Genomic DNA, 121896 nt, shown 5'->3' with positions numbered 1-121896 from the left:
AGCCACTGACAGTGAAGGAAAATGTGTATTCTGCTTTTGCATTTGTTTCACTTTAGTATTCTTTAAATTTGATATATTAAAACAGAATAATATTCAACAATCTATGTATCTGGAAAACAAATGTACCAAAACCAGGATGATGGCTTTTAAAAACTGTGCAAATCCCCAATCTGCTATACAGGAGAGTGATAGAACTGAAGGTCAAGGAAACGGCTCCCATGCAACTTTGGAGGACCACAGGAGAGGGAGTGGTGACACCCCAAAAGTTTCTTCAGGAACTTGGGGTACGCCCAGACTAGGTATTGCTTTCCGCATGCACTGCCTGCCCTACCCCGGTTTCTGCGCTGCCAAGTGACGAGTAACCAAGCAGCACACCTAGCGAGGCTCCGCCCGAGTCGCACGGTTAGGTCAGCTCGGAACTACGGTTCCCAGAAGGCCGTGCGAAACCAAGAGGGACGAGCCGGGGCGGCCGGAAGAGCGCGAGAGGCGGTGGTGGTGGGTGTACCCTCGGTGATCGGTCTGGCTATCTCCGAAACCCAGGCAGAGAACGCTGCACGGAGAAGTCCTCGCAGTCCCGGGCGCTGGCCGGGGCGAGCCGACGCCTCCAACCGCAGGACGAGTCCGGGCGTAATGTAGAGCACCGGGCTCGGAGGCCGCGGGCGCGGCTGGAGAGGCGCTCTGGGCGCTCCGAGGATGGAGAGAGCGATGGAGCAACTCAACCGCCTGACTCGTTCACTGCGGCGCGCTCGCACAGTGGAGCTGCCCGACGGTGAGCGGGGCCGCGCGGCTCGGGGTTGGGATCTGGAGGTCGCCGGCCCGGGGGTGGAACTCGGGCCCTGAGAGGTCGGTGGAAAAACTATGTAAAAGCTGACAAAATGCCTACATTTACTTTCCTGAGCTGGGAATGGTCGGGCATGTACCCTCCGACCACTCATCGCCCTCCGCTCCCGCCTAGGCAGGTGAGAGTTTGCGGGCGGGGGCCAGGGGAGTGCGGGTCCTGCCGGTGGAAGAAGCAGAAGAGACGAGTCTCTCCCGAGGGATAGCGGAGAATCAGATTCCGGAAACATCACAGTAGTGGGCCATTTTACAGTTGCTGCTTGCTGGAGATAGGGAGATACTCCAAAAATAGTATTATTTACTTTAGGCTGCAGGTCGTGGGGGGTGGGGTGGGGATTAAGTAGTCTTGTCTTTTTGTAAGCGTAGAGCACTATTGTATTTTCATAGTAGATAAATAAGAGCGTGTCAGATGTCAAACTTGTACTCTTTAAATACTGTTTGTATACATACTCGTATTTACACTTTTCTTTCATGTGCCTGCCTGCCTTTATTCTTTATTGGTCAGACATAGGTGTGGGCTGGGGAGCTTCTACAAAGGAACGAGGCGTGATCCCTGCTGTTAAGGAAGTTTAGTTCAGTGTGCCAGGCAGGGTTCCTTCAGGACAGGTAAAATACTAGTAATAACGGAGGTGAGAAAGAAAGCCATTTTGTTTGCAGCCTCATGAATTCAGACGTTTTAGTGGCAGTGGGAGATGGAAGTCAGTCTCTCAGGCTTTCGTTTGTAGTGTGAGGAAAAGGTTAGGCTATTATTGTTGTTGATTTTTCTTTTTTAATGCATTGCATTAGTTTATCTTATTTCATTTTTTCAAAGTTTTATTTGAATTGCTGCTGGAGAGGTGATTTGTAAATTAGGGACAGAGACCCTTGGGGGGAGTCATCAAAGAAATGTGGGTCTGGATACTTTAGTTGACTGAAAGTAACCCTCATTTTTAGTAAGTAAAATTTCAGCTTCAACTTTTTCTGTTTTATTTCAAACTTTATTTCTTAAGTGCTACTCTCACTCATTTTCCAGTCATGTTATTGATACAGGTTGATGAAGAAGACTGTGTGTGTAGATTTATGGACATAGCAATTTGAATTGTCTGGTTTAAATCCCGAAGTTTTTAATGTAAATATGAGTTAGAATTTTATTGTTTCCTGGTTTTAAAAGTAGTAATATATTTTCATTGTAGGAAATTTTGAAAAGAAAGAAAAATAAAAAATTCTGTTACCCAGTAATAAACAATGTTAGTGTTTTGTTTACCTCCTTCTGTTTTTCTTTCTCTAGCAAATTAAGATCATACTGCATACAGTCTTTTATTTTGCTTTTAGAAAACATACCACTTTTTTTTTTGTATCTATAAATATGCTTAATGACTTTGCAGGATTTCATAGGATATATTGTAACAAATATAGTCTGATTTTGTTTTTATGATAGATTTTATGAGGTGCAACTGGTACTTTTAAAATTCTTTGTCTCTATAAATATTTTGTTAGGATTAATATGTAAAAGAAGAATTACAGATCTAATTTTATCAACATTTTAAAAACTGTGAGTATCCACCTCTTAACTCTTTGGAAGGCCCTGGAAACTAGAATAACTAAAAATAAAACTTTTTTCCATGCTATTAGGCAAAAGTGGCATTTTGCTTACATTTTTTTTTCTTTAATTACAATGAGGTTGTGCTCATCTTGTTCCTTTAATTTATCTTTGTCCCTAAATTCTGATGACTCTTTGAATTCTCTGAGATTGGCTCCTTCAGAGGTGTGTGTGTGTGTGTGTGTGTGTGTGTGTGTGTGTGTGTGTGTATTTATGTATTACATTCTAATTATAAAGTTCAGATTTTGTGTTTGCATTTTGAAGGCTGAACAGAACTTCTAAGATCTGTCTAAATTTAGGAACTAATCAGATACTTATTTTACTAGAATTCTTTGATTAATCATCTAACTGGATAATTGGAACACATTATTAAGGTTGGAAAGTTTTTAATCAGTTTTTACTCTAAATTGTCACATAGGATTAAACTGCAGATACTTGATTTGGATACTGAGAGGACAGGTATTTCCTTGGGATGATGAAAACCTGAGTATTGCCACTAAGTAATGGACGGAGTGGAAGTTGTTGGGTCATCCTATGCAGGGCTGACATAGGAATATGCTTATGAGAGAGGAAGTAAAGGGAAAACTTGCTATAGCGATGTGGATTCTCAGTGGATTTTAAAAAGTTGATTTATATTGTTTGCTTATGTGGAAAAAGTCTTAAACTACTGCATTATAGTGAATGTAGCTTGTATAATAAAATAATAGAACTTGAGCCCATTTTAGCATATATTTGAATGATTTGGATAATTATCTGTTTTAAAAAAATGACTCCCATTTGATGGTTTGAGGAGTAATTGCATATGTTACATATAAATGTTTTTTAAGGTTTTCCTTTTAGTTGTTGAATTGTGAAGCTTTATTAATGAAAATAGCCAACATATCTGGTTAAGTGAGAGATTAAACTTTTCTTATCACTGAAAACTTAAATTATATATCTAGTAGTAAAAGTGTCTTTATGAAAGAGAAGGAAGCACTTGACAAGTTAATTCTGTTTTTAGTATAGTATTTCTTGGATAGTCTCCTAGCACCATAGTTATGATTCTATTTGTTTTTTTATATCTTTTAATATATGTGAGCTATATTTTTATAAGGTTAGATTTGACTTAAAAAAATAAGATCTACATCTAAATATTATCTAAATAGTATTTGTGAATAAAACCTCTGTGAACCTTATGATGCTTACTTATGCTTATTTAAAATTATTTGCTATCTTGATTTATAAATTTTAATTCACGAATAAAGGTATTTCCTGTTATGACTTTGTTGACTGTGGAGTTACTTAATTGAAATTGTCATGGTTTAGAAGTTCAGGTTTTTATTGTGGTGTGTATATATGAGATATAACAAATGTTAGTAAAAGCAAAAATGAATGAGTGGGACTAAAAAGCTTCTGCACAGCAAAAGAAACTGCCAGAAAAACCAAATGGGAGAAGATATTTGCAAACAGCAGCGCCACAAGGGGTTAACATCCAAAATATATAAAGAACTCATACAATTCAACACTAAAAAACAAGCAAACAAACAAACAAACAAAAAACTTCAATCCAAATAAAAATTAGACAGAGGACCTGAACACTTTTTCTGAGAAGACAAACAAATGTCCGATAGATATATGAAAAGATACTCAACTTTACTATCTGTTAGGGAAATGCAAATCAAAACTACAATGAAATATCACCTCACACCTGTTAAAATGGCTATTATCAATAAGACAAGAAATAAGTGTTGGGAAAGGTGTGGCGAAATAGGAACCCTCATTGCTGGTGGGAATGTAAATTGGTACAGTCAATATGAAAAACAATATGGAGATTCCTCAAAAAATTAAGAATAGATTACCATATAACCCAACAGCCCTTCTGGTATCTTCCTGAAAAATTTGAAAACTTTTATTTACATAGATATATGCACCCCTGTGTTCATTGCATCATTATTCATAGTGACCAAGACATGGAAACAACAAAGGTGTCCTTGGATAGATGAGTGAATAATGAAGATGTACACAGATACAATGTAACACTACTCAGACATAAGATGGAATACTGCCACTTGTGACAGCATGGATGGACCTTGAAAGTATTTTAAGTAAAATAAGTCACAGAAAAAGTCAAGAACCATATGATATCACTCATATGTGGGATGTGAAACTGAAAGCAACAAATGAACAAGAAAGAAAAATAAACAAAAACTCATAGACCCAGGCAACAGTATGATATTTACCAGAGGGAAGTCAGGTGAGGGGTGGATAGTAGTGAATGGTAAAGGGAGTTAAATATATGGTGATGGAAGAAGATTTGACCTTGGATGGTATCATAGAATTGTACACTTGCAGATTTGACTTTGAATGATGTGTTGTAGACTTGTACACTTGAAACCTATATAATTTTATTAACCAATGTCATCTCAGTAAATTTAATTTTTAAAAAAAATCAAGAAAAAATATGTTACCATGCCCAGGGAGTTCCTCAACTCTTGATGGTGACTCACTTATAGTTGATGAGAACAATTTAGCAATTGCAGTCATTTAAAAAACAGAAAACAAAAACCCTAGGTAGAAGGTAATAAAACATTAAAATGTATTGCACATGTGAAGAATAAATTTTGTATTTTCGGCCTTTGATTACTATCTATAGTGCAGACTGGGTACACTGTAAGATTTTTATTACGGAGCTTTGGAATCGGCCAGGTTTGAATTCTAGCCACTTAATGTCACCATCATCCAGCTTGTTACTTTAGTGCTTCAAGTTTCTCATTTCTAAAATGGGGATAATTTGGTACCTGTATCATGAGGTGGTTGTGAAGATAAAAGAAATGATGCATGTAAGGTGTTTAGAACAGTGCCTTTAAAATAATAGCTTAAAACATGTTGACTATTAATAAGATTCTTTGGTATTTTATTTTTATGGCGAAAGAGTTGTGTCTGCATACTGAACTTGTGAATGTTGATTAGGAGTGAAATGCTTTTCATGTATATACTCCCATATAGTAAAATAATGAACAAAAAATGTGAAGAAATAGTAATACAGTGTTCCCTCACTTATTGCAGGTATTACATTCTAGACCCCGCCCCCCGCCCCCCCTCGCTCCCCCCCCCCGCGATAGGTGAAAATCCGCGAAGTAGGAACCTTACATTTATTTTAGTATTTATATATATTTTAAGGCTTTATAAACCCTTCCCACACACTTATAAACCATTCCCAGTCCCTTATTAACCTTTTCCACACTTTTATAGACACTACTGATGTTCTTAAACATATTCTACACTCTTAAACCTATGTAACTTTAACAACATACATATACAGTACTGCAAAATCCCGCAATATAGCGAAAAATCTGCGATAAATAATTAAATACAATATTTAAAAAAATCCTGCGATACAGTGAGGCTGCGATAAGTGAACCGCGATATAGAGAGGGACTACTGTAACTTATTTCCTTCTTGTCTCTAAATACTTCAGTATATATTCCTAAATATATAAATTATGTTTTTTCAAACAATTGCAATAGTACAATTAACAATAATTATTTTTATCCTCAAATACCTAGTCCATAATTAGTTTTCCCTTCTCAAAAATATTCTCACAGTTGGTTTGTTTGACTCAGTATCCAAAGTCCATAAATTTGATTGATTTATCTCTTAAGTTTCTCTTAGTAAGAGTTATCGCTCCTTTGTTTTTTGTTTGTTTGTTTTTCTGAGGGACTGGTTCTGTATTTTAACGGGCATCTTACAATTTTCAGTATCAAAATAGTTGTACTATTGGCTTCTCTTTCTCCCAGTCAGCCCCTAAAGAGACCACACCAAAGGAGAGTACATTTTAAACCAATAAGCTGCAGGATGCTCGGCTAAAAGCACTCACAGAACCTCGTCTGAAAGAGGATATTAGATAAGGAAAGACACACTGCCAGCCCAGACTGTAGAGATCTTCCATAGCCAGATGGGGTGGCCAGTGTGCTCCAACCCCAAAGAAACAATTTCAGAATAATATAAAGTTTACAAACAGTTTTGTACATAGACTACTGAAGATTTCTCCAGCACTGATACAAAGCACAATGAGATGGCACTTTTAGAAACGGCAGTTTCAGACCCAAGAAAGGGTGATTAGATGAGTTTCATGTGGCTAAATCAGTGTAAAAATGTAATTTTCTTTTAAGGAGGCATGAGAGCAAGTAACTAGTCACTTCAACATAAGGGACACATGATCCATTTTGTGAACCATTAAGAAGTGGGTGGAGGTGGGTCAGGATTTGGTCTCAGAGAGGTCCCACCAGAACATCACTTTTTTTCCTCCCCTAAATCCTGGAATAACCTTTCCAGGTTGATTGGTACCCTGTACAATGCAATGATTCCCCATACTAGAGTCTTTTCTCTGGGCACTGTTTGGCTCTCAATAAGGCAGGTCCATACTTTTTTCGCTTTGGAGAGGGCAATATGGATTAAGCTGAAAAGTGAGAAAGAGATTAGACTGCTGCTTGAGAACTGGAATTATTTGAAATATTTTACAAATGGTTGCTACAACAACAAAAATAATTGCAAAATGTGTACATCACAACATACTTTTAAAAACACTTTGCATTGTGTTCACATGTTTTTCCCAGAGGTACTCAGCTTCTAGTCCAACTAGAATCTCTGGGGAAAGGCAGATACAGTGTTGAAAATGACAGTGGGCAGTGTGATGGAGGGGATGAAGCCAAAGGAGAAAGCAGTCTTTCAGTTAAAGATCCGCCCTCAGTTTAAAGGTCAGTTTCTGGCAGACTGGCCTCAGGAAGAGTCAGGGTCAGAGGGAGGAGCAGAGGCAGGGCGGAACTGGGGTGCTCTACGTCTCATTCAGATCAAGCAGAGTTTGGTCCGGCATTCTTTGTATACAGAGATGTTCCTCTTTGGTGCATGACAGTTTATCTTCCAAATCATCAATTGCCTTTTCCACCTTGGCTACCAATCTCTCAGCAAACTCAGCATGGGTCTCTGCCTTCCTGAGTTTATCAGGAAGAATCTTTATCTCTTTCTCCTATTTGTCTTCTTTTTGAGCGTACTTTTCTTCAGCAGCCCCCGGACACTTCAGGGTCTGGTCTGTTAGTCTGATCTGCTAATCTCATTCTCGGCAAGGGGACTGCCAGCTCAGCTCATTCCTCTGCATTCCAAGTCTCCCTCAATAATCACCAACTCACGAGCCACCTCTTCATGCTTCCTATCTGTCTCTTCTGCAATGTACTTAGATTTTTTGAGTTGAATTTCTTGGAGTTCATCTTCATTTTTTAAAGCTCGGTTTTAATAATCTTCATACCTCTCGCTCTCATCGGCAGCTTCCTCAGCTTCCTTCAGGTTTTGCAAGGCAGTGGCCAGATGCTCCTGAGCATGGTCCAGCTCCTCTTCAACCAGCTGGATCCTACAGTTCAAAGGGGCCACCTTAGTCTCAACCTTTTCCTGAGCCCACCTTTATCCCTCCACTTCCTGCTGGAAGCGCTCGGCCTTGTCCTCTGCATCATTGGCCTGCTGCTACAGAACTTGGATCTTGTGTTTCACCACGTTAATGCTGGTGATCCGGCCATGGTGTTACAGAAACAGGGGAGTCCAAAAACAAACCCCAGAGTTTGCCGCTGGGAGATAGAGAAAAGGAAGCAGCTTTCAGGATGCATTCATGCCTTTACTTCCAAGGCTCAGGAAGATGGGAGGGGTCTTGGACTGTGGGATGGTAGGAAGGAGCCTACAGAGCCTGCGTAGGGTTCTGTGAATGGTCAGAACTGTTTGCAATGCCCACTGCGTCAAAGCATGCAGTCAGGGATATATAAGCAGCTGCGGACATTTTAGCGGGTGTGCTCCCTCCATGTGGCTTGGAGGAGGGGGTCTCCAGGCTGCTTTAAGAGGTTCTCGCCATACGGTTTGAGAATGAGAGGAGATGCATGCGGTTTGCAGGAAGAAGGAAGTTTACAAGGAGGCTGAGAATCCAGGCGTTCTGCATTGAGAGCTGGAGGGCACCACAGCACAGAAACGACCTCCCCAATCAGAATTGAGTGATTGGCAGCTACTGGTAAAGCTGAACTGTGCCTAGGAAGTAGGGAAACGGTGTTTCTGACTTTCCTAAGACTGGCCAGGTCTGGGAGGGGGAGGCAGAACTATGTACAAATAAACAATTCTTTTTCTTTTCACCAAACTCTGGTATTCAGAGTTATGATTCTGGCAGCGGGCAATCGGACCCCTAACTAAACAGCCTGTGGGTTCTGTTTCAGTCGGAGCAGCCCAGGGGTTCTGTTACAATGGCGCCCACCTAGCTCCTGCTCCTGTTCTGTTTTCTGCCTCCTCCACTCTGCGCTGTTCCTCCTCCTTTGTTGTTGTTTTTTTTTAAACATTTGATTTTTAACTAATTTTAGACTTACAGAAAAATTGCATAAATACTGCAGAGTTCCCATAGACCCTTTATCTAACTTCCCCTAATATTCGCATCTTCTACAACCATAGTATAGTTATCAAAATTAAAGAATTAAGCCTGGCTGCTGTGGCTCAGTGGATCGAGCATCGGCCTGTGAGCCAAGTGTCGCTGGTTCGATTCCCAGTCAGGGCACATGAATAGGTTGCACGTCAGGTCCCCAGTTGGGGGCGGGAGTGAAAGGCAGCCACACAGTGATGCTTCTCTCCCTCTCTTTCTCCTTTCCCCTCTCTCTAAAAATAAAATAAATAAATAAATAAATTATTTTAAAAAATAAAGGAATTAACACTGATACAGTACCATGAACTACGTTATAGATTTTATTAGAATTTCACTTTAAGTTTTTCCACTAATGTCCTTTCTCTACTTTAGGATTCAATTTAGGATACCATATTGCATTTAGTTGTCATGTTTCCTTAGCATCCCCCAAACTGATAACTTTTTAAAAAAAATCCTCGCCTGAGGATATATTTTTATTGATTTCGGAGAGAGAGGAAGGGAGAGAGAAACGTCAGTGTGAGAGAGAAACATCGATCAGTTCCCTCCTGATCAGTTACCTCTGGTGTGTGCCCTGACTGGGGATCGAACCCACAGCCTAGGTATGTGCCCTGAGCGGGAATTGAACCCACAACTTTCTATTGTACAGGACAACCCTCCAGCCAACAGAGCAACCTGACCAGGACTTAATGGCCTTGAGACTTTTTAAGAGTGCTCTTTAGATGTTTTATAGGATTCCACTTAATTTGCGTTTATCTTGGGTTTTCTCATGATTAAAGTTATGCATTTTTGGCAATGATATTACAAAAGTGATGTTGCCCGTCTCAGTGGATCATATCAGGGACTATATCTTATCAGTATGTATTATTTTTGGTGATGTTATTACTCTTTATCACTTGATTAGGTGATAGCTTCTGGGTTCTCCACTATAAATTTATTATTTTTCCTCTGTAATTAATATTTTGAGGAGTTACTTCAATACTGCACAACTGTTCTCCTCAAAATTTAACTCATTAATGTTAGCTTTGGTATTAACTTTTAAATGTCTGGTCCTGGCGAGGTGGTTCACTTGGTGGGAGAGTCACCCCTGTGCACCAGAAGGTTGCAGATTCAATCCCCCATTGGGGCATGTACGGGAGGCAATTGGTTGATGTTTCTCTCTCACATCCCTCTCTCTGCGCCCCCACTTCCTTGCCCCCCTCCTTGTGCCCCCTTCCTTTCTTTCTCCAAAATCAATGAGCATATCCTCAATTGAGGATTAAAACATAAAAAAGTGAAAAAATAAACTTTTTAAGGGCTAAATGGGAGTTGTTAGGATTATGTCTTTGTAAGTAACTTATTTTAAAAACATAAACCTCTAAAATTGAACTGAGAAATGACCATTAGTAATAAATAAAAATAAACTCAAACAATAACTGAAACATACATAAGTATATATAGCATTATAGATGTTTGCTTATATAACCTTTTCTTTTGGATCATATTTGTATGAATTTATGCTATAAAAGTATAAATGATAATGCGAGTAGTTAAAAGTAGCAAGTAAAAGTAAGATTTTAATGCTGTTTTATAAAAGCTTCTAAAATATTTTTTATTATAATATTGGCAAAAAACAAGTACTATGTATATTTCATTAAAATTTTTTTAGCTTATATAGCTTTAATATTTGTATATACTTAAAAAAAAAGATTTTATTTATTGTAGAGAGAGGGGAATGGAGGGAGAAAGAGAGGGAGAGAAACATCAGTGTATGAAAGATACATGCATCAGTCAGTGTTACCTTTCACACGCCCCCAACTAGGGACCTGGCCCGCAACCTATGCATGTGCCCTGACTGGGAATCGAAATGGTGACCTTTTGGTTTGCAGGCTTGGCTCTCAATCCACTGAGCCATACCAGCCAGGGCCATGTATACTTATAATTCCCCAAAGTACATGTATGATAAAACATGACATTGATAACCATCTCTTTGGAACTAGAAGAAATTTTAGTTGTTAAAGCTACAGAAAAATGTTAGGGCTCTAATTTTTCCCTCAGACCTAGAAGTTAAGCAGTTTTATGGTGATGTAGAGGGAATGAACAATACAGGGAAGAAGAAATTCTGCATTATTTCAAATTTCACAGTCCTCTGTTATTCTGCACTATTTTTAACCTCCTTTCACCTCTTCTTACTTCTTATGTAGAGTTAAGAGAACTAAAGGATTCTTAGATATCACCCTTTGGATAAAGTAGGACTTAAATGAATTCTTTTTCTGTTTTTTCTTTTTTTCCTTTTTCAGATAATGAAACTGCTGTTTATACATTAATGCCAATGGTTATGGCTGATCAACACAGGTGAGTCCCTATTTCACAAATACATACTTTTTGAGAAATATAAATTTATCTAAAGGTTGTGTGTACACACACACAGTTTAGACATAGATGTTGTCCTGGGGCAAGTTATTTAACCTGTTATAATTTTCTGTCTGTGAATTAAGAATCAAGATTTTCTAAGATCCTATGGCAAGAGATTTTTAAAAATAAATAGATATTAAGTCTAGTATTTGGTTGGTCGGGGCTGGGTGGAGGAGGGCAGAGGGGAAAAGGGGGGACATCTGTAATTGTGTCAATAAATAAAAAAAAGTAAAGAAAAAAAAAGATGCAGTTATATGACTGTGAGATGAGGTGTTTACACTTCTAGCAGACAGCTCTGCTGTAGTTAGCCATTGGGCAGTTTGGTGTAAATAAGAAAATGAAGAGAAGCTATATTTTGAAACAAGTTTTTTGCTTAAAAATTCCTCTCTGATAATAATTAAAACATGTTTTTTCATCTCTGATTTTTCTTATTGGTCAAGATTAATATAGTTGGGCTCAGCTTTCTGCAAGGGGAGCAGCCAGCCCTACTCTCTTTGTTGCTCAAGAATCTAGGGGGAGCTGAAGGCTGCTTAGATGTCCTCAGAGCAGGTGACAGAGCAGACGAGATCTTCAGCACTATTTATCAGTCAGGGCAGTTGGTTTTGGAATGATACTATGCTGGCTGCCATGCTACGCTTAAAGAGCAATGCTTATTTTTTAGTTTATGCAAGACAGAATCTTTTGAATAATTAATTGGTAAGAGTAACTGAAGAGCTACTAATTTTAGCTATTTCTTTTTTAAAACTTTTAAAAACATACCAACACTTTAATTTTCTTTTGTGTAGGTCTGTTTCTGAACTACTATCAAATTCAAAGTTTGATGTTAACTATGCATTTGGACGTGTGAAAAGAAGCTTGCTTCACATTGCAGCAAAGTAAGATAAAAGATATTTTGGATTAAACTCTGGTTTAGAGTAATGATCATTAGTAGTAGGCTTTGAATCAGTGTTGGCCCACAATAGTTGAGGAGAGAGATAAGGACAGCTGAGTGGTTCTTTATATGGTTAGGGCATAGTGTGCTATGCTTGTGTTCTTTCTCTAAATAAGTTGTTAACCTTGTGATTGGACTCAAGTCTCATATCTACTGTCTTAGCTTGCTCTAGGTCAGGTCAGAGAGTAGGTTAGGCACAGGGATTGTCTTTCCTAGATGTACTTAAGAGGGATCATTCATTGAAATTTTTCTTTTACCCAACCAACATGAGATTTTATGTGCTTACTGCACATGTTCATTGGCTTATAGTATTTTAAAGTAGAGGCTGTTGTTTATTTTGTGACAGAAGTTAAGTCAAATTTTAGGTTAATATGGACTTCAAAAATAATGTGTTTAATAGGTCTTTTTATTCTTTAATTTAGCTATGTTAACTTTGCTGTTTGTTGAACGTATCTGACCTGTTTTTAATATTGTTTTAGTTGTGGATCTGTGGAATGCTTGGTTCTGCTATTAAAGAAAGGAGCAAATCCTAACTATCAAGATATTTCAGGTTGTACTCCACTTCATTTGGCAGCTAGAAATGGGTAAATATTTGTTTTCTTAAGTAGATTAAGTTGTGTTATCTGTATTTAAGGCACTTTACCTTGATTTGATTTTTTTTCCCTATCCACTATTGGTCTTGGGAAGAGGGTCTTGGGTCATTATATTCAATTTTTAAGTAATTATCATATTTAATAATTTATGAAATTGTTTAATGATATTTTTCTTCTTGAAAATATATTTGAAGTTCATTTTTACTTGTATTATGATGACATTTTATTTCCTGAAAAGCATAATTTTCACCTTTTTGTTTTGGTATTTCTTTTCCTGCTAATCTTTAGCCACATCTTACTCCATGGCGTATTTTCCAAATACGGTGTCTTGTACAACTTAGGGGTGCTCAATGAATATTTGCTAAGTCACTTGAACACTTGTTATTTCCTGTAGTTTCTTATGTTTTCAGAAATAACTTTTTACTTTAATTTTTGTATGACTTTAATTTGTGTAGACTGAAGCATAAGTCATAGGGGAGTTTTGCCTCTTTTGCTAGATAATTGTTCCCTGGGGTTAATTTTTTTGTTTTGTTCCTTCAGATATCATTGTCAGGTGGCTTGCTTTAGTATTTCTCTCGTTACCTATTAACGCTGGTGCATTAGTACTGAATTGCCCTCCTTTCTAGTAGAAGACTCATTAAGCTGCCACAGAACACTTAGATGACAGGTCCCTGTCATTTGGGTAACTGTACACTTCCTGTAATTGTTGCAGTATTGGGGCAGGAAAATAGTTGCTTCCTGTACAGGAGGGTTCAGTGTTGCTCACAATTGTATGAGAATAAAAGTGAAACCTTCAAAATTATTGTGTATCATTAGGTTTCAAGTTGCTCAGATTTGAAACATGATCTTTACTTTTTTGGCTAGATTGTGAGCTCATAAAGCACAGAGCCTGTGTACTAGTTAATATTTTAGCTCCAATTTTTAGGATAATAGGTGCTCACTTAGTGGGTTGTTTTGATTTACCTTAGGTTCTGCAAAGTAGCAATAATGATAAGTAAGAAAAAGAGGATATATTTCTCTCATATTGCCATGTACCTTTTGCAGTTTGTTTTTGAGAGGAAAGTCATTATGGACTGCTATTTTTCTGCAGTGACCCCTACCCTACACTTCTTTGGAACTGTTTCACTGGTCCATTTCCACTAAGTGCTTATTTTGGCAGTAGGCCAACAGGCTTCTGAATAGGTTTTATAAATTCATCTATGTGGCATAGACACACACACACACAAATATATTAAACTGTATTCATTTTAATATGACTCTGTGGTCTGTCTTAGCATTATTGATGTATTTTAGAAGGTTTTCATAGCAATGTGTTAGATGAAGGAATTTTGTAAATATTTAAACTTACAAGTTTACTCAGAGCTCTATTTACTTCTGTTTCTTTGATTATAAAGCTGATTTTAAATTACATTGAACTTCATTTTAGATACAAAAATCAAAGCAAGAAAAGTAACTTGTTCTTATAAAAGATTTATTCAGCCCATGAAAATTCTACTTATGGACTTATAAAGATTAATAATTAATAGTTTTATTGAGAATGCCTAGGTATGATTAGTGTACTGATTGAGTAAAGAAATATGATATAATTCATGGCATGAAGAAATTTGTGATCTAATTGAGTAAATAGTTATATGTACATATATACTATATGTACTAAATATTCTATATACCATGTGCTATATATGTAGATACTGTACTCACATGTATGAATACTATATAATACCTACATAACATACTGTACATAACTTATGTATTTTTATATATGTAATTATTTACTCAACTAGATAATAAATTTTTATGCCATAGATTATATTTTCTTAATTCATATATATAAAATGGATACCATATACAACACACGTATCACTTTGTTTCCAAAGCATGAATTTTCATTTTATTATTTAATCAAGGGGACATTGAAATGAATATTGTATAGTGACTAGTAATTGATCAGGCTAAGAAGAAACATTGTGAGCAAATTAAATGAGTATGTAGTTCAAAAGGGGGCAAAGGACTTGAATAGCCATTTCTCCAAAGAAGATACACAAATGGCCACTAAGCACATGAAAAGGTTCTCAATATCACTAATCATTAGAGAAATGCAAATCAAAACAATAATTAGACATTAACTCACAGTCATCAGTATGGCTGTCAAAAGAAAAAGTGCTGGTGAGGATGTGGAGAAATTGGAACTCTTGTGCACTGCTGGTGGGAATTAAAGTGGAGGAGATGCTCTGAAAAACAGTTTGGTAGTTCCTCAAAAAATTAAAAATAGAATTACCATATGATCCAACAATCCCACTTCTGGGTATATAACCAATAAAACTGAAAGCAGGGTCTTGAAGAAATATTCTATATCCATTTTTATAGCTGTTCACAATAGCTAAAATGAAAGTAACCTAAGTATCCATTGACAGATGACTGGATAAGCAAAATGCGGTATATACATACAGTGGAATATTACTCAGCCTTAAGGAAGGAAATTCTGACATGTGCTAAAAAACGGATAAATCTTGAGGATGTTACGCAAACTGAAATTAGGCCAGGCACAAAAAGAGAAACAACTGTGTAATTTCACTTCTGTGAGGTACTTAGATTAAGCCCAAATTGTGGAGACAGAGGTAGCATGGTGGTTTTAAGTGGCTTGGGGAAGAGGGAATGGGAATTACTGTTTAATGGGTTTCAGTTTTCAAGATGAAAAGAGTTCTTGAGATAGATGGTGATCATGGTTGCACAATCTGAACATAATACCACTGAACCGTGTACTTAAAAATGGTTCAGATGCTAAATTCTGGTTCTGGCTGGATAGCTTAGTTGGTTAGAGCATTGTCCCCATTTGCCAAAGTTGTGGGTTTGATCTCTGGTCAGGGCATATACAAGAATCGACCAACGAATGCATATGTAAGTAGAACAGCAAATCAATATTTCTCTTCCTCTCCCTTCCCCTCTATAAAAATCAATAAAAATTAAAAAAAGATGCTGAATTTTATGTTATATGTATTTTACCACAGTAACCATAATAGAAAAAAATGAAGTGGGTAGGTGGATGCATATACATACATTTTATTATTTTTGTGCATGTTTTTATAATTCATCTTAGTTTTAACTTTTAAATATTTTCAAATCAAGAATATAGACTATAACATTGAGACATCCTTTTGCTATATCCATTCCCCTTCCATTAGACTTATGTTATATTGCTAATGAAGATTACCATTTCAGACATTCAGTCAACACTAGAACTGTCTTGACATTTTGAATGATGAATCTATCCCAATGACTTGAAAATCTTATTGTGCTTTTTCTTTATTCTATTATCTTTGAGTCATAAAAACCATTTTGTATATTATTTCAAATGTTATAGTGTTTATTTAAATATTGCAAGTATAGATTGATACTTGCCATTAACTGATGTTCAGTGTCGTAAATATTTCAGCAAAATAATTGTCATTTATTTATTTTTTCTTTTATCAGTTATTTATGACTGTCTTTTTTTCTTTTCAGGCAGAAGAAATGCATGAGTAAATTATTAGAATACAGTGCTGATGTCAACATTTGTAATAATGAAGGCCTTACAGCAGTAAGTGCTAAGAATTTCACGAGATTCTTAAAATACTTTTTAGAAAATAATATTAAAGGTGATAGCAATGTAATGTGTAGTACACGTTTTTGCAAGTTACTTATTTGTGATCATTAAGATGCAGAATGACAAGATAGAGTTTTCTGCAGTATTTATTAACAGAAGCTATGATTTACCATATTTCTCCTTCTTTCTCCTGTTTCAGCTTATGACATTTCATTTGTTTAGGGCTCTTATTTTCTTAGCTTTTGTCATCAACTTTCAAGGAACTTTTTAGGAGTATCTCTCCTAAGGTGTGTTATGAGTTCTTTATAGGAGAGCTGTTTTTCATTATGTCCTTTTAAATTCTTTTCATATGTACATTATAGGAAAATTTTATTGCTAAGGCAGAAAGGGGAAAAAAAAAAGAGCAAAGGGAATGACCACTCACCTGTTTTCTCTGCACTCAGAGATAATCACTGTTAATATTTTGACCTGTATTATTTCAGAAGAATATGTTTTATTTAAACTAATATTTTTATTCATTTTGCTATGTCATTTTCTTTTCCAAAAAAGTTATTTTTAATTTTTTACCTACATAGATATTATAGGGAAATGTATGGGATATTTCTGAAGAGATTGTTGAAATAAATATTTAAGTTAATTTGTCACTATTTAATGAAGCATTATTCATTTTAGAAGTAGAGATAAAATAGAATTTTGTGATTATTGAGAAATTATTTTGAAGTCATGACAGAAGATGTTAAGTTTTTTTATTTTTTAAGAACACTTTTAAAAATTGTTTTTCAATTACAGTTGTCCCATTTTTTCCCCCATTGCTCCCCACCACCCAGCCCACCCCTTCTCCCACAGTCATTCCCCACCCTGTTGTCCATGTTCATGGGTCATTTATACATGTTCCTTGACTAAACCCTTCCCCTACTTATCCCCCTTCATTCCTTCTCCCCTCCCCCCTGATAACTGTTATTCTGTTCCTTGTTCAGTTCATTTGTTTGTGTTGTTCATTAGTCTCCTGTGTCAGATAATATCATATGGTATTTTTCTTTCATTGCCTGGCTTATTTCACTAAGCATAATTCTCTCTAGTTTCATACATGTTGTTGCAAATGGCAGGAGTTCCTTCTTTCTTTCTGCTACATAGTATTCCATTGTGTAAATGTACCACAGTTTTTTGATCCACTAATCCACATATGGGCACTTAGGCTGTTTCCAGCATTTAGCTATTGTAAACAGTACTGCTATGAACATAGGGGTGCATAAGTTCTTTTGAATTGGGGTTTCAGGATTCTTCGGGTATAATCCTAGCAGTGGAATCGCTGGTTCAAAAGGCAGTTCCACTTTTAGTTTTTTGAGGTAATTCCATACTGTTTTCCATAGTGGCTGCACCAGTCTGCATTCCCACCAACAGTGCAGCAGGGTTCCCATTTCTCCACATCCTCGCCAGCACTTGTTGTTTGTTGATTTCTTGATGATGGCCATTCTGACAGGTGTAAAGTGGTATCTCATTGTGGTTTTTATTTGCATCTCTCTGATGGCTAGTGATGTTGAGCATTCTTTCATGCATCTATGGACCCTCTGTGTATCCTCCTTGGAGAAGTGTTCGTTCAGGTTCTTCGCCCATTTTTTAATTGGGCTGTCTGTCTTCTTGGTGTTGAGATGTGTAAGTTCTTTATATATTTTGGAGCTCAATCCCTTGTCTGAGGTATTCAATATGGTTGGTTCCCTTTTCATCTTGCTGATGTTTTCTTTTGCTGAGCAGAAACTTTAGTTTGATGTAGTCCCATTTGTTTATTCTTTCCTTTGTTTCGCTTGCCTTAGGAGATGTATCAGTGAAAATATTGCTACATGGGATATCTGAAATTTCCTGCTTATGTTTTCCTTTAGGACTTTTATGATGTCATGGCTTACATTTAAGTCTTTGATCCATTTTGAGTTTATTCTGGGGTGTGGTGTAAGTTGGTGGTCTAGTTTCATTTTTTTGCACATCCCTGTCCAGTTTCCCCAGCACCATTTGTTGAAGAGGCTCTTTTCACTACATTTTATGTTCCTTCCCCCTTTGTCAAATATTAGTTGACCATATAGACATGGGTTTATTTCTGGGCTCTCTGTTCTGTTCCTTTGATCTATATGTCTGTTCTTATGCCAGGAACAGACTGTCTTGATCACAGTGACTTTGTAGTATACGGTATTCCCTCACTTATCGAGGGTATTATGTTCCAGACCACCCCACCCCCCCCGCGATAGGTGAAAAACTGCTAAGTAGGAACCTTACATTTATTTTACTATTTATATATATTTTAAGGCATTATAAACCCTTCCCACACACTTATAAACCATTCCCAGTCCCTTATTAACCTTTTCCAGACTTTTATAAACACTACTTATGTTCTTAAACATATTCTACACTCTTAAACCTGAGTAATTTTAACAACATACATATACAGTACTGCAAAATCCCACGATATAGCGAAAACTCTGTGATTGAATAATTAAATATAATATTTTAAAAAATCTTGCGATACAGTGAGGCTGCAATAAGTGAACCGCAATATAGAGAGGGACCACTATAGTTTGATATCTGGTATTGTGATTCCTCCTGCTGTGTTCTTACATCTCAAGATTGCTTTGGCTATTCGGGGTCTTTTTTGGTTCCATATAAATTTTTGAAGTATTTGTTCTAGGTCTGTGAAATATGTCATTGGTATTTTAATAGGGATTGCATTGAATCTGTAAATTGCTTTGGGTAGCATGGACATTTTAATGATATTGATTCTTCCCATCCATGAACATGGTATTTGCTTCCATTTATTTGTATCTTCCTTAATTTCTTTCTTCAGTGTTATGTAGTTTTCCGACTACAGGTTTTTTATCTCTTTGGTTAAGTTTATTTCTAGGTAGTTTATTTTTCTGGCTATAGTAAATGGTTTTTTTTTAGTTTCTATCTCTGATATTTTATTGCTGGTATACAAAATGCCTTAGATTTCTGTATATTTACTTTGTACCCCGCTGTTTTGCCAAATTCGCTTATTATATTGAGTGGTTTTTTTAGTGGAGTCCATAGGGTTTTCTATGTACACAATCATGTCATCTGAAAATAATGACAGTTTTACTTCCTCTTTTCCAATTTGGATCCTTTTATTTCTTTTTCTTGTCTGGTAGCTGTGGCTAGAACTTCCAACACTATGTTGAATAAGAGTGGAGAGAGTGGACATCCTTGTCTTGTTCCTGACCTCAGGGGGAATGCTTTCAGTTTTTGTCTATTGAGTATGATGTTGGCTTCAGGTTTCTTGTATATAGCCTTAATTATGTTGAGGTATGCTCCCTCTATTCCCATTTTGCTGAGTGTTTTCATCATAAATGGGAGTTGTATTTTATCAAATTCTTTTTCTGCATCTATTGATACGATCATGTGATTTTTGTCTTTCATTTTGTTTAGGAGGTGTATTATATTTATTAATTTGTGAATATTAAACCATCCTTGCATCTGAGATGAATCCCACTTGATCATGGTGTATGATCTTTTTAATGTGTTGCTGGATCCTGTTTGCCAGTATTTTGTTGAGAATTTTAGCATCTATTTTCATCAGTGATATTGGCCTGTAGTTTTCTTTCTTTGTTTTGTCTTGACTTGGTTTTGGAATTAGGGTAATACTGGCTTCATAGAAAGAGTTTGGGAGTTTTCCCTCTTCTTGGATGTTTTGGAGTAGTTTGAGAAGGGTAGGCATTAGTTCTTCCCTAAGTGTTTTGTAAAATTTATCTGTGAAGCCATCCGGTCCAGGGCTTTTGTGTGCTGGGAGTTTTTGGATTACTGTTTCAATTTCCTTCTTTGTTATTGTTCTGTTCAGACTTTCTACTTCTTCTTGATTCAGTTTTGGAAGATTATACGTTTCTAGAAATTTGTTCATTTCCTCTAGGTTGTTAAATTTCTCGCCATACAGTTGTTTGTAGTAATTTCTTACAACCCTTTGCATTTCTGTGATATCGGTCATGATTTCTCCTCTTTCATTTCTGATTTCAGTTATTTGGGTCCTCTCTCTTTTTTTCTTGGTTAAAGGCTTGTTGATTTTGTTTATCTTTTCAAATAACCAGCTCCTACTTTTGTTGATCTTTTGAATTGTTTGTTTAGTCTCTATGTCATTTAATTCCGCTCTGATCTTGATGATTTCCTTCTTTCTACTTGCCCTGGGCTTTTGTTTGTTGTTGTTATTCTAGTTCTTGTAGCTGTAGGATTAGGTTTTTTGTTTGAGATTCTTCTGTTCTTTTCAGGTAGGCCTGTATTGCTATGAACTTTCCTCTCAGGACTGCTTTTGCTGTGTCCCACAGGTTTTGGGCTGTTGTGTGTTCATTATCATTAGTTTCCAGAAACTTCTTGATTCCTTCCATGATGTCATTGTTAACCCATTCATTATTTAATATCATGTTATTCATTCTCCATGAGTTTGAATGTCTTTGATTTTTTTCCTTGAGGTTGATTTCTAGTTTCAAGGCATGTGGTCTGAGAAGATGCTTGATTTAATTTCAATTTTCTTGAATTTGTTGAATAATTTTTTGTGTCCTACCATGTGGTCTATCTTTGAAAATGTCCTATATGCATTTGAAAAGAATGTATATTTTGCTTCTTTGTGGTTAAAAGTTCTATATATATCAGTTAAGTCCATTTGATCTAGTGTGTTGTTCAATCCTTCAATGTCCTTGGTGTTTTTTTGCCTCAAAGATCTGTCTGTTGTTGATAATGGGGTGTTGAAGTCCCCTACTATGAGTGTGTTGCTGTTGATATACTTCTTGTAGTCTTCTAGTATTTTCCTTATATATTTGGGTGCTCTTATGTTGGGTGCATATATGTTTACCAGGGTTATATCTTCTTTTTTTTTTTTAAGTATATTTTATCGATTATATTGTTAACAATAGTTCCAATTTTTTTTCTCTTTACTCTCCTCTGCCTAGCACCACCCCTCCCCCAGAAATACCACACCCCCCCCTTCCGCCCAGTCTATGCCCATGGGTCGTACATACAAGTTCTCTGGCTTCACCCTTTCCTATATTATTCTTTTTTTTTTTTAAATAAATAAATAAATAAATAAATAAATAATTATTTATTTTCACAAAAAAAACTAACAGTCCCCTCCTCTCAGACTTAAGACCCTTTATAATCTTATAAAGGGCAATGGGTGAAGGTCTTGTGCTCCTCTAGCTGTTTCAAACTGGACATGGTTGTCCTACCAACTCTTGTGTCCAGAAATCCCTAATAGGGTTATATCTTCTTGATGGATTGTTCCCTTCAATGTTATGAAATGCCCTTCTTTGTCTCTTTTTATGGCCTTTGCTGTGAAATCTGTTTTGTCTGATATAAGTATTGCTACCCCAGCTTTTTTTTTATGTTCATTTGCTTGGAATACTTTTTTCCATCCCTTCACTTTCAGTCTGTGTAAATATTTTGTTTTGAGGTGTGTTTCTTGTAGAGAGCATATACATGGGTCATGTTTTCATACCCATTCTGCTACCCTATGTCTTCTGATTGGAGCATTTAATCCATTTATGTTTGAAGTTATTATTGACAGGTATTTATTCATTTCCCTTTGTACCTGTGTTTCTCTTCCTCTCTTTTTTTCTTCTTTTTCTTAAAGCATTCCCTTTAGCATCTCTTGCAATACTGGTTTGGTTGAGATGTATTCTTTTAGGCTCCCTTTGTCTGGGAAACTCCTTATGTCACCTTCCATTTTGCAAGAGAGCCTTGCTGGGTAGAGTATTCTTGGTTGTAGTCCTTTGTTTTTCATTACTTGAAATATTTTTTTGACATTCCCTCTGGCTTACAGTGTTTCTGTTGAGAAGTCAGTTGATAGCCTTATCAGAGGTCATTTGTATGGTATTTGCTGTTTTTCTCTTGCTGTCTTTAGGATTCTCTCTTTGTCTTTGAATGTTGCCATTTTAATTATGATGTGCTTTGGAGTGGGTGTTTTTGGGTTCATCTTCATTGGGACCCTCTGTGCTTCCTGGACTTGCATGACTTTTTCTCTCATCAAGTTAGGAAAATTTTCTGTCATTACTTTTTCAATCAGGTTTCTTATCCAATGCTCCTCTTCTCCTTCCTTTATCCCTGTGATTCTAATGTTGTTTGGTCTCATGTTGTCCTGCAGTTCTCTTAAACCCTCTTCATTCTTTTCAGTCTTTTTTCATTTTGTTGTATTTTCTGGAAATTTTTTTCTACATTGTCCTCTTAACTCACTGATCCGATCCTCTGTTTCATTTAGCCTGCTTTTGATTGATTCTGCGGTGTTCTTCAGTTCAGAAATTGTATACTTCATTTCTTCCTGGTTCTTATTGATAGTTTCTGTGTTTTTTTTTTATGCTGGTGTAGTTCTCAATAAGTTCCTTGTAGCTTCCCTGGAGTTCTTTGTAGTGTCCCTGGAGTTCTTTGTAATTCCCCTGGAGTTTGTTGTAGTTTTCTTTGAGTTTGTCAAGTTCATTGAGCTTCCTTATAACCATTCTTTTGAATTTCATGTCTGATAGTTGGTTTACGTCTGTTCCATCTATCTCTCTTTCTTGGGATTCCTCTTTTCCTTTTATTGGGAGGTTGTTTCTGTGTCTCCCCGTGTTGGATGCTTCTTGTTTGTTTTTGTTTCTTATATTTGTCTGCTTTGATTTTCTGCCTTCGTGGTATGAGATACTGTATAGGAGACCTGGGGGGCCCAGTGGTGCAGTCTCTCTGGTCTCCTGAGCCTGATGCTCTTGGGATGTCCTTTATGCCGTTTGTTTAAGCTGTCTGGTTGTATTTCGGTTCCTCTTTGGTGGATCCTTCCCTCTGGCTAGTTGATTGAGAATCACTCTTCCCTCCTTGTCTTGAGTTCTTTTGTGGAGATGCTGTTAAAACATAAACACACAACCCAGGCAAGAAACCCACACCCTCCAAAATATCCCCCACCCACAATCACATTATCTGCAATAAATGAGCCAGTAATAATATAAATGTAAAGAGGTTACAACTATTATACTATAGGAGAAACAAATAAGAGTTGTTTTAAATGAAAGAAAGGTGAACTTTGAGAGGGAAGATGATAGAATAATAATAGTAGCAAGTAGGGTCACGGCTATGCGAGACAGTAAGTAATATTTACATTGTATGTTGAAAAAGGGAGGGAAGAATGCAGAATGAAGTGAGAAAGTGGAAGTGTATAGTATTAGGTTTACATAGCAGTTATATGTTATATGTTTAGTGTGAGAGGAAGGATAAACAAAATAGACAAAAAAAAAAATAAATTAAAGAAGAATAGGAGGGAGAGAAGGTAGGAAACAGATTAAAGAAAGAGTTTTTACCCAGTACAACCTTTGGGTGCTGTCTTCTTTTTCTGGATCCTCCCCTGGTCAAAATTCCATGGGTTTCAAATCTTTTCTGGCTGGCTGGCTGTGAGGAGATCCAGCTTGATTCTGGGATTGCTAGTCTCTCACTTGTGGGCCTGCCGCCGCTCTTCTGTGAGATGCACTTAGTTGTGTCCCCTCCCCCCTGTTCCTGTGGCACCCTCAGGCCTCCTCAGGCTTGTCTAGCAACACTTTCTGCTGGTGGGCCAGTGTGTGCATGCCAGTAGTCTCTGCCTAGCCTCAAGTCCTGTCTCCGCTCCTCCAAAAAAGTCTCTGTGTTGCCTCCAAGCTGCAGTACTGGGCTGCATCCCTGCCTGTACGCCTGCATGTGCTATTTGCCTGCCTGGGTTCCCTACTGAGTCTGCAGTTCTGCTGCAGCTTTCCCATATGGGCCCCTCTCCCTGGCTCAGTTCTCCTTTTTTGTTTGGTGGAGCCTTGCGAGTGCCCAGGGTAAGAGTTGTCAGCCCAGGGTTGCCAGACAAGTGAGTCCCCACCGAGACTCAGTTCATACAGTTTCTCACAGTCTGGGGTGTTCGCTGTCCTCCCACAACTCTGGCTGTTTCAACCAAATACTCTTACTGACTCCCTCCGGGACTTTGGTGGCTGGTGCGCCTATGGCATGGGGAAGTTTCCAGGCAGCTCCTGGCTAATGAGATGCCCCTTTCCAGTGCGGTGCGGTAGAGGTGCCGGGCTGGGAGGCCCAGTGACTCCGCTTGGAGAACACAGGCTGAGCTTTCTGCCCCCTTCCATGCCGCTCCCACACTCCCTTCCCTGTTTGTGCTATCTGAAATCCGCACTCACTCACTCCTCTCCGTGTTTGCACTCGAAGTCCTTCTGTGATGGGAGCAAGCAGACAACACCGCTACCTACTCTGCTGGCATCTTTTCTCCTCCCTCAGATGTTAAGTTTTATTTATTAAATGTAGCCTTCCTATATGTGAGGTGTTTATGATGATCTATTAGTTAACTGGATGGTGGGAATACTTTCACAATATTCTAGTTATCACTTGTATACTTTAAATATTTTACAATTTTATTTGCCAATCATATCAATAAAACTAAAAAAAAAATTTTACGTTACTTTGGTAATATTTATAGATTTTGAATCTTTTAATTTGTGATAAAGAATATTGAACATTTACTTACCATGCCAATTTTCAAGATCTTTCTGATTTAAAAAAATTTTTTGCCAGGAAGGGGGACTTGTGGAGTACAGTAGAGCACTTAAAAAAAAGCTTCCTTAAGGTTTGTATTTGTCTTTAATGACTTATTAAAGAATAAGCTCAATCATGATTATATAGGATTCACAATTCCTGTGATAATTCAGATATTGTCATACATATAACACAATCTACTTCATAAAGAAAAATTTTTTAATATCTGCTGGTTGCTTAGTGATATGTTAGATATCACAGAGGGTTATAAAGCTATGAAGTTGATATAGATCTATCCTTAGGGCACTATCTGGTATAGGTAAGTTAAAGTGTCCCATATTAATATAATTGTTTTATCACATGAGTTTTTTTTTTCTGCTAATTTCTCCTCCTGAACTTTTAGAGAAGTGAAGTAGAAAACTTTAAAAAATCAAATACTTACTTAAAAATTATTTATGCATATATTTAAAGAGTCATTTGATTCTACAAGGCTTGTTATAGAAAAACAGCCTCTACTCTCTTCCTGCTTGAGATCAGCCTCTGTGTTCTCACCTGTGGCCCTGATTGGTGTGGTGTGCTTCCTTTTCTTGGATACGGTTCTGGCCGCCAAGTATGTTCTTGCCTTGTCCCAGACATCTATAGTGAAATTAATTCAACAGTCGGGCTCATTGACCCTATTGGGTGAAGGAAGCTGGGGTGGGGAAAATGTGCTGCTACAGAAGTGCTCCAGAGATGGAAGTAACCTTCAATAGGGAGCCAAGAACCCCAGGATTATTTTACAAAAGAAGATAATTGTTGACTACATGCTTTCTAGGCTGGTCACCCTTAGAAAGGACTTCTCATGTTTCTTCATTTGTTCTTTCACCAGGGATTTCTTGAATACCTACTATGTGCTAGGCAGGCAGTTTGCTGGTTTGGTATTGTCTCCAAACAAGAAAGTCAGTCGGCATTGGTGATATATTGTGATGAATGTTAACGTAGAAACTATGAATGTCCTAGCAGAGGAGGCATCCTAGGAAGTATCGTTTGATGGGAGGCTAAAGGGAAAAATAGAAGTTAGAGTGTTAAAAGTGGTAGTTGTAGGAGTGGGAGTAGGGAAGAGAGTTCTAGCTTTGTAGAATAGATTAGCAAAGGTTTGGAAACGAAAGAGAGCATGCTACATTAGAGCACTAAGCTTAACTGGTACTCAGATACCTCTGGGGTTTCATGAATACTTCCAAAAACCTATGGCATGTATGGTTAAGGGGATCACTTTCTTAAGAACGTCCTGTAGTAGAGAGCCAGACCTTTCCACCTTCACCTTCAAAAGCACCCTTCCACCACTTTGAATACAGTACATTTTATACTCACCCATGCTGAATATTGCCATGACACATACATTGTCAACAATGGGGTAGGGGTAGGGTCAAACCAAAAATCAATTCAAAATACTGGTGTCTGCAAAGTCTCCATCATTCAGCACCCTTAGGTTTCATAGACTTTTCTCTGCCTTATATGTATTATATTAGGGGTGAAGTATTTAGGCTTAAGTTGCTTTGTTTTGAATTCAGCACAGTTACAAAAATTGTGCAGTTGGAATGATGGAATATTTTATTGGTTTGTCACTAATACCATCTCCCAGCTTCTGTCAAATAATTCATTGACTCGAAGAGAAAGTTCGGTGAGAACAAAACAAAAAGGTCAGTAAGAATTCTGAAGTCAGTGGTGACTTAATTTCAGCCAATTGGCAAAGCCAGTGTGTACTTTTATCTATCATCTATCTACGTATTTTTATCTGTCTATATTTATCTTTGTTTTATCTGTCTCAGAAAATGGAGGAAATGGGCAGTGACTGCTAATGGGTGCAGGTTTTCTTTTTGGGGAAATTAAAATGTCTTTAAATTGAAGGTGGTGATGATTGTACAATCCCAAATATACTACAAGCCAATAGGTTGTGTACTTCAAATAGGTGAATTGTATGACATGTTGTATGGCATCCTCAAATAAATATACAAATATCTTATGATACCCTTGTTTCCCCCTAAATAAAACATACTCTTGATCTTCCTCCTAACCTCCAAAATTCTCATTCCATAGTCAGCTCCTTTCAAGTGTTTTTAATGAATTTAAAAACTTTGTTTCACTATACCTGAATAACATCCAAATATTGCTTGTTTTTTATTTTTTCAGTTTTAGATATCACCTATTGACTTTCTGGAAGATAAGATTATTGCTCTCTTTTTCAGTTCTCTTCCTCATATTCCATCATGTACAAGCACATTTCCCTCATACCTTTACAAATGTAGCCATAATTTTAGTTACATCATTTTTCAGTGTTTTCATTTTTGACTATATAAAAACTATTCATCATAGTTACTTTTCTTACAATGCATTTTGTTTTTCATGTAGTTAATAATCACATTTAAAAAATGATGTAATTGTCAATTCATATGCAGTTGTAAGAAATGATACAGAAAAATCCCCTGTATATTTTTGCCCAGTTTCTCAATGATCACATTTTACAGAACCAGAGTATAATATAATATCATGACCAGGATATTGACCTTGATACCATCTTATTCATTTCCCCAGTTTTACTTCTTTACTTGTACCCAGTTTTACCTGTATGTATGCATGTATATTAAGTTCTACACAGTTTTATTACTTGTGTAGGTCCATGTGTTTATTACTGTAGTCAATTTTCCAAATATTTCTAATTCCACAAAGATGTCTTGTGTTGCTCTTCTTTTATATCCATACGTTTCTTCCCCTTAACCCCCATGCCTAAGCCCAGGCAACCACTAATCTGTTTCCTTTCTAAAATTTTCTCATTTTGAGAATATTATGTAAATGTAATCATACTTTTAGGATTGACTTTTGTATGCTCATCATACTCCCTGGAGATTGATTCAGATTTTTTTGTGTATCAATATTTGTTTTTCTTTTACATTACTGACTAGTATTCCTTGGTGTAGATGTTCGATTCGCCATTCACCTGTTGAAGGACATCTGGATTGTTTCCTATTTGGAGCTATTGTGAATAAAACTGCTATAAACATAAACATTAATGTATAGGTTTTTGTGTGAACATAAAAAATTTTCATTTCTCTGGAATAAATACCCAGGAATGCAGTTCCTGAGTTGTACGGCAGTTTTATGTTTAATTTTCCAATGTGCTGCCTGATTTTACCAGAGTGGTTGTATCATTTTATAGTCCCACCAGGAATGTTGTTTTTCAGCATCCTCACCAGCATTTTGTGTTGTTACTGTTTTTTTATTTTAGCCATTATGCTAAGTATATAGTGATATCCCTTTTAGGGACTCTTTTTTCGATGGCTATAAATATAAATAACAATGAAATAATTTGTATTTTATGTTTTGTTCTCTTTTTTTGTACTTCAGGTTATATATTGATAAAACTTTTTCTCATGTTGATCCAAATTTCGAATTACACATGGCACTCAAAGGTTTAACTTGCATTTGTCATTGCTAATTTTTTTTTTTTTTACCATTTTTTTCATCCTTTTATGTGAAATGATAGTTCATGGCATTTGTCCAATTTATAATAGGATTTTTTAACTCTTAAGTCTTTTGTCAAGGACTAGTCCTTTACAAATATTTTTTCCATATCTTCAGTTTGCCTTTTTAAACTTTTAACAGGGCTTTGTGTAGTGCAAAAATTTTAAATTTCGATGAAGTCCAATATATCAGTTTTTCCTTTATGGAAAAGAACTCCGCCTAGCTTTTATCTTTTTTCAAAAAATTTAATAATTGTACATTTTACATCTAAGTCGTATGATCTGTTTTGAACTCATATTAGTATAAGATGTGACACTTAAGTCATGGTTTATTTTTTTGCCTATAAAGTCCAATTTCTCTAGCATTGTTAGTTGAAAAGGCTATCCGTCTTGCAGGAAAATAGTTTTTCATCTTTCTCAACAATTGTTTGGTATATTTGTATAAGCTTATTTTTGCGTCCTCAATTCTGTTCCACTGATCTATACATCTTTCCTTTTGCCAATACCAGTCCTGATTATTGTAGCTACACAGTAAGCTTAATATCAGGTAGAGTAATTTCTTTTACTTTTTCTTTTTTTGTAAGATTGTGTTAGCTATTCTGATTCCTTTGTTTTTTCTTATACATTTTAGAATAAACTTGTCTATGATAAAAAATCCTTACTTGGATTTTTATTGGAGGAGCATTAAATCTATAAATCAATTTGTGGTGAACTGACGTTTTTACTATGTTGAATTTTCCAATCTCTAAACACAATATACCTCACTATTTGTTTAGTTCTTAGATTTATGTTATCAGCATTTTGTACTCTTCAGCATATAGATCTTGTACATGTTTTAAGTGTATAGCTAAGTATTTCATTTTCTTTGGAGCAATTGTAAATGTTACTATGATTTTAATTTTGGTTTTTGCATGTGTACTGACAGTATGTAGAAATGTGATTGCTTTTTGTGTTTTGATCATGTATCTTGAGACCTTGCTAACACTTATGAGTTCTAGGAGATTTTTGTAGATTCCTTGGGATTTTTTCTCATCTGCAAATAGAGGTAGTTTTTAGTTCCAATCTGTGTCTTTTATTTCTGTTTCTTGCCTTATTGCACCTTAAGTTTTTTTCAAGTTTTCTATGTATTTAATTATAATTCATTACCAAAATTTTCCTAAGCTTTGTAACTACCCTCATAATATGTATTCAGTACATTTCTACTTCCTTTTAAAAAATATTTTATTTATTTAATTTTAGAGGGAAGGGAAGGGAGGGGGGAAAAAAGGAATAGAAACATTGATGTGGGAGAGAAACATCGATTGGTTGCCTCTCACATGCCCTCAGGGGACCTGGCCACAACCCAAGAATCCCCCATCAGGTGACATTTCAGTTTGCAAGACCCTCATCCCTCTGAGGCACACTAGTCAGGGCCAGTAATCTTTCTTCTTGATTAGTTTTGAAGGAGTCTCTCTTGGAGACTTCTGTTCTTTCCTGGCCAGATTGGTTGATTTCTAGGCCTGTTTCATACTTTTTGGAATGTCACCATCATCCTGGAGATTCCTTTTCCCTTTCTCTTGGGTTTTTGGGTTCTTTGTTATATAGGTTCTATATCGTTTTTTTCTAGTAATGAAACAGAACCCCTAGGCTGTTCAGTTATAAGGGGCTTGATTGCCTGCCACCATAAAGCATAACTCCCAACGCCAGAGTTTGGTGAAAAGGAAAGGAATTGTTTATTTAAAGGTTATACAGATTTAGATTAATGGCTGAATTCTGCCATTAAGTCCCACTCCCTTTAAAACACCCATAAGCACACAGTCCTGCCTCCTCTCTTGCCAAATCAGGCCAGTTTCAGAACAGAAAAGTCAGAAGTACTGTCTCCCTCTAGGAAAGTAGAAGTCCATGACTCCGTATTTCCCAGACACAGTTCAGCTCTCTGGGCAGCTCCCATTCATCTGTGCTTGACTGGGGAGGTTCCGCCCATGTTGCAGTGTCCTTCAGCTCTTAATCCAGAACCCCGTGGCACTTCCTTACACACCAGACTTCTGTGGGCTGGTGGGGTCCCTCTACATCCTTTCAAACTGCGTGGCTCAGCTCTGCAAGTGGCTGCCCCCTTGTTTTTAAAACCCTGACCTCGTTCTGTGGTGACCGATCCTGGCCACTCAGAATCTTGCACAGGCCCCGCTTTTTATCACCATTCTATGGTCAAAGCCCCCTCCCATCTCCTTAGTGCAGTGGAGTGGCCATATCTATTTGCATAACTAAGAAACTAGGTATTTCTCAGGAAAATGGCGGTGCTCCACGGAGTCCCATCCCCCCAATTCTGAGGCTTCTGTCCACTTTCTTATAGTAACTATCCTCTCACTTTTCTAGGGCGCAGTTTCTAGTAATTAACTGAGAAAGAATGTATGGGAAGCAGATTTATTGATTGTTTGCATGACTAAGTATTACCTGAGTTTTTGAATTTGTCTGATTATGTAATTGATAATTTAACTGACAGTGAAATTCTAGGCTGGACATTGTTTTCTCTCAGGATTTTAAAAGCATTGCTTTGTTTTCTGGCTTTCAGTTTTGAAGCTTGTTGCCATTTTAATTCTGATTCTTTTTCTGAAACTCGTTCTTTTTCTCTCTAGAAAATAGAATTTACTTTGTCCTTAGAGTTCTAAAATTTCATGATAATACGTCTTAGTTTGGATTAATTTTATCCATTTGGCTGGATAATACTGATGTTTTGTCAGCCTGGAAACTCGTGTAATGGGAGCTCGTGAGAAATTTTCATAAATGATTTCTTTGATGATTTCCACTCCTCAGTTTTTCCTGTTCTCTCCTTTTTGAATTCCTGTTATTTGAATATTGGACTACTTGGGCTAGCCTTTTAATCTTTTTACATTTTCTCTCGTTTCTCCATTTCTTTATCTTCTCATGCCTTCTGGGAGACTTTAAATATTATTTGCTACATCTTCTTTTGAGTTACCATGTCTCTAATCACATTATTAAGTTTTCAGAGGTATTTTTTTTTTGAACTTTCCATTAAAAATTTTTTATCCTTTTCTTGTTTTAAGGATGTAGTCAGCATGTTCTCTCTCCGAGAGTATTAAATATAGTTTTTTCTTTCGAAGTTTTTTTCCTGAATAGTCATGGTTCCTCTACTTTTTGCTTTTAGTTTATTTATTTTGTTTTTTGTCTTTTAAATTAGCTCCATTTGTCAGATGTTTGGGACCAGAAAAAGCTATTCAAAAGCTTTGAATGAGTGAGGTTTGTTCTCTGTGGGCATCAGTGTAGGGTCATATGCCTTTAGGATCCTTCCTTGTGTCATTTTTCTTTAGGCGTTTACTCTTGAACTGGTTAGCTTTCTGGATGCTGGGTAGAGGGGAATGCTTTGGGATTTCAGTGTGCAGTGTGTAAACTTGCACTTTATCTTCCCTTTTCAGTGTGTTATTCTTGCTTCAGTGTGTCCAGTGTGTTTTACCTAGACATTTTTGTTTTTAAGCCTCTCGTGTTCTGTCATATTGAAACCATGCAGATGGGGAAGGGTTGGGGATCTAAGGGTCTAAATCTTATCAAATACTCTTTCAACTGATCTGATTTTAGTCCCACAGTCACCTCAGCTTCAAGAGGTAATCACTAATGATTCTTGTCTTTTGGGAGTTCTGTGATATGAATTACCATCCTTGGCTTTCCCTACTGCTGGTTTAGGATTCAGCTTTTGGTTCTGACAAGTCAATCAAAAGCTTCCAGTTTCCAAAATATGTTGCTGTTGTAGTATTTTCTTTATCTTATTGAGTTTGTCCTTTAAGATGAAGTACTTTTTACTGTCATTTCAGTGGTGTTGGGGAAGATACAGATCTGAGGCATCTGATGCTGCTGTTCTAAAACAAGTTTAGTCACACATATATATATATTTCAAAAGTTTATTTAGTATCAGCAAGGGAAAACTTTGATCAGCACAAAAGAACATTTTAAGACTTGAGCTACAAATAATGCCACATTATTTGCACTTGTAATTGGCTTCCTTTTTCACACATGTTGGCAAGAGAAGAAAAAACTAGCATATGGCTGAAAGATAAAATAACTAAATGCTATGGAAACCATTAAAATGAAAGGTGAAGCTTATGTTAAAAGATCGATTAACATATTTAATAAACCTGTCTTTTTGTTTGACACTAGGTAATCAAAATTATTTTTTTCCTTTTGATGGCCAACTTTTTCATATACAGACTGGAAACAGCAATTTTACATGTCTTTTCCTTTCTTGCTGTGTAGATTGATGTTTCCACAAAGTCGTTTTAAGTTCTATCCATTCAGATCTTAAGCATTTTGATTTACTTAAAAAGGAATTGTTCATAGAAAAAATGACTTTGGACAGTATACAGCACTGGCGGAGATAAGCTGTTTCAAAACATTAGGCAATACAACCTGTATCAGCCACGTGGCTGTTTTCCGTAGACACCCTGCACTGTCATCACTGAAGATGCCTTCTGTCTTGGGTTAGTCCACTCCTCTTGCCCATAAGAGTTATATGTCTTGTCACTGAGTCCATGTGCTTAATCATCATGATATATTTTTTAATGGAAAATAGACAAGTGAAAATGCATGATGAGCGTAGTCCAAAATTTTAACATTGATTATCTTTGAGTGGTAGACTTATTGGTGTTTTGTATTGTTTTTTATCCTCACTATATATTTTATTATTTATATATGATACTTGTGTTACTTGCAAAATACAGGAAGTAAAGAATATGACACCTACTGTGTTAATTAATTTTTAGCTTATTTTGCTTCTGGGGAAGGGAAAAATATTCAGTAACATTTCTCAAGAGGTAAGATATCCATAGAGTCCCCGATCATCTAAGAAGCAGAGTATTTAATGATCTGAAGTCTACACTTAAGTACTTTGAATCATGAAGTGTTTGATTTTGAAATACATGATGACATAGCTAACCTACATCTTGATGTATATTTTCCCCATATAAAAATACAGAAAATAAATAAAGGCTTAAATTTTAATTTTAGTCTTTAGTGTATATATTACACTAACAATTTGGAAAATAATAGCATTATTTATCTGCTGTTTTTACATGAGCAACTCTTGCATAAATGTTAAGTAACTAAATGGCTACACAGATCCACTGGCTGGCTGTGAATGGGCGGACAGAACTACTCCATGACCTTGTACAACACGTCAGTGACGTCGATGTCGAGGACGCAATGGGGCAGACAGCACTGCATGTGGCTTGCCAGAATGGTCACAAGACGGTAAATTCAGCCATGAGAATTTTAAGTTGCATGTGTTTATTTTTGAAAACTTTGAATCCATCAAAAGTTTTTCACTGTGCATAATTGGGAACATGAAGCTTTATAGTAAAATCTCGTTACAACATTTTCTGTATCATACAGACTCCTGATTAATATATTTTATGTGGAAAAAAAGGAATGGAAAATAGTGCTTTTAAATATGGTTAAAGTATTTGTAATTGAATTTCAGTTTTATTTCTGATTTGTAGATTTTTAATAGTTGAATATATTAAAATTTTAATGTGGTATGTTCATATATAACTTCAACAATTATGTTTTGTTCTCAGTTTTAACAACTGACTTCTTCAGATTTTATTTCTTACTACTAAGCCTCAATTACTGAGATTAAATGGTTAAAAAAAAGTGAATACTGGCATTGCTTAAATAGTTCAACTTGGGTTATCCATTTTGTCTACTGTCTTGGAATATGATAGGAAGCCTAGCATGACAGTTGTTTTCTTTCTGACTTTAGATTTCTAAAATCATGCATTTGTTCTATAACCATACTTTTGTTATTCCTATGTACAAACATTTGGCTTTTAAAATTGCTAATAATTTTCTCTCCCATTAAGAGACTTTGCTGCCTCATACAAAGGTTGTTAGCATAAGATTTTAGACGAATTTCTTCTTTACTATAATTTCTTATGATTTCCTGGTTACTTCCAGTTTTTTTTCACATTTACTATTATTCATAATATAATTTATTTAATTACTTGCTAATCATAACAATAGCAACGAAGACTAACCCAAAACAAAAAGTCACCTCGAACAACTACAAAGATATAAAATGTGTTTGTTTATATATATATTTTTTGTCTGAGTCTTTTTGTTGGAAGAATTCTTAGTGGAATCCTGGATTTCCATCTCTGCAAACAATTTTCCTAACCTGGGTTCAAGATGTAGGATCCTACATGATTAGATGCTTTATGTATGACCTCAATTCACAGAATATTTCACTTCTTTAAGATAGTGAGGCCAAGGTTGATATTGTCTTATGTTTAATAAGAGTTCAATAAAAGGAAGGATATAGGATTGTCTTTTTTTTCTTCCAGGAATTTCTTCTGAACATCAATGTTCATTTTAAGTTTTTTGTCTTTTATCATCTGAAAACTAACCCGGTATTTTCAAGGTATATGCCTTCTCATTATTTTTTAGTTTCTCAGAGTCCACACTACTAAGTTTTAAAAGTATTCCATGTGAAAAAAGTTTACCTGAAATATTCTACTTTTGAATGGCCCAGGTTTTTAAGCAGCTCATGCTTATTAGAGAATGAGGCATGCTGGTAGCTCTCACAGGACATAAGAGCACTTACTTTAAACAGTTTGCTGTAACAGGTAAGGAGTGTCATTTACTAAGATTGCAAAACCTACCTGTGTGCCCAGAAACTTGTGTAAGAAGACCTGGGATTTAGATTAGAAGTGATCTATAAAAACTAATTTTAGTTGCCTTGAATCAGTGAAGAAGCAAGAATTACATAGGAAATCTTGTTTCAAAACATGTGCATTACAAACTGTATTAGAAATTTAGAATTGCCTTCTGAAGTTATTGAAAGGTAGTTAGTATAAGTATAATATATTCCATATGGTTTGCAACCTAAAGCAGGTGTGGTAAAGTAAGGGAGATTTCCTCCTAGCCAAATGCCTTTGAAGAATTGTATTCTCAGAAGATTTATAGGCAGCCTGACTTCACTGTGGTGATGAGTTTTACAGGGTGAGATTTTGCAGCTATAGTAGAGCAGGAAGTGTACAAAAAACCATGTTGACTCGGGGTTGATTGTATTAGTCAGTGACATTCCATGCTGTCATAGTTGATCAATTATAGTTATCTGCAAGGATCGTATACAGATGATGTTTAAAACTGACCGTTTTCTGAATCATTGCATTCATCTTTAATAATCCTTCAATTGGGCAAGAAGGAATCTTGAAAAATTAGTAGGTCTTCTAGCCTCCAGGCTGAATTGTATCTTTAAAAATCTATGTTGATAGTTGTGCTGATATTACCTGTGTTTCATAATTACTCATGTATTTCTGGGCCATGTTTAGATTTCAGTAGATAAGCATACCCTTTTATCTTGAGTTAGATATGATTTATTGGGTTATGAGATATGATAATTTTTTATAGGACAGGGATTATTAATTTTTTTAACCCTTTGTATATCTTTCATAAGTTGAATACTGAGTCTAAAATGCTTTTGTCAGGTATCATAGTGACCTATTTTAGTGGCAAGTGAAAATGGCTTTTTCATTGTCTCAAAGTAGCCAGTTCTTGCATAAAATCATTAAAAGGTAGTCAAAACTGGTGTCCATGTAGACATAGTTTTCAAGATTTCAGTTTATGTTTAAGCTTAAAAGCTTGCTTATTGCTTATATAATTTTTATAAACTGTAATATAAAACCTTAAAGGGGAAAACAAACTATTTAAAAAACATTTATAAGATCATTTCTTTTTAAATTAAAGAGACAGATATGATAAAGAAATCCTCTGAAATTTACTGTCTAATCTCATATTATGGTAAATCTCAAGGGTACATGATAATCCCTCCCCCCCTATTTTATTAACTTATTTAAAATTGTGTTTCTGTCACTTGCAACTGAAATTATAATGTTTTAACCAATACATTAATTGTTTTTTCCTTTGAATTGATACTCCTAATAGTTAAGTGTAGATTTTTAGAGGTGGATTATTCAGCCTTGCAGAATTGGAGATTGGATGACTCATCCATGATTACACTGTTAGGAGTGAAATTAGAATTTGAGCCTAGGTCTTGTAATTGAACAAAAGAACAAATTAACACTTATATACTCTTGATAATATTTTGAACAAATATCAAATTAATAAGTTTCATGTTTACTATAACATTGTTTTTCAGAGTGAAGAGAATAAGAAATATTTAATTCTAAGTGTGTTGAATAAGTGGAATAGCAATGATATTTGATACCAAGCATGCAGTATGTTTATAAAGTATTTGATCTGGTTTCTTAGGGGACTAATAAAGCTCAGGACCTTCAAAAAAAGGGGGTGCATGGTAAGATTTTGAGCAACTGGCTAAAGCTTTGTAGAATTTGTAATTGAATATTAATTCTTGATTTAATGACAAGAAATGTTTTCCAGATTGACATTACTTTTTTTAAAGTTAAAATTTGGTATACTCATTTTTGTTATAACTAGAAAATTGTGGAATCTTTGCTATGATTTCATATAGATGCATTTGTTTCATTAGCAGTGAACCAGGGTAAAGGAAGTGGTTTGGTCAGTTGAAGAGTACATTCTGACCTTTTTTTGTCCTTGCAACGTAATAGCACTATGATTTTTAAACTACTTCTATTCCTATTAATGATCAGGTGAAAGAAATGATCATAACAACTCCTTAATAATATAATTCTTTAAAACTTTCCTTAGGTCAGTTGTTATTAGCTGTACAATACTAAAATTATGATTTGTCTTTGAATTTTGATTTTAACAAGTCATTTCAGAGTTTGATTACTCAGCTGGCTTATTATATAGTCTTTGACAACTTTTTCTTCCTTTGCCTTATGTACCTTCTAAGGTATATATTTTCTTACTGATTACATAATTAAGAAAAGTGTTGTGCACATACTGGAATACAGTTAAAAGTAATAATTGTATTGATACTGTTACTGCCATTATTAATATGGATAATGTGATTCTGCAAGGAAATATAGAAAGCACTTTCTGGATCCTTAATTCATTTACTCTTATGCAGTAGGCTAGGCCTAGTGTGTTATTTAAGCTTTAATCTCATTTTTAGAAAGAGTAGTGAAGCTTAATAATTTATACATAGGCATAATTGACTCCAATTTTTTGGCCATGAATTGAACTGACTTTTTGGTAACTTTTTCTTTGTCATCAGTTAAAATTTATTAACGTGTTGAATTGCCACAAATAGTTGCTTAATGTTTCCCTGGAATAGCTTGGATTTAGAAACCCTAGAGACTGTCAGATGGTCCAGGCTTAATTTATGTAAATTAGAGAACACAGCAGGATTAGTTTATGGATAAATTTTAATTTGTTTATAAAAGGAATTTTGTTTTTATCAATAAATTTTATATTGCTAAATTTTTATGCTGAAATGAAGCTTCATAACCATATAAAATGATAACTGAGCCCTGTTTAGACTAGATTTAAGATCCTGAGCATAAAAGCAGTCCTCTGACACTGGTATTATAGACTCTCTTTGATAGAACTGACCGCATGCTTTTGCTGAAATTGCAGGCTTGTTAAGGAATAACGCTCACTCGCCTATGTTCAGTCAGCTCTCTTGCTAGCTAGCCAACTTCCAAGCTTTTCATTCGGAGATTATAGGACAGACATGCTTAATTAAAAGCTTTGCAAAAACATTGATTGGATCGGCCTCAAGGCACAAAGGTAGATAGACTAACATTTCATATTTTTTGTATTTTTAGGTTTTGAGTAATTTTATTTATTCTAATGTTAGAATTCTCCTTTATCACTTCTGAGAAATGTGAGCAAAAATAGAAAGTTCTCTTATTATTCTGATTCTTCACATAAATGGATAATATTGATTTTTTTGCTAGATATTACATAAGAGTTCAAAGTCTCCATAGTTTTATGTGGACAGATTTCTAGAGAAGACATATAAACCAGTCACTGATGAGTGAGTTGGCCATTTTTCTTAGTGCTTAAGTTATTTGTGCATTGCCATTAAATCATGTCATCAGAATTTTTTCAAATGTTAAGAATTTTTTATATTTAATTAAATTTATTGGGGTAACATTGGTTAATAACCAGAATTATTTGTAATACAAGATAAAAAAAGATGCTTTTTTGTTTGCTCTTACAGCATGATAATAATCATAATCGATTTTTACTTGTAGTTTTAATATTGAATATCTATTCCTTTTTACTTTGATTAGTGTTGTTTAGAGACTTGGCATTGATAAAGTAGAGCTGCCTTGGATTTCTTACTTTGTAATTTATTAGTGTATTGGGCACAGATGGTCTTTGTTAGTTACTGCCTTCAATTAAATGACTTTTGTGATTGACCCAAACATTAGCTTTGCACATTAGTTTTCTACTCAGGATATTGTTTTATCAATTGAAAGGTCATGAAGTCTGTTGAAAATGTGTTGTTTCTTTTCAAGGATTTCTTGCATACCCTAAAAAATCCCCTTTCAATGCTCTTTCTTGAAGTTTCCTTCCTAGTACTTCCTTATTCCGTAAGAGAAGAAGCCCCCCCCTCCCATTGTAGATTATCTAGAAATATGAGAATAATTTTTTTTAAGGGGAGAAGGGAATTTCAAATTTTAAATTATTTTAAAACCATATTTTGATTATCTAAATAAGCCACATAAAATGATTTCAGTTCAGTGTCATTCTTAAAATTGTGTTATAATAACTTGAAATATAGAGGTAATCAGCTGTCAGCCACAAATATTTGTGTTGGTATACTTTTACATTTACATTTGCTGAATTGTAAGCTGCTGAACTTAATTTTTGCAAGTAAACGAGAAGCCATAAAATAAGCTGATACAATGCAGTTATCACAGAATTATTTTGTATAGGGGTCTAAGGGTGAGAAATCTGCTAAAACAAATTGAATTCAAATCTGTCATTCAAATTCTGTCAGTTTTTCTGGATAGGCTTTATCCCATCTAGCACACTACATATTTAGTTTATTTCTTTTGTCTCTTGGTCTTCCTTTTCTATTAGAATGTAAGCTTCGTAAAGACACAGTTTTGTCCCTCTTATTCATTGTTTATAAGTATCTATAGTTGTCCCTAGCACATAATAGACATTGACATTTTTGTTGAAAGATGGAAGGAATGGACTATTCAAATGCAGTATCATTTCAATCTATTTATTTCTGGCATTCTCTTTCCATTTCTGAGTGTTACTTTTTAAAATCGATTTTAGATGGCGGGAGGGAGAAGGGAAGAGAGAGACTGATAGACACAGGCTTGTTGTTTCAGTTATTTATGTATTCATTGTTTGATTCTTGTATGTGCCCTGACTGGGATCCAGCTGGCAAACTTGGCTTTTCAGGTGATGCTCTAAACACCTGAGCTACCTGGCCAGGGCTCACTTTTTTTCTTTTGTACTTTTAAGTGTAATGAATTGATAGTGCTTGTTCTTATAAAAGGACATATCTGATTTGTTGGTATCTATTGATGAAAATCTTCACTTGAGGATCCTTAGGGATTTTAGTAGGTGGACCCAGAATTCTTTTCAATTATGTTTTTGCCTTATGCTTCTATATAGTTTAATATTAATCATCAAGTAGTATTGTTTCTCCAAATGCTTTTATATATTTATTTTAATAAATGCTCAATTTCATCCACCTGAGTTTTACTAGTTGCAAAGTTATTTTGACCTTTGTGTACATATAAATCATTTACATAGACTGGAAAAAATTTTAAAATGGTGATGTAGGTTCTTTGTGGCTTTCTTGCTCCTTGTCTCATTGTGCCATTTAATTTATAATTGAATTCTGCTTTGGACTTTCTCTTCCTGTTTCACAGCTTTAACAAAAAAAAGAAAATTACAAAAATCCCACATTTTTAAATCACAAAGATTGATGACTTTACACTCATTTCAGGGCTATAGAGTGATTTTTTATTCTTCTCATTCAGATCTCTTTATATATTTTTTATCTTCATATGAAATGGGTTTTTCTTCCTGTTTGTCTTCAGGTAACATTTTATCTACAATCTACAAGTGAAGCTATTGAAAACTTATTACAACTTAATTTTTTTAGTAGTTGAATATTTTGAGAATTTTAATTGGGATAATTTTGTTACAGAAAAACAGATTTATAATGGAAAAGAAAATGCTGGAATAAGCTATTTCTACTTAAGTGTTTTTCTCTTATAAGGTCAGAAAGAATTTCTACTATCTTTGTAGAATATTTTGTATGTACAAGCGTGTGATAGGAATGTTTGGTAGTTCATATTGTAAACCATGCTTTCTTGCTATGATTTGCCCCAAATTTGTCTTACCACTTTGTGGAAGAGAAGAGTAAAGGAATACGTTAGTCTAATGGTTGAATTGTTTATATACTGTAAGCTCTACAGTGCAAATAAAAATAAAGAAGTATTATAAAAAGTACATGGTTTTAGCATTACTTAAAAACTAAACACAAATACCTGTCTAGAGATTTATTTAATAGGGAATTATTAGATCATTTCTGAGTAACGTAGCTTATGAAGACACACCAAATTAATCATAATATATTATATTTGGTAATCTGAATAGTGTAGTGGTTATGAATATGGACTTAGGTTTCGATTCCTGCTTTTCTATTTGTGTATTGGGGTGCACATAAATTTTGACCTCTTTGAGACTCAATTTCCTGCTTGTAATAGTGGAGAGAATATTAAATTTCTCACAAGATGTATTAAATGAAATGATAAGTGCTTATTGCACAGTGTCCAGGCACATGTTAAGGTTATTCATATTATTATATCATTATATAGTTTTGACAACTATATAAGTTTTATGAATGCATAGTATATTTTGTTAATCATTACTTTATTTCAGCTTTTCTTTGGATTGCTAGGGTTTGATTGCAGATTAATATATATATATTTGATATATTTGCTTTAATCTCTCCTGAGCCATTTTTTAAAAATATTTTATTTATTTATTTTAAGAGAGAGGGGAAAGGTGGGAGAAAGAAAGGGAGAGAAACATCAATGTGTGAGGGAAACATCAATCGGGAAACATTGATCAGTTGCGTCTTGCATGCTCTGAACCAGGGACCTGGCCCACAACCCAGGCACGTGCCCTGACCAGGAATTGAACTGGCGACCTTTCGCTTCACGGCATGACACCTAACCCAGTGAGCCACATTGGTCAGGGCTTTCCTGAGCCTTTTGAGAGATAGTTTGTTGTCTGTAATTTCTGAAACAGTTAGTAAACATTATTGCTGCTATCCCTCTCCTGTTTTGGGACAATACAGAGAACTTATAGGCCAGAAGTCAAAAAGGGGAAAGTCATGATCAAAAGGCTGAAGTTGGCCTCATGAAATGACCCAAATGCTTACTTTTTGTTCTGTTTGGAAGGAAGTTGTACTAGACCACTTGTGCTCAGTTTAAAGGAATTATTTCGCTGATAATAAAGTTTTATGTAATATTTGTATCATATTACCCAGATTATATAGATTTTAGAATTCCTTTTGGGATATAGAAGTAAATTTAAGTAGCAATACTTGAATAGTATATCTTAAAATATTTTTATCAAAACCTTTGTAATTAAAAATAATAGTCTTTTAAACCATTATTCTTCTTTGTCAAGTCATGATCACCAGGCCACAACATTCAATGCTTTTTGCTTTTCTTGTAATATCTATTTCCAGATAACATACTTCTGCTGCTCCTTCTCAGTTCACAACTTTTAGATAGCACCAAATAAGTTTTTTTATGGTGTGTGAGGATTTAACTCATTTAAATTCTTTTTCCATGCCCTCTTTCCCAATTTCTAAAATTAATTATACCACAAATTTTGCTTAGATAGTATTAGTTGTTTATATAGTTAGGTAAATATCATTTACTACTGAGTCAAGTATATTTCTTGTCTGCCAGTCCAGATCCTCCCTGTTCACTTTGTCCAAAGAATAAACCTCTCTACTTCTGAGACAGTATAATAAGGTGGATTAGTGGCTAACTATGGGTTGGGGAAGAAGGGTCCTGGAGAAGATTCAACTGTTTCTTTTAAAGGCTTTCAACTACTCCTGTTTTTAGCTTTGTAACTCTTACTACTTTCCATGGAATTCGGTACAGTCAGCTACTGTATTTTTTGTGTCTTCTGCAGCAAGAATTGATGATTTGTTGTTGGAATCTGTGTTTACAGGCACTTAGACTTTAGTTTTCTTTGATCTGCCAAATCAGTTTCTATTTCTCCACTTGCTTGCCATTTTCCCAAACTGATTTGATTTATCTAGTATGCTATTGTATTCTTTCCTGTTCTTCCTTGTGGGTTTCTATAGTTTGATTATTTTACTGCTATTGTACTAGGTTTCAGAACAGCAAAAAGATGAACATGTGTGTTCAATCCAGAAGTAATATTAAACAGTCTAATTCCAAAATCTTAAGTGTTTACACATTTTATTTTTCAGGAGAAATTAAAATGAGGGTCATAGGACTAAAACCGGAAAAGATTCTCTTTCTTGAGGTTTTCATTCAAGCCTTGCCCAACCCCTAATCATCAGATTTATATTCTTAAGATTTTATATTAGCTTCCTTTTTGTTAATATTAGTCAGATGATTGCAGAAGTAAAACTTTGGGGACAGAGTATATGTGAATGATAATCAGAAAAACTGAGTCAGTATTGGCTGCTTTTAATAGCAAAAGGATTCTTAACTTTTTAACATTTTGTACTTTAATAATTATGCTCTTTGACTTTGAAAGAGTTATGTCTCTGGTATGTATTTTCTTTTTAGAGGCAAAATAAATCTGGTTTTTAAAATCAAATACTTAGAGCAGCCCTTTCAATTTACTAGCCACGTATGGCTGTTTAAATTAATATTAATTATAAAGTAAAAATTAAATTTAGTTTCTCATTTGTACTAGCCAATTTTTTAAAAAAATTAAGTCTACTTTAAAAAAAAATTCTCACCTGAGGATATGTTTATTGACTTGAGAGAGAGAGAGAGAGAGAGTGAGAGACATCAGTTAGTTGCTTCTTGTTTTTGCCCTGACTGGGAATGAAACCTGCTACCTTTGGTGTACAGGACAGCATTCCAACCAACTGAACCACCTGTCCATGGCTGCACTAGCCAAATTTGAAGTCCTTGGTGGCACTGTGTGCTAGCTTTTTAGAGCTTTCCCAGCTTACACAATTTATATTACATTGATAATCCCACATACATTGTATAGTGCCTGAGAGACTCAGAGAGCTTACGGAAAGTTGAGTTTGATCAGCCATCATAATTGTCCTGTTCGTACTAATTTTTTTTTTTAATTTACTTTTCAACAAGGTTACTTTATTTTATTTTATTTTAATTATCTGTTTTTAGAGAGAGGGGAAAGGAGAAAGAGAGGGAGAGAAACATCACTGTGCGGTTGCCTCTCACATGCCCCTAACTGGGGACCTGACGTGCAACCTAGTCATGTGCCCTGACTGGGAATCGAGCCAGCGACACTTGATTTGCAGGCCGACGCTCAATCCACTGAGCCACAGCAGCCAGGGTCCCGTACTCATTCTTTAAAGCTTCAAGTTGTGGCAAGAATTTTTCTTATATGGATTAAAATTGTGATAATTATGTCTTTGACATTTCTGTCTTTACTTTTAATTGTTTCTTTTCTCCCCAGACAGTGCAGTGCTTGCTAGACAGTGGTGCTGATATCAACAGGCCAAATGTATCAGGAGCCACTCCATTGTACTTTGCTTGCAGGTATGATATTTTATATTTCCAGATGCTGTCATTAAAGAATGTTGTGTATGTGCTATATTTCCAAACACAAACATTTCTGTATGTTTTCTAATGCTCTCTTGTTTTCCCATTATACTAGGCTGTCTTTTAAGATGAAGTATATAGCATATGGTTGTTACTTAACTGCATGAGGAAAAGTATTTTCTATTATATTGTCTTTATATGGTAGAAGTGGAGCTTCTGATTTGATTATTTAATTTTAGATTAATTACTTAAGAAATAAGAGAACACATGATACAGTAATTTCCATAGTTTATTAAGTACGAGGTCATTTCCCGTGAGATAAGCTTTTAAAGTATATCTTCATGCAGAGCCATGTCTTCGCTTTCTCTGGATTTGTAACTTAAAAAAAAAACTCTTGAATCATTCTTGTTAGTTGTTAAATTATGCATTAAGTTATTTTTGCACTCTGTCCTGGTTCATTTTCTTAAAGCATACATTTTGTTCGTTGATTCATTTATACAATATGCAAACATTTAGTTAGCATTCCATTATTATAGGCATTAGTGATACAATAATAAATATACCCCAGTCCTTGCAGAGGTAGCAGTATCATAATTATAAACAAACACGCTGCCATACATATCTCACACACACACACACACACACACACACACACACACACACACTGTTATGTAAATGTGATTTATAGTTAGGAACAGTTCACAATACACTAGTGATTCTTCTCTTTGGTTTAGATTATATGAATTATAATACTTATTTAGGCTCTTAAACTCAAACAGAGCTCTTCAGAAAGCTGTTTTCTTCATCCTTTTTCCTGTTTTATAGCATTTTATTGGAAATTTGTTTTAGGCTGAAATACCTACTTTTCTTCTTGTTATTGTCTCTTTAGGGTTTCTGATGTTACTTTGGTCAGACTGATGCAAATCATCATTGAACAGTCTTGAATTAGCATACAAGGACTTTGGATCTCTAGACTTTAGATCTTATTTGAATTCAGTCATTTTCTAAAATTATTATTTAGTTTCTTAGCTAGAAAACCAGTTTTTTTCCATAGTATCTTGAATTTATGAATAATGTCATTGCTTAATTCTCTGAAATCCTATCCTATCCTGAGGGGTTATCTCTAGCTAAGACCTTTCTTTGAAGCTGCAGGTTTGAATGTCCACCTGTGTGGTTTACACCATCACTTGCAAGTCTCATAGAATCTCTAATGTTAACATGTCCAAAATACAGCTTTCTGATGTTCCTTTTCAAACCTTCTTCAGTTTCTCTTCTCAGTCACTGGAACCTATAGCCTTCCAGTTTAAACCAGAAACTAGATCATTGTTTTTTATTTCTCTTTCTCTTTTTCTGACCCTTAACTTGGAAATTATTAGTCAGTTCTATAAATATATTCTGAATCTCTTTATTCTCTCCAACCCACTGAAACCTCTTTGGTTAACATTGTTACTTCTTATCTGAAGTACTGCAATAGTCTCTTAACTGATTTTCCTGATTCCTCTGTTGCCTGTTCATCTGTTCTTTCCTCAGCTGTCAAAGTGATCTTGAAAAAAATGAATTGGTCTTGTTCCTTTGTGTTTAAAGTCTGTATTTTAAACTTTTCAGTGTTTCTTTGTTACATTTAAAATAAAATCCAAACTCTGCATTCACCTGAGACCTGTGTGGTCTAACCCCTGCTTGGCGCACTGTGTCGCAGCCACATTGGTTCTCTTCGAGTTTATTTTGCTTGAAGAGTTCTTCCCCAGGTGTTTTTATGTGGCTGACTCCTCCTTCATGTCACTGCCTGATTGTTATATTTTAGAAAGATGATTCCTGACTAATCCAAGCAAGCCTCTCCCTAAATTTTCTATCGCAGCCTTATGATCAATTCCTTCATAGTACTTTGTATTTTCTAATTGTTTATTGTTTACAGTGTGTCTCCCCTACTAGATCAAAAGCTCATTGAAAGGAAGAATTTTATTTTATTCACCACTTTATGTCAATGTTCAGTACAGTGCTTTCTGCTGAAATTTTTAGTAAATGTTTTTGAGTGAATCAATCACTATAATTACATGTTTGAAAAATATCTTCTATAAAATAATGCCATATGTAACAGTAAATGTAAGTATATTAGTATTGTACAGAACTGGCATATTCATATAGTTAGTCTAAGCTTAGGGATATGGTAAAAGAATTTTTAAAAGTACTTTCTGCTAGTATTATATTCCCATCATTAAGTTTTTGTTTTTTTTTTAAAATTGACTTTAGAGAGAGAGAGAGAAAGAAAAGAAAGGAGTGGGAGAGAGGGAAACATTGATTTATTGTTCCACTTATTTATGCATTAATTGGTTGATTCTTGTATTTGCCCTGACCAGGGATTGAACCTGCAACCTTGGCGTGTTGGGACAATGCTCTAACCAACTAAGCTGCCTGGCTAGGGCCCCCATCATTAAGTTTTAATCTAGCAAACATTGAATCTCTTTGTGCAAAGATGGTTAAGCAAAACTGATTAAAATTGAAACTGAAAAATAAGTTCATTGTATTATAACAGGATAATAGATATGGAATATGGTTCATTTATAAGCACTATTAATAGTACTTGAGTTATCTAGATATAGTTACACATTAAAGATATAATTATTTTATGTATGTAGTCTCTGATAAGAGGGAAAGGAATGTGAGAATTAAAGCAACTTGACCCTGCAGGCAAATTATAGGGCTTGAAGATTAAAAAGTTAAACTTAATGTAAGTTTTTATTGGTTGAGAGGTATTACTAGATATATTATCCTGTGTCTTATTTAAAGACCAACTATTAAAGCAATTTTTTAAATTTCTCCTATTTATTTCGATACCTTTGAAAAATATAGGAGAAACAGCCTAAGTTTTGGAAGCAGCCCAAAGCTTTGCAATGTTAGTCATGTTTCTTGACCTCTGAAGCTTTGTTTCCTTGTGAAATGGAGATGCTGATATCTGCCTTGTGAGACTACAGGGAGAACTAAATAGAACTGGGTTTAATAAAAAGCATTCTGCAGAGTGTTTTGTGCCCAGTAGTTGGTAAGTGCTCGCTAAACTCTAGCACACTTTTCCAGTTCTCAGTAAGCATAAAATTGTATTGCCCTATTTAGTTTTATTGCTCTTCAGGGTTTTCTTTCTGGGAAATATGAATCTTCCTTTTCTTTTTTCCTTTGTATTACTTCTGTTTTAATTATGAGCACTACTTAATAATGGAGTGTTTTTGTGAGTGGGTCATTTTTTAGGCTGATTTTGACCTAGAATTATGACAAGAACTATTTCCCAGCCACTTTTTTATTTAGTTATTCTGCATAATTTATTAAAATTCTTTCATGTGTACAGTATTCCCTCACCGCGGGTATTATGTTCCAGACCCCCCCCTTCCCCCGCGAAGTAGGAGCCTTACATTTATTCTACACTCTTATGTACAGTAGACCCTCTCTAGATCGCGGTTCACTTATCGCGGCCTCACTGTATCGCGAGATTTTTAAAAATATTATATTTAATTATCGCGGATTTTTTGCTATATCGCGGGATTTTGCGGTATTGTACAGTAAATACTAAAATAAATGTAAGGTTCCTACTTCGCGGATTTTCACCTATCGCAGGGGTTCTAGAACGTAATACCTGCGGTAAGTGAGGGATCACTGTATTACCAAGCAACTTCTTTCAGGTAGGAACTCAAATTCAAAATAGCCATGTAAGACAGCTTATACAGAGACTTAAAGTTGTAAACTTTTAGAATAGGAAAGGACTGTTGGAAAATACGGTGTCTTTGCTTCATAAATATTCCCTAAAAATACTGCAATGTATATAATTATGCACTTTAGCCTAGTTTTCAAATCACATCGCCGAAAGAGCCTGAAGTTAGGAGACTGAAGTGCTTGAGAAATCAGTTCTAAGTGTTTCAGGTGCACTGCCATTTCTTATTAGTTGAATCTTTGCCAGCTTCTTAGTTTCCTGAAAATACATTGGTGTATCCTTGAAGAGGGTATTATCTCAATCACTATAAAAAAAAAGTTGAATTGTAAAGAATAATTATTCATGGAGCAAATTTTTGCAGTTATTTGAACTGAGCAGTCTGTTATAGGGTAGTCCTAATCTCTTGGAATATTCAGATGAGGCACTCAAAGCCCTACTTGTATTATGCAGATTCTGTATATAATTAGCTATTGTTTCTTGTTTTTATTTATTTTTGAATTGAAGTGTCATCTGATCATAGATGACATTTGACTATAGTTTTAGAAATTATTTCATCTCAAACCAGGTCAAGACACAACAAAGAAAGAAAACTACAGGCCAATATCACTGATGAACATCGATGCTAAAATCCTCAATAAAATATTGGCAAACAGGATCCAGCAACACATCAAAAAGATCATACATCATGATCAAGTGGGCTTCATTCCAGGGATGCAAGGATGGTTTAATATTCGCAAATCAATAAATATAATACATCACCTAAACAGAATGAAAGACAAAAATCACATGATCATATCAATAAATGCAGAAAAAGCATTTGATAAAGTTCAACACCCATTTATGATGAAAACACTCAGCAAAATGGGAATAAAGGGAGCATATCTTAACATAATTAAGGCTATATATGAGAAGCCTGAGGCCAACATCATACTCAATGGACAAAAACTGAAAGCATTCCCCCTGAACTCAGGAACGAGACAAGGTTGTCCACTCTCTCCACTCCTTTTCAACATAGTGTTGGAAGTCCTAGCCACAGCAATCAGACAAGAAAAAGAAATAAAAGGAATCCAAATTGGGAAAGAGGAAGTGAAACTTTCATTATATGCAGATGATATGATAGTATACCTAGAAAATCCTATAAACTCCACTAAAAGACTACTCAATATAATAAGTGAATTTGGCAAAATCGCAGGGTACAAAATAAATATACAGAAATCCAAGGCATTTCTGTACACCAACAATAAAATAGCAGAGACAGAGACAAAAAAGAAAATACCATTTACTATAGCAACAAGAAAAATAAAGTACCTAGGAGTAAACTTAACCAAAGAGATAAAAGACCTGTACTCTGAAAATTACATAACATTGAAGAAAGAAATCAAGGAAGAAACAAATAAATGGAAGCAAATACCATGTTCTTGGATGGGAAGAATCAACATCATCAAAATGGCCATACTACCCAAAGCAATTTACAAATTCAATGCAATCCCTATTAAAATACCAATGACATATTTCACAGACCTAGAACAAATACTCCATAAATTCATATGGAACCAAAAAAGACCCCGAATAGCAAAAGCAATCTTGAGACAGAAGAACACAGCAGGAGGAATCACAACACCAGATATCAAACAATACTACAAAACCACTGTAATCAAAACAGTATGGTACTGGCATAAGAACAGACATATAGATCAGTGGAACAGAATAGAGAGTCCAGAAATAAACCCAGGCCTCTATGGTCAACTAATCTTTGATAAAGGAGGAAGGAACATAAAATGGAGTGAGAAGAGCCTCTTTAACAAATGGTGCTGGGAGAACTGGATAGGGACCTGCAAAAAAATGAAACTAGACCACCAACTTACACCACACACGAGAATAAACTCAAGATGGATCAAAGACTTAAATGTAAGCCGTGACACCATAAAAGTCCTAGAGGAAAACATAGGCAAGAAAATATCAGATATCTCACGTAACAATCTCTTCACGGATACATCTCCTAAAGCAAGAGAAATAAAGGAAAAAATAAATAAATGGGATTACATCAAACTGAAGAGTTTCTGCTCAGCAAAAGAAAACAACAGCAAATTGAAAAGGAAACCAACCATATGGGAAAACATATTTGCCAATGACATCACAGACAGGGGACTGATTTCCAAAATATATAAAGAGCTGATACGACTCAACATCAAGAAAACAAACAACCCAATTAAAAAATGGGCAAGGGACCTGAACAAACACTTCTCCGAAGAGGACATACAGAAGGTCCATAGACACATGAAAAAATGCTCAACATCATTAGCCATCAGGGAGATGCAAATAAAAACCACAATGAGATACCACCTTACACCAGTCAGAATGGCCATCATCAACAAATCAACAAGCAACAAGTGCTGGCGAGGATGTGGAGAAACGGGAACCCTACTGCACTGTTGGTGGGAATGCAGACTGGTGCAACCACTATGGAGAACAGTATGGAATTACCTCAAAAGATTAAAAATGGAACTGCCTTTTGAACCAGCGACTCCACTACTAGGATTATACCCGAAGAATCTTGAAACACCAATTCAAAAGAACTTATGCACCCCTATGTTCATAGCAGCACTGTTTACAATAGCTAAGTGCTGGAAACAACCTAAGTGCCCATCTGTAGATGAGTGGATCAAAAAACTGTGGTACATTTATACAATGGAATACTATGTAGCAGAAAGAAAGAAGGAACTCCTACCATTTGCAACAACATGGATGGAACTAGAGAGAATTATGCTTAGTGAAATAAGCCAGGCAAAGAAAGAAAAATACCATATGATATCACCTAATACAGGAAACTAAAGAACAACACAAACAAAGGAACTAAATAGAACAAAGAGCAGAATAGCAGTCAATAGGGGGGAGGGGAGAGGGAGAGAAGGGGGACAAGTAAGGGAAGGGTTTAATTAAAGAGCCTGTATAAAAGACTCATGGACATAGACAACAGGGAGGGATATGATTGCGGGAGAGGGGGTGGGCTGGGTGGGGGAGAGAAATTGGGGGAAAAGGGGACAACTGTAATTGAAAAACCAAAATAAAAAAAAATAAATAAAAATAAAAATAATACAATAATTAAAAAAAAAAAAAAAAGAAATTATTTCATCTTTCTAAAAATGTCAGTGAAGTTTTTTTCTTCATCCTAATGATCCTTTATTATTTTGAGACTTTTTAAAAACTGCATTTATTGAACAGTGTCTCATTTGTACGTGGTGATCTTGGTTTATATTGTGTGATCGCTGTTGTATTGTTCTCAAAGCATACTTCCTTTTGCACCTGACATCATACTTTCTTGAGTACTGAATTGCTTATTGTTTGAGGATAAACTGTATGTTTATTCATCTTGGTAAAGCAATATGATATAGATGAAGGATTTTGAAATTTAGATTTGAATTCTGCTGTGCTATATAACTGTTGATCTTGAGCAACTCCATTATACTCTTGGGTTATGGTTTTTCAACTGAGAAGTGGAGTGAATGCTTATTTTATAATAATGTCAGGATTAAATCAGGCTTTGTACCAAGAACTGAACATTATGCTTGTCATCTATCCCCAAATAAATTAAGATTCAGGTCTCTTGTAATTTTCTGTATTACAGCACCTTCTTAAATGCTTATTTGTCAAATGAATGGTATCTAAAGTTAAAAATCTGTAATATATTTCAACAGTTGTATTGAGTACATATTATAAGCTAACTACCATGCGTAGTGCTGTGGAACAAGTATATTATCAAGAAGTTTACATTTTAATTGGTGAGCTTGCACACATGATTATTGAAAAACATTGTTTCTTGATTTGCTTTTTTCTGGAATAAATTAGATATTATTCTTTTTAAAAACATTATATTGGTTTTGGGTGTGCAGCTTAGTGGTTTAAATATTGTTCTTAAGTTAGTTTGGGTCTATTGTTATTTGTATTAAGGAAGATAATCAGTATTACAATAAAATATTGAGAGAGTGATATAACTATTATTATCTGCCACCAGATTTATAGTAGTATCCTGTTTTTTAAATCTTTAATTTTAATTGGTTATAAATTATACTTTATGCAATGTCATTTTGTAAAAAGGAATAATTTTTTCTTTTTTTTTTTAAGGTTCAGAGATATCTGTGTAGTCTTTCTCTTTGTGAATGGCATTTATTTTTAGGTAATAGTATTGTAGAAAGACTATTTGTCTAGAAGACCAGAGATCTGAGTTCTAGGTCTTTTTTTGTTTTTTGTTTTTAAATATTTTATTTATTTATTTTTAGAGATAGAAGGGAAGGGAGGGAGAAAGAGAGGAAGAGAAACATCAATGTATGGTTGCCTCTCATGCGCCCCCAACTGGGGACCTGGCCTGCAACCTAGGCATGTGCCCTGAGTGGGAATTAAACCAGCAACCCTTCGGCTTGCAGGCTGATGCTCAATCCACTGAGCCACACCAGCCAGAGCTGACTTCTAGTTTTACCTGTGCTTGAGGTATTAACTTTTCTCATGTACAAAATAAAAATTTTTATCAGATATTCTTCCAAACTGTATGACTTCTTTGGACATTTCATAAAATTAATTAGCTTAAAACTTTAATGTCCCTGAATTGTAAATTTATTTTTTATTTCCTGTATCTAAGATCAGATTATCTCATTGAAGCTACCCTCAAATAAACTGACTCCTAGCTGAAAGAGTGGTAGTTTCTAATTTTGCTCCTATTAGAAAGAAAGTAGTAATTGGAGAGAATGGGGCATGTGGATAAAAGAGTTGTCCATTCCAAGTCAGATTAAATAGCTTTCAGCAAAAGCCAAACAGAGGGGGTTGATAAAGTGAAGACTGGAAGCTAGATAGTATTTTTGGCCAACTAACCCTAACCTTCTCCCTATACTCTTACTTTGGTATTTCTTTTCTTTTTCTTTCATTTTAATATTTTTCCAAGTACTAAAGTATAAAATATTCTCTTGAGTAATGAGGTTCTTTTGGATGTGCATAGTAGGAAGAATTTCTGGTCAAGGCTGTGAAGGAAGTGAATGGAAGAAAAGAGTAAAGCATAAGCCTAAGTAGCAGCTATTTATCCCTAAAATGTTATGATTTATTGTAAGTAATATGTTCCAACCTGGCTGGTTTGGCTCAGTGGATTGAGCGTTGGCCTGCGAGCTAAGTGTCGCTGGTTCCATCTTCCAGTCAGGGCACATCAGAGAAGGAAAACTCTGACTCCAAAAAACCTCCGCTGCCTTGCGGCATACCTCTTCAGGGGAAAGGCTAAGGGAGTAAACCCCGACAGAAAATCCGGAGCCGGAGTCCCTAAGGCGGTTTGACGTTGTAGTCAACACCGGCAACTCCTGCGGCGCACCTGAAGCCAAGCTGTATTGACTCCGTCTTTCCCTTGGACCCTTCAGCTGCGAAGAGAGGGGGGGTCTGCTGCATGGGCAACAGCAGACCCTCCATATCACTCTGCCCAGGCTCTGTAGCTTCAGCTTCACTGGAGAGGACACTCCAGCGTCATCGCAAGATGTCGATTCAACACAGGAGGAGACAGATACCGTGTCACTCCCGAGTCGGACTGCACAGCCATTTTCGGCGGTGCAGATAGACTCTTAAGAAGCTACACCATCATCTCTCAAGACGGACGGCTGCCGACGAATATGTTCCAAGTTTAATTCTAAGGTTTAGTAAGTCATTTCCTTATCTACATAGTGAAAGAATGACTTCACATTGAGAAATGTTTTCCTGATTGTTGAGGATTAGTTCAGATCTTTAAAAATTGTTCATCCTCTGTTTATTCACATTAACTATCCATTATTAATGGGAAAAAAACCGTTAAAATGGTTATATTTTTAACTCGGTTCTATTTCTGTACAGTCATGGTCAGAGAGACACAGCACAGATTCTTCTATTACGAGGAGCCAAATATCTGCCAGATAAAAATGGAATAACCCCTCTGGATTTATGTGTACAGGTACGTTGTTACTATATATTCTTAGTCTCTTACTTTATCATAGAAACAGACTGGTAAAATCAGTTTTTTTCTCAAATAAAAGGGTGGGTCCAGAGATTTTTATTCTGTGAAGAATATGCTCTTTAAAAGGAACTGTAATCTAAGATACATATATTGGTCTTTATCCCAGTTCATGGCCCAAGAGCTTCTAAGACCCTTGGATTCTCCAGAGTATGAGAATGTTCTTGTTTATATTAATGAAATGACTGGTGACTGAAAGCCCCTAGATAGCTTCAAGATGTGGGTTGCTTGTCAGAGGAGCCAACCATGTGATTAAAGCACAGCTTCTTCCCCCACTCCCGGGAGAAGAGGCTCCTGCCTGAGTTCAGTCACTGATGACCAATAATTTAATCAATCATGCTTATATCATGGAACTTTCCTAAAAATCCGAAGTAGTGGGGTTCTCAGTTCTGGGTTGGTGAATATGTCAAAGTACTGGGAAGATGGCTTGCTCAGACAGGGCATGGAAGCTCTGTGCCACTTCCTGCATACCTTGTCCTAAGACTTTTCCATTGGCTGTTCCAGAATTGCATCCTTTATAATAAACAGGTAATAGTAAACTGATTCCCTGAGTCTGTGAGCTCTTCTAGCAAATTATCAAACTCAGGGAGGAGGCTGTGGGAACTCCTGACTTATAGCTGGTTGGTAAGAAATATGGGTGACCTAGACTTGTGATTGCCTTCTGAAGTGGGGGTGCTCTTATGGGACTAAGCTTCTAACCTATTGGGTCTACAAGTTTTCCTTTAGGAACTTTTTTTTTTTTTAATATGCTTTATTGATTATGCTGTTACAGTTGTCCCAATTTCTTTTCCCTTTGTTCCCCTCCACCCAGTGACCCCCCCTCCCTCCAGTTGTCTCCCCCTTAGTCCATGCCCATTGGTTGTGCATATTGTTCTTCTCAACATCTTCCTGTCTACTCCACTCCCTCCTACTATGCTTCTTAATTCCTGTACCATCTCCCTCCCTTTCCCCCATCCCCGTCCCTGCTGACCTCCCCCCATAATGTTCCTCATACCTATAATTCTTTTCCCACTCTTGTCGCCTACTTAGTTTGCCTTTGTTTCGGTTCCCTAGCTTCTGTTGTTGGTTGTTGTGATACAGTTTTCATTTTAATGTTCATAGTTTTGATCCTCTTTCTCCTAAACAAGTCCCTTTAACATCTTATATAACAGTGGTTTGGATCTGAAGAACTCCTTCAGTTTTACTTTGTCCTGGAAGCACTTTCTCTGCCCTTCTATTCTGAATGACAGCTTTGCTGGATAGAGTATTCGTGGTTGTAGGTTTTTGATTTTCATTACTTTGAATATTTCTTGCCAGTCCCTTCTGGCCTGCAGAGTTTCTTTAGAGAAATCAGCTGATAGTCTTATTGGGACCCCTCTGTATGTAATTCTCTTCTCCCTTGCTGCTTTTCAGATTCTCTCTTTATCCTTAATTTTTGACATTTTGATTATAATGTGTCTTGGTGTGGTTCTCCCTGGGTCCAGTTTATTTGGAACTCCCTGTGCTTCCTGGATCTGTAAGTCTATTTCCTTCCCCAAGTTAGGGAAGTTCTGCTTCATTATTTTTTCATATAATTTTTCAATTTCTAGTTCGTCTTCACCTTCTGGCAACCCTATGATTTGGATGTTGGCCCACTTATAGCTGTCCCATAGGTTTCTGAGCCTCTCCTCATTTTCCTTACTTTTCGTTTCCTCTTTCTGCACTGGTGGACTGTTTGTTCCTTTCCTATGCTCTGATTTGTTGATTTGATCCCTGGTTTTCTTTCCCTCACCACTAGTTTCATATGTTTTTTTTGTTCATTTCAGCAGGACTAGCCTTCATTCCTTCCCCATCTTGGTTAAGGTCTGTAAGCATTTTTATAACCAAAGCTCTGAACTGTGCCTCAGAAAGATTTCCTATCTGCTGAGCCATTAAATTAGATATTTGCTGGCTGGTCAGCTGTGTCACCGGGATCTCTATCATGATCTGTGCCATCCTGACAGTTTTGTGTTTACCTTTGTTTCCTGGGTGGGGCTGTCACACCTCCTATGCTATAGGGGGCGGAGCCCCATGCACTTGTCACAACCAGGTGACCCTTCTCACCATGCTTTTTGTTTTCTGTGGGGGCGGGTGTCCAAGATGGATTTCTGTTGCTTACTCTCCACTGAGAGACCGGGATCCTCTTCCTCCGTTCCCACCTGCTCCTGACTTTGCAGTCCAAGGTATGCCCTCCCCGGCATTGGAATCTCAAGCTGACGGGTCTGGTCTGCAGCCGGGGGTACTCCCCAGGTGCTTCTTGCCTCCCCTTAAATACGGGTGTCTGTGCTTACCGCTATCCCGCTGCCGTTGCCCCTGCTGCCGCCGCCACCGCCAGCACAGCTTGACCTCTCCACCTCAACTTCACCCCTCCTACCCGTTCAGAGGAGCACTGTTTCTTCATAACTTCATATGTTGAACTTCCATTTATTTTCTGGAACTTCTGGTTATTTCTGGTTTTGCTGTAGTTGTAGTCCTCAGTTGCAGAGGGAGATGGAGTGTGTCAGTCTAGGCCTCCATCTTGGCTAGAGGTCAGGAACTTTGTTTTTAAACCTAGATAACTTTAAATCTTCTTTTTTAGGGTGGATATGGAGAGACCTGTGAAGTATTAATTCAATATCACCCTAGGCTTTTCCAAACGATCATTCAAATGACACAGAATGAAGATCTCCGAGAAAACATGGTAGTGTAATTGTGCTAGTAGCTTGTAAAAGAACAAGCTTTATGTTCTTTATGTTCATATATGCTTAGTATATATGGCAGTTTACAAATGTATTTATTAATTTTATTATTATAAATATTGTAATATTTATAATTACATTTATTATCATAACTACGGTAATATTTATAATGTAATAATACAAACAATATTTATAATTAACTTTATAAGTATTGTAGTATTGATAATACTGTAATATAAATGTATTATGTTATAAATATTTTAATATAATAAAAATGTGCTTATCTGCATTGTAAGATAAGTATGAATTATGTAATAATTAATGAACTTTGTGCTAATATTTAGCCCTATGAATCTTCTTTTCTCTGGGTCTTTGGTCTTTCTTAAAGATAACTAGAATATTCCCCATAGATAAAGAAGAAGAATCTAAGGAGGAATATCATATTATGATTGATAATTACTAGTTTACTGAGATCTGTATTTAGAATAATTCTACTCCTTGATAAATTGTAGCATTTAAATTTTTCTTACATTTTAGAATTAGATTTCTATAAATAAACTTGGTGATTTCTGGTCTATTTATATTTTTTATTGCTTCCTTGGTGACTTTTAACAAAGATTTTATGTCGTCTTTATATTAGCTTTTGAATTTATGCAAGGCAAAATAACTGTAAAGGACTTGATTTCAGCTAATTGGCTTTGAGATACTTATAGGTACTTATTTCTTGATAAAGTTTAATGGATTATTATATAATCACATTTTTTTATTTGTAAAAAATTTAGTTACGGCAAGTTCTAGAACATTTGTCTCAGCAAAGTGAAAGCCAGTACCTGAAGATTTTAACAAGCCTTGCTGAAGTTGCCACAACAAATGGTCATAAACTGCTTAGGTAAGTGTTTTAAAATATAAACAGATCAATAGGTAGCAGTAGCTGTCACCTTTGTTTCCTTTTAGGCTTTTCTGGGAATAGTTTATTTTGTTGTTTGCCTTTTGCCAGTGGTAAGAGGTTCTAAAAACTTGCTGACATATCATTGCGTGTTTGTTTTAAAGGACCAGGACAATCAACTTATACTGAGGAGACTTTAGTCTCTCTAAAGAGACTAAAACTAGAGACTAAGTTTGGGCATATGTGTCTAGAAGTTTATAAAATGATTGCTTTGAACAGTCATGCAAGTAAAATATGCATAAAGAATCGAGGAAGTAGTTTAGGAATCTTGATCACTAATATATAGAACTGGGTATAAGCTACTTAGTTCAACCTCTCAGTACACCCTGATGATTCCTTATTAAAGTTTCTTCTTGAGCTCGCCCTCGTTTCAGTTCTTTTTTCTCTCAAAAAATTATGTGGTTTTAATAGTTTACCTCTAATTCATGGAGTTAATGCCCTTATAATATTTGCATTTATATATTTCATTTTCTTGCAACCACATTTCTTTGTATGTGGTTAGCTACTTCAATTAGGAATAAACAGCCATTTAGAAATAGTTAAAGTGTTATTTTGTAGCTTTCAGATTTGGCCCACTTTTAATTTGGATTCTTTCCATTTTGTTATAGTCTTCTCTTCTTAATACATTGACAGTCTTAATAGGTCATGGTCTTTTCTTACCTCTGAGTTGCAACTGGATTCTTCCTTCTAACTACATGCTGCTTCTATTGTATAAAACAGCTACATTATGAAATCCATTATGTTAGCCCTTTTTTTCTGTCTTTTTTCAGACTTTTCATATACTTCAGACCAGAAATACATTCTGTATTATTTACTTAAAATAATCTTTGCTAGGCCCTTCATTCTTCATGGTACCAATGTCACCTTCTTGTCGTCTTCTTTCAGCCATTAAGTCTTTTGTCAGTAGTTTTACTCAAAACTACTTTAGACTCTGTCTCTAAGAGTCATTGAATTCCACCTTGACATAATGCCCTCCTTTTATATAGTTATTTCCATTAATACGTTATTTGATGAGGAATTTCTAAGATTGAGGCATACTAAGTGAAAACATTTACACCAGACTCAGGTGTAAATCCAGACATCACTATTTACCATGTGACATAAGCAAGAACAGTAACTCCTCGGAGTTTCCCTTTACCACCCACCTAATACTCATTTTTGAGTGCCTACTATCTGCCAGGCCATCTGCTAGGTGCTCTTGAATAATAAAGACAAAATCTCTCCTTAAGTTTAATTTACAGTCTAATCAGGATTTTATTTCCTTGTTGGAAACTGATAGTAAGATCTTAAAGAATTGTTTTAGGAATGAAAGATTAAGGTGCTGTGAAGTGCCAAGGACAGTGCCTGGCATGTAGTGGAGGAGATGGCAATGGCGAAAGAAATGGAAAATGTTAGGAATGATCATGAATATTTTAAATACCCTGTGATACCTTTTACTTGTTTTTTCTACTTAAATCTTTGTCCCACTTTCTGTTTTTTTACAGTAATCAGAAAGCATTTGTGTTTTATATATATAATTCTGTACAGAAAAAGTCCAGCCACTGTTAATGTAATGAGAATGGTTTGAGTGACATCAATGTTACCTGGCAGCCAAGAAGAGTGGACTAGAATGCAAATGTATGAACAATGACGACTTCACTGTACTAGTCAGTGGGGGCAGTGAACGCCGATGAGTGAGCATATGTACAGTGTGCTGTCACATTCAAAATGGCTGCGTGAGTAGGCAACAAATCTGCATCAAATTTTGCACAGTTAAGCTTGAACATTCCTCCACAGAAAGTATTTGGATGATTCAGAAGGCCGCAGCTATGGGCAGCTGGTGATTGGCAGCTTTCAAAGAGAAGAGATTTCAGACCAGTGATGAGATTCAGGAAAATACAGCGAGGCAGCTAATGGCGACTGGGGAGAACTGAGGTGTCACTGTCTTAGGCACAGTGTTTCTTGTATCTTGTATCTTTTTCAATAAATGCCTCTATTTTTCATATTACATGGCTGGATATCTTCTGGACAGACATCATATATGTTAAGTTCACCGTTAACACTTATTAAGTAGGTACTAAGCTATTCAAATACATTATTTTATTAAAACCTCATAGTAACTTTGTGGTTTAGATGTTATATCCATTGTTTTTTTAAGAAAATTGAAGTTTAATGATTTGTCAAGCTAATACATAGGAGAACCAGGATTCATGTCCTCACTTAAAAAGAGCAGATCCTAGGTTCTAATCTAGCTCTTAAAAATGAATAGATTAGTGGAACAGGAGAAACAGGGTAGGAAGAAGGGATCTATTGCCAGTACAAGTTTTAAAGTTACTTTGTGTACTGTTTTGCCACCACACTGCTACTATTCAAATGCTTCATAGAATCTCTTGTTATGGCCTTCTTTGGCCTGTAAAAACCTTCGTTGGGATCAGTAGTGAGTATTGGTTATTAGTATTGTTAGAATTTGTTGTATTATTACTGTTTGAGAAAACCCAGTCTTGCTCCTGTGTTTCTCCTTTACTCTCATATCACTATCACACTCAGACAGCACTCTGGACACCAGATGTGCAGGCTTTTATTCCCTACACTAAGCAGTTTCCAACACCAGCTGGATGTCCTCCAATTTAAATCATTTCAGACACTATCTACCTTGAAATAGCATTGGATCCCACAGATAGAGGCTCAGTTCCATGAGACTGCCCCACTTCAGGTGTCAATCCCAAGTAGTAGGTCCCCGGTTACCCATCACTTCTTTATGACTTGAGGACAAAGTGGAAGTTCTGATCACTTCTTCTCCCTTGGATTTGATTATTTCCTATAACAGCTCCCAAAATTCAAGAAATGCATTTACCAATATACTAAAAGGGTTAATGATAAAGGTTACTGATTAATGGCCAGATAAAGAAATACTTAAGGCAAGGTCTGGGAGGGTTCTGAGCACAGGAGCTTCTGTCCCCATGGAGTTGGGGTACATCATCCTCCTGGTACATGGATGTCTTCACCAATCTAGAAGCTTTCTGAACCCCATATTTTTTGGCTTTTTATGGAGGCTTCCATTTTCAGCCTTCATCCAGGAGTCTACCAATAATCACCTCAGTAGAACAAAAGATACTGCTATCACCCAGGAAATTCCAAGGGAATTAGGAGCTCTGTGTTAGGAATCTACATCAAAGACCAAATATTAGAACATAAGATGTTCCTAGTGCTCTGATCACTTAGGACTATTATAAGGGTTTTAGCAGCTCTGTGGCAGGAACTGGGGGCAGAGACCAATAGATATATTTTCTATTATCTCACAGCTGCCAAGGTAGATTCGTAAGAGGATCTTAAATACAAATTGCCTCTGCTTTTCAATTTATGATTAATAGTATTTAAGATTCTTTAAAAAAATTTTAAATTACAATTGTCTTTATTATATTAGTTACATATAATGGTATTTTTGCAGATTGTCTTTCTTTTGTTCATTTATTTGTGAATCTTTGTATAAAGTTTCTTAAACCAGTATGATGTAATTTTGGCCATTTACTTTAATACAAATTTTAATTAAGAAAATAACTGATTTATATATTAATTAGTGACAATTGAGATATTATTTAGCACACTTTTGGAAAAGTGAAAAACCTTTTGTGTAACTGATTCTACGAATATTTGGTAAAGGTAATAAATATTTATTGAGGGCTTTTTCGCGCACATTTTCTTTCATTGAGTTAGTTATCTTGCTTTCTATGGATTTACAATTGAAGGTAAAGATAGTTAACAATGTGCAAATGAACAGAAATTGCAGCCTTTGCTAAGTAAGACACTGACTGAATGGAGGTGTACTCTCATATAAAAACCAAAGGTGGTAGGTACATTGATAGGGTTTTGATTTAGAAAACTGACTTTTAAACTTTTATATTCAGACCTGGTAGCTTGGAAAGAAATTATTTTATGATAAACTGAGACGGGTATGGTGAAGTTTGGATTTTTATAATCTTTTTGTGTAATATAAAAGAGATATTTCACTGGTTGGAAAGTGAAAAATGACATTTTTTTTAGACCAACGAATCAGCTTGGCAGAAGTTTAAATTGGGTGAAGTAATATAAAATTAGGCTATATTAATAGTTGATAATTTTAAAATTACATTGTAAGGAAATATTTCTTACCTTAAGATAACACCAGATCAGGTACTTAACACAAATATTTATATATGTAGCAATTTTGCAGAGGAAAATCAAATCACCTTTCTCATGGAGAAGAATTTGAGAGTCACTGTGGTTATTTTTTTCAAGATTTGCAACACAATAAAAGAAGGAAATAGTTTCAACCAATCTTTCTATTTTGTCAATCTCAACAATCTCATGATATAAAATTAGAAACACTTAATAAAGACAAATATGTAAAAATAAGTTCAACCAAAATTAATGATTCTATATATATTTTATTTAAAGTTACTAAAACAAAGAAAAGATTTTGTTAATGTGCTATATATAGCTGTCCCAGTCAATAGCTATTGTATTTTACTAATACTTATAATTGACAGCTCATTTTTATTGGCGGTTTTTAACAATTTAATAATTCTTAGAATGAAAAAGCAACATGAATATGGACATGAAAATATCAGGAAATTTTGACTGGAATGTCAAATTAGAGGGATAGAAAATAACCTCTAATTTGGCACTTACCAAACTGAAATACTTAGAAGTAGGCATTTGCTGTTTCTACATTACTGATCTTTGGGTTTTTTTTTTTTTTTTTTAATGTTAAAAGATACCTAAGAGTATTATAGAGGAAGATTTTAGTGAACTGGATAAAATACTCTAGGGGAAGATGGAATAAGATTTGATAATTAAATTCGTATAAAGACAGTCATACCATTCTGTCCAAAAGTGTATGCAACTCTTCACTCTGATTTTTGCAGCCGTTGTAATGCAAGATAACTGATGTTAGAGATTTTAAAATAAAACGATGCCCTAAACACCACCAACAAAGTGTTCTAAGATATTTAACAGTTTGATTCAATACAAATTTAGCCTGTGTCTTTGTGGAGGAGTAGTGATTGATATTTACGATGATGACCAATTCCTAGGCACTATGTTATTCTGAAGGGCTTTGTGACTTGTCAAAGAAAGTTTATATTATAATCAATATGAAATAGTGTTAATTGGATTGAGTATTTTTAATAGTAGGATATATTTCCTATATTTATGTAGACTCATAAGACAACCCATTATATAGAGAACCACTCTAATAGAGGTAGTAACTTTAAGATTATTCAATTTGTGAATATTCTATATGTGAAAGATTGATTATTATTCTGGGGTGGGGAGAGGAAATGAAGTTATGGATTGAATAGGAGACAGATCAGCCTGTACAATTGAGCTTCGGGTTGGCTTAAGACCGTAAAGCCAGTATTTTTCTACCATTTCTTCTCTGTGAAGTGTTCTACAAGTTCTAAAGAATTAGTTTAATTTACAAATATACTTTTGGTGTCTCAAGAAACCTACTTTCTACAGTGGTGATTTTCTTCATATTTTGTGCTTTGATCATATTCTTGTGGCTTAAAAATTAATGATTTATTCATATGTAATCCAAGTAATACATGAGGTCTGTTCAGAAGTTATCCAGCCATGTAATATGAAAAATAGAGACATTTATTAAAGAAGATACAAGATATAAGAAACATTATATATAGGACAATGATGCCTCATTCCCCTTCAAAATAGGCACCTTGAGACCTCACACAGTTCTCCCAGTCTCTTATCAGCTTCCCAGTTGTATTTTCCTGAATCTCATTGCTTGTCTGAAATCTCTTCCCTTTGAAAGGTGATTTTAGTTTTGGGGAAAAGCCAGAAGTCGCAGGGTGCCAAATCTGGTCTGTAGAGGGGCTGAGTTAGTCAGGTAATTTGATGTTTCACCAAAAAACTGGGTGAGATGTGATATGTGAGTGGGCGCCTTGTGATGAAGCTGCCAGTCACCAGCTGCCCATAGCTGTGGCTTTCTGAATCATCCCAGTAGTTTTTGCAGAGGAATGTTCAAGTTTAATGTGCAAAATTTGATGCATATTCGTTGTTCTACTCGCTTGGTCATTTTGAATGCGATGGCCACACAGTACACATGCTCGCTCAGTGATCTCTACTGCCCCCACTGACTAGTACAGTGAAGTCATCATTGTTCACACATTTGCATTCCAGTCTAGTGTCCTTGGCTGCTAGGTTACATTAATGTCACGCAAACTACTCATTATATTAACAATGGCTAGACTTCTTCCAGACAGACCTTGTATGTTCGGTAATTTCCTGTTAAATAAAACATTGTGTCCTCTATCATTATAGGAAAGGAATTCTACTTGTTACATTATGAAACAGATGGCCAATTAATGAAATTGTTTTAAAATAAGAGTGTTTTAAGATATAATTTGTTTTCTTACATCTAAACTGTTCATATTTTTATTTTTATTTTTAGCTTGTCTAGTAATTATGATGCTCAAATGAAAAGCCTTTTAAGGATTGTGAGGATATTTTGTCATGTCTTTCGAATTGGTCCATCCTCGCCCAGTAATGGAATCGATATGGGCTACAACGGGAATAAAACTCCGAGAAGCCAGGTGTTCAAGGTCAGAAAAGTATATGACGTTGTTATGAAGATAGACATAAAAGAGATGAATTTCACAAAGCATGCATTCATTAATCAGAAACCTCATACACAGGACGTAAGTTTGGTTCATACCCATATCACTTATTAAGTTAGGCACACACCTTCCTCCTTTCATCCCTGTTTAATCAATAGCAAGTCTTAAGTGGTGAGCTTTTATATTTCTCTTAAAGTAAAATTTTATTTATTTATTTATTGAGAGGGGAAAGGAGAGAGAGGGAGAGAAACATCACTGTGTGGTTGCCTCTCACTCACACCCCCAACTGGGGACCTGACGTGCAATCTAGTCATGTGCCCTGACTGGGAATTGAACCAGCGCCACTTGGCTCGCAGGCCAACGCTCAATCCACTGAGCCACAGCAGCCAGGGCTTAAAGTAAAATTTTAGTTCCGTTAGTATTTTATTGTAATGGTAAAGATATTTAATATTTAAACTTAATTAAATCTATTTTTTATTGTATTATAGGTTTTAAGATGGCAATATGAAGCTGTCATGCTTTTTAAAAAATACTTATTTAGAAGGAAAGAAAATATTCATATTTTATTTGGATTTTATTATCATGTGTATGTCATGTGTATGTACATGTATTTGTTTTTAAAATAAGGCTACTTTCAGTTAATGGGCTTACCAACAGTTAGTAACTCCTGGGATCACTTCAAAGAAGAATCATTGAGATTCGTATTTTTGTTAAAACATTTTTTATTGCTTCAGTTGCTGCTTCTATAAAGCACATTTGTGGATGGAATGCTTGGAATAATAATTCCATATAAAACCCAAGGCAGGGTTGCTACTCATGTTATATTATAATTTTATAAAGTAAACAAAAAGAACATGGCTGTAATTTCTATTATTAATGCTTTTTTATGGCATTATATTTGGACAAATGTGTAGTTTAATAACTTTTTCAATGTTTTTTTTTAAAGGTAATTTATCTAAAGAAATTTTTATAGTATAAAATTTGCTTTTGGGTTCATAAAGACATATTTCTTTAAATAGTCTTTTGAGTATTAATACAAATTATCTGTCATAAGAGTGATATAACTGCTTTTATGTACCACTTCCTCCCAAGCTAGTTAGGATTGACAGCTTTACTGTGTGTAAAAATTTAAAGTTAAATTAATGAGCTATATTAAATGATTCTTACGTGGAAATTTTGGGCAGTTACAAATAAATAGTTTGCAAGCATTTCAATGCTAGTAGATTCTTTAGTGCCTGGAATAGGTATGATAACCTTTTGGAAGGTATGTATGAGGATCCCTGCCTCTATGCTCTCTCTGTCTCTCTTTGTCTTTAATCAATGTAGGAAAGGGGAAAGAGTTCTCATTCCCCGCCCCCCCATTTCTTTCCCTATTGTGCCATCTCCTGGAAGAAGGAAGATACGCATCTTCTTGTAATTCAAATTTTGGCTTTTCACATACCATTTCCTTGAAATGGAATTAGGAGTGGTAACTTAGTGTCTCTGTAAAATTCTAAATTATTGATCCCTTGTTTTTGCTGTGCTGTTTAAATGAGTTTTATTGCTCAAACATTCACATTACATGAGGTTGTTCTTAATGTGTTCTGGTGTGGCTCCTGCAGTTAGTTACTGAATCTACCCCTGATTTGATTTTTCTTCTCATTCTTTCTACTCATTTATAATGATGAACAGAAAAATCAAACAGGTATAGCTATGGTCACCATTATTTATATTCACTATTGTCTGATTTTTTTAAAATTGAAATTTCAGTGTGCCACCTATTTGCTCATGACTTCAGGAAATAAGTATATGCTGAGTAGCCTTTCTGTATCCATTTAATGGTTATGTTAGTTTCCCTGCCTACCCAGTTGGTACAGATGTAACTGAGTAGAAAAGGATATCACTCTTTTGCTTTTAGATTTTCTTTTATGGAATCCAGACTCTCTATTTTGATTTTCATGTATCAAATATATATATACCTTCTATTTTATTTCATTTTTTAGCATTTTTTATTTATTTTTTAAAGCATTATTTTCTGTATTACTACTGCTTTTGCCTCTCATCACTTATTTTCTCTTAAATTTTGATCTGTCACTTTAAAACATTTTTATTATAAAATCCCAGGTTGTTTTTTAAAACAGCAGTTTTGTTCTTCCCTTAAGATTTATTTACTTGTCTCTTTCTGTCTGATTTTATGAATTAAGTGTGGAGTCTTCAGAGGATGACAAGATGATCTGCCCCCTCACTTACAAGGACAAAAATAGATGTTACATCGTCATCTATGTATATAAAGTCTTCTGTTCATTGTGGGATGATTCCAGTGTGAAAATCTTAAACATTTGCTGTGTTGCAGTAATGTTACAATGGAAATATCATTTTAATTTTTACCACATTTTGCTCAAGGTAGCAATTGATCCCCCATTCTCCATTTCATTAACTAGGTACTCTGACGTGTCATTCTATTAACTAATGGGTTTTCCATTAATATGGGTGGGTTTATAGGGCATATGTTTTTAGTAGGTGAAATTATTTTACATCCTGTTATTAATTTTCTCATTTATCTTAGAAGTTTTTAAAATTAATCTGAATACTTAGCCTTCTTTCAGTGTTAAGAGATCTTGATCCTAGTGCCTTGGGAACTCCAGAGCACCTGAGGGAGGAGGAGGTAGTTTGGATTTTGAAGCAGATTGAGCATGGGGAAGGCCATGTAGTCTTCCTGAATCTTTTCTTTTTTAAAATATGTTTTATTGATTATGCTGTTACAGTTGTCCCAATTTCTTTTCCCTCTGCTCCCCTCCACCCAGTGACCCCCCTCCCTCCAGTTGTCACCCCCTCCTTAGTCCATGCCTTTTGGTTGTGCATATAGTTCTTCTCAACATGTTCCTGTCTACTCCACTCCCTCCTACTATGCTTCTTAATTCCTGTACCATCTCCCTCCCTTTCCCCCTTTCCCCTCCCCACTGACCTCCCCCCAAAATGTTCCCCATACCTATAATTCTTTTCCTACTCTCGTTGCTTACTTAGTTTGCCTTTGTTTCGGTTCCCTAGCTTCTGTTGTTGGTTGTTGTGATAGTTTTCATTTTAATGTTCATAGTTTTGATCCTCTTTCTCCTAAACAAGTTTCTTTAACATCTCATAGAACAGTGGTTTGGATCTAATGAACTCCTTCAGTTTTACTTTGTCCTGGAAGCACTTTCTCTGCCTTTGTATTCTGAATGACAGCTTCGCCGGATAGAGTAATCATGGTTGTAGGTTTTTGATTTTCATTACTTTGAATATTTCTTGCCAGTCCCTTCTTGCCTGCAGAGTCTCCTTTGAGAAATCAGCTGATAGTCTAATTGGGACCCCTTTGTACATAATTCTCTTATTCTCTCTTGCTGCTTTTCAGATTCTCTCTTTATCCTTAATTTTTGACATTTTGATTAAAATGTGTCTTGGTGTGGTTCTCCCTGGGTCCAGTTTATTTGGAACTCTCTGTGCTTCCTGGACCTGTAAGTCTATTTCCTTCCCCAAGTTAGGGAAGTTCTGCTTCATTATTTTTTCACATAATTTTTCAATTTCTAGTTCTTCTTCACCTTCTGGCAACCCTATAATTCTAATGTTCGTTCTCTTATAGCTGTCCCATAGGTTTCTGAGCCTCTCCTCATTTTCCTCACGTTTTGTTTCCTCTCTCTGCACTGGTTGACTGTTTGTTCCTTCCCTATGTTCCAATTTGTTGATTTGATCCCTGGTTTTCCTTCCCTCACCACCTGTTTTGTATGTGTTTTCGTTCATTTCAGCAAGACTAGCCTTCATTCCTTCCCCATCTTGATTAAGTCCTGCTGTTATTTCTGTAAGCTGTCTTATAACTAACTATAGCTCTGAACTGAGCCTCAGAAAGACTATCTGTTCGTCCGTTAATTCATATATTTGCTTTCTGGTCCCCTGCATGGTTGGGATCTCTATCATTATCCCTGCCATCCTGACAGTTTTCGTTTTACCTTTCCTTCCTGGGCGGGGCTGTGCATTCGTCACTACCGGGTGACCCTTCTCACCACACTGTGGTGCTTTGTATGGGGGCTGAGGTCTAAGATGGCTTCCTGCCATTCACTCTCCACTGAGAGACCGGGAGCCTCCTCCTCCGTCCCCACGCCCTCTGGGCCTCACAGTCCGAGGCAGTGGGGGTCTGCCTTCCCCAGTGTTGGAATCGTGAGCTGACATGTCTGGTCTGCAGCTGGGTGTGCTCCCCAGGTGCTTCTTTCCTCTCCTTAAATACCGGTGTCTGTGCTTTACCACGTGCCGCAGTTCATCACTGCAGCTACCGCCTCCAGCACAGCTTGATCTCTCCGCCGCAGCTTCGCACCTCCTACCCATTCAGATGATCACCAGTTGTTTATAACTTCATACATTGGACTTCTGTGTAGCTTTATTTTCTGGAACTTCTGGTTATTGCTGGTTTTGCGGTAGTTGTAGTCCTTCTTAGTTGTGGAGGGAGACAGAGCGTGTCAGTCTAGGCCTCCATCTTGGCCAGAAGTCAGCTTCCTGAATCTTGACATGCTATTTTTATGAATAGTAAGCTGTGACTATTAACAGTTTCATAGAAGTGTAATTGGGAAAATTTGGAAGCCAAGAAAGATTGAAAAACTTTTAACTTTAAGATCTTGTGTTTTGGGTTGGGGCATTTGACATTATCAAGTTGAGAATAGTCAGTCTAATAGGATTTCAGATACTATTAATGAACTTAAGTTAGGAATGCTTTCCTGTCGAATTTGTATCTCACTTTGGCACATGGATCTTGAAGAACTTAAGTTTTCAACAAGTTTGGGATTATATATTACAGCTTTGAAATACAATTTGAAATGTTTTGAAAATCATCTATGTTTGTTATCATTGCTGCTTTTGGTAGAATATAATCCTATGATGAGGATCGCTCAATAATATGAAATGAAACAGTATTTTCACAGTGCCAAGAAGTCAGCTTATGTTTTCCATAGTCATTGACTCGTTTTTTCAGTAGCAGTTGATATGTACAGTGCTTTGTATCTTATAATGTTTTTATTATTATTTATGAATATAGAAAGCATCATAGATACTGTTTGCAATGATTTTTTATTGTAAAAAATCTATTATAATCTTTTTTGTCTGTGGCTGCTACAACAGTTAAAAATCAAAGTTATTTTCACAATATTTTTTTGGTTGTTGAGGAATGAATGTTCTGAGCAAATCTTCATAGGGACAACTCCCTAGGTAAAAAATACCCCAAGGTTGGGATTTTGGTTTAGTGCATGTGTGAATGAAGAAATAAAAGGTGGAAGAGAGAAAAGAAGGGTCTAAGATGACTTCTACTTCTCTCTCTTTTTTTTGCTCATTCTCTTTTTAATTTTTGCTGTGTTTCTTTATTGAAAACTTTCTAGTTTTTTTAAAAAATATTTCTGGATTATTCAAAATTTGCCTTTCAATTTTGCACATTGTCAGTTTTTGAAAATGGGATTGTTATAGGTTCGGGCTCAGTGCTCTTGTCTACGTGCACAGCATGTACCATTGCCTGCTTTAGGCTCGCCTCCATCCATTGTGCTGATTTTCTAGGTTTTAGCCCTTCTCATTAAGAGATCAATCATTCATTTTTTTTTTTCAAGCAGGTTTACATCACCACCACCTGTTCTTTCTATTTTGTAAGTTCATTTTCTGACAGAAAGCTAGTAGTTTTGCTGACATAAAAAGTCCTTTTTCATCTTTTACAGGAGGTTTAATTTTTTGCTCCTGAAGTGAAACTACTGAGTCAAACTTGAATCATGATTAGAATTAAGACATTTTCAGTGAAGGTATCATCTCAATGTTTATGGCAGCCAGTTCTTTTGCCTTTCCTTTAAGCAGCTTAGGGATCCAGAATCTTTCAGTTGCTCTCTTTGCCTAATCATAGAAAAACCCTCTTGTGGTGGTGATGGTTGAGGGGGTACTAATTTCAACCTTGGAAAGGATATAATTAGTTCCTCCCTTTGCTTACCTATTTACCCAGTATGTGTTAATTAAATGTTGGTTGAATGAGTGCACTAGGTTTTTGCTAATGGTACTGAGGTTTTTAATTTTGTTTTCCGCTTTTTGGTGTGATTTTTAAGTGAAGACTTGGGGATGATATAATTGTTTGTAAATTTATTTAGTCAAATATTCTCAAAAAGGGAATGTTATGGACACCCAAAGAAAGGCTGAAGATGTAGCAGAGGGATTTGTTAGGTAATTATCGGGAAGAATTTTCTGGCAGAATAGGTTATTTAAACATTTTCTATAGTTCCAAATATGTTTGCATAATCTCTTCCATAGTGGTCTTTAAAAGTAAGATTATTTCTTTTAGTTGAAGTAACGTAAGGGTAGGTCTTTCCAAAGTACATGATCTAGTTTGTAGCATTCTGTGATCATATAAGAATCAAAAAGTAAGGTTAGCATTTACATTCATTTGGAGAAAGTTAATCATTCTCAGTAGGAATACTTAAAGTACAGTAGTGAAGGAATGAAGGACCATTTAACCATTACCCGCTGCCAATTGTTAACCTTTATTTGGGAAATAAAAATGTTCTAGTGGGCTCTTTTTTAATTAACATAAATATTGTGTAAGTTTAAGATATACAGTGTGATGACTTGATACATGTATATATTGCAAAATAAGGTTAGTTAATGCATCCTTTACCTCACATAATTACCATTTTGTTATTGTTATGGTGAGAACATTAGCTTTATTCTCATAGTGACCATCAGTTACGTGATACTGTATTGATAACTACAGTCATGGTGCAGTACAATTAGATTCCTGGTAGCAGATCTTTTAATAGTAGTTGGGCATTTATATTTCTGCTTGTGTTTAAAACTACCAGTTATTAGAGATGATGTATATATTTCATCTCCTCTAGTACTTAGTCCTGTTGTAGCATTTGAGGTCACATAATATATTAAAAAATAAAATTTACCAAAGAAATTTTACTCCTTTCTAAAGGAATATTTTATATAGTGTAGAAATAAACAGTTTCATTACTCCCCATCTTTTTCCTTTTTAAGCTGCTAATCCCTGCTTGGAATTCAAAATTTACTAGTCAGTATTTTATAGTTACTGTTTTTTAGAGATGGATTTCGTGTGTGTTGGTAAGCATATATATGTATATATGTGTGTGTGTCTATATATAAATATGTCATGTCATATTTACATGACATTTACATATAAATGTCAAATTTTCTTGTCATAAAATTTCAGAATTTTAGGAATTAGCTGTAAAGAAAAGAGCACAGTAAACTAAGCTGTTTATTAGGCTCTTTAGGAATTCTCACTTTTTTAATTGAAAAAAGACTTATAATTGAAAATTGTTTACACATTAATACAGTAAAGTTAAAGGGATTATATAAAAGTAATGTATAACCATACATTAATAAAACTAAATATCTTTAAAATATTAAAAGAAAATTGCTTATATATTTTTTGTTAGGTTTTAGTTTTTTCTTTTTATTCCAAGGAATGCATAAATACAAATTAAGTTTTCATTATAAATGAAGAAACTGTCATTTATATGGCATTCATATCTTTTTGTTAATTATCTACAGTCATTGCTGTCACATTAACTTGGGAAAATAGAAGCATGTAGAGTAAATTTTCTGTTATTTATTTGGCTGGACTTTCAGAATGATATTTAAAAAACAACTTTTCTTTTTTTCTTAGCCTCTTGAATTGCTTTGGCACTCATTAGATGAATGGCTAGTTTTAATAGCTACCGAACTGATGAAAAACAAAAAGGACTCAACGGATATCACTTCTATTTTACTAAAACAAAAAGGCCAAGATCAAGATGGCACTTCCATTCCTCCATTTCAACCTCCAGGACCTGGGAGCTATGAAAATCTATCCACTGGCACCAGGGAATCTAAACCAGATGCTCTGGGAGGGAAACAGGAAGCCAGTGCAGACTGTCAGGATGTTATTTCTATGACAGCTAACCGGCTAAGTGCTGTCATTCAAGCTTTTTACATGTGCTGTTCTTGTCAGATGCCTCCAGGGTAAGAGGGTTTCTGCTTTGTTTTGTGTGCAGGTCTCAGCCTATCAATAACCAATTTTGTGGCTAGACCAGCCCTTGTGGTTCTTATTATGATTGCAAGGCGCCCTTCAGCAATAACCATCAGGAAACTTTGAAAAAAAAAAGTTTTATTACTTACAAGGTCTGGAAATTACATGGCACACCTGGGGCCACACAGCGAGGTTGCTGGGAGAGAGCAAGAGTGAGAGCATGGCCCACGAGACAGCTAGCGCACAGTGGTGTGGGTATGGGCCAGGCATTCTGCTTTTTGGGGGGTCGGAGGTGGGGGAGTCTCTGGTGCTCATGCTTTATTGGTGAATTTAAAACATAAGAGTGGAAACTTAAAGTGTGGGAAGAATAAAAAAATAACAAGTAGCATAAATGGTCAGTTATTGAAATCAGTCAAGATCACTAAAGCAAGGGAGCCTCAGTGGGGGAGGTGGCCTGGCTCTTATCTAGTTGGGTGGCTGGCAATGTGTTTATTAAAGATAGCTATCTTTGAAGTGTATGCCTGTTTGAAGCAGAAGCCTTGGCAACCAAAACTTAAGTCAGGCACTTGCATTATAAAAAAGAGAAAACCCAACCATCAAAGCTTACACTACATGCTTAATATTTCTTCTCTGACAGATGAAAAAATGCTTTTTCTATAATTTCAGTAAAAACAAAGAGTAATATGTTGCTTTTAGGTTCTATTTTGATCTTGTTTTAGGAAAGTCATTGTACTGATCTAGAATTAGTTTAAAATATTTGATAAGCATTATATCAGTTATTAGCATGTAGAATGGTAAATGCCACTTTGTATAGGGTCAAATGTATTTGAAATGTATAGACCAGAGATGTCTAACATTTCAAGGTTTTTAAAATGTCACTTCTTTATGTCAGTATTATCTGTTAATGAAAATTATATATTTTTTCATCTTATAGATTGAACAGACATGGCTAATTTCTTAAATTTGTAAAGATGATCCAAACCCCAATTTTTTCTGTCTAGAAGCTAGTCCAGTTTGATACATAGTTTTCAAGTTTGCTATATCACCAACTTTTGTCTATGTTCTGATTCGTTTTTACTCCCCACAGAATGACTTCACCTCGTTTCATTGAATTTGTGTGCAAACACGATGAAGTCTTAAAATGCTTTGTTAACAGGTAAGGCTTTCGTGGACCTGTGGACTGTCCTTACATCCTTTTTTCTTTACTTATAGTTTTCATCTCAAGAGAAAAATGTTAACTTCTGTTAAACCATTTTAAAAACATTTCATGACAAGTAAAAGTATAGTAGGTGTATTACTCTTCTATTTTGGTATCTACATATCTGAATCTTCATTTCAGTTAATGCCACTTATCCTTTCTGTCCATTTAAACAAAGTGTATTTTTCTTTTAGAAATCCCAAAATTATATTTGACCACTTCCACTTTCTCCTTGAATGTCCTGAATTGATGTCAAGATTCATGCACATCATAAAAGCACAGGTAGAAATTTCTCTTAATGTTGTTTTTAGTCTGTCTAATGAAAATTAACTTTCTAAATTTGAGTACTGTTTAGTGAAGTAATTATTATATGTGAGACCTCCTGCTATAAGAGGAGTGAAATTACCTTAGTCTTTAGAATATGGAGTTATATTAGTATGTTACTGTAGTATGAGGAGTAATTTTTTTTTCCAAGAAATGTGTAATGAGGTCCTACTGTGTACAAAGGCTGTTCAAAGACAACAGAAGACATTGCCATGTTTCCTAAAATGAGTGTCATGAAACACTAGTCCTGTAAGGCTCACGGTCCTTGAGAAAAGGACTTTATCCCCAAATACATTTGGGAAACATGCCCTGGTGGAGATTTACAAAGTTTATCAGTAGTTGTTAAAGGTTTTGAGAAGCCCTTTGCTAAAAATAGTGATTAAACTGTTAATCCTCTAAATTTATTTGACCTGAGCACCTTTCCCTTGTCAGGGTTCTTTCCACAATCTCATGTTTCGTGAAACATGTTAGGAAAAGCTTGTGTGCTACTTAACAACTATTATGTGACTTTGAGCACATTTCCAATATCCTTGAGTCTTGGTTTCTTCATCTGTAAAATTGAGATAAACCTCTTAAAACTCTAGTGGAGAGTAAGTTTTTAGTAGTGACTGGCATATATGTTCAATTAATGGTAGTTGTTTTGGAGGTAGAAGACATATTCTATCTCCAAGAGGATCTTAATTCAGTCTAGGGGGGCAGATAATAAATGCACCTATAAGATAGTAAATACAGTATTACCTGGTTCTTTAGGAGTTTATGGGATAAAGCACTTGCTTCTGACTGCTATAATCAAGGGAAATTTCAAAGAGGAGGTAGATTTTAAACTGGACCTTGAAAAACATGTAAAATTTTGATGAGAATAAATGGGGAATATGAACGTTCTAGCCAAGATATAGACATGTAGGTAGGAAAGTGTATAAAACTACACTGGTTGAAACAGATTTTGTGTAGGTGAAGAATACGATACAATTTTGGATAGGCAGCATTGGGTCATTGTGTCTTAAGCCTTGATTGCCAGGTTAAAGAATCTTTGCAGGAGCCACTGATCACTTTGCTTTAGGAGAATGACATGATTTTGGCAAAATTTTAGGAAACCGTTGTCAGAAATGTAGGATAGACTCCTGGCTACTGTTAGGATAGTAGTCATAGGGTAAATACTATAGGTGTTTTTACTTATTTATTTATTTATTTTAAATTTATTGTTGTCCTATTACAGTTGTCTCATATTTCCCCATTGCTCTCCCCTGCCTATAGGTGTTTTTAAATGTCTTTAGAAACACTAATTCTTTCAGAAATTAAAGAAAGCTAAGAGCTAATTCTTATAAAATTATACACAAGTATATAGGTACCCTTGACATCTGTTTAATAATGATAATTAAAATAAGGTACTAATAACTTACATTTATTAAATGCTTGGTATAGATTATTTTATTTTCAAAGAAATCTTGTGAGATGTGTGCTCTTACTAAAGCTAAAAGGTTAAGTAAGTTGTTTAAATCATTCAGCTACAGTGGGAGAACCAGAATTTAGAAGTCTCTCTGGTTCTTAAGTTTATTTTTTAACCTGCATTGTGACTCCATTCTAGTGCAAGCGAGGTTATAGGTAAAAGAAACTTAGTTTTCGAAAGAGGTAATTTTGCTATTTTTAAATACTGTCTGCTTTTCACTTCCTTTTTCCCCTTCCCTTCCTAAACAATTTAGTCCAAACGCATTTACGTCAGCTATCCACCTTACCCACCTTTTTGACTCACAGGGGATTTTGTTGCCTGACCAGGGTGAGGACAGTGTCCATAAGCATCGTGTCATTCCATTGTGGGGATTGGAGCTTGGGTGTGGTAAGGGAGAGGGGCTCAGCATGTAGTGTGTGAGTTGGCCTGGCATATGGAGGATGTCCAGCATGGAGGGTGGTGACAGTTGCTCATAGTAGTTTGACAAAGCCCAAGTGGGGTGGAGGGCACCCATGCAATGAAGGGTTCATATTAGCAATAGGATGTTGGTTATACAGTAGTCCCTCTCTGTATCGCGGTTCACTTATCGCGGCCTCACTGTATCACGGGATTTTAAAAAATATTATATTATTTATCGCAGATTTTTCGCTACATTGTGGGATTTTGCGGTACTGTATATGTACGTTGTTAAAGTTACGTAGGTTTAAGAGTGTAGAATATGCTTAAGAACATCAGTAGTGTTTATAAAAGTGTGGAAAAGATTAATAAGGGAGTGGGAAAGGTTAATAAGGGACTGGGAATGGTTTATAAGTGTGTGGGAGGGTTTATAAAGCCTTAAAATATATATAAATACTAAAATAAATGTAAGGTTCCTACTTCGTGGATTTTCACCTGTTGCGGGGGGTGTGGGGGGGTCTAGAACGTAATATCCGCGGTAAGTGAGGGAATACTGTATACAGGTTGTTCAAATAAATAAGTACACTAAAGATTATGGAAGCTTAGTTTCTCATTGTTGGAGAAACGAGTTTGAAAATGGAGAAAAATAGAATGAACCATATGCTGTTGGGTTGTAATTGGAGATAGCAGTGTGAACTTAGTTTTTAATGTAGATAGATAGATTTAGCAATCCTGGCACCCAGTTCTTGGTTTCTAAATACCGTTCTCAATGAACCAGACTCTGGAGAAATGGTTAATTCTAGGGCTGGGTCAGGGAAAGTACAGATGAGCCTAGAACATCTTATTGTGCAAGGAAGTTGTTTAAAGAATTATGTTATATTAAAAATGATTCAGAACCAGTTTGAATGAATTCCACCAGCCAATTCTGGAACAATTTTATATCAAAATAAATAATGATGGCAAAATACTATAAATCAAATCAACTCATGAGTCTGTATTGAAAAAAAGTAATGAGTAAATGGAAAGTTTGATGATGTATGGGATGTATTTTCTGTCTCAAATGATCTCCCTTTGGAATATTTACCGATTACAAAGATTTAAAAAACCAGAACTTTACAGTGGACACATTCGGCAGTGATCAAAGCAGATATATCAGTGTGCCAACCTATAAGATGCACGGAGAAAGAATATGGTATCAGCTCTTTAATATCCCTGTCAAAGATGTACATCCTGAATTTAGTCATGGGAAAACATCAGACTAACTCCAATGGGACATTCTAACAGAACAACTGACCTGCAATCTTTAAAAGTATTGAGGTCATGAAAATTCAGAAAACATTGAAGAACTACCAAAATGAGACAGACAGCTAAATACAATTCAAGAGGTGTTGTGCTATGAAGGACATTATTAGGAAACTGGCAAAACTTGTATTGAGCCTAAGGATTCGATATAGTAATGTATCAGTGTTAGTTTTCTGACTTTAATAGTTGTTTTCTACTTATGTAGAAGAAATCCCTTGTTTGTAGGAAATACACACTAAAGTTTTTAGGGTAACTGGACATCATGTTGGCAACTTACACTCACATCAGGAAGAAGAAATACTTTGTATTCTGCTATACTTAGAAATTTTTTGTAACTCGGAGGCTGTTCCAAAACAACAACAACAATTAAAAACAAAAACTATCTTTGCTGAGGGACTGACTTCTTGTTCTGTTGGTGGTTTTCAGGTGGCCTCTAGTTACAGGGAGAAACATTTTGTATTGCTGTGTCAGTCCTGTTTTGTGAATTAATTTGTGGAAGTACAGGTACTCAGAAAGTTTACACACAAGAATCTGCCTTTTGGCTTTGTAGGCATGGGTATATGTATGTGGATGTTTTGCTTTTACAAATATCTTACTAGCTTTTGATAGCATTTTGTACCTTTTAATGTTCAATTTGAATTACTTTTAAAAAAATTGCCATTTGCTTTTATTTCTTGGTTCACATTTTACAGGTAAAGGTTATATCAGTAGTTTAATATTTAATACCTTATAATGGCAAGGACATTTGCTATCATTTTTAACACTAATTCACAATTTTAGCATTTTTATGAATGATAATAAAAGCAACACCTTTTTATTGAGCATTCTGAGTGTCGAGTATTTCTACAAGTTAACCTCTTGGTGTCACATCTTTTTCTTCTGTGGAATGGGTATAATAAGAGTCTCTTTTCCTCATAGTGTTGTAAGGATATGTCAAAGTGCATCTGAAACGCTTAAAACAGTACCTGGCTTACAGGTGCTTCAGTAAACATTAGCTAATTTATAGTTATAATTATTATGCTCTATATTTACATTGTTTCACTTAATTCTCACAATTAGCCCTAGAAGTATTATTTTCCCTGTTTTACAAGTGGGAAAACTAAAGTTCTGAGAGGATTCTTAATTCCTCTAAATGCTTAATTTGTATTTCACTGTGTAGAACTTAATATTATATATATATATATATATTATATATATATATGGTATTGTTCTAACGTTAGTTTCATCTCTTGAACTTTATTAAACAGTTTTAAGCAAACAAATTGAGAGTTTTTACAGATCTTATGTTACCTGCAGTGTTGGCACATGCTGGGTACTCAGCAATACTTTCTGAATACTCAATAAAAATTGCATATCTGGCCTGCGAACCGAGTGTTGCTGGTTCGATTCCCAGTCAGAGCACATGACTAGGTTGCATGCCAGTTGGGGATGTGTGAGAGGCAACCGCACATCGATGTTTCTCTCCCTCTCTTTCTCCTTTCCCCTCTCTCTAGAAACAGATAAATAAAATAAAATAAAGTAACCTTGTTAAAAAATAAATAAATTTAAAAAAATTGCATATCTGGCAAATGAACAAAAGATAAAGATTTCTTTACTGTTTAAGAGATCTTATTCTTTAATTTTTATGGTGGAAGAAGGGAAGGAGGAAGGGAAGAAGGGGTTTACAAAATCTTTTTTGGTTGCTGCATATATTCAAAGGATAGAAATAAGAATAAAGTTAGGTGTAAAAGATTATTTTTATGAAAAATTAAATGGAACATGTAACATAATTTTTCTGAAAAAAAAATTTATTTTTATAAGCCTCATTGGGTTTAAAAGAAATTGAGAGTAAATCTGTTTAATTACATATATGACATTAAGTTCTCAGATATAACCTTCTAATTTCTAAAGTCTTTCCTGTTGAAAATGTAGGGAATTAAAAAATATATACTCTCTAGATAGTCAACGTATTTCAGCTAAGCTCTGTCTTTTTGTGAAGAGTTGTTGAAATGTCAGGACATTATCTAGAACTACTTATTATAAATAAAGGTCTGAGGATGATGATTTGTAGAAAGGGCATTTAGCATGCTAGTTAGTGAATTTAACAGGTGATGGAAATACTGCTAACATATTTTACTGTTATTTGTTGGGGTAGCCATTTAAAGATCGCTGTGAATGGTTCTATGAACATTTGCATTCAGGACAACCAGACTCAGACATGGTGCACAGGCCAGTGAATGAAAGTGATATCCTGCTGGTTCACAGAGGTATGTTTAACAAAGAAAATGGCTGTACATGTGAAGCACAAAGTACTAGTTATTGTAAATTTTAATACGCAAAATTAACCAATGCTACATATTTAGATTCTATTTTTAGGAGTAGCTGTGAAGTTGTGTCAAAAGCAAGCTGTGCAAAGCTCAAGCAGGGAATTGCTGTGCGCTTCCATGGAGAAGAAGGCATGGTGGGTATGAAAATAAGTGCTGTGGAGATCACTGTATATAAAAGATGGAAATGCACTTGAATAAAATTGAATGTTTAATTGATAATGGAAGAAATTTAATATGATTTTAATTTTATTATTTACAAAAAATTTCCCCATTTTACATATTTCTGTTGATACTTAATTTTATTTTTTTGAACTCAGGGTCAAGGTGTTGTGCGTGAGTGGTTTGATATTCTATCTAATGAGATAGTCAATCCTGATTATGCATTGTTTACGCAGTCAGCTGACGGTAAGTCGTACAGTCTAGATGACTTTTTCTGTGACTTGTCACATTTTTGAACTACTTCAGTGTATTTTATTCTTTGATTCCCATAGAGTAGCCCTATGAGATAGGTGGGGTATTCCCATTTCATAGAAGAGACAACTGAAGTTTTTGTCCATGTTAACACAGTTATGAGTGGAGACTAATTCAGTCTAGCAGTCTTTCCTCTATAAACAGTTGATTCTCAAATGCTTGTCTCAGGTACTAGTGCTGGTCCCAAGAAACTTTTCATTAGTCCTTTATAAGCTAAAATTAAATTTATTTACTTTAGGGATTGTCCTTTAGTCTACTTTTCTTGAGTTAAAATTTCCTTTAGTGAAATGACGATAATGGATGGGCTTAAAAATAATATGTCCTTATTTGGAAAAATTAAAATTCACTAGTCCTATTTGAGTTTTTCCAAGTCTCAGAATTTATTGGTCATAAAAACAAAGTCTAGAGATCACGGTGTCAAATCTTAACTTAAAATTTATTTATGTATAGTAATTTAGTTTTTTGTCTTTTTAAAATATCAAGACCTGACAACCAAAAAGCTCTTATTGCTGTGGGGAGGGAGGTATAAGGGGACTAATTGTAATGGAAAAAAATACAATAAAGATTAAATTTAGAAAAAAGCTCTTATTTAACCATATAATACAAATGTAAAGCTCTGTTGAAATGGTGCAGTTGACCTACGGGATTATAATTTTATATCATAGGCTAAATGGAAATGGTTAATACCGCCTTATTTGTGTGAGGTATAATTGAGACTTCTGTAACTTAATAGAAACATCCAAGTGAAGGTAGAATTTCAGTTTTTAAATGCTGTGTACAATTGCTTTTATTTCCTGAAAATCTTTTCTTTCCCAGTGTATAAATTTTTAAAATAGGGGCAGAGTGCCTCATTAATTGTAGTTCCTGGTTGCATCCAACCAAATGAGCAGCCAATCTCCTTTGAATAAGAAGGGTGTCTATGAGAGGCCAGTGGAGTGGGCTGCAGAGATGCTAGGCAGCTTTAGATGTGCACCTATATGATGACCACTTCAGACACCCCTGGTGTATTTGAAATTATTTAGGAATGTGGGATTGCCTGCTTTAACTCTCTTACCTTTAACTGTTTGCTATGAGATGAATTTGTTGAATTTGACAAGGTTGATGAGACACTGGGTTCAGTTATTTAGGTCTGATCTTTAATGTAAGATTTAGCATTAAACATTATATTTTAGATTTATTTCTTTTTTTGTAGCCACTCTTGAGTCTATTTAGTTTCATACCTGAAAAATAGATTTGGTGTGAAATCATTAGTGAAGGTACTTCTTTGTACTATAAATTTATAGCAGAACATATATTGAAGCACATAGACTATAAAGATTGTGACTTGTCCTTTTTGTAAGCCATATGAGTATTCTCTTTAGGGTCATAGTATTAAAATATTAAAATCTAGATGAAATCGTTCTTATGTATAGTCGACATGAAGGGAATTACATTTAAGAATTAAAAATTCCTAAATGTGGGAAATGTTTAAATAGACCCAATGTCTATGATAATTTCTCTAAATTAAGATACATTAAAGAAGTAATATAATGTCTAAGAGTTTGGCCTTTGGTGTTATACTGGCTGTGAATCTTGGCTCTGCCCCTCTTTATGCTATGATCTTGGAACAGAGATGTTAATTTTTTAGATCTCAATTTGCTGATTAGAAATGGTGATGACCTGTGTTTTATAATGTAGTAAGAATCAATTAGCTGTTGTGTGAAAAATTATTGGCCCAGTACCTGGCACATAGAAAGCAGAAATAACTATTAGGTATTATTATTATTATTCTGTGAAATACAGTTTTTCTGAAGTGATGAAAATAGCTGGGAGTATTACAGTTACTTTTATTTTCAACTTAAAACTTAACATAAAATTTATATTCTGTTGTCACTAGTTTTCAAGTTAAAAACTATTATTTGTTTCTTGAATATTTTCCCTATTTGTTTCCTTTTTTTTCTTTTGATTTCTTCTTATCTATTCTTTTTAATAACCCAGACTTCCCAGAAAGTATTTAGAGAAGGAATTATACACAGATCTAGAGGAGGAAAGTTGGGTTATAAGAAATCTTTGCTGGTTCATCAATTACCCTAAGCATTCACTATATTTAATATATAGAAAATATTTGTGATTATTCTCAGAACACTAGATTTTTTGAAATTATGGTATGTTCATCTTTGAAGTTTTTCTTCATCTCACAGACTTTGCTTTGACTTGTAATATCCAGTCTTACATTATGACGGGGAATGATTATCAAAATGTGAATGGCTAGCTTCATGTGGCTCTTTTAAATCATTCAGCCATTAAGCTTCCAAATTTGTACCTTATATCTAAGTGAATTTGTCATGGCAATTTAGTTCATTGCCAACTCTGATAAATCAAAGACCAATGAAGCACAAAGGGAATTATTGTCAAAGTATGTATACTAAATGACCAAACATTTCGCTGTCCAGTACCTTTTTTTCCCTTTATTTTTCTTCAATGCATTTTCATTAGATTTATCACTGTTTCTTTTAGCCCAGGTGCCTGGAAGAGTAGTAAGTAGCATGAGCTCAATAAATATTTGTTGAATCATGAGAGAAGTTAGTGATTGTCACAGAAAAACAGGGAGGGAGAGTTATTTAAAGTTGAGATCTTGGTATTTTTTCCGTCACACTAGATTTTTTTGAGACTTTTTATGGTAAAATGGTAAATTTTAGCCATATTGAAGTGTTATAATTCAGTGGCACTAAGTACATTCACAATGTTGTATAACCATCACCACTATTTCCAGAGTTTTTTCATATAAGTGGAGTCATATACTCCATTGCTGTAGATTTTGACAGTAATTAGTAACTACTGCCCTTGCCATTTTTACTTTTACACTTCAGTGGTATTGTGCTTATTTTTAACCTTGAGTATTTGCCATGAGGATGAATTGGTTGACATTTGGACTTTGGTGATTTCCTGATAATTATTAAAAGGCATCAAGTTCATTGATTAGCTCTATCACTTAAGAACAGTTGGACATTAAAAATGTTTAGTTATAGTAGTGCTCTGTTCCTTAAGGAGCAAAAAGTAGTAAATGTCTGTTGCACTGGGCCTGAATGAGACAATGTCTGCCCTAATGCACAGCCTAGTAGTTATTTCCCCACACTGTCTAGGAAAACACTGTGTGTGTGTGTGAGATCCTTTAATATATTATTTCCAGGATCTCTCTGACAAATCTTCCAATTACAGCAGTTAAAAGTACAGTTAAACATAGTCTAAAATTTTCTCTCTATGCTTCATGCTGTGGTTGGTGTGGGTCAGTGAATTGAGTGCCAGCCTGCAAACCAAAGGGTCACTGGTTCGATTCCCTGTCGGGGCACATGTCTGGGTTGCAGGCCAGGTCCCCAGTTGGGGGCATGTGAGAGGCAACCACACATTGATGTTTCTCTCCCTCTCTTTGTCCCTCCCTTCCCCTCTCTCTAAAAACAAATAAATAAATCTTAAAATAAAACAAAATTTTCTCTCTGCATGGACTTCCTGTGACACGTTAATGATCATCTTTTGTACTTCCAGTTCCACTGCCTGTTTATACAGTATTCCACAGAGAGCATTCCTGTGAAAGATTGTACATAACTTTAGTTTTGCTGGTTTTATATGAACTGAGTTATCTGCATTAAAACGATCTTCTGCTTATAGATATTTTAAAAAATAAATTATTTTGTATTTATTTTAATAGGAACAACTTTTCAGCCTAATAGCAACTCCTATGTAAATCCTGATCACCTGAACTATTTCCGGTTTGCTGGACAGATCTTGGGATTAGCATTGAACCACAGGCAGCTGGTCAATATTTACTTCACAAGATCATTCTACAAGCACATTCTTGGTATGGCTGTAATGTTATTTCCATAGACATTTATCTAAAGTGTTTTTCTTGTAGTCTTTAGGGAAATCTAATTTGGTAAGTAATGGCATTTTAGATGAGATCATTTTTATTTTGATTAGAGACTCTCAGTATATGTAAGTCATTTACATGGGGGCCTGAGGGAAAGAAAAAAACACCTACTTTTTTTGCTATAAAAAGGTTTTTTTTTGTTCATTTTAGTGTGTGTATATTTATGCTAAGAATGCATTTTGATATGAATATAGTTAAAAGAATTGGTACTTTTTGAAGTTTATAATTTCCTGAATAGCTATTTCAAAGAAAGATTACATTGTAAAAATGTGGAAGAAACATAAGCTTAAATTAACAGACTTTCAAATTCAGGAATTCACATCTACTTAAATCATGCTGTGAATCTGATTATATTTTGCAGTTTTACACAATATCTGTAGAGGGCAGTATTTTACCATTAAACATATAAGAAAGGGCAGAAACATGTAAAATATGACTGCTGTATGTTTACATTTTTTAGGTATTCCTGTAAATTATCAAGATGTGGCATCTATTGATCCAGAATATGCCAAAAATTTACAGTGGATTTTAGATAATGATATTAGTGATCTGGGTCTAGAACTAACTTTTTCGGTTGAGACCGATGTATTTGGAGCAATGGAAGAGGTGCCTTTGAAACCTGGGGGTGAAAGTATTCTGGTGACACAAAATAACAAAGTAAGTATTTGAATTTTTACCATAGCCATTGTTTGTAATCTGACCCTGATATTCTAAAGTCTGGCACTGACTAAAAAGGCTTTTACTGTTAGAGTTTAATAACATTTTATAAAAGATATAAAAGACTTAAGGTAACTAAACCATCAAATATCAAACTTATGTAATAAGACTAAAACCTTTTTTTTTTTCCTTTAGTTGAATTATAGTTACAAGACAGCTTCAGATTCACCTAACTATAAAAAAAGTAATGTTCATGGAACCATTGTGTAGACTGGCGATTTAGTAAGATATCGATGTTTTAAAAAGATTTTATTCATTTAATTTTAGAGAGAGGGGAAGGGAGGGAGAAAGAGAAGGAGAGACATGTGGTTGCCTCTTGTGCGCCCCCAACTGGGGACCTGGCCTGCAACCCAGGCATGTGCCCTAACTGCGAATTGAACCAGTGACCCTTTTGTTCGCAGGCTGGTGCTCAATCCATCAATCCACACCAGCCAGGGCTCGATTTTTTTTCCCTAAGCCAAAAGATTTGGCCATGTTGTAGCTAAACTCTTTGAGTCTCAGTTTTCTAGTCTGAAAAATTTAGATAATAGTGTCTCCCACAGAGAATTTTTACTAACATTTTGTAAACCTAAAAGCACATTAAAAAAGTTAGTTGTTATTGGATAGTTTTCTATAAAAATAGGCTTTTAGTTTCAGATATACACAGGGAATTGGAGACCTAGATTAAGCTACATAATTTTACTTTTTAAAAATTAGATACTGTGCATATAAACAAACATGAAGTTTATCTTTGGAACATAAAATCAGGAGCAAGTTTCTCCACATTTGCACTTATACATTTTTTAGTCTATTTGCTCATTTTACATATGAGGATACGGAAGCCTAAAGCAGGGGCCAAAACCCAGGTCTCCTACTTTCACATCTGATGTTCTTCATACTATTTACAAATTAATCATGTTGAGGAAGAGCTTACTTGACTTACAATGAGTCATGTGGTGCTCTAGAAAACTATAAAGTAGTAAAGTGCTAGATCTAATTTTCAAAATTTATATAAGCTAGTGAATGAATATATTTTTAAAATTCTTCTAATTTTTAGCTTGCCCAACTTTTAGCTTGCCCAACCTTATAGTGCATCTGTTACTTTATGTTACACTGGCAGCGTACTCTCAATTAAGGGTAATGAAGTCATAGACTCTTTATTATAAACAGGTGATTGCTTTTCCTGAGGAAACCTCAAACTCGATTGCTATCTGTGAATACTGTATCTCATGAGTGGCTTTGTCATTCTTTTCAGGTATATTTTATATAGCCAAAGTGGTAAGCTCCATTAACAATTACATGATAAATATTTATGCTTGTTTCTCCTAATAGCTTCCTTCCCACTATGATGTGATATTTGTTTAGATTTTTTAAAATTCATATTTTATTAATTCTTTTGCAGTTATGTCTTTTATTGAAATCAGGAAAGAAAGAAGATATCGAAAAAAATAACAGCAAATGAGAATATACTCATATTAAAGGCATACCCTTTATTTTGATCCTAATCTGAGGCTGGAATAATATTGTAATATAAAGAGTTTGAAACTTTAGTTTCTAAGTTTAATACATTTTTATTTAACCATCTTAACTAATTGTTTGATTACAGGCTAATCTTTTTCAATAATTAGTTTTAGTAATAGAAGTAAAAGCAGGATCTCAATATGTTAATTCTTCTCAGCTTTCATTTTTCTGATATGAAAATTTCTCACAATAAATTGAGCTTCTTCATTTTCTAGTATTACCAGTAAGAGCCAAGTATAATTCTGTATCTAATTGTTGATGCTTAAACATTTAATGCTTATTTAATAAACAACCTGATTAATTTTTAAATATTCAAATCTTTAGAAACATAATAATAGCTAAAATTTATCACTCACTTTAAAATTGTTAAAGTATTTAATTTACAAATAAAATTTTCAAACCATGTTCTTAGGAGGTATTATTGTTTTTAATACACATTTTTGTCATGAACTTTTTTGTTAATTTACGGTCAGCCTATTATCTACTTACCTTGATAGGTATAAAATTATAATTGTCACTTTTGGAGTTGAACTTCAAAATTTATAGGCATATTGAAGCTTGAATGACTTGCCAAACTAGTTACTAAGAGAAAGTCTATGTAAGCTGATCTCCACATGGGGGAGGCATTTATTCCTAAATTTTATTGAAAGGTTTTGGTAATTATAGAGTGAAACCAAATAGATGAAAATACCTTTGTTGAAAAAGCAGTGCATTGGGGGAGGGGATTGCTGGGTGGGGGGGGGGTGCTGGGCAGAGGGGAGCAAAGGGGAAAAAATTGAAACTATTGTAACAATATAATCAATAAAATATACTTTAAAAAAAGCAGTGCATTAAAAAATACAAGTAATGTAAGGCAGAAGAATATATATTGGTTCCATATTTAAACTATAGTGCTCTTTTAAATTTAATTTTGTATCTGTGAATGATTTGTTTTAAAATCTGAGAAAAAAAACCTTGATTTCACTTTTGAAAATGGCTGAATTACCCACAGCTAAATATTTACATTTAAATAATTTTTAAAATCTTTATTTCAAGTTTTGCTTTCACTTTTTCACTTTTACTTTCCCTTTTAAATTATTGATGAAAAGCTGAAATTGCAGAACCATGAAATCTGGGGTTAAAGTGACTTCTTTTTCCCCTAAGTCTTCAGTTAACATCTAGAAATGAAGAGTAAGCTACTTGGGTTTAAATGTTAACAATACTAATCATCAAGTTCATTCTCACTGGGAGGGGAAAATGGGAGTGGGATGGGACAGGATATCAGGGAATGAAGGAGGCAGCATGGAAGCTGAACTACAGAAGAGAATCATTAAGTGGTCAGAGGAGAAGGAAGGGTACAAGGAAGTGTTTTGTGCTTATAGGAAGACAGAGTTGACTGAGAGTGTGTTTGGGAAACTGCAGATAGATGAGAGTTAGACCTTAGCTTAGATTGCAAAGTGAATGAGTGGAAAAAAGATGAGATGAGGGAGGTAGAATGGGCCAAATCTGAGAGACTTTAGTTCACAATTGGAAATTTGAAAATTGTTCTGAAGGCTGTAGGGATGATTGCAGATGCCATAGAGGAGAGTGACATCATTGAGTTTCTGTTTTTTAAAGGAAAACATAAACTCAGCTTGGAGTGTGAGGGATGGATTGAAATGGGACTTTCTGGAGTCAGGTCAACTGATAGGTTGCTGTGGCATTGGTCTGTGGAGCATGCATGGGGGATTTTATAAGATGGTGACTGAGGATAGAGAAAATGAGATAGCTTTCAGGGATATAGAATTTATAGAACTTAGTAATTAGTTGTTTGGGAAGGTGAAAAAGAACAACTGAAAGATGACTGCTGCTTATGTGGATTGGCCCCCGGAATGACCGTTGGTGTTGCCATCCTCCTCTTCATCAGTCTCATTACCATCAGTTCTGCTTTCTGGTGATGATAACAGCAATTGTCTATTGAATACTTTGTATATATTTCATATAGTTGAGATATGTTCTTTGTGCATTTCTCATTTATTATAACAGCCTTCTAAGATAGTTATTTCAATTTATTGAATGTGGAAACAGCTTTAATATTAAAAGCATCTGACATTTATTAAGTGCTTATAATGTGTTACGCACTGTTCAAAGTACTTTATGGGAAGTGTATATATTTTTTCCTACAAGTCAGGAAACTGAAGCATAAAGGGTTCAAGTAGCTTTCCTCCAAATCACATGATTAACAAGTGTTGGAGCTAGGATTTGAACCCAGGAAAACTATAAATTTCAAGCCTGAGCTTATAACTATGACACTATATATTTCTTCTTTTTTTTAAATCCTCATCAGAGGACATTTTTCCATTGCTTTTTAGAGAGAGGAAGGGAAAGAGGAAGGGAGGGAGAGAAACATTGATGTGGGAGAAAAACACTAATCAGCTGTCTCCTGCATGCTTCCAGACCAGGGATCGTACTCCCAACCTAGGCATGTTCCCAACCAGGAATCCAACCCGCAACCCTTCAGTAACGGGATGACACTCCAACAAACTGAGCCACACTATATATTTCTTTAGAAGTAAAATAACTGTCTAAGGGCTCAAAATTAGTAAGTGGTGGACCCTCGGTTTATATCTAGGTCTGTATGATTGTGTAACTGCTAGGCCTCTCATTTACTAAATCAGTGAATATGAACAGGTTGCAAATACAAATTTAGTATGTTTTCCACTTGATTTATTTTTCACACAAACACATTTGTTGCACATATAAGCACAAAATACAAGTTGGTGTATATAGTGGTGGATTCCTTAACAGTTCAGGTCTGAGGTTCTGCATATCGAGTGTGTGTGTTATTAGATTTGATTCTAAATTATCTTTAATATCTTCCTGTCTACAAGGAGAACATACTTTTCCTTGCATTTTAGTTAGTACTGTAGTCTAAAATTTTACCAAATCTATGAAATGCTAACCTGAAGAATCACTATTTTCAGTGACTAAGTTTTTTTCACGGACACTGAAGTAATATGTTTATAACTAATCTGTGGCCTTGAAAATAAGAATATATCATCAAGAAAAAGTTATTGAAAAATAATACATTGTAAGAATACACCTCTTCTTTTTCTTGTTTCTACTTATTTCTACAAAAGAAACCTGATATTTTTTTGAATTCTAGGTAAATTTTCAGTGAGAATTTTTATATGATAGAGCAGTAATAATCAAGTGGATAAACCCAGGAAGGAAGCTTTTATTAGCAAAGAATCTATATTCAAACCGTTAATTGAATTGTGCCAATAATAAGGCCATTTAAACTGTTAATTGCTAAAAATAAATTTCAGACAGTTTTATAAATACGGACAAATTTATCGGTCTATTTAGGGGAGAGAAAAGGCACATCTTGTTTGCACTATAACAGTTGATTATTTATATAAATATGATTTACTTAGATATTTTTCTACAAAGAGTGAAGAAGATTTTCAAGAAGAAAAATAGCTTCAAAATATGTGTCAAGTTTCAACATCACCACTGCCTCTCATAAGAAGACATAATTTAGGGTCAGTGCCTGTAAAGAAGTTGGAATTTTAAGAAACATTTCTGAAAAGTGATATTATTCATTACACACATCCAGAAGACTAGGAGATTATTAAAACGAAATGTTTCTGTAACTAAACCTGTAATTTAACTGGAACATAATGTCAGAAGTTGCATCTCCTTAATCTTAGTGTTATTTTTCCCTTTGCAGTTAATTTATTTCCTACCTCTGTTGTATCAGTTATCTGACTCAGAGGTTGAGCTAGAATTGTTGCTAGAGATTTTGTTGTTCTTATCTCCACACTGAGGCTTCCTAAGTTGAAAGCTTTCTATATGTTAACTATTTCAGTACAAGTACTCACTCAGATTCCAGTATATAGTCAGTTCTTCTGTTTAAGTCTGTAGCATCTGGTATTATTATGCCCTCAAAGAATTAACAACAAAACTCAGGTGGGAGCAAATATGGCCACCTGTTGTAGATAAAAAATTCCCTCTTCCTCTCTTAAGTTATATTATCTCTTTTAATACCTTAGAAAAGAGTGAGATTTTAGGTTTGGTTCATATTGAATGTTTGTGCAACTCTTTATGCTGGTGTTTTGTATGCTGATTATCATCTGTAGGGCACTGTTTCTTTAGGGCATGTACGATATTTGATGGAGTTGTGCGTGGTGTAAGTGTGGAGGTGAGGCGCCGGCTGCCTGCACGGATGAAGCGAGTGCAGCCAGTGTGTGTCTCTAGCACTGTGTGAACAGTCAGTATGTTGGTGCACCTGGCTGCTGTGGCTCAGTGGATTGAGCGTCGGCCTGCAAACCAAGTGTCACCGGTTAGATTCCCAGTCAGGGCACGTGACTAGGTTGCACGCCAGGTCCCTAGTTGGGGGCTTGTGAGAGGCAACCGCACATTGATGTTTCCCTCCCTCTCCTTTCCCCTCTCTCTAAATAAACAGATAAATAAAATAAAAATAAAATAACCTCGTTAAAAAATAAAATTAATTAAAAAAATGTTTTTACATAATAACTGGATGTTCGTAGTAATAATTGTACAGTATCATCAAGGAAATGTTCACATGTTTTTCTGTTTGAAGATATGCTGTTTAAGGAGACAGAACAACATTTTAGAAGCAATTGGAATTAATTTTTTTCTGTTTTCTGTAGATTTTAACTGTTAAACACACTTATTTTTCACTACCTGGAAAACTCTTATTTTACTACTCTCAGGATGATTTGTGATGGCTAGGATTTTATTATTTTACTGAGAAATAATTTAGACCAAGATCCATTCACATTTAAATTAACATGGAGACTAGTATCTGAAGGAGTTGATTTTTACTAACTGATATCCAATAACTGTGAAACAGAATTACAGAAATAAAGGTGGAAAACAATATTAGATGGAATAGAAGGGAACATGTGAGCAAAGATTAGTATACTTGTGAAAGTTAATTTCTAAAAATCAAATGAGGAAATAAAGTAATTGATAAAAAAGAATGTGTACTATTCTAATAAATATAGACTACAATGGCAAAGTAAAATAGGTTAAGTGTACTTTAGCAATTCACAGATCTTTTACTTTCATGCTTCATAATTTATTAAGGTCTTGAGCAATGATTATTTAATAGTACCTTAAGATTGTAAAACTAAAACCTCTTGGGAGAAAGCTATTTTTGTTAAGGAAAGGTAATATCTCATATAGCACCTTAAATATATAATCAATGAATGGGGGCAAAAAATTTATAGTGTCCAGTAAGCAGTTTTAGTTAGAACAGACATAAATATCAATATAATTATGTGCTAATGTGGAAATCACTGCTGGTTATCACTTAGAAGTGTGTTATTATATATTATTTCTTAATTGGAGCCTGAAAATTTAGTTTTATGTTTCTGTTTGTTTGGTACCCATTTCTGTCTCCCTCTAGTAACTACCTGTATGTAACTTGTAGTAACTAGCTAATTCCTATATAGTGGAGAAAAAGCCTGTGGGTGGTAGAGAACAGGATTTCGGGGTAGGTATAGATTAAATGGAAGGGATGGCAGCTTTCCCTGTGTCAGATTGTACGGAGCCATGTGGGGTTTGGGGAGCGCTGTGGGGAGTTCACTATGACACTTCTGTAGCTCTGAGATATATGGAGAATTCATAGCCAGTAGTCAAATCTAACCTGCTGGCTCAGTGCCTGTGGGTTTTTGGGAGCTGGGAACATAGCATTGGATAAGTGCCAAAAGGTAAGTAAGTAAGCAAATAAATAAATAAATAAATGGAGGGTCCTAAAACAGGCTTTCTCCCCGTTGTGTTTAGAGCATTTGTTTCTGGGAAGTGGGAATTACATAAACATACTGCTTTTAATTCACAAAGTTACACTTAGACGTAATTTAAAATAGATAAATGATAATAGTTGTGTGTGTATATACACACACACACATACATATTTATGTATATATGAACGATAATTTATTCTGGTCTGAGCCAAAATACATTTTTTATTACCAATTAAATTTTAAGTGACACTATTTCCTATGATGATGATAATGTATTTTAAAATAAAATGTCTGAGAATAGCTTACCTTAACTTAGAATTGAGTCAGCTACAGTTAAATGAACCATTTTATCAAGTTCTAGGTATGTATTAAATGAATTTGTTGAATGTATGCATTTACCACATATTTTTGAACACTTGCAAAGTAGCCATCACTGATTTTAGTAGCTGAGGATACTGGTAAACCAGACAGGCACCCTGTCTGCAGAGAGATTACATCCTGACAAGACTTTTCAGTCGGAGGCCCAGGGAAGTATAGTCGTTTTGTTGGGTAATACAGTGAGTGAGCAATGGGGAGAGGGGAGGGAAATGAGATGAGAAAGCAAAGCAGAGAGGCTAGGAAAGGAATTTGGATTTTATTCTAAGTGTCATGGAAAGTCACTGCAGGGTTTTGAGCAGGAAAATTATATGATCTAAATTATATATATTACAAAAAACCACTCTGTGGTATGGAGAAGAAGCAGTTCAGAGGCAAAATGGAAACAGGGACACCAGATGTTGCATTGGTCCAGGTGAGGTGATAATGACTTGGACCAGGGTGTTAAAAGGGGAGGTGATGAGGTAAGGTCAGATTGAGAATATTTGCGAGGGAGTAGATCTGCTAGCACTTGCCATTCATTACAGGATGTGAGAGAAATCCTGGTGATTAGGAGCTTGGCATAAACAGTTTAGTGAATGGTAGAGAGCTGGTTTGCTGAGATGTATGAATATTGGTGCCAAATTAATTCCAAATTTTACCTTTTAAAAAAGTGAGAAATGATTATATCAGCATTACCTTAAGTATGTGGAATTAAAAGTCATCACAAAAACTTTCCTTTTTTTAAATAGGCGGAGTATGTCCAGCTTGTTACTGAACTTCGAATGACAAGAGCCATCCAGCCTCAGATCAATGCTTTTCTACAGGGCTTTCATATGTTCATTCCACCTTCCCTCATACAACTTTTTGATGAATTTGAGTTGGTAAGGAAGAATGTCAGCTCCTTTGTTGTTCCACAGCAATATAAGCCTCCAGTTGATCTAATTCAGAAATAATTTTGGAATACTATGATGAATGGAACAATGTATAAGATTTATGGGTTAATGTTCATGTTTAGAGACTTGTCGCAATACTTGCGTTTGTACCTCTCTTAAGCTTAATAACCAGATTAGCTATCTCTTAATGTGAAATGGAGTGCAGTGGTGATAAAAATGGAATATTACTTCCAAAGTACTGCACATGGGGGATGCTGAAGGCCAGTATTCTCAAAAGCAAAATTCCCATTACTTCAGAACTTTTTATTTGGCCATCTGTGGTGAAAAGGATAGTGATATAAACTTCTGATTAAGGTTTTTTCTGTTGTATTTGGGTTTTCTTCTCCAGCTTCTTATTTCATCACATGTATAATTTTATAATTTTTTATTTCAAACCTCTGTGGAATCCACGTTCTTTGCCGCCCCCAGTCCGTAATGAATATTTTGTTGTACTTCGTTAATTTGCCTGCCTTTTACTGTGATCTAATGGGATTTCTAATTTTATATGATTTATGTGTGCATTTTCCTTTATTTCCTTTTTCTCATTTATTTTTGGTAATAATTATTTTCAAACTCTTTGAATTTCTAACTCCTTAATAAAACACTAATAAATAGAGTATAGCTTTTAAAAAGTATAATTTAGAATAGTAAATTTTAGATTAGTGGAAAGTACCCTTTGGTTTTTATTCTGTTTCTTAAAATTAGTTTTACCTTGTGTCTTTCATTCTAATAATAAGTATAATGATGTATACCTTATTTTTTACATATATACCAGTATTTTCATTTTTCACTCATAGTGTATCTTGATATAGTAGTGGACAGAATTTGATACTTAATTTTGAGGTCACTTGTGACCTAGTTTCATTAAATATCACTTTTGAGTATTTTGGTTCTGTTTTTAGGTTTAGGATTAATGATTTTGTTTAGCATAAACTTGTCTGGTTTTTGCATAACCATAAAAGTTATTTTTAGCATTTAAAACGGGGGAGTACTTATGAACTGTTAAACAGAGAATGACATTATTTCTTGGACCTATGGTGGAAAAAACCAATAGCAACAACATAAATAATTGATAAAAACTTTGCCTCATAATTTATTGATACTGATAAGTCCTGCAAAGCTTATTGAATTACAATATACATAGAGAAAAGCACATGCATCATAAATGTATAGCTTGATGAATTTTTACAAGCTGACTACATCCATGAAACCGGCATCCAAACCAAGAAACTAACAAATCCTAATGCCCCAGATGTCCCTTGCATTTCCCCTTTCACTCACCATTCTTGGCCATGGGTAACTACTTTCCTAATTTATAATATCATAGACTAGACTGTCTGTTTTTGAGTTTAATATAAATGAAATAATCACCTAGGATATATCTGACTTCTTTAGCTCATCTTTTTGTTTGTGAGAATCATATGTGTTGTGTGTCAGTGTAATTTGTGCATTTTCACTGCTGTATGGTAGTTCATTGTGTCAGCACATCAGAGAAGGAAAACTCTGACTCCAAAAAAAAAAAAAAACCTCCGCTGCCTTGCGGCATACCTCTTCAGGGGAAAGGCTAAGGGAGTAAACCCCGACAGAAAATCCGGAGCCGGAGTCCCTAAGGCGGTTTGACGTTGTAGTCAACACCGGCAACTCCTGCGGCGCACCTGAAGCCAAGCTGTATTGACTCCGTCTTTCCCTTGGATCCTTCAGCTGCGAAGAGAGGGGGGGTCTGCTGCATGGGCAACAGCAGACCCTCCATATCACCCTGCCCAGGCTCTGTAGCTTCAGCTTCACTGGAGAGGACACTCCAGTGTCATCGTAAGATGTCGATTCAACACAGGAGGAGACAGATACCGTGTCACTCCCGAGTCAGACTGCACAGCCATTCTCGGCGGTGCAGATAGACTCTTAAGAAGCTACACCATCGTCTCTCGAGACGGACGGCTGCCGACGACTAATGATAATGGTAGTTCATTGTGTCAGTATACTTTTTTGTCTACTCTTGATGAACATTTGATGGGCACTTCTTAATTTTGGGTTATTTGAAATAGTGCTGCTACAAACATTCTAGTACATGTCTTTAGGAGAACATAAGAATGCACTCTGAGGGTTATATATCTTGAGGTAGAATTGCTGGTAGACAGGGTATGCATTTATTCCATTAGGGTGGATACTAGCCAATAGTTTTCCAAAGTGGTGTGTCAAGTTACACTCACACCAACAGGTATAAGAGTTCTGGATGTTGCCATTTCTCACAGCATTTGATCTTTTCTTTTTTCATTTTACTATTCTAGTGGATTAGTAGTGCTATTTCATCATGATTTTAATTTGCATTTCCCTTATAATTAATGAAATTGAACGTGTTTGATATGTTTATTAGCTGTTTGTGTTCCCTGATTTTGAAGTGTTCAAGTAATTTGTCTATTTTTCTATTGTGTTCTCTTTTTTTGTGTCTGTGGTTGTTGCTGATTTGTAGGACTGTATATTCTTTATAGGAGTCTTTGTTAGATGTACATATTGTGGATATTTTTTACTCTGGTGTCTTAGTGAATAAAAGTGTTCAGTTTTAACAAGATTAAGTTTATCTTTTTTTTTTTTTTTTAATGAATATAGTTTTTTGTGTCCTGTTTAAGAAACTGTTTCTTATTCCAAAGTCATGAAGGTATTTTCCTTTGTTTTCTTCTAAAAACTTTATTTCTTTGTCTTTCACATTCAGGTATGCTGAGAAGTTTTTAATTGTGGTGCTTATATTAGAAGTTAGGTCAGGATTCCTGGTGTGACTTAGACTCTGGCTTTAAAACTAAGTTGAGCTGATTCAAATGGTAGAATTGTTTGGGAAGAGTAGTGTTAAATAGAATAATAAAGGTCTTTCATCCTCTTCATAAAAAGTTATAATATATTTATGAAATAGCTCAGATTTCTTGAGAATAAAGGCTCAGTCATTTTTATTCATAATTATTAACAACGAGAGCATACTTAGTATTATTAAAAGCTTACTCCAGCTTAGAAGGGAAGAATATTAAACTCAGATTGTAAGAAATGTGTAAAATTCATTTTTACTCCCTTTTGAGAGGTCTGTATCAGAGTCCTGCCACATAACAGAATTCCCCAGATGATTCAAATAAAGATGTTTTTAACAAAGGGACTATTACAGAGGTGCAGGTGGCATCAAGAATAAACAAGATTTGGTGAGGCATCCAGAGACTAGTAACAGTGGAAAGTCTTTATCACCTCTAGAATGGAAGAGACAGGAGGAAGCATTATTGTAAGGAGCCCTGTGATGAGGAGATGTGGCTACTGAAAAGATGTGCTAAAGCAGGGAGGGAGCAGAAAATAATCTCACCTCCAGACTCTTGACTCTTCTCAGTGAAGGAACCCAGTCCGAAGCCGCAGACAAGAGAGCTAGTTTGCCAGTATCAGCCTCTTAGGGAGCAGAACAGTGCAAAGAAAGGTGGAGAATGTATTTGTGGGTGGTAAATGGTCCCTAACCAGAAAGCTTTCTTCTAGTAAAACTATTTTATATAGTACCATGGCAAGAACTAAAACACTTGCAGTTCTCAAACTTTTTAGTCTTAGGAACCCCCAACAACAAAAGCCTTTTTGTTTATGTGAGTTATAGTAATTGATGCTTACTGTATTTGAAATTAAAATGGAAGTGTAAAATATTTTATTAATTCAAATAAGCATAATTAATTACCTGTTAACATAAATAACATTTTAAAAATGAAAACTGCATTTTCAAGAATGAAATAAAAATAATGGGAAGAGTGGCATTGTTTTGCATTTTTGCAAGTTTCTTTAATGTCTGGCTTAATAAAAGACCACTGGGTACTTATATCTTTCTGCACACTGTCTATTGTGATATGGTATTTGGTTTAACTGTATGGAGAAAATTCAGCCTTAGATAAGTTGGAAAAGAGAGAACCTTGCAGACTCTCAATTAGATCTCAGAAACACCCAAGAGTTCTCAGACACTGCCTTATATTGACCTTCATTAACCTTCAAAGTACGTACACTCTATACTAGTCTGGGATATATCATGAGTAGTTTCTCTAGGAAACTTGATTTTGAACCACGTTATATCTATGTCTCTGTAATAACAAATCCTGATATTCCAGCTTGTCAGTGTTTTAGTTAAGTGCAGGCTAGTTATTGCCACACCTAAGTAAATACATCCAACTGTGAGAAATGGATTCATTTAGAGATGTGGACAAGCTCTTTTTCAAGTTTTCTTTAATATTAGAAAGCATAATGGTAAATACTGTCACTGTCTTAATTTAATTTTTTAGTTATATTTGATTGCTATTTTGTTTAGTTGATGATCTTCCTGGGAAAAAGGGGGCTACCAAATGCCTTTAGGGAAATTTCATTTTTTTCTCACCTTTGGGAAAGTTGACATTAAAGGATTTGAATTATTCCAGAATAGTTTTTCAAAGGCCTGAATATGTGTTTTTTTGAAAATATAACTTTTTATTATATTACTTTCTTTTTCCTAATGATTAGGGTTTTTTGATGATTCTTTCCTTTGCTTAACTCAGAATTTATTCAGGTCTTTGTTGTCACTTTCATATTGAGAATATAGTCTCTATAGAATTTAACAAATTCATAAAATAAAAATAAACATAAAGATAATAATGTTCATAAAATTATTGCACATGTAGACTATTGTTGCATAAATGTTTATATATAAACAAAGTATTGCCTCTTATGCTTTAATTTAATTGTATCAATGTAGATACATCTCCATATCTTACTGTGTTTGAGATTTATCAGTATCAAAGGTTCTCTCCCATGTATAATAGTACTTGTTATTGATGACCTGCAGAAACTGTCACAAAAATAAATCAGTTTTACATGGAATTAGTTTCTAATTAAGGCACATTTACTCTTGAAATGTAACAGTTCGTTTGTTTTTTTTTTCCCAAAGAAGATTAATGAAATATTTTTCTGCTTCCCCAAAGGAGCTACTGCTTTCTGGCATGCCCGAAATTGATGTGAGTGATTGGATAAAAAACACAGAATACACAAGTGGCTATGAAAGAGAAGATCCAGTTATTCAGGTAAAATTTCTCTAGAGCTTAGAATGAAGTTAAGTTTTGCCATTTAATTTTGTAAGCTTTTCAGCACTATTGGATGAAAACTTACATTAATTAACAAAGTTTTCCCCTAAATTCTTCTCATGGGAATTGCATATGAAAGCTTTGTATGAAATCATTTTTGATAAATGAGTTTCTTAGAATAAAATATGCTTTACGAATGCTTCATATTTCTCTGGTATTAAGTCTGTGATTGCTCTGAAATATGAGCTAATCTTTTTTTGTTGTTGTTATTAGTGGTTTTGGGAAGTTGTGGAAGATATTACTCCAGAGGAGAGAGTTCTTCTCCTGCAGTTTGTTACTGGCAGGTAAGAAGTGTTTTTATGATAATGTGAAAAGAATTTAATGTATTCCATTTCTAATGGCTTAGAGATAAACAACCAAAATGAATTATTACACTGAATTGTCAGTTTCTTACCTCCCTTTCCACTTTCTTCTCTTTTTTTTCAGTCCTTGCCCAAGGACATGGTTATTGATTTTTAGAGAGAGAGGAAGGGAGGGAGAAAAAGACATAGAGAAACACTGATGTGAGAGAGAAACATCAGTCTGTTGCCTACCGTATGCACACCGACCAGTGATTGAATTCATAACCTAGGCATATGCCCTGACCAGAAATCGAACCCAGGACCTTTGGGTTTATGGGACAATGCTCCAACCAACTGCGCCACACAGATCAGGGCTCCACTTTTTAAATATTAAACAAAGATTTATTTAGGTATTTAAGATAAAATGTAGTGCTTGATAAATATTTATTTAATGTATAAAAAATGAACTGTGTTCCAACTAGGGTTATTAGCCTGTATATTGTATTTTATAATTTGGTAATCTTTCTGAAGATTGGTCAGTGGTAGTTAGCCAAATTTTTAATATTGCTAGACAACACACACACCCAACATGCCAAGAAATATCCTGAGATTTAAGTAAAAAAAAAATTAAAAATTATATTGCCTGTGTAGGAAGATTAGACATTTCAAATTTAAAAAGTCACTGTTAATCTCAATCACCGAAGATAATCACTATTAACATTTTGGTTATTTTTCCAGAATGTTTCTCACAAATATAAATTTTTACTTTTTTTTTTTTTTTTTAATCTTCACCCAAGGATATGTTCATTGATTTTTAGACAGAGAGAAAGGGAGAGAGATAGAGATGGAGATACTGTGTTAGCTTAAAAGTCCGTATGGTTTTTTCCATAAAATAAAAGACACATTTTTCATTTTCACCAATAACTTTATTGATTTGGATATTTTGAGTATGTTGGCTGTCTTCCACATAGTATAATGTTGATTGTTCTCAATTAATGTCTCAACTTGATCGCTATCAACTTCAACTCTTCTACCCAACTGTGGAGCATCATCTAGTGAGAAATCTCCAGCATGAAACTTCGCAAACCACTTTTGACATGTTGGATCAGTCATGGCACTTTCTCTATACACCACACAGATCTTTTCTTGTGTTTCAGTTGCGTTTTTACTCTTCTTGAAATAATAAAAAATAATGTGCCAAAAATGTTGCTTATTCTCTTCCATCTTTAGTATTAACATGGCTACACAAAAATTCACCAATTTTGATAAGTGTTTTTCTAAAAATGCACATTGGTATGACAGCTGTCACAATACAGTTTATCAAAATTGTTACAAATGAAGTTAAGAACAACTGGATGCTACTAGAGCCATCTTATGAAAAAAAAAAAAACTTTTTTGGTGAACCTAATAGAAAGAGAGACAGACAGACAGATAGAGACTTGTGTGAGAGAAACTTTGGTTGCCTGACTCTGGGTATCAAACCTGCAACCTTTTGGTTCAGGGGACAATGTTCCAATCAACTGAGCAACCCAGCCAAGGTTAAATTTTTACTTTTTAAAAACATTGACCCTGTTTTATAATTTTTGAATTTTGCAAAATATCATTAAAAATTATTCCATTTAGAGATCTAATTTTTTTAAATGGCTGCCTGCTCTTCAATTTATGCACCTCCTTTCATTGATATTGCTCTTTATTGCTAAATTTTTCTGTTTCTGAATAATGTTGAAGATATAAGGAATTTTTGTGTTACATTTGTCGGGCCTATATCCTACATTATTTATATAGGATAAATTCATAGAAGGGAAATTTTTGCATACAAAAGTATATACATTTTTACTTCTGGCCAAGATGGAGGCCTAGACTGACACGCTCCATCTCCCTCCACAACTAAGAAGGATTACAACTACCGCAAAACCAGAAATAACCAGAAGTTCCGGAAAATAAAGCTACGTTATGTATGAAGTCATAAACAAGTGGTACTCGTCCGGACGGATAGGTTGGGCGAAGCTGGGGCAGAGAGGTCAAGCTGTGCTGGTGGTGGCGGCTGCGGCAATGGCGGTAAGCACAGACACCCGTATTTAAGGCGAGGCGAGAAGTGCACCCCAGCTGCAGACCAAACCCATCAGCTCGCGATTCCAGTGCTGGGGAAGGCAACCCCCATTACCTCGGACTATGAGAGCTGGAGGGCATGGGGATGGAGGAGGAGGCTTCCGGTCTCTCAGCAGAGAGTGAACAGCAGAAATCCATCTTGGACCCCTACCCCCACTCAAAGTGCCTCAGTGTGGTGAGAAAGGTCTCCGGTAGTGACGAGTGCACAGGACTCCGCTCCCTATACCATAGGAGGTGTGACAGCCCCGCACAGGAAGCAAAGGTAAACACAAAACTGTCAGGATGGCAGGGATCATGATAGAGATCCCAATCACACAGCTGACCAGATAGCAAATATATGATTTTTTGGACCAGCAGTTAGATAATCTTTCTGAGGTTCAGTTCAGAGCTTTGGTTATAAGAAAACTTACAGACCTAACAGCAGATCTTAAGACCTGGAAGGAATGAAGGCTAGTCCTGCTGAAATGAACAAAAACACATATGAAACAAGTGGTGAGGGAAGGAAAACCAGGGATCAAATCAACAAATTGGAACATAGGGAAGGAACAAACAGTCAACCAGTGCAGAAAAAGGAAATGAAAAGTGAGGAAAATGAGGAGAGGCTCAGAAACCTATGGGACAGCTATAAGTGGGCCAACATTTGAATCATAGGATTGTCAGCAGATGAAGAAGAACTAGAAATTGAAAAATTATGTGAAAAAATAATGAAGCAGAACTTCCCTAACTTGGGGAAGGAAATAGACTTACAGGTCCAGGAAGCACAGAGAGTTCCAAAAAAACTGGACCCAGGGAGAACCACATCAAGACACATTATAATCACAATGTCAAAAATTAAGGATAAAGAGAGAATCTTAAAAGCAGCAAGAGATAAGAAGAGAATTATGTACAAAGGGGTCCCAATAAGACTCTCAGCTGATTTCTCAGAGGAGACTCTGCAGGCAAGAAGGGGCTGGCAAGAAATATTCAAAGTAATGCAAAGCAAAAACCTACAACCATGATTACTCTATCCAGCGAAGCTATCATTCAGAATAGAAAGGCACAGAAAGTGCTTCCAGGACAAAGTAAAACTGAAGGAGTTCTTCAGATCCAAACCACTGTTATATAAGATGTTAAAGGGATTTGTTTAGGAGAAAGAGGATCAAAACTTTGAACATTAAAATGAAAACTGTATCACAACAACCAACAACAGAAGCTAGGGAATCGAAACAAGGCAAACTAAGGCAATGAGAGTGGAAAAAAGAAGTATAGGTATGGGGAACGTATTGGGGGGAGGTCAGTGGGTAGGGGGAAGGGGCAAAGGGAGGGAGATGGTGCAGGAATTAAGAAGCATAGTAGGAGGGAGTGGAGTAGACAGGAAGATGTTGAGAAGAACTATATGCACAACCAATGGGCATGGACTAAGGGGAGGGACAACTTGAGGGAGGGGGCATCACTGGGTGGAGGGGAACAAAGGGAAAAGAAGTTGGGACAACTGTAATAGCATAATCAATAAAACATTTTAAAAAGAAGTATATACAGTTTTACAGCCTTGATAAATATTGCTCATTTACCCTTCAGAAGGATAGCAATATTCACATGAGTAGGGAATGAGAGAACCTGTTCCTTTTATTCTGTCAATACAAGATGCAGTCATTTTTATTTTCATATAACTTTATTTATATAATTTTGAGTGGTTTGCATTGCCTGTCTTTATTTTCTGTGCATTATTCTACTGTTGTTTTCAAAAATTCAGTTTAAAATGGACATATATCAAGAACTTTTTCCCAGTTTATCACTTACCTTTTACGTTTATTAAGTCAGAGTTTCATGTAAATTGGAAATTTAATTTATAAAATTTATAAAATAGAAGTTTTAAACTATGTTGCAAGTTGATTATCAGTACTTTACGGTTTTTATAAACCCTTCCCTATATTCAAGATACTATATATACATATTTATCTACATTTTTTTCCTGTAACTTTATAGGTCTGTTTTTATATTCCAATTATAAACTGGACTTATTTCGGTTTATTGTCTGAGATAGTGCTCTTTTATTATTTTTTCTAATGGTTTATATCTAAACACTAGTGCATTATTATATTCCCCCATCTCACCCTGTTATTTAGTCAGTGTGAATCTTTAAAATGCAGAAAAAAATTATTCAAGTTCTTTGGTACCAAAAATTATCTGTAAAATTGCTGCTCTTGTAGAATTAAAAAATCACTTGGCTTGGTAATCTATATAGTGCCCCGCTCATGGCAGAGTATAGTCATTGTTAATGCTAAAATCAGCTTTACTGCTTCTTACTTAACTGGCCATCAGGTGTAGCATGTGAATCCATTTAAACTGAGGGGAAGGATGTGGGTAGAGAGTAGGAGCGAAGGAATCTTGAGGGAAAGCAACACAGAACTGAGGTTTACCTTCATGTTGAAGAATCCACCTTTCAACACTCACTGTACATTGAGTTCGTGTTTTGAATTTAAACAGTAAGTCATAAGCTCTTTTAAACCTTAACTTACCTTTTATATTAGCCTCCCCAGCAGTCATTACTATAGGTATAGCAATTGCCATTCTAAACCTCAAGTGTATATTTTTTCTTTAGTATATTTTGGAAAATTCTGGTTATCCATTGGTTTATATTTAGATACTGAAATGTCTTTCTCCATGTATTCGTATAATTTAGTGCAATCTTACTGAAAAGTTAAAATATGTTCAATTATAGAATCAGTATAAAAAGTATTTAAAAATATTTTTATGGTAGTGACTGCTTGGTCTGTAAGACTGTGTTAAATGTATTATTCTTCTGTTTTCATATCCCCTTAAGAATAATGAAAGTCAGACTTGATTTTTCTGTGTATGAAATAGAAGTACAGTCAGCTTTCTGTATCTGCAGATTCAACCCCCTTGGATTGAAAATTCTTGAAGAAATGTTACATTGTTGCTGATGTATACTGTGTAATTAGGCCTACGATGGCTGCTGGTTGTGTCTGTACTGAAGATGTGCAGACTCTTTTTCTTGTCATTATTCCCTAAACAATACAGTATAACAACTATTTATATAGCATTTACTTTGTGTTAGATTTTGTAAGTAATCTAGACATGATTCAGAGTATATGGGGAGATGTGTGTAGGTTGTATACAAATGCTGTATAGTTTAAATAAGGGACTTGGACATTCGTGGATTTTGCTAATATCAGGGGGTCCTGGATCCAACCTCCTGCAGATACCAAGGAGCCAACTGTATATAATTTTTATCAAGTATAATTTTACATTGTATCACCCAGGTTTCATAATATTCAGCCAGACTAATTATTTTTCTTATACATGCTTAAGTTTGATGAGCCATGATCTTAGCATCAGATCCACTGATTATTCAAGTGTGGAGCCCAGTCATATTTGTTTGTATTTAGAAGAGGAGGAGTATGGTTTCGGGGATTGTGATATCAGTTTACAGAATAACTTCAATTCAGATTGGGAAATCTTTTTTTTTTTTTAAGCTTTTCAAAATTTAGTTATATAAAGACATTAGATTGATTATTCTAATATTGAAATACTGTATTATAATTGTGTAACAATCAGTGTCAAGGCTCTTTCTTATCTTGTCCTGTTGAACTGGTGTACTTGTTTTTAAATTCTGCCTCTAGAGGAAATTGAGAACAGCTTGTTTGCTTTTTGTTTGTTTGTTTTAATCCTTTTTCATTTTTGGTTGCCTTTCTTAATTTTTTAAGCAAAGGTTAATATGCATAGATTGACTAGTGTTGAATTTCATTTCAGTTTACAGACTTATTCAGGTCTTCTTTAGCAATTATTTTGCCCTCAGTAGGACTTGCTCATGCATTAACATTTTATTAGTGAGATTCAGGCATACTTTTAATATTCACTTAGATCGCTAAGGTAAGCTCAGGCATTTCATCAAGAAAACATTTAATAGCAACCAAACTGCTTCCCAGCTAGAAGAGAAAACTGCTGTTTTTAAAGATTCATTTATAGTAGGTTGCTGTTTTTGTCCCTGTGAATATATACATATCTGTGATTTCAAATAGAAAATTTTGGTGCATTTTAACAGCTTTTATAGTGTGTGCTAAACAATACATAACATTTACCATTTGAAGTGTACAGTTCTGTGACATTAAGCACATTTGCTGTGCAGCCACCGCCGCCACCACCACCAATCTCCCAGACTTCTCTGTCTTCCTCAGTTGAAACAGTGCCCATTAAGCACTAACTGTCCGCTCCTACTCCTCCAGTCCCTGACCCCCACCACTGTTCTCCTGTCTCTCTCCATGAGTTTTACTATTCTGGGTACTGCTAATATAAGTGGAATCAAGTATTATTTGTCTTTTTATGTCAGGCTTATTCCACTTACCATAATGTCCCCAGGGTTCGTTTATATTGTAGCAAATGTCAGAATTTCCTTCCTTGTAAGGCCATTGTGTGTATATACCACATTTTGCTTGTCTTGTCATTCACGGATAGTCACTTGGGTTGTGTCCACCCTTTGGCTGTTGTGAGTGATGCTGTGATGAACATGGATGTTCAAGTATCTCTGATTCTCTGTTTTCAGTTCTTTTGGATATATTCTGCAATCCTGTGTTTCCTTTTTTGACAGACTGCTAGACTGTTTTCCACAGTGGCTGCACCACTTTACATCCCCACTGGCATGCATAAGGGTTCCAGTTTCTGCATTTCCGTTCCATTGTTGTTCTTTCCTCCCTCCTTTCCTTCCTTCCTTCCTTCCTTCCTTCCTTCCTTCCTTCCTTCCTTCCTTCCTTCCTTCCTGCTGGCCTGCAAGGGGTTGGTGGCCTTTTACTTTTTGTTTTATTAATAGTCATCCTAATATATATGAAGTGGTTATCGCATTGGGGTTTTGATTTGCATTTCCCTAATGACAGATGATTTGATTGAGCATCTTTCCATCTGCCTATAGGCCATTTGTATATCTTCTTTGGAGAAGTACCTATTCAGGTCCTTTCCTTATTTTTAATTGTGTTTTGTTAGTGTTGTTTAGTTGGAAGTTCTCTATATTTTCTGGATACCAATTCCTTATGACTTTGTATTTGAAAATATTTTCACCCATTTTGTGCGTTACTTTTTCCCTCTATTCCTGGTATCCTTTGGCATATAAGTTTTTAATTTTGATGAAGTCCACTTTATTGTCTCTTGTGCTTTTGGTGTCATATCCAAGAAATCATTGCCAAATTCAGTGTCATGAAGCTTTTCCCCTGTATTTTCTTATAAAAATTTTGTAGCTTTATCTCTGAAGGTTAGGTCTTTGATCTATTTTGAGTTAATTTTTATAAATGGTGTTAGATAAGGATTCAACTTCTTTTTGTGTGTGGTATATCCAGTTTTCCCACAACAATTTGTTGAAAAGACTGACATAGAAAATCATTTGCACATATGTTTGAGGGTTTATTTTGGGGTCCTCTATTCTATTCCATTGGTCTATATGTTGGTCTCTATGCCAGTGCCACACTGTTTTGGTTATTGTAGCTTTGTAGTTTAAGTTTTGAAATCAGGAACTATGATCCCTCTGACCTTGTTCTTTTTTCAAGATTGGTTTGGTTATTCAAGTTTCAACAGTTTTGTTTTGTTTTTTTAATGAACTGAATTATGCTTTGTACTATGAATCACGATAGAAAACATTTTTAATATTAAGGAAGACTGCTGCCTTTGAATATGCATGTAATACCTTACATTAAATGTTTATCATCATTGTAATTTATCCAAAAAGCACTACAGCGTCTCATTTGAAAAACAACAAAATTTATTTCAGGATCAGTTTGTTTAATCAGGACATAGATACAAAGGCTAATTTGAAATACTAATTTTCTTTCAAATTTAAACAATAGAATTTCAGAAGTTTTAATTACATCCTTTATAGCCATGTACCCAAAATTTTCTAGTGGTTTTTATGTATTGTGTTAGCCTTCCTGTGGTTTCATTATATTAGGTGACATTAAAAAAAATACATTGGTATTGTGAATCTCTGGAAAGACGAATGTAGAGACTTTTTTAGTTTTTTTCACTGTGAAAAACAAAACAAAATCCTTTTGACTCTAGATATTTTGCAGACAGGGAAATTTTTTGGATTACATGTAAAAGCCTCTGTTGCTTTAATTAATCAAGCAAACATTCATTTATTCAGCAAATATTTAATGAATGTCTAGTAGATGCCAGTCATTTTGCTAACCCCAGGGATGCAAATACAAATATGACATAATTGGCCCCACAAATCAATTCCAGTTTAGTAGGGAGACACATGAAAGAAAATAATTGTACATGCAGAATGCTAAATGCAATAGTAGAGCTATGTGCTGTGGCCAGTTGGAAGCGTGGTACAGGGTATAGAAATGTGGAGGGGTGTCTCCTTGGAAGCTTGCTAACTGGCCACAGGGTGACTTCTAATAATGAGTTGGAATGTTGCAGATTAAAAAATGTTATTTTGTCAGTGACCTAGAGTTGAATATATTCTTACCCTAGCTTAGTATTTAAATGATATCTATGACAAAGATTTTCCTTTCATAATTACAACTTACTAAGATATGAACTATTAGTTCCAGGGTCCCACATGGTGGATTTGCTAATATCATGGGTGGAAGTGGATTGCAAAACTTTACAATCGCTGCTGTGCCATATACTCCAAATCTTCTACCGACTTCAAGCACATGGTATGTTAATTTTTTTAAATTTAAATGCATTTAAAATTTTTGATTAATTTTGAATGATCAAAAGTGTAACTGCTCTCTATTGCTACAAGGAGAAGGAAACATCAATGGTGATCTCTTATCACAGTTTTGGAATCACTGATAAATAAATAGCTACAGAGTTCCTTGCTTCCACCCTTTTTGGTTGGGAATATGTTTGAGGAAATTGAATATAGTTCAACTGTCACTAAAGTTATATTGTCATAGTATCACTGAGTAACGCTATCATTTCCAACTAAATTGCTCTTATTTATTTTTGGCTGAAAGGAACTTATTTTCTTCCACTACATTTGCATGCTAAAGGAAACTACAGTGCAGCAGGTTTTTATTTTTTGTTGTTACTCTTTAAATACTACTTAAGGGTTTTCCAATTTGAATGCAAATTTGAGGCGGTGGTTTTATGTTAATTTTTGAAGTTTTCACTGCTAGACAATTAGAAATTTCATAGATTTCCTACTTAATGGTGATATATTTTTCTTTTAAAGCATCAACATGCTCAAGTTACCTGAATACCCAAGTAAAGAAATACTCAAGGACAGACTTCTGGTAGCACTACATTGTGGCAGCTATGGTTACACAATGGCATAATGAAGGCTGGAAAACTCATCTGACTACTGATGCACAATTCAGAGTGGCAGAAGTAATTTAGGAAACTGTCAGCAGAAAAGCAGCCTAAATGCAGCCCGTAGGCAGGGCTGATGTTTAAAATTCATAAAGGATCAGGTTTTCTCTCCACCCCTTTTCCCTTGTATGTTTTCTCTGTTTGTGATACAATTAGAAAATAGCAAATCACAGTAGTGTTCATTTTAAAAAATGCTAATTGAAAGTAGTAGAAACTGTCCTTATTGATATTTCTTTAATCTTATCCAAGATTTTGTTAAGGCAAAATCTTACTCAACATTCCACCTCTGCTGTATTATGTCTTGTTAAAAGGATGTTTCTCTTTATTTTCCTGTATATTAAAATATATTAGGACATCCAAATTGGTATGTTCCATTGCATGTAAAGTCTGTTTATATTTTGGAAAACTATTGAATAGAATGGCTTAATTTAGATTGTGTATAAAGCCACAAAATATGTATTTTCCCATATTGAATCTATATTAGAATGATGTTTTTTAGCTTTTTAGTATTTTAATATATAATGTAAAGTTTAGACTAATGTGACTAACAGCTGATGAAATGATATCTAATTTAGATATTAAAACTTACACTATGAATTATTTGCTTCTTTCATGGGTCAAATTTTTTTATATATTGCAGTCTCAAAGTTATTCTTATGCCTTTATATTTTAGGTAAAACTAAAATATAATATTTTATCATATTTTTATTTTATTTTATCTGTGAGTGCTAATGACACATTTAAAGAAGTAATCTGAAAAAATAAAGACGTAATCTGATGCTCAGATTACAATTTGAATATGCTATTTTTTCTTAAATTACTTTTTATGATTAAAACATTGAGTTCCAGTGACATATACCTAATACAGAGCATTAGTTTTTAAATTTTAGTGATCTAATCAGGTTTTATTTTGAAAAGACACACTTGAGTAGTTACAGCATACCTTTTAATGGGAAATAGGAACATGCACATATTTAGAAATGCTAATGGGGGAATTTGGAACGTTAAGGACCTTGCATCTGGAAAGTAGAAGTAGGCTATCTAATGGCATATCTATCTGCGTGCTATTTTCTCATATGAGCAGCTCGTTTATTTGTTACTGACAAATATGGACAATGTATATGTCAATACAGACCAATACATATTGTGTATATATGTATACAAGCTTTGCTAAGTTATAAAGCTTCTCTAATACATGGTTTTTGGTTCTCTGTTGTTATTGTGCGTGTTTTTTTATTTTTTTTAATATTAAAAAAACATTTTCTTAATCCCTTCACCTTTTTCATGCAGCCCCACAACCTCCCCGCTCCTCTGACAGCTGTGGTCTCTTCTCTACGAGTCTGTTTCTATTTTGTCTGTTAGTTTATTTTGTTCATTAGGGATTAAAAAAAACAAAACTTTTTAGATACAGACAACAGCATGGTAATTCCAGAGGGAAAGGTGGGCAGGGGGGAGGTGGAAGAGGGTGTTCGGGATAAATGGTGCTGGACAGAGGCTTGACTGGGGGTGGTGAACACACAATACAGTGGACAGGTGATGTATTGTACAATTAAACACCTGAAACCTGTATAATTTTATTAACCAACCTCACCCCAATAAATTCAATTTAAAAAATAAAAGAAAAAGAAAAAAGAAAACATCTCAATAATTTCATTAAAATCTAGGAATTCTTTAAAAATTACTTTTAGCTCTAAAATTAAGAGTCAAAATGCTTTATAATAAGTGGAGCTAATAATATTTAAATTTTGGTCTTCAAAATTTAATTGTAGAGGAGGTCATTGACTTCTGTCTTTTCAAATAAGTATTAATAACTAACTTTAATAGTGCACTGCTTATAATTTTTATGTTTACAAACATTAATTTCTGTTTATAAATAATCCTTGGCTTTGTCGGATTGGTCCTTTTGCAAGTATTTATGTACAGGAGATAATTAAACATTAAAAATTTCATAGTGTCTTATCCATGAATGTGAATAGTTTTTTATATAGATGTAGCAATTTCAGCGTTTACTCTTTTACATTGTATTTATTTGTTAAACAATAGGATCTTACAGGGATTAAAAATACTGTTTAAACAAGTGGCAGCAAATCTTTTTAATTCCACACTTTCTTCTGTAAGTAGATGGATATGTTGAATGGCAGGTAGCATAGAAAAATGATTAGAGCTTTACTTTCCCTTTGGGTAAAAGAAGATTATACTAATAGGAAAATGACTTAAGTCTTAAAATATGTGGTAGTTCCATATAAGGAGGAAATAGAAACATAACAAACACTCTGAAAGGACTAAAAATATAAGTCAGGGGAGCATATTGTAGGAAACTGATTAATGAAAACCTCCAGGCCAGAGTTGATTAAATTCATTCAAATAGTTTGAGTGGATAGTGACTGTGTAATTAAATCCATTTTCTAGTTCAACAAAATAAAATGTAATATAAGGAAATCTCAGCTTTAAAACAGTATGTTGGAATACAGACCTGTTGCCACGACAGCCTTCATTAGATATGGTGGGGAAAGGGGCGGGACATTTTAAAGCACAGGTCCCCAAGGTGGAGGTCCAACAGATGATTCCCTGTTGGAGGAGGTAATAGAGAGGACTCCGCCACCCATTGCCTTAGGTTTGAACCTGTGCAATAAGAGGCTCCTCGCCCCTTTCCCACCATTTATACAGTGGGAGCCATTTTCAAGGACACAGTCTTGAGAGAGCAGTGTGTAAAGACCATCTGTTGGACCCAGATAAGGCCTCTATCTAAACTTTTAGGATTTGGCAGGTGGATGTAAAGATTTACTTACCTTGTAGCCGCCCAAGACAAGACGCATAAATAGTTGCTTGTTAAAACTGCCCCCTATCAATCTGGAGGGTCTGCCTCTTTTCTCAGTCTGTCCTTGCCCTCTGTGTATGTGAGCAGGTTTCAGATATTAACAGGGAAGCTTCCAAGGTTGTGGGCCAGCACGCCCACTCAGTTTTTTTGTTAATCATGCCAATTCTAAAATTTAAATGAGGTGTCAACATTTTAAAAATCTGGAGATTTTATGCAGAAGTTTTGGCTTCTGAGAAAAAAAATCTAACAACATCGAGCATAGATTCCTAGAAGGCATTATTACTAGACTGGGCTTGAGTAGAAGCTGCAGCTTTCAGTGACTGAATACACTCTCCAGTTTGCCATTTTCTTACCCCAGCCTGCCTCACTAATTTATGTTACCGTTCTGGCATTGACAGCATTGGAGTTTGATTTTAAAAATCTTTGTTGATCGGAAATATTCCCTTGGAGTGTTAATTGGTATAAATACTTTGGAAGGCAATTTGGCAATATATTTTAAAAATGTACATACATTCTTTGACTCAACAATTCCACTTCCAGGAATTTTATCCTACGACATACTTAATTCGTGTACATAAAGATAGCTGTACAAGAATGTCACTGAAGCCTTCTTTGTCATAGAGAAAAATTGGAAGTAATTTAAATGTCTGTTTTTAAGGTGTTACCAATAAATTGTGTTACATCCATGCAAGAGAATATTAATTAGTATTTATAAAGAATAATATGGATCTATACATTCTGATGCATAAGTGTTTCCAAGGTGTGTTAGGTGAATTAAGGTGTTTGGAAGTGATTAGTGTATAAATACAAAATACGTAGGGTTATATTCAAGAAAAATTTTTGGGTCAGAGACTATTGCCATATCTGGGAAAGTATTATAAAATGGGATAAAGTTTTTTTCACTATATAACCTTTTTCTGTTTGTCTAAATCACAAGTCTGTGTTATTTTCTATTACATATAATGGAACATCCAGTATCTTTAGTCAAGGGGAACAGGTATCAGTAGTAGGTATTATTGAATCTATAAAATGCAGTAGCAGTGGTGGTGAGCAATATTTTCATAAACACAGAACTTATTTTATAATGTGGTTAATTTAAAATCAGTCCCCTAACTAAACTGTTGCAAACAAAGGGAAAAAAAGGATGTTCCCCTGCCCACAAAGCTCCATTTCCACATTGCCTGATATAGCACTGTTTATGGCCCCTAAAATTCTACTAATTAGAGATTTATTTGCATTTGCACTTGCCCCCAATTTTCTTTTTTTTAAATAACAAAGTACTTATTTAATATGGGAAAATCTGATAAGCATATAATTCTACTCCCAGCAACTGTCTTTCCTTCTAGTCTTTCTCAATGCATTTTTCCATAGTGAGCTCATAGAGAACGTACCATTTAGTATCTTCCTTATTCAGCATTATCTTTTAAATATTTTCCATGTCATTACACCTTGTTCGTAAATATTTTTATAAACAGTGGCATAGTCTGTTGTGTGGGTATAACATAATTTACTAGACCGTGTCTCTAAAATCTTTTAACACTTAGATTTTAAATATTTTTGCTTTTATAAACAACAGGTGGTATCTTTTAACACTATAGGAATAGTAATATTTTCTTTTTTTTTTTCAGATTTAATGTGTTTTATTGATTAAAATATTACATTTGTGCCAATTTCCCTTCCCTCTGCTCCCCTCCACCCGGTGGCCCCCCTCCCTCCAGTTGTCCCCCCCTTTTAGATTATGTCCATTAGTTGTGCATACAGTTCCTCCCAACCTCTCTCCGTCTATTCCATTCCCTCCTACCATGATCCCCAATTCCTATATCATCTCCCTCCCTCTCCCCACTCCCCCTCCCTGTTGACCTCCCCCCAATATGCTTCCCGTACCCACAGTTCCTTTTCCACTCTCGTTGCCTGTTTAGTTTGCCTTTGTTTCATCTCCCTAGCTTCTGTTTTTTAAACCAGTCCCTTTAACATCTCATATAACAGTGGTTTGGATCTAATGAACTCTTTCAGTTTTATTTTGTCCTGGAAACACTTTCTCTGTCCTTCTATTCTGAATGACAATTTCGCTGGATAGAGTATTCGTGGTTGTAGGTTTTGGATTTTCATTACTTTGAATATTTCTTGCCAGTCCCTTCTTGCCTGTAGGGTTTCCCTTGAGAAGTCAGCTGATAGTCTAATTGGGACCCCTTTGTACATAATTCTTTTCTTCTCTCTTGCTGCTTTTAAGATTCTCTCTTTATCTTTAACTTTTGACATTTTGATTATAATGTGTCTTGGAGTGGTTCTCCCTGGGTCCAGTCTCTTGGGAACTCTCCTTGCTTCCTGGACCTGCAAGTCTATTCCCTTCCCCAAGTCTGGGAAGTTCTCCTTTGTTATATTTTCACTCAATTTTTCAAGTTCTAGTTCATCTTCCTCATTCTTTGGCAAACCAATGATTCTTATGTTGGGCCTTTTATAGCTGTCCCAGAGGTTTCTGATCCTCTCATTGTTGCTTCCCATTTCCTCTCGCTGCATTGGTTGACTGCTTGTTCCTTCTCCATATTCCAGTTTGTTGAAATGAACTCTGGATTTTTTTTCCTCACCATCTGTCTCGTATGCGGTTTTGTTCCTTTCGTTATGAAAGTTTTTCGCTTCTTTCTTATCTTTTTCCTGCTCTTTTGTGAATTCTGTAAGCCACCTGATAACAATGGCCCAGAACTGAGCCTCTGACAGGTTTCTTATCTGTTCATCTGTCAGGTTCTCTATCTGTTGTCTGGTGAGCTGTGTCACCGGGATTTCTATAGTTGCCTGCCTCATTTTGACAGATGTGTTTTGTTTTCTTGGGCCGGCTGTAGGGGGCAGTGCCTGTGTACGCGTCACAAGTCAGCGACTGGCGCCTGTCCGCGACCTATTTCGCAGCCCTGTGGTGCTTTCTTTGGGGGCGGGGGTCCAAGATGGATTCACACAGTTATTCAGCTAGGAGACCGGGATCCGTCCTCCCGCCCCCCTGGGCCTCACTGTTCAAGGCGATGCGGCGGCCGCTCTCCCCAGCGCCGCGGTCGCGCACTGCCAGGGGCCCGACCGCAGCCGGGATTTCTTGCCGCCCCGCCCGATCTCAGGTGCGATCGCAAACAGCGCTGCCCTCTTTAACTCTTACCTGCCCAAATAGCACCGCTGGTTTATAACTTCATATGTTGGGCTTCCGTGTAGTTTTATTTTCTGGAATTTCTAGTTATCCTTTGTTTTGAAGTAGTTGTATTCCTCTCTAGTTGTAGAGGGAGACCTAGCGTGTCCGTCTAAGCCTCCATCTTGGCCGGAAGTCAATAGTAATATTTTCTATGTTATTTGTTGAAAGGTTGATTAGTTGCCCCGAGGTTGTGGGATGACTGTTGGAAGGCTCAAGACAGGGCCGTTGGAATACAGAACCCTTTTTGGTAGGTAGGACTGAGTAGGCTTGTACCAGCAACACAATTAGAGCTGTCAGAATGTGAAAGTTTAGAAAGTGAGGTAGAAGGGTGTGACAAAAGTAAATTAGTTTTAATAATTTCTTACTTTCAGTCTTTTTCCCAAGAATGGGGGAGGAAACTCATCTTTTGTATAGGATGCAAGCTCCCTTCTCAGAAGCCAGCACTCAAGCATTTATGTTATATAGTTTAGCTCTATCAAGGGCTGCCTCTGCCCTTATGGGTTAAACTAGAAACACATTGACCCATTTATAAACTTTCCCAAAAGTGTACATAGAAGCTTTTGGAGTGCAGCCTTTGTCCTTTGCACAGTGTAAGTGTAACAGCTGTCTCGATGAGTGGGTATTCAGTTAATATTGAATTTTTGGTTATTTTCACCACAGTTTAGGCGTATCAGTATAAATCAGTAGTCATGTTTTTTTCCTATGTTCTTGTGCACTTCCACAGTTGTTAGTCAACAAAATTACTTTTAAGGTTAACAGTAGTAACAGAAATCCCAATTTTACAGTTTGGTTTAAGCTATTTTAATGGGCCAGATTTCTGTTAAAATGCCCTTTGTGAACTTCTTAGGTCCTAGGCTATGAGTACCTGCCTATTTTTCTGGTGCAATTTGGCACACATTTATTTAACTTGTAATCAGTTCTTTCATTTTACAGATCAGAAAACTGGAGACCAGTGAGGTAGTATCTTGCTTAAGGTTTGAGGGCTACTTAACCAAACTAGAATTTAGAACCTAGATTTTCTGATTCTTAGACTGCTAGGTTTTCTTTTATTTTATCCTATCTCTTTATGACACAACTGCATTATAAAAAAAGGCTTTTAGAAAAACATCTGCAGTCTACTAACAGTCTTGCAAGACAAGCCTTTTGGGAAACTATAACTTAATAAACTGATAGTTAAGGGTGATTAATCGGACTATATTCTTTCTCACTGTGCAGCAATAAGCTAGGGTGGGTATTTTACCATCTAAAAATGAAAAATAACAGATGTATTGTCAGATCATAGATTATGGATAGTTATGAACTTCTATTATCTTTAGAAAAATGTTCAATTTTGAGCATACTTGGTGCTTGCCTGGAAATCAGTTGTGCATCTAATATTCCAAAACCATTAAAATCATAAACAATATGACTATTACAATATACTTCTGTGAGTGAATCAAGTCTTGTTCAGTGCAATGGAGGGGAAGTAGTCCTGTGTGGTGATGGGTAGTGGAGAAAAGTTCAAATCAGTTCAGCAAATTCCCTTAAATGCCTTTTATGTGTTCAACATTGGTTTAGGGACTGTAATGCAGTCCCTACCCTCAAAGGAAATACAATTCAGTTGGTCAGATGGAAGACATATTTGAAACAGGCTTTAGAGTTGTGCAGTGCAGCATGTGATTAAATATAAAAACCAGCTACAGCAATGCATTTGTGCATGGGAAGAAGGTTTTAATAGACACTGAGTGTCCAAGGCAGCTTCCAATATTTGACCCTATTGAATTATAAAATTGTCCTCTCCATTTCAAGACTCGTAAGTTGATCAACCTGTTGATTGAACAAATAAATGAAATGGTTAAAAATGAGTGAATTATTAGCTTGCTTAGTCCTAGTCTCTGGTCATTCCTTACGAATTCTGATCGGGTAGTGTCCATTTGGAGACTCTTCATGTAACAACCATATTTGATGGAGGTTCTCCATTTTTTCTCAGAAGAGTGGCAATATCTGATTCATTTTGAAAAGCTTATTGTAGGAATGGGTAGGAGTGCTTTACGGGGGTCTGTACAGTATTCTCTTACATAGTATTTCTCTTTTCCTAATACCCAGGGATAAAGAAAAAAGTAAGATGGATATTCTCATTCCAATTCCCAAATTCTCTACGTGGTGGCCTACCTGACACCTTCACTTAGATGGTTATTAAGAATCTCAAACCTTAAGTATGTCCAGAAAAGATCTCTTGTTTCCCCATTGTCCCCATACCACCTGTCACCCTATCCCAATTTCCTGTCTCAGTAAATGAGGACCACCGTGTACCTTGTTGCTCTAAGAAGCAAATGAGAAGTCATCCTTCGTTCTTCCCTTTTCCTCATTTCCTACATCCAGGCCATCTGCAGCTCTTGTTGCGTTTAGCTGTCTAATACATCTCAGTCAACTTCTGTTGCCCCGTCCCAATCTCCATCCTTGGACTGTGGTGGTTTAACATAAAAGAAGGCAGTAGAGCATCATAGTTGGAGTATCTGTTTCGAGTTAGACGGCCTGGGTTTGAATTCCAGCTTTTCTCCTGTTAGTTGTCAGGTGCAGCTCAGCTGAGCTGAGAGAGAACGAGTTGGCTGTCAGGTGTCAGGTGTTGGAGTAGCTGATTAATGCAACAAGCCAAAAGTGAAAGAGCTAAGACTTTAGTCACCTGTGGTGATGGCATAAGCGATAGCCTAAAATTGGAGAAGGTACTGACGACTCCTGTTCCATCTCCCCATGGAAGTGTGCAGAGATCCAGGGTCAGGTATATCAGCGCAGACATGGGAATTGTCTCACTACTGAGGAAACCCGCCCCCGAACTAAAGGCTCCAGCAATTCTAGGGACCCCGCAGTTGTGGGGGAGGGTACAGGAGTTGGGTTAGGAGTGGAAAAGTATTGGAAAAAGTCAGGGTGGGACAAAGGTTTCCCCTTCCTCTCAGAAGAAAGCCTCAGCAAAGGTTCTTGAAGATCTCTGCCCAAGGCCTCAGATAAAGAGACCTAGGAATGAAGGAGTCAGGATTAGCAATGCAAATACTCAAGGAGCATAGCCAGCCAGGGGGGCCGGCACTGTTAATTGCAACTGCCTTTAGAGACTGCAGTGTGTTACCTGTGCACCAAGTCTTGTGTGTGTGGGTGGGGTAGAGCCTTTTAATTGCCTATGACAAGATCTGAATAATCATATGTAAGTCTTTAACCAGGAGCTGGGCTCCTTATCTGTGTGACCTTGGACAAGTTTCTTAACCTCTGTATACTACAATTTATTAAGAAGTGGTAAAATTATTAGAATTACATACTTTGTTGCTTTTTTGCTGCTGTAACATTATCACAAAATTAATGGCTTAAACCCACATATATTTTTAACCTTAACAGTTCTGGAGGTCAGAACGTTATTGGAATAAGGAAAAAATCATGCTTACATCGGTAAATGTAGAAATAAATGCTTGATAAAATTTAACCCTTGTTGATGATAAAAAATGTCACAAAATTCAAAAATTTAAAGTAGTACTTCCTTGATTTGATGAAAAAAATATACCAACAATTCTACAGCAAATATTATGTTTATAGGGAAACTTTGATACTATTTAAGATCTGCCCCAAGTCAATAATACTATTACTGTTAATATTTGACATACCTCTGAAGGTTTGGCCAATGCTGTGACGTAAGGAAAAGAAGACTTATCAGGATTGGAAAGAAAGAAACAAAATGGCAAATATTTGCAGATATTATAATTATGTGCATAAGAAATAAATGGGTTGAACAGAACAACTATTAGAACTAATGGGAGGTAAGAATGATAGTATTTGTCTTTATTGGTATTAACCAAGCAAAAACTTAATTGGAAATTAGATACTATCTATCTATAATAGCTGCTACAACTATAAAGTATCTAAGAAATAATCTCTTAAAAGAATATAAAAGAACAGTTACAGATAAAACTTTAAAACTATTTAAAGGGTTTATGGCCTGAGAGTGGGGAAAAACTTGAATAGGACCCCAAAAGCACAGACTTGAAGGTGAAAAATTGCTTACTACAAAATTAAGAGGTTCTTTAATTTGAAGGACAGCACAGAAAAAGTTAACAGATTAGTTAGGAAAAGATATCCAAAATGTCTAACCAGGGATTGACATAGAATATACAAAACAAATTCTGCATTTCAGCAAGAAAAAGGAAATGTAATAGGAAAATTAGCGAAGGATATGGTTAGCTAATTCACAGAAGTCTGGCTGGCTAAAAAGTATATGAAGAGATACAAATCCAAAAAAGGCAAATTAAAAATAAAAACTCTGTACACATCAGAATAGCAAACATTAAAAAACAGAAAATACCACACTTCAGTTAGGATATGAGAACCCTTGAGCCCTGCTAACTGGTAGGGTTATCCTAGAAAGAGTTCTAGAAAATCTTGGTAAAATTAAGTATGTGTGTACCTATGACCCAGTCAGCTCATGCTTCATATTTCCCAGAGGAATTTCACACATGTCCGTAGGGGGACTTTATTATTTGTTTATTGTGGCTTTGTTTAGGGTAGATACTTGGATTGTTTCCAGTTTTTGTTATTAGAGCAATACTGCTATGAATATTCTTGTGCATATGTGCCAAAATATTCCCAGTGCAACTGCTGGATTATAGGGAATGCATATCTCCAGCTTTACTTGATGATCCTAATTGTTTTCCAAAATGGAGATATCAATTAATATTCACTCAAGCAATGCATAAGAAATGTGGTTACTCTAGATTCTTGTCAACACTTAAGACAGTCAGATTTTTAAAATCTTGCCAATATGGTCTGTGTGAAATTGTGTCTCAGTGTGATTCTGATGTTCATTTTCCTTGTTACTAAAAAGTCAAGCATCATTTTTATACGTTATTCGCCATTTGTGCTTCATTCTTCAGTGTAGCACATTGTGGCAAAGAATATCGTCGGCAGCCGTCCGTCTCGAGAGACGGTGGTGTAGCTTCTTAAGAGTCTATCTGCACCGCCGAGAATGGCTGTGCAGTCCGACTCGGGAGTGACACGGTATCTGTCTCCTCCCGTGTTGAATCGACATCTTGCGATGACACTGGAGTGTCCTCTCCAGTGAAGCTGAAGCTACAGAGCCTGGGCAGGGTAATATGGAGGGTCTGCTGTTGCCTATGCAGCAGACCCCCCCTCTCTTCGCAGCTGAAGGGTCCAAGGGAAAGACGGAGTCAATACAGCTTGGTTTCAGGTGCGCCGCAGGAGTTGCCGGTGTTGACTACAATGTCAAACCGCCTTAGGGACTCCGGCTCCGGATTTTCTGTCGGGGTTTACTCCCTTAGCCTTTCCCCTGAAGAGGTATGCCGCAAGGCAGCGGAGGTTTTTTGGAGTCAGAGTTTTCCTTCTCTGATGTGCCCTGACTGGAAGATCGAACCAGCGACACTTAGCTCACAGGCCGACGCTCAATCCACTGAGCCAAACCAGCCAGGGCTGGCAAAGAATATAAACTATATGATATCAGTCATTCAAAATTAGGTGAATCTTGTTTTATGGCTCAGCATGTATTCAGTTCTTGTAAATTACTGCTTCTGCTTGAAATACTTCTCTACTCTTTGGGTACAATGATATATATATATCAGGTAAAGCTTATTAACTGTATTGTTCAAATCTTTTATATCCTTACTGATATTTTTCTACTTGAGTTTGTGAGCTATCAACCACTAAGGTGTGTTAAAATCTTCATCTCCGCTGGTATGTACATGTAGTTCTTCTTGTAATTCTTTTAAAAGATTTGCTTTATATAGTTTTAAGTTATATTATTCAGAGTTTAGTTTATAATTTTTATATATGACTGGTGAATTAACCTTTTCTCATTATGTAGTTTGTCTCAGTGCCTTTTGCCTTAAAGTCTATTTTAATATAGTAACATCAGCTTTATTTTGGTTATTTGCACTCTATATATATTTTCATGCATCTAATTTCAACTATTTGCTATCCTTATCTCAGGCTTCTTTCTAAAACATCTTATAAGTGGATTTTACTTATTTTTATCCAATATGATAATCTTCACTTTTAAACAGGTTTATTTTTCCATTTAGATTTACATAATAATTCATATTTTCTATTTATTTTCATGTATTAATATTTATTGAAACATTAAATTATGGTTTTTATTGGTCCAGCTTTTCTATGTATTTGTCGTTCACAATTTAGGGCTTCTGAATTTGAAGATTTAAATCATTTAACCTGGAAAATTCAGCCATAATTTCTTTGCAGATTGTCTTCCCAAATTTCCCCTATTCTGTCCTTCAGGAATTCCAACTTGACTTTTGTAGGTATTTCCACTCATATTTTCCATAATCTTGTGTCTTTGTTCTGCATTATGCACAATACTCTGATTTATTTTCCAGTTTATTCTTTCTTATGCTCTATTTTGTTTAATCATGCTTTGACTTTAAAATTATTTTTTGTTTCTACAAGTTATATTTGGTTCTCTTGTCCAAATATTTCTTTTCATGTTTTAGCCTTTTGTTCCTTATTCATATTTCACATTCTCTGGCCAATAGTTTATTGTGGGAACTAGCCCCAGTGAACAGGAGTGGAAGATTGCAGGAAGTGAAATAAGGAAAGAGGGAGAGACAATACAAGGGTGCCCTATGGATGGATATCTGCTGTGGGCACTTGGGACTCGATTCCATCAGGAACTTTAGGAGAGCTGGTATCTCAGACTTGTCCACCGAAAGAAAGATAAAAGCATCTATTACACAATTGGTCGAAGGTTGTCCCAGGAATGGCAACTTCCCTGTACTTCCAATGTTCATGGCAGAGTGCCTACCTGGTTTCTGAAGACATCCTGACATCAGAGAAGCCCAAGTCCAGAGAGTGGTACAGCTGAAAAAACACTACGAGATTACACTCGTCACTCTTGCATGATTGCACTGTGTGGTGTCTTGGGGTCTGATTCTTATGACTATAGTTTCTACTGGCTCTGTGTTCTACACTCCAGCACAAATGGTGATCTGTTTATGTGTTTTGTGATATTTTGCTCTGAGCTTTTGTTCTTTGGTAGTTTATTTGTGGGGATTCTTTGAGAATTAATTTTAAGGTTTTAGCCCCTTTGGGGAGGGGTTGCCTCTGATTCTGCCAGGCATCTAAGTGTACTACCAACTCAGAATCATTTACCATATTCGTAACTTAAAGTTACTTTGGTACCACTCTAGTAGTGTGAATTTGTACTAGATACCCAAATGAAGGTCTCTTGTGGTTTTGAATTCTTAGGAGGAATTGTTTTCCTCTTCTACTAGCACTAGGGACTGAGAAACTTGTTTATCTTATTTCTAATATACAAAGTGGATCTATGGGTCATGCAGTCTCCTATTAGATTATCACCTTGGTCAAGCCCTGGACTTTAGGTCCACTTTTTCATGTAATTTTAGGTTCATCAGCTTTTTTCTCCTACTTGCCAGCTTATTAGCATGTTTTAAGGTTTTTTTCCTCCATCAATTTTGGAGTTTTCAATGGGAGAATCCATCAGACTTTCTAGGCTACAATACTACCTGAAACGGACATAGTCATTATTGTTTTTAAGTCAGTAAAAGCTAATAAAATTTCTAATAATTCAGGAAATCTCCAAATTCATCATTGCTGCCACCCAATAATCAGAGCACACATTGGAGAACCAGTCTGCCTAGGTCAGAATCTTGGTTCTAACATTTACTAGATGTATGGTCACAGGTAAGCTTATCAAGCCTCCTGTTGCCTCAATTCTCTCATCAGAACAACAGTACCTGTTTCATAGGGTTGTGATGTAAATTAATATATGTAAAGTATTTAGAATGGTGGAAAATATTAAGTGCTTAATATACATTAGTTATTATTATTACTGTTACTATTCTTTCAAACTTGCCTTCTACTTATAATCTACTCTTTCCATTGCCCTTTGATGGAATTGAGTGTGTGTTATTATTTCTCCTAAAGCTCTCCTCCAACTGTTAATCAGAGGAAGCGTTTCTCAAAGAGCACCTGTCTCATCACTGGGAGAATTTTCAGTCCTGCAGTCCACCATACCTGGCTCATTGTTGCTGGCTCCCTATCTGCTCTCTGTTTCCTTATCTAAAGTGTTCAAGTGTGGCAGGTTCTCTGTGGCGGGTTTCCCTGACAGTGCTGCCTTTCTCAAGGGCAGGACTCTCAACACTGCTATTGCATGCTACTCCACCGACCCTTGTAATCTTAACACAAGAGCAATAATAAGCTTCAGTAACAAGATTTACAGCATTGGAAAGACCTCAGAATCTGAAACCATCAAATCTAGGTTTGAGTCTTAGTTCTGTGACTTACTAATGACCTCTCAGTGTTGTGGCAATAATTAAGCAAGGTAAAATACTTAAAGATCTTGCTAACTATAGAGCTCCACATTGACATTATTAAGAATTTCAGAACCCTGTTCGAAAGGTAGGAGGTGATTAAAAAACAACAAACCCTTATTTACATTTGGAGGAATCAAGCACACTTGGTAAATGCTTGTGAGGACAGTGGGTTATGTGACATGAAGCCTAGTTGATGTCATATCATCAAACATGAATTGACTTCGTCACACACAACAGTGTGCTTCCTTCATCAGACCAAATGCAGTGATCATTAACTTAAGCCCAAGAGGCTAGA

The 121896-nt window shown here is 35.4% G+C and overlaps 1 protein-coding gene and 1 pseudogene across 2 annotated transcripts; one reads left to right on the top strand and one right to left on the bottom strand.

The window, feature by feature from the left end:
* The first annotated feature begins 458 nt into the window (after positions 1-458).
* Positions 459-108492, top strand: HACE1 (HECT domain and ankyrin repeat containing E3 ubiquitin protein ligase 1). 2 transcript variants are annotated; one of them, XM_090279705.1, is made up of 24 exons: positions 459-769; positions 11114-11168; positions 12014-12103; positions 12639-12743; positions 16254-16329; positions 33435-33566; positions 43896-43978; positions 53532-53628; positions 56264-56365; positions 57146-57252; positions 63737-63887; positions 71560-71894; positions 72989-73057; positions 73294-73381; positions 78703-78814; positions 78911-79008; positions 79192-79279; positions 83031-83180; positions 83710-83906; positions 92305-92436; positions 97440-97538; positions 97812-97882; positions 106525-106638; positions 107160-108492. In XM_090279705.1, exons 1-24 carry the CDS (start codon positions 694-696, stop codon positions 107260-107262), a joined length of 2730 nt encoding a protein of 909 aa, XP_090135831.1. In that variant the 5' UTR covers positions 459-693; the 3' UTR covers positions 107263-108492. The 2 variants fall into 2 exon arrangements, with proteins under 2 accessions (XP_090135831.1, XP_090135832.1); XM_090279706.1 differs by lacking the exon at positions 33435-33566.
* On the bottom strand, positions 7230-7963 carry LOC150007536 (tropomyosin-like; annotated as a pseudogene).
* Positions 108493-121896: the final 13404 nt, after the last annotated feature.

The sequence above is a fragment of the Furipterus horrens genome, unplaced genomic scaffold (genome assembly GCF_987537825.1).
Source record: "Furipterus horrens unplaced genomic scaffold, mFurHor1.1.pri manual_scaffold_6, whole genome shotgun sequence".
Taxonomy (NCBI): domain Eukaryota; kingdom Metazoa; phylum Chordata; class Mammalia; order Chiroptera; family Furipteridae; genus Furipterus; species Furipterus horrens.
Note: the sequence above shows the minus strand (reverse complement) of the source record. Positions and strands in the feature narration are given on the sequence as shown.

What these genes read in the sequence shown, in the direction of transcription:
- HACE1 (XM_090279705.1), top strand. Translation starts at nt 694, where the DNA reads ATGGAGAGAGCGATGGAGCAACTCAACCGCCTGACTCGTTCACTGCGG. An exon ending in CACAGTGGAGCTGCCCGACG is followed by an intron (nt 770 to 11,113) that starts GTGAGCGGGGCC and finishes TTCCTTTTTCAG; the next exon opens with ATAATGAAACTGCTGTTTAT. An exon ending in AATGGTCATAAACTGCTTAG is followed by an intron (nt 57,253 to 63,736) that starts GTAAGTGTTTTA and finishes TTTTATTTTTAG; the next exon opens with CTTGTCTAGTAATTATGATG.